The 111,071-nt window shown below is 45.5% G+C and overlaps 1 protein-coding gene and 1 long non-coding RNA gene across 29 annotated transcripts; both read left to right on the top strand.

Moving 5' to 3' along the window:
- Window positions 1-7,607: 7,607 nt before the first annotated feature.
- Window positions 7,608-86,686, top strand: MCCC1 (methylcrotonyl-CoA carboxylase subunit 1). Of its 25 annotated transcripts, none has more exons than XR_016233214.1 (21): window positions 7,608-8,195; window positions 14,552-14,598; window positions 18,402-18,538; window positions 24,517-24,612; window positions 35,700-35,821; window positions 35,989-36,136; window positions 36,220-36,341; window positions 42,600-42,711; window positions 43,972-44,053; window positions 57,066-57,193; window positions 60,427-60,663; window positions 62,208-62,391; window positions 66,192-66,293; window positions 66,936-67,045; window positions 69,195-69,411; window positions 72,168-72,254; window positions 76,604-76,653; window positions 80,839-80,976; window positions 82,492-82,599; window positions 84,509-84,580; window positions 85,352-86,686. XR_016233214.1 is itself a non-coding variant. In XM_089332095.1 (21 exons), exons 4-21 carry the CDS (start codon window positions 18,730-18,732, stop codon window positions 85,478-85,480), a joined length of 2,163 nt encoding a protein of 720 aa, XP_089188221.1. In that variant the 5' UTR covers window positions 8,187-8,332; window positions 14,552-14,598; window positions 18,402-18,538; window positions 18,704-18,729; the 3' UTR covers window positions 85,481-86,686. The 25 variants fall into 25 exon arrangements, 24 of the variants coding, with proteins under 24 accessions (XP_089188217.1, XP_089188219.1, XP_089188228.1 ...); XM_089332095.1 differs by lacking the exon at window positions 66,192-66,293 and adding an exon at window positions 18,704-18,750 and having other exon boundaries at window positions 8,187-8,332; XM_089332091.1 differs by lacking the exon at window positions 66,192-66,293.
- Window positions 86,687-86,827: 141 nt separating this feature from the next.
- Window positions 86,828-107,054, top strand: LOC138849329 (uncharacterized). Of its 4 annotated transcripts, none has more exons than XR_016233217.1 (3): window positions 86,828-86,965; window positions 88,105-88,241; window positions 106,339-107,054. It is a non-coding gene; the product is annotated as an uncharacterized LOC138849329 (long non-coding RNA). The 4 variants fall into 4 exon arrangements; XR_016233216.1 differs by lacking the exon at window positions 86,828-86,965 and adding an exon at window positions 87,061-87,138; XR_016233215.1 differs by lacking the exon at window positions 86,828-86,965 and having other exon boundaries at window positions 87,784-88,241.
- The last annotated feature ends 4,017 nt before the right edge of the window (window positions 107,055-111,071 follow it).

A 111,071-nucleotide genomic window follows, 5' to 3' on the forward strand; every position in this document is an offset into this window, starting at 1 on the left:
GGTACATACAAAGAAAAGTGGCCCGCCAGGAACCTGCTCAGAGTGGTGACAGCAGAGCCCTCCCAGCCTGCTCCCAACCCCACCTCCTCAGGAGGGCAGCCCCCGGCCTGTTGCCCATGAATGCTGGTTGTTGACCCATTGCTCTACCGTGCCAATGCTGGGGCTTCACCATTGCAAGTGGCCAGGACACCCCCACACCACCTCCACCAACACATCCCAACTTGCTTCTGCTGCTTCCCACCCACGTTGTTAGCTGGCACATTGTCAGGTATTAGTAACTGAAACGGAGTGACACGTTATCCCTCCCAAGGCCACTTGCATTTCGTCCAAAGGCTTCAGGCCAGAGCATGAGATTGGCAAGAGAAGCCTTGCAAGGCAGCGGGATCTCCTGACCTCCCTCAGTTCCCCCCACCTTCCAGTACCCCGGATAGACAGCTCTGATTATGAGGCTGATCTGCAGCCGTATGGCGGCCCCAGCTTCCTCCCTACTCGCAGGGCCTGGTTCTGTCACCTTGGCTCACCATGCCACAGCAGGTCCCACTTCCGTGCCTTCCATGTTGACCTCCTCCTTGGGGGGCCTGTGCCCTGCTCCTCCTTGGAGCTTCTGTTTCATTCCTTTTCGCTCAGGGCAGGACACAGACTTTCTCCAGCTTCCCCACCCGTGGCAGATCCACCCCACACACCCAGCCACCCTTGATCTCATCGCTCGGTTCATTTTCTTCCTTCACTCAATCCCCAAGTGAAATGATCCAGCTTGTTTGCCTAGTTTGCTACCCAGCTGTCATACGAGTTTCATGATGGGGTGGGGGAAGACAGGGCAGGGGAGTGGCATCTAGTCTCTGTTCCAGCCTGTGACGGCCACGAGAATGTGCCTCGCACACCTCCACCTCCAGGATGCATCGTGCACCAAGGACCCCAGCTGCTGCACCACAGCTACGAGGTCCTCCGCAGGCAGCTTCCAGGCAGCCGCTGAGCGTGCCAGGAGACTAAGGCAGAACCATTCTTGGTGGACGCAGGACCCACTGACAGCTTTGGCTGGGGAACTCCGCAGGGGCTGAACTTTCCCTAGACTGCGCAGCAAAAGGGTCCCTTGACCCACCTTTCGTTCCCCTCCTCTTCAGTCGGATTCCAACCTGCACCGTGATCCGGAACCTCCCCCGCCCCCTCCAGCTCCTTTACCTTTCTCTCCCCCAGGCTTTTCCCCTAATAAAATTCCCACATGCTTACTCCCATCTTGGCACCTTTTTCCTGGACCCAGACCAACATGAGTGGTACTGAGCATGGTCCCTAAAATGAGTCAGTGGCCGGCACCGCGGCTTACTAGGCTAATCCTCCACCTTGCGGCGCCGGCACACCGGGTTCTAGTCCTGGTCGGGGCACCGGATTCTGTCCCAGTTGCCCCTCTTCTGGGCCAGCTCTCTGCTGTGGCCCGGGAGTACACTGGAGGATGGCCCAAGTACTTGGGCCCTGCACCCCATGGGAGACCAGGAGAAGCACCTGGCTCCTGCCTTCGGATAGGAGCGGTGCGCCGGCCGCAGCGCGCCGGCCGTGGCGGCCATTGGAGGGTGAACCAACTGCAAAAGGAAGACCTTTCTCTCTCTCTCTCTCTCACTGTCCACTCTGCCTGTAAAAATAAATAAATAAATAAATAAACAAACAAACAAATAAAATGAGTCAGTCAGGAGGGGATTTGGAACTGGTTCACACACCACGCAGCTTCTACAGGGGACACTGTCCTGGTTGACAGGTGGGCCTCGCAAGTGCCTGGCGCCAAATGACAGCTCATTTGCTAGAGAGTTCATTGGTGGTGCCCTGAGCAAATGTCTTCTTGGAGGAGAGTGCTGTGAAGGGGTGGTTTTGCAAACCTTTCACGGATGGGGGAAACAGTGACCATGGGACAGCTGAGTGGGCTGGTGCCAGCTAAATGCTGCCGAAGACGCTGCAGAAGAAAAATGAGACACAAGGGGCAGGTGACAAGCAGTTAAGCGATAAGTGTGAGGACCACAGAGCCTCAGTGGCCTCCTACAAAACTGGCATTATCTCCCATAGTGGAAAAATTGGTGCAGTTAGTCAAAAAATCTGAGAATCTGCAGGGTTTCAGAGGTGTTTGAATGCCCGGCCCAGGCTGATCTGGTATGGGAAAGGCCGGGTCTTGGCGGTGCGGTGGCAGGGAGGGAGGGAGGAACCTAGATTCCTGTGACAAGGAACAGAGGCAGCTGGGTGGATGCCTCCGGGAATGCCCTACTCTACAAAAGCACAGAGCTTTCGGGATTTCAAAGGCAGCCCTGCTCTCACTAATAGGTCCCTGCCCTTCAGCTGCCAGGAGGCCACTACCACAGCCTGTCGCACACACAAGGCCGGAGTGGGCCTCTATGGGAGATGTCTCACTTTCTCTCTTGGGTTTCAGGCTGAGAACCAGGGTTAAATTCCAGGCGGGAACATGCTGGGCCTGATAAGAGGGGAAGAGACCATATATCAAAGAAACTGCAAGGATTAGCAGGCTGGTACAGCAGGAACTAGGTGCACACTCCTGGGGTTGAATTTTGAAGGTTCTTTTTTTAAGATTTTATTTATTTATTTGAGAGGTAGAGTTGTTACAGACAGTGAGAGAGAGAGAGACGGTTCACCCCCCAAATGGCTGCAACAGCCAGAGCTGCACTGATCTGAAGCCAGGAGCCAGGTGCTTCTTCCAGGTCTCCCATGCAGGTGCAGAGGCCCAAGGACTTGGGCCATCTTCTAGTTCTTTCCCAGGCCACAGCAGAGAGCTGGATGGGAAGAGGAGCAGCCCGGACTAGAACCAGCACCCATATGGGATGCCGGTGCCGCAGGGGAGGATCAACCTACTGCACCACGGCGCCGGCCCCTTGAAGGTTCTTGAGCAAAGAGGCCAGCATGTTAGTCTGGATGAGTGAAAATTCATGGAGTTGAGGGCAGATTCTTGGAACATGGTGTTTAACACCTAGCAAGGACCCCAGAAAATGGGCGCACTCCCTACAGAATGGCCCTTAGGAACCTGAAAGAAATGATGGCCAACTCTCAGCGAAGTGGGAATGTCTAGGGAAACTGTTGGGATGGACAACATCTGTAAGGTCAGGATGGGATGAATGTACTTTGTCAGGTCAAGACACACTGGAGACTTATGTCCCACGGGCAATGTCAGAGGACACAGCACTCACCAAGGCGTCAGGTGTGCAGTGTTGAGATAGATGTTCATCACCGACAGCCTCAGTGTGGCTCTCCTCTGTAGCGCAGAGGTGGTGGCAGGAGAGGGGTCCTAGAGCCAGGGTGCTGGAATGATGGGTTCTTCTGAACGCTGTGGGCCAGGGGCCAGCCGTTAGCCTCTACGAGCTGGGAGGTACCACTACCATAACCATGCGCAAGGTCGGGGCGTTAGTCAGCAGGGCTTGACCTACAGGGATTGCAGATACGGTTGATGGAGGATGCTATGCTCAAGAGCAAAATAGGGGCAGCACATCTGTAAGCAACAACAGAAGCACAAGAATAGACGAGCAGGCGACTGAGATGGTCACCCCAAAAGACACCGTAATCCCTTGCTCAGTTCCCAGGCCTGAGTCAGTTTTCAGATCTGGAACCCATGGACTGAAGGAGTAGCTATGTCCTCAGGAGGAAGGACCTCCTTAAATTCTCCCAGATCTTAGCAGGCCGGCATGGTACAGCAGGTAAAGCCGCTGCCTGTGACGCTGGCATCCCATATGGCACCAGTCATGACCTGGACGCTCCACTTCTGATCCAGCTCCCTGCTAACCGCCTGGGAAAAGCAACGGAAGATGGCCCTTGAGTTTGGGTTCTTGCCACCCACATGGGATACCTGAATGATCCTGGCTCCTGGCTTTGGCCTGGCCCAGCCCCCAGCCATTGTGGCCAGATTCTGGGGATTGAACCAGCGGATAGAAGATCTCTCTCTCTCTCTCTTTCTCTCTCTCTTTCTCTGCATAACTCTGATTTTAAAAGAAATAAATAAATTCTTAAAAAAGGAAAATTCTTCCAGTTCTTTGTTTAAAACAACATATGGCCATTTATTTTAGTAGCTGTACATCAAAAAAAAGGAAATAATTGAGTATTTCAAGCACTACTGGACATGGGACGTTGATACTGAAGATCCAAACTCTCATAACAGCATTCCTGATAGATTCAGGGCTTATAGAACCAATTAATAGTGAACTGGCTAAAATGTGGCTCAGGGTGGGCTCACTGGGTCTGCAGACCCATCCAGTGGTTATTTCTACAGTCCCTAAGGACAATAAGAATTGATAATTTGGCAATTGGAGTAAGCCTCCCACTGAGTCCATGGTCTGTAGAGCTATTTGTAAGAGCTGTCATTGCAGGAAAAGCCCAGTGGAGGGACTGGCACTGTGACATAGTTGGCTAAGCCTCTGCCTGCGGCTCTGGCATCCCATATGGGAGCCAGTTGGTGTCCTGGCTGCTCTTCTTCTGATTCAGTTCCCTGATGATGGCCTAGGAAAGCAGTAGAAGATGGTCCAAGTCCTTGGGCCCCTGCACCCTGTGTGGGAGACCAGGAAGAAGCTCCTGGCTCCTGGCTTCAGATTGGCACAGCTCCGGCCATTGCAGCTATTTGGGGAGTGAACCAGTGGAGGGAAGACCTTTCTCTGTCTCTTCCTCTCTCTGTCTGTAACTCTACCTCCCAAATAAGTAAATAAAATCTTGAAAAAAAAAAGCCACATGGAAATCTCTGAAATGCCTTTCCTTTTGTCCTCACAAAGGTATTACAATTTAGAAAGTACTGTAGGGGCCAGTGCTGTGGCACAGTTGGTTAATCCTCTGCCTGTGGCACCATCACCCCATATGGGCACTGGTTCGAGTCCTGGCTGCCCCTCTTCCAATCCAGCTCTGTGCTGTGGCCTGGGAAAGTAGTAGAAGATGGCCCAAGTCCTTGGGCCCCTGCACCCACATGGGAGACCTGGAAGAAGCAGCTGGCTCCTGACCTGGCTCCTGGCTTCGGATAGGTGCAGCTCTGGCTGTTGCGGGCATTTGGGGAGTGAACCAGTGGATGGAAGACCTCTCTCTCTGTCTCTCCCTCTCACTGTCTGTAACTCTACCTCTCAAATAAATAAATAAAATCTTTTTTAAAAATGTACTGTATTCCTGAGCAGAATGGTAGGATTGGTACCAGAGAATTCTCAGTCCTGTCTGCCCTGCTCTGTCAGTTTTGGTTTCTGCAGAAATGGGATGGCTTCCAGGGAACACCAGTGGATTCCTTCGAGCTTAGAGAGGAGCCCTGATGGCAGCTGCTGTGTCTGGTGTGGCGTCATTGCTGCAGAGGAATGAGGACTCTGGTGTGTGGCACACAGCCATTGCCTTGGCATGTAAGTTCTTTGCCATTCCAACTCAACAGAGGGGCAAAATCAGCTTCATCACATGCAATAGACAATGTTATCCACTTGTAGTTTTGCTTCAGGGCTTGGTAGCTCTTCTGTCCTCTGTCATCACATAATCCAAAGAGACCTGGGCCATGGGTTGCACTGTGGCTCCATCATCCCATGTGGGCTCCCAGCTGTTTCATTTCTGATCCTGTTCCATTTGAGTCCCAGCTGTTCCATTTCTGACCCTGTTCCTTCTTAATGTGCAGAAGAATTCGTCAGTGCATGGGCTCCTGCTGCCCATACGGAAGACTCGGAACAAGCTTGTGGCTCCTGGCTTTGGCCTGGCTCAGCCCTGGCCATTGTGGCCATCTGGGGGGTGAACTAGTAGATGGATGATTTCTCTCTCTTTCTCTGTCTCTTCTTCTCTGTCTCTGTAACTCTGCTTTTCAAATAAATAAATATTAAAAAAAAATAAATACAAAGACCTGGGCCACACAGACATCCCACTGGATATGATATTGATCCATTCAAGTGACAACAACATGCAAATAACACAGGATAAACAAGAAGTCATTAGCATGCTGGAGACTTTAAGACACAGGTGGTCCCAGAGAAGGAGATAAACCCTCTGACCATTCAGGAGTTAACTTCTTTAGAGAAGTTTTTTTTTTAACTCTTATTTAATAAATATAAATTTCAAAGTACAACTTTTGGATTATAGCGGCTTTTTTACCCCCATAACCACCCTCCCACCTGCAACCATCCCATCTCCTACTCCCTCTCCCATCCTATTCACATCAAGATTCATTTTCAATTATCTTTATATACAGAAGATCAATTTAGTATATATGAAGTAGATTTCAACAGTTTGCACCCACACAGAAACACGAAGTGTAAAGTACTGTTTGAGTATTAGTTATACCATTAATTCACATATTACAACACATTAAGGACAGAGATCCTACATGGGAAGTTAGTGCACAGTGACTCCTGTTGTTGATTTAACAATTGACACTCTTGTTTATGGCGTCAGTAATCACCCGAGGCTTTGTCATGAGCTGCCAAGGCTATGGAAGCCTCTTGAGTTCACCAACTCTGATCTTATTTAGACAAGGCCATAGTCAAAGTGGAAGTTCTCTCCTCCCTTCAGAGAAAGGTACCTCCTTCTTTGATGGCCCACTTTTTCCACTGGGATCTCACTCACAGAGATCTTTCATTTAAGTCATTTTTCTTTTTCTTTTCTTTTTTTTTCTTTTTTTTTTTTTTTTGGCCACAGTGTCTTGGCTTTCCATGCCTGAGAAACTCTCATGGGCTTTTTAGCCAGATCCCAATGCCTTAGGGCTGATTCTGAGGCCAGAGTGCTGTTTAGGACATCTGCCATTCTATGAGTCTGCTGTGTATCCTGCTTCCCATGTTGGATCATTCCCTCCTTTTTAATTCTATCAGTATTAGCAGATGCTAGTCTTGTTTATCTGATCCCTTTGACCTTTAATCCAATCATTATGTTCAATTATGAACTGAAACTGATTACTTAGGCTAGTGAGATGGCACTGGTACATGCCACCTTGATGGAATTCAACTGGAATCCCCTGGCACGTTTCTAACTCTACCATTAGGGTTAAGTCCGATTGAGCATGTGCCAAACTGTACATCTCCTCCCTCTTTAGAGAAGTTTTTAAGGTGCCAGGAGGTCAGAGGCATGCCAGAATATTCCTTTCAAAGTAAAGTACAGATTTTAAAAAAAAATTTTTAATATTGCACCTCCTCCACATGAAAGGAAGTATAGGGCCCAGGAGGCTTCTTCAGGTTCTAGAAGCAGCACTCCATACCTAAGAATATTCCTCTGGCCCATTTGCTAGGCGACATAGACAGTTATTAGTTTCGATGGCACTGGAGTTGAAGGTGGTAGAATACTTCTTTGCCAACATTCTCTAGTTCTTCTATGATAACCATTTGGTGAGATGTTTTTCTCTCTTCCAGGATCTATTTTGGTAATTATATTTTAACATTATAGACTTTATCCAGATTTTTGAGTTTGTTTAAAGTTGAAAACAATTAGCCTCTTGCAAATCTAAAATTTGTTGTATCTGTGATCCCATTTTTGCTTTTATCATGTCAAGTGTGCGTTTTTCTCCCTTTATTTCTGAGCAAGTAGCTATTTGTTTTTTAGTTTTTCCCCCCTGAATCCATGTGTTTATTAGTCTTTGATACCAGTTTTCTTAATTCATTAATTTCTTCATCTTTACTTATTTCTTCTACTTTCTTCATGTTCAATTTTGTGTTTTCTTACAACCTTTTGTTTCTATGTGTACTTTCCATGAATTTTTGTATGAGCCTTGGTTTAGCTGTAACAAGTATTTTCTAGATACTCTGCAATTTTGGTTTTGACAGCCTGTATTTCCCAACAGCCAATGAGAACACCTTTTAAAGCTCAGGTGATTTAAAACTTTTCATTGAATTAATTCCATTCTTAGAACATCAGAGAACTTTGCATTCTCCGCTCCACCCCGCCCCAGCTCCGGCTCCGCCACGGTCTCGCAGTGTTTTACGAGAGAGGCCATGAGGTGTGTTCCTCTCCTAGAAACCCGACGACCGCGAAGGAACGCCGCGGTCCACGGAGAGAAACCGCCATTGGACACCGGCTCCGGGGCACAGCAGAACAGACCCTTCCCCGAGTGGGCGCAGACCCCAAATGCCGAAGCGGAGACCACGCCTCCGCGGGCACGCACTCCGACTGGCCAATCGTCGCCACGGCAGCCCAGATCTGCCCTCTGATTGGTTTTACTGGAGACGCCCCCAGCTGCACTTGATCGGACGGTGGCCGGCGGGGGACAATAGGCTCGCAGATCGGAGGTAAGGGTTTGTATGTGTGGACCTAGCTGCCTATCAAGTAGCTGGGGCATGGCGGCTGGCTCTGCAGTGTCGGTGCTGCTGGTGGCGGCAGAGAGGAACAGGTGGCAGCGTCTCCCGAGCCTTCTGCTGTCGCCGAGGTAACAGTGGTTGGAGGAGCCGTGTGTCCGTGCGCGGCGCCCGAGGCAGCTGGTGAATGGTGGGAGGTGCAGAGGCACCGACGGTCGGGGGAGGGGGAGGGGACGGAAGGGAAGCCCTCGCCCTCCTCGGGGGCCCTGCTGTCAGTCCCACTTCTGGATGGGGGCTTCGCCTCCTCCCGCCCGCGCCGTTCTTCCCCTTGGCCGTGTGCGTTCAGCCCTCGTGGGCGTCTGTGTTTCCATTTATGAGGACTGGGAGAGGCGGAGCTGGGCCTGCCGTCCTCCGTGCCGCGCTCCTCGCCTGAACTGCTCCTACCTCTTCACGTTGTACTTGTGCGGCGAGCGTATTGATGAAGCCCCACAGGCTCAACGACTTGCCTGCCCGTGGTTACACAGCTTGTACGACCCCAAAGTCCATTTCAGTGCGGCGCTTCCCCTGCATGCGGAGAAAAGACGACTGGACTTGTTGCTGTGAATCAAATGAGCACGAACAGACTGACCTTCCAGAGCGCTGGGAAGCTGTTTTACAGAAGTTCCTGTACAATTGTTTGAGCAGGTGACGCTAGGTGACCTGACTGTGCATCCACTTCAGCTGTTGAGCCCTAAGGTTAAGTGGCGGTCAGGGGCAGCAGCTTGATTCTCCGTCTCCCTTTGCCTCTCGGTGTCATCATCCTGTATTGTTCTGGAGTGACAGCGTAGCTTACTAGAGCTCCAGGGTAGAGACAGCAGGTGCAAAGCTGAGGTCTCAGTTAAGCTGCTCACTTAGGCGTGTGACTGGGGTGAGTTACTTCATGTCTCCCTTTCCTCCCCTCGGAGGTGGTCATCCAGTTTCAGGAGATAATACTAGTACTTTCGCTTGTGAAGAGTAAATGAGTTAACACCTGGAAAGAGGTTAAAACAGAATCCGGCACAGAGGACTCAATCCACACACAGCCTTCAGACTCCTCCACCACGTGGATCGGCTTGGTGTTTTTGCTTTTGTTTTGCACAAGTTCTTGTAGATGCTGTGGATTTGCAGTGACTTAACTGTAGGACTGGCCCCAGAGCAGAATTAAATTTTGGTGAGAATGGTGTCAGTGCTCTTCTCTTTCTCTTGGTTTTGCTTTTCTTAGGTACTTAGGGCTCTTCCAGATACTGTGCCGAATAAATTTCTGTCTCTCCCCTCTCCAAGTTTAGCTGCTGCCTGTGGAACCATTCTCCAGTAGCCCTCACCCTGGAGAGTGTTAGAGTTGTTGATGGCTTCTAGAATGAAACATCTTCGTACAGGAGATTTAATGTTTATTTGCATGCTGTGATTCTCTAGCAGCTCAGAGAAATGAGTCTCTAGAGGTGGAGTTACAGACATTTGCAGTAGGCTGGTATAGAAACTATGCTGAGTCAGAGTGCAGTTATTTCATGGACGCAACTTCTTGTGAGTTAACTGCTGTTTTAAGTTATAGCTTAAATAATTGTGAACAGATGGAACACAACCACCACAGCATACTTGGGATAAGGATTATTATAGTTTTGTGAAATCTGCACTCAATTTCCCATGATTATAGGACATACAAAGTTCATGAAAAAGTTGAATTAAAAGATAAGCTAGGGTAGGCATTGGTACAGTGGTTAAAACATCAGATGGGGCTGGCCTTGTAGCACGGCGGGCGAGGCCACCTGTGACACTGGCATCTCATATGAGCGCCGGTTTGACTTCTGACTGTTCTGCTTCCAGTTCAGCTCCCTGCAACTGTGTCTGGGAAAGCAGAGGAAGATGGCCCAAGTCTTTGGGCTCCTGCACCCACATAGGGGACCTAGATGGAATTCCAGGCTCCTGGCTTTGGTCTGGCCCAGCCTGTGCTGTTGTGGTACAGTGGGTTAAGCTGGTTCATGTTCCAGCTACTCTACTGCTTGCTGATCCAGCTTCATACTAATGTACCTGGGGAAAGCAGCTGAAGAAGCCCAAGTGCTTGGGCCCCTGCCACCTATGTGGGAGATCTAGATGAAGCTGTTTTGACTTTGGCTTGTCTCAGCCCTGGCCGTTGAGGCCACTTGGGGAATGAACCAGTGGATAGAAGATCTCTCTGTCTCTCCCTCTCTCTCTGTAACTCTGTCTTTAAAAAAAATATTTTTTTACATCAATAAGTAGAGAGTGGAGTTGTGGCATAGTGGGTAAAGCCACTGCCTGTGATGCAGGCATCCCATATGGGCGCCAGTTCATGTCCTGGCTGCTCCACTTCTGATTCAGCTCCCTGCTGCTGGCCTGGGAAAAGCAGCAGCAGATGACCCAAGTCCTTGGGCCCCTGCACCCATGGAGGAGACCCACATAAAGCTCCTGATCCTGGCTTTGGCCTGGCCCAGCGCCAGCATTGCAGCCATCTGGGGAATGAACCAGTGGATGGAAGATCTCTGTTTCTCTCTGTCTTTGTCTCTGTCTCTTCCTCTCTCTGCATAACTCTGACTTTCAAATAAATAAATAAATAAATAAAAGATAAGCTTATTTTGGTTCAAAAAATTTTTGAAGTTCATTCATAGTTTTTTCATAATATGCATTTTCATGAACTTTTTGGAGATCTCTCACAAGCATGTACTTTGAAATTTTTTATATGTAAATTAACATCTTTATTTTTTAGTTTTTATTTGAGAGGCAGAGAGAGAGCTCCCAAAGGCATGAAAGCAGGGAGCTGGGAACTCAGTCCAGGTCTTGTGCATAGGTGATAGGATTCCAATGACTTGGTACATCATTGCTGTCTTCCAGGGTCTGCATTAACAGGAAGTTGAATTCGGGACTCAGAGCCAGGAACTGAAGTCAGATACTCCTGTATGAAGGCAAATGTCTTAAATGCTGGACTAACTCCTTCTCCCAAACGTAATTTTTTTTTAAGGATTTATTTATTTGAGAGGCAGAGCTGCAGACAGAGAGAGGGAGAGACAGAGAGGTCTTCCATGTGCTGGTTCACTCCTCAAATGGCCTCAGTGGCCAGAAGTGGGCTGATCCGAAGCCAGGAGCCAGGAGCTTCTTCCAGGTCTCCCACAAGGGTGCAGGGGCCCAAGCACTTGGGCCATCTTCTGCTGCTTTTCCAGGCCATTGCAGAGAGTTGTATTGGAAGAGGAGCAACTGGGACACGAACTGGCGCCCATATGGGATGCCGGTACTGCAGGTGGCGGCTTTATCCATTACGCCACAACGCTGGCCCCCAAAACTCAATTTAAAAACATTTCATTTAATTTAACAGAGAGACAGACACAGAGAGATCTTCTATCCACTACTTCATTCCCCAAATGCCCACAACAGCCAGGGCTGGATCAGACCAAAGCCAGGAGCCCAGAACTCCATCTGGATCTCCCTCAGGGGTGGTAGGGACCCAAGTATAAGGGCCATCATCTCCACCTCCCTGGATGTACATTAGTGGGAAGCTGGCTCAGAAGCAGAGTAGGCAGCTCTCAAACCAGGCACCCAGATGGGATGCTGCTGTCCCTACAGGGACCCAAGCCACTGCAGCAATTGAAGTTTTCTAGTCTACACTGATGCTATCCAGTAGTTACATGGTCTCTAACACACATACACTGTGCTTTTCTACGTGGTTACATAGTGTCTGTGTGCTTTTTATCTTTATGAAGTATAATCCTGGTTTCCCCATATCTTGGGATATAGACAAAAAAGACTACGATAGAATTCCTTCTTGAATTTGTTGGTTTCCCAGCCTTTTTTTTTTTTTTAAGATTTAATTATTTTGAAGCCGGCGCCGTGGCTCAATAGGCTAATCCTCCACCTTGCGGCGCCGGCACACCGGGTTCTAGTCCCGGTTGGGGCGCCGGATTCTGTCCCGGTTGCCCCTCTTCCAGGCCAGCTCTCTGCTATGGCCAGGGAGTGCAGTGGAGGATGGCCCAGGTGCTTGGGCCCTGCACCCCATGGGAGACCAGGAAAAGCACCTGGCTCCTGGCTCCTGCCAGGATCAGCGCGGTGCGCCGGCTGCAGCGGCGGCCATTGGAGGGTGAACCAACGGCAAAGGAAGACCTTTCTCTCTGCGTCTCTCTCTCTCACTATCCACTCTGCCTGTCAAAAAAAAAAAAGATTTAATTATTTTAGAGGTAGAGTTACAGAAAGACAGAGAGAGAGAGAGAGGGAGGGAGGGAGGGAGGAAGGAAGGGAGAGAGGTCGAGAGGTCTTCCATCTGCTGGTTCACTCCCCAGATGGCCGCAATGGCTGGAGCTGTGCCAGTCCGAAGCCAGGAGCCAGGAGCTTCTTCCAGGTCTCCCACACAGGTGCAGGGGCCCAAGGATTTGGGCCATCTTCACTGCTTTCCCAGGCCATAGCAGAGAGCTGGATCGGAGGTGGAGCAGCTGGGATTTGAACCGATGCACACATGGGATGCTGGCACTGCAGGCGGTGGCTTTACTTGCTATGCCACAGTGCCAGCCCCCTATCTTATTCTTTCTAGCTGAAAACTAGTAGGCTTTAGACCTTTTTTTTTTTGTTATCGTTGCCAAGGTGAATCTGACCTGCATTCTGTCAGCTTTTGGTTAAATAAAGTTCCAATGTTGATTTATTGTATAATTCAAGGTATTCTAGAACTGAAATTTTTTTAAAGATTTTATTTATTTGAAAGACAGAGTTGCAGAAAGATGTAGAGACAGAGTGAGAGATAGAGAAAGTCTTCCATCTGCTAGATCACTCCCCAAATGGCTGCAATGACCAGAGCTAAGCTAATCCAAGGCCAGGAGCTTCTTCTGGGTCTTCCACGTGTGTGTAAGGGCCCAAGTACTTGAGCCATCCTCTGCTGCTTTCCCAGGCACATTAGCAAGGAGCTGGATCAGAAGTGGAGCAGCTGGGACTTGAACCAGGGCCCATATGGAATGCCAGCACAGACTGCGCTTAACCTGCTATGCCACACCGCATTCCTTTCCTTGGCTTTTTAATCATCTCTGACTGTGGTCATTGCCAGCCTCAGGAGCAAACAGGTTAAGTGACTCTTTCAAAGGCATGTAGGGCAAGGGGAACAGGCCAGAGATCTAACTTCTGATTTCTATATTAGACTTCCCACAAAGGAAGTCTTATTAAATCACTTTGTTAGCAACATTAAGGTTAATTTAGGTGCCGGCGCCGCGGCTCACTAGGCTAATACTCCGCCTTGCGGCGCCGGCACACCGGGTTCTAGTCCCGGTCAGGGCGCCGGATTCTGTCCCGGTTGCCCCTCTTCCAGGTCAGCTCTCTGCTGTGGCCCAGGAGTGCAGTGGAGGATGGCCCAAGTCCTTGGGCCCTGCACCCCATGGGAGACCAGAAGAAGCATCTGGCTCCTGGCTTTGGATCAGCGCGGTGCGCCGGCCGCGGCGGCCATTGGAGGGTGAACCAACAGCAAAGGAAGACCTTTCTCTCTGTCTCTGTCTCTCACTGTCCACTCTGCCTATACAAAAAAAAAAAAAAAAAAAAGTTAATTTAGGATGGACTTGGACTTGGTTTCTTTTTTTAATAGAAAGCTTTTATTTAATAAATATAAATTTCGTAAGTACAGCTTTTGGATTATAGTGGTTCTTCCCCCCACACCTGCCCTACCACCCCCAAACCATCCCATCTCCTACTCCCTCTCCCATCCCATTCTTCATTAAGATTCATTTCAATTATCTTTATATACAGAAGATCAATTTAGTATATACTAAGTAAAGATTACAACAGTTGCACCCACACAGACACACAAAGTATAAAGTACTGTTTGAAGGCTAGTTTTACTGTCAGTTCTCATAGTACAACACATTAAGGACAGAGGTCCTACATGGGGAACAAGTGCAGTGACTCCTGTTGTTGATTTCACAATTGACACTCTTGTTTTTGGTGTCAGTAATCACCCAAAGCTTTGTCATGAGCTGCCAAGGCTGTGGAAGCCTCTTGAGTCCACAAACTGACATTATTTAGACAAGGCCATAGTCAAAGTGGAAGTTCTCTCCTCCCTTCAGAGAAAGGTACCTCTTTCTTTGATGGCCCCTTCTTTCCACCGGGATCTCACAGAGACCTTTCATGTAGGTCATTTTTTTGCCACAGTGTCTTGGCTTTCCATGCCTGAAATGTTCTCATGGGCTTTTCAGCCAGATCTGAATGCCTTAAGGGCTGATTCTAAGTGCTGTTTAGGGCATTTTGGACTTGGTTTCAAACTAAAAAAAAAAAAAAAAAAATACAAGTTCCTTTCAAAGAATAATGACTGATCTTGCATATTCTGTTTAGTTATAATTCCACTTGGATTTATTTTACAGGAGATGGGCTTGGAAGCAAAGAACCATGAAATATGCAACAACCACAGGTACTGATAAACTTTGTTTTACTATTTGGCTTTGCTTCAGATTGCAAACTGAGAAAGAAAAATGTTTAATTCCTTAATATGCATAATTTATTATTTCTCATAAACCTTTAACATTTTGGATTTTCATGGTAATTTTCTTAGTAAGCATTGAGTCATGGTTTTTACCTCATATATCAAATCTCTCTTGCTGTTGATTTTAAAATATAGAGAGCAATAATGGAAATGTTTTATATTTGTATTTTTCTGTTTGACTCTCTTGGTATGTATTGTATACCCATGCTGGTCTAAATTATCGTTTTTAAAACAAAAATTTTAAATAGCAAGAATTTTTTTTCCAAATAACATTTTACATGAAATTCCCAACTATATAGAATTTGTGAAAGTGCAACTTCTGGTTGATTGGGTCAACTCCCTACCAACCCCGTCATCACCACCAGCTCCTTCCCCGCTCTCTGGCACACACATCCTAGTGTCCCTGTGACTACTCCTGGGCTCCTTGAATCACCACTGACAAACACTGTGTTAAATTATGTGAAATCTGGAACAGGCATTTGGCCTAGAGAGTAAGACAACCGCACCGTGTATTAGAGTACCTGGGTTTGCTTCCCAGCTCAGGCTCCTAACTCCAGCTTCTTGCTAGTGCAGAACCTGCAAGCCAGTGGTAACAGTGCAAGTAGTGAGGTGCCTGCCATCCCTGCGGCAGCCCTGGATAGCCTTCCCACCCACTGGCTTTGCCTGGGGGGCCTGGCTCAGTCCCAACCCTGGTGAGCATTTGGGGAGCGAACCAGTGGATGGGACGTCTTTATCTGTCTGCCTCTCAAACAAATAAGATTTAAATTACATTAGACTTTATGTTTTTTAAAAAAGAAATAATTTCTTGGCCGGCGCCATGGCTCACTAGGCTAATCCTCCGCCTGCGGCGCTGGCACCCTGGGTTCTAGTCCCGGTCAGGGCTCCAGATTCTGTCTCGTTGCTCCTCTTCCTGGCTTCGGATCAGTGCATTGCGCTGGCCACAGCACACCGACTGCAGCGGCCATTGAGGGGTGAACCAACAGTAAAGGAAGACCTTTCTCTCTGTCTCTCTCTCTCACTCTCCACTCTGCCTGTAAAAAAGAAAGAAAGAAAGAAAGAATTTCTTATAAACTCAAAGTATATCTCATGTGTAATGACAGAAGTGCGTTTTCTATATTAATGCTATAGCATGTCATGGCACTGATGCCAGCAGACTGGTGCAGTAGTCGTTTGTATTGCAAGAGAACCACATATAGAGGCCGTGGGTCAGAGTGACTGAAAAGCTCCAGTTTTTTTTGTTTGTTTGTTTTGTTTTAGATTTATTTATTTGGGAGGCAGAGTTACAGAGAGAGGGAGAGACAGAAAGAAAGGTCTTCCATCCACTGGCTCACTGCCCAGATGACTGCAACAGCCAGAGCTGAGCCCATGCAAAGCCAGGAGCCAGCAGCTTCTTCCAGGTCTCCCATGCAGGTGGAAGGGCCCAAGCACTTGGGCCATCTTCTACTGCTTTCCCAGGCCTCAGCAGAGAGGTGGATGGGAAGAGGAGCAGGCAGGACTAGAACTGGCACCCATATGGGTGCCGGCACCACAGGGGAAGGCTTAGCCCACTATGCCACAACACCAGCCCCAGAGTTCCAATTTGGGAGTGAGGCAGACCTGGGTTCAAATCCTGAACCTGTCACTTCTACTTAGCTATATAATTTTGGGAAAGTAATTCGTCTTTCAACATTAGTTTCTTCATCTTTAAAGCAGAGATAATGATAACAGTATCTACTTTATTAGGATTGTGAAAATCTGAGTACAGAGTCTTTTTTTTATTTGTTTTGTTTTGTTTTTTAATTTATTTGACAGAATTAGACAGCGAGAGAGAGAGAGACAGAGAGAAAGGTCTTCCCTCTGTTGGCTCACCCCCAAAATGGCCGCCACAGCCAGCATTGCGCCGATCCGAAGCCAGGAGCCAGGTGCCTCCTCCCGGTCCCCCATGCGGGTGCAGGGGCCCAAGCACTTGGGCCATCCTACACTGCCTTCCCGGGCCACAGCAGAGAGCTGGACTGGAAGAGGAACAACCGGGACTAGAATGGGATTCTGGGTCTAGAATGGGGATACAGCCCAGATGGGATACCGGCACTGCAGGCGGAGGATCAACATAATGAGCTACGGCGCCGGCCCCCCGAGAGTCTTTTTTTGAAAGATTGTTTACTTATTTGAAGGTCAGAGTTACAAAGAGAGAACATGGCTCACTTGGTTAATTGGCACCGGCACCCCGGATTCTATTCCCGGTTGGGCGCTGGGTTCTGTCCTGGTTGCTTCTCTTCTAGTCCGGCTCTCTGCTATGGCTCGGGAGGGCAGTGGAGGATGCCCAAGTGCTTGGGCCCTGCACCCGCATGGGAGACCAGGAGGAAGCACCTGGCTCCTGGCTTCGGATCAGCGCAGTTCTGGCCGTTGCGGCCATTTGGGGGGTGAACCAATAGAAGGAAGACCTTTCTCTCTGTCTCTCTCTCACTGTCTGTAACTGCCTGTCAAAAAAAAAAAAAAAAAAGAGAGAGAGAGAGAGAGAGAGAAGAACAGAGAGAGAGAGACAGATCTTCCTTCTGCTGGTTCTTTCAGGTCTCCCATGTGTGTGCAGGGGCCCAAGCACTTAGGCCATCTTGTGCTGCTTTCCCAGGCACATTAGCAGGGGGCTGGATTGGAAGTAGAGCAGCCAGGTCTCAACAGGCCCCCATATGGGATGCTGGCAATGCTTACTGTGACTTTACCTGCTATGCCACAATGCTGGCCCCCAAATTGAGTCTTCAGTACAGGACTTAGGACATGAAAGTACTTATTAAAAATTAGTTATTATTAATTACAATTTTTTAAAATATTTTTTAAAATGTATTTGAGGGGTTGGAGCCATGGCTCATTAGGTTAATCCTCCGCCTGCGGCGCCAGCATCCCATATGGACGCTGGATTCTGTCCCAGTTGCCCCTTTTCCAGTCCAGCTCTCTGCTGTGGCCTAGGAGGGCAGTGGAGGATGGCCCAGGTACTTGGGCCCCTGCTCCCACGTGGGAGACCGGGAGGAAGCACTTGGCTCCTGGCTTCGGATTGGCGCAGCGCTGGCTATGATAGCCATTTGGAGAGTGAAAGCAGCGGAGGGAAGACCTTTCTGTCTCTCTCACTTTCTATAGCTCTACCTTTCAGATTTAAAAAAAAAAAAAAATTTATTTGAAAGGCAGAGTTACAGAGAGAGAGGGAGAGATATAGAGAGATCTAGCCACTGGTTCAGTCCCCAAATGGCCACAAAGGCTAGAGCTAGGCCGATCCAAAGTCAGGAGCCAGGAGCTTCTTCTGGGTCTCCTACGTGGATGCAGGGGCCCAAGCATTTGGGCCATCCTTTACTGATTTATCAGGCCATAGTAGAGAGCTGGTTTGGAAGAGGAGCAGCTGGGACTCCAAACACTACCCATATGGGATGCCGGCACCTCAGGCGGAGGCTTAGTCCACTATGCCACAGTGCCAGCCCCTAATTATGATGTTTTTAAGCTTTACAATTTGAATTTTGACATAACAAAGCATCTTTTAATTTTGTTTATTTTAAATTCAAAAATCAGAGTAATGTAAGCATTTATGTGGGTTAGATCATCTTGAATTTCAGTGGAAATGAATACACTAATATCAGTTAAAATGGTAATTTTATGCTCTGTTACGCTGAATTTAGAAAAGAAATTTTTTATCAGCTGGTTAATATTCTCTTTCTTATTCCTTCCTCCCCTGTAACATTTGTGTATGGTTTTCATGGTATTTTAAACAGGAAGAAACATTACCAAGGTCCTCATTGCAAACAGAGGAGAAATTGCCTGCAGGGTGATGCGAACAGCCAAAAAAATGGGTGTTCGGTCCGTGGCTGTTTACAGTGAGGCCGACAGGAATTCCATGCATGTAGATATGGTATGTTGTTTCACACCGACAAGCAGTCCTCTAAGTGATCACAGTGACTTGTTTATCGTGTCAGTATTTTAGCCCTTTCCAATGACATTTGATATTTTCCTAGAGTTGACAGGGTTTAAGTTGTTCAACTGCTCACGAATATTTCCACTTGGGAATGTTTTCCAGATGTAACACGCTTTGAACTAAACAGCATGCTGAGTGGCGAGTTACAGGCAAGTCCTTATCTCTTCAGGGATTGCTCACAGTTCAGAGGGTGGCTGATCGCAGACCACACTTTGAATAGTTCATGGCCACGTCCCTGCTGTGCGAGGACTAGGTTCAAGGCTAGGGTTTGTTTACTATCTATCTATTTATCTATCTATCTGAAAGTCAGAGTTACACATACACAGAGAGAGGGAGGGACAGAGAGAGAGAGAGAGAGAGAGGTCTTCCATCTGCTGGTTCTGCTGGTTCACTCCCCAATTGGCCACAACCGCTGGAGCCTTGAGCAGTCTCCCACATGGGTGGAGGAGCCCAAGGACTTGGGCCATCTTCTACTGCTTTCCCAGGCCACAGCAGAGAGCTGGATTGGAAGTGGATCATGGGGCTGGCGCTGTGGTGTAGCAGGTAAAGCTGCTGCCTGCAGTGCTGGCATCCCATATGGGCACCGGTTTGAGTCCTGGCCGCTCCACTTCCAATCTAGCTCCCTGCTGTGGCCTGGGAAGGCAGTGGAGGATGGCCCAAGTCCTTGGACCCCTGTGTCCGAATGGGAGACAAGGAAGAAGCTTCTGGCTCCTGGTTTCGGATCGGTGCAGCTCCAGCCGTTGCGGCCAATTGGGGAGTGAACCGGCAGATGGAGGACCTCTCTCTCTCTCTCTCTCTCTCTTTGTAACTCTGACTTTCAAAGACATAATTAAAATTTTTTTTTTTTTAAAGGAAGTGGAGCAGCCGGGTCTCAAACTGGCACCCATATGGAATGCTGGCACTGCAAGTGGCAGCTTTACCCACTATGCCACAGCACCGGCCCCCAAGGCTGGGTTCGTAACAACTGCCGTGGACTGGCTGAGTGATCTCAGGCAAATCACTTTGTGTTTCTGAGCTTGCTTTATCTGTAAAATTAAATATAGCTAAAATGAGTGGACTCCCCTGGGGTTTGTAAATGTTGTCTGTTATTACTGGCTGTTGTTTGCCAGACAGAAGCCCAGTCACAGATGAATTCAACTACTGGCTTTCACTGTGTCTGCAGTGGGGCCCCAAGCACCAGTGTAAACTCACGGTGCTTGGCATCACCTGCCTTCATCACCACACCGCAGGCCCTCAGGGCTCTGAGCTGCTTTTCTTTCCCGATTTTTGGCCATGCCTGTTTCCAGCCAGTTTTACTTCATTACAACCTTTGATTTTCCCTCTACTCGTGTATTCTCAGCAGATCTTATCTATCTATCTATCTATCTATCTATCTATCTGAAAGACTCAAAAGAGGAAAGGGGTGGGGAGGGGGAGAGAGATCGCCCCCGTCTGCTGGTTCACCCCACAAACCCTCACAACAGCTGGGGCTGAGCCAGGCTGAAATCAGGAACCTTCTAATGCAATCCAGGGGGCTGACGCTGTGGCGTAGTGGGCTAAGCCTCCACCTGTGGCAGCGGCATCCTGTATGGGGTGTGCCGGCTTGTGTCTCGGCAGCTCCTCTTCTGATCCAGCTCTCTGCTGTGGCCTGGGAAAGCAGTGGAAGGTGACCCAAGTCCTTGGGCCCCTGCACCTATGTGGGAGATCTGGAAGAAGCTCCTGGCTTCGTATCAGCCCAGTTCTGGCTATTGCGGCCATTTGGGGAGTGAACCAGCAGATGGAAGACCTTTTTTCTGTAACTCTGCTTCTCAAAGAAATAAAAATCTTAAAAAAAAAAAAAATGCAATCCAGGTCTCTCACATGGGTGGCAGGGACCCAATTACCTGCTGCCTCCCAGGGTGCGTATCAACAGGAAGCCGGCATTAGGAGTAGAGCCAGGACTCGGACCCAGGAACTTCAGTCGGAATGTCAGTGTCCCAGCCCCAGCAGCAGACGGTCTTGATTTCACAGAGAAAACAACCGAGCGTCCTCTGCACTCTACTGACCCACCTGCGTCTACACGTGTTCTCTTCCCATCCGGGTCCAGTCGTCTGCCTGAGCTCCCCGATCCTTCTCTTCTCACCTGTTTAATAAGAGTTTTCTCAGATGACTAAGGGAAATTTCACATGTCTCACCATCAAAACTATCCATGAGAGATATGTTAACTAGATTGATTCAGTCATTCCACATGGTATACAAGCATCAGAGCATCACATTGAACCCTTTCATGTATACAGTTGATTTGATTAAAATATTAATAAGTAAAATGTTGCATTCCTTCCTCAAAAAATATTAACCAGTCTCCTAGATCCTTCCTAAAGCATTTAAAAATTTTCTTTTAATGTATGAAAGTATTTCTTTTATTTTTCCCCCGAAATAAACCTTTTATTTAAGGAATACAAGCTTCATGCATTTCATAAGTACAACTTCAGGAACCTAAGCATTTAAATATGGTGTAGTCTGTCCGATGTGCTAGCCCCACATCCCCCGCTACCCACCTAGCACCCTCTTCCTTCTCCCTTTTCTTGCTGTTTTTTTTTTTTTCTTTTTTGACAGGCAGAGTGGACAGTGAGAGAGAGAGACAGAGAGAAAGGTCTTCCTTTGCCGTTGGTTCACCCTCCAATGGCCGCCGCGGCCAGCGCACTGCGGCTGGCGCACAGCGCTGATCCGATGGCAGGAGCCAGGAGCCAGGTGCTTTTCCTGGTCTCCCATGGGGTGCAGGGCCCAAGCACCTGGGCCATCCTCCACTGCACTCCCTGGCCACAGCAGAGAGCTGGCCTGGAAGAGGGGCAACCGGGACAGAATCCGGCGCCCCGACCGGGACTAGAACCTGGTGTGCCGGCGCCGCTAGGCGGAGGATTAGCCTAGTGAGCCGCGGCGCCGGCGATTCTCCCTTTTCTTGCCAGCTTAATCATCACTGGCCCCGTGTCCTGTCCTTACCTCCTATTCTGTTCTCGAGCCACTTCTGTTGAGTTTATGTCCTTGCTCCTCCATTGGCATAGCTCCTGCAGAGCCACTCCTCGTGTCCGTGTCCCTCGGTCTGATGCAGTCTTTTCCTGCCCAGGCTGATTTGACCCCTTGGCCTTACGTAACACTGTGATCAACCACTCTCTCCTTTTAGAAGTAAATGCTTCCTTTGGCTTTTGTGACCTCCGTCTCTTCTGTCCTCCGCCAATGTCCTTTCTCCAGCCCCTGCCCATGTGCCACACCCTTAAGACTTGGTCTTTGGCCTTCTGTTCTCACAGTGAGCTCTTGTTCTAAGTCATTCACCTCCTCCCTTGGCTTTGCATAAAGCTCCCAAATTTCTGTGTTTAGCTCTGACTTTCTTTTGAGCATGATACATGCTGTGCCAACTGCCCATTCCCTGTCTCCCCTCGCCTGTGTCACAGGTACTGAACTAAAACATCTGAAACTGAACCCCAGGCTTTGCATCTTACTGAACCTACTTTTTGCACGTGTCCTTTACACAGTAGATGGCCATGACGTTGCTCATAATAATATAATGCCGGAGATCGGGTGTCTTTGAATATCTCTCTCTCTGTCTCCCTCTCCAGTATTTCACCCCTCGCCTCTCCATCTAAAAAACTCCCCGAGTGCTGTTAGTGCTACTTCCCAAGCAGTTCTCTCTGCCCGCTTCCGCCTGTACCTTAGGTCACAGTCACTGTCATCTCCTGGGTGCCACATGCTGTACTCCACAGTCATCTCCTTATTCCACTTGCCTGCCTCCCACAACCTGTTTTTTGTGCTTCAGCCAGACTGAGAATTTAAAATAAAAATTTGATCATGTTATTCCTTGACTTTAAACCTTTCTTTGGAGCCTGGTGTTGTGGCATTGTGGGTTAAGCTGTGGCCTGCGATGCCAACAATCTATACAAGTGCTGGTTTGAGCCCCATCTTCTCCACTTCCGATCTAGTTCCCTGCTAATGTGGCTGGGAAAGCAGTGGAAGTACTTGGGCCTCTGGGTCTCCATGTAGGAGACTCAGATGGAGTTCCTGGCTCTTAGCTTTAGCCTGGCCCAGCTGAGGCCGTTTTAGCTATCTGCTGGGGAGGGGGTTGAATCAGCAAATTGAAGATTTCTCTCACTCTGTCTCTCTCTCTCTTTCTCTGTGACTCTGCCTTTCAAATAAATAAAATCAATATTAAAAAAAAAAAACTTAGGGGCTGGCGTTGTAGCATAGTGGGTAAAGTTGCCAGCTGTGACACTGGCATCCCATATGAGTGCTAGTTCGAGTCCCAGCAGCTCCATTTCCAATCCAGCTCCCTGATAATGCACCTGGGAAAGCAAGGGAAGATGGTACAAGTGCATGGGCCCCTGAACCCATGAGGGATACCTGGAAGAAGCCCCTGGCTTTTAGCTTTGGCTAGGCCCAGCTTTGGCCATTGTGGCCATTTAGGGAGTGAACCAATGGATAAAAGATCTCTCTCTCTCTAACTCTGCCTTTCGAATAGATTTAAAAAAAAACTTAATAAAAATTTTAAAAAATCTTTATATGATCCAATGAAATAGCAATAACTTAGAAGATGAATAATATTCAGTATTGATTAAGGTGGTTAGAAATCGATAAAATCATTTCAAGAGCTGATTAAACATGTGGATATCATTCAGCTCAACCCTACAAATATTCCTCTAGGTGTCTGTCACAGAAACATGCTCATATAAATGTGCAAATCCTCATGATATGGTCTTCCCCTTAAGGGTTTTCACAAAAATCTATGTCTTGGGGCTGGTGCTGTGGTATAGTGGGTAAACCCATCATCTGCTGTGCTGGCATCCCATATGGGTGCCGGTTCGAGTCCTGGCTGCTCCACTTCATGTTCAGCTCTTTGCTATGGCCTGGGAAAGCAGTAGAAGATGGCTCAAGCCCTTGGGCCCCTGCACCCATGTGGGAGACTCGGAAGAAGCTCCTGGCTCATGGCTCCAGGTCAGTCCAGCTCTGACTGTTGTGGCCATCTGGGGAGTGAACCAGCAGATAGAAGACTTCTCTCTCTCTCTCTCTCTCTGCCTCTGCCTCTCTGTAACTCTGCATTTCAAATAAATAAATAAATCTTAAAAAAAAAAAAAAAAACTGTCTTGGCAACAGTTCCACTGCAGATGGTGGATCAGAAAAAAAGCTACATGGAAGTTTCAAAGGCCAGTATAAAATAATTAACAAATATATGGAAGAAGCAGTGTCGTCATACTCTCATAACTATGTAAACTAGTAAACTTTTTTTTCCAAAGATTTATTTAATTATTTGAAAGGCAGAGTTACAGAGAGGCAGAGCCAGAGAGAGAGAGAGAAAGGTCGTCCATCATTGGTTCATTCCTCAAACGGCTGCAACGGCTGGAGCTGGGCCATTCTGAAGCCAGGAGCCAGGAGCTTCGGGGTCTCTCACAAGGGTGCAGGGCCCAGGGACCTGGCCCAGCTCCCACTGCTTTCCCAGGCACGTTAGCAGTTAGCTGGATTGGAAGTAGAGCAGCTGGGACTGAACCAGCGTTCGTATGGGACCAGTACTGCAGATGATGGCTTTACCCACTACACCACAGCACTGGCCCCACTGGTAAACTGTTGTAAATTTTTTCTTGCTGTGTATATCTGTGTCTATTGTCATGTTGTAACTTTTGGGCATTAAATACATTATTGCTTATTGCTATTATTGCTGTTATTGTTACTGTTATTAATCATAGCATGACTGATGCCCATTTCTTTCCAAAGACACTTTCATTTCACTCCAGTGTGTGGTTCATCTGTGAAAACCAAATTTTAGCATCCTTTCATGCAGAAGATTTCAGGACTGGCTTAGTTTTTATGACACAGGCACACAGGCTAGTACTTCTGTTTCTCAGTTCCAGCCCAAAGCAGTTCTCTGTGCCCTCATTGTATCATCTTCTAAATATGTCATATTTCTTGAACAGGCTGACGAAGCATATGCCATTGGCCCTGCTCCTTCCCAACAGAGCTACCTGTCTATGGAGAAAATTATTCAAGTGGCCAAGATTTCTGCTGCACAGGTAGGAGTGGTAAAGTGATTTTCTGTGTGAAAGGAGTAAGTTTGTACAACATGTGCAAATTTATTCTTTATAAAAAGTATCTACTTTTAAAAAGTTTTTATTTTTTTCATTTTATGTGAAAGGCAGAGAGACACAGAGAGGGAGACAGACAGAATCTTTCATCTGCTGGTTCACTTCCCTAATATCTGCAACAGCTGAGGCGGGGCCAGACCAAAGTCAGGAGCTGGGAACTGACTCCAGGTCTCTCATGTGGGAGGCAGGGACCCAAGAACTTGAGACCCTCTGCTGCCTCCCAGGGTGCACATTAGCAGGAAGCTGGAATCAGAAGTGAAGCTGGAACTTGAATTCAGGTGCCCTGATGTGGGTTGTAGGTATCCCAAACAGCATCTTAACTGCTCTGCCAAACACTTGCCCCTACTTTCTATTTTATCCTTTCTCAGGATTTTCACATTTCCTTAGAATTTCTTATTATTTATTTGAGAGGCAGAGAGACTCCCCATATGTCCATAATGGCTGTGGCTGGGCCAGGTTAAAGCCAGGCTCCAGAGACTCAACCTAGGTCTCTCACATGGATTGCAGGAACCCAGCCAATTGAGCTGTTGCCACTGCTTCCCAGGGTCCACATCAGCAGGAAGCAGGATCCAGGACCTAGTACCAGGCTCCGAACTCAGGTTTTCCAATATGGGTCATGGGTGCCTCAGCCAATACCCTAACCACTAGGCCAAACCCCTGCTCTCCAGGATTTTTACATTTGATTACTGGCTTGTCTTTGTCAACTAAGCATGTCTATTCTGATTCTTCAGCCACCCTACCTTTTTGCCAAATCCTGTGCATTTGATGTCTTTTGGGAAATAGGTAGAGGGAGGACTCAAATTACGAATCAAAATTGAGAGAGAATTTAGCTCTTCTACCCTCAAGACCAGATGCCAGAAACAGCACATCCTTTGGGAGAAGTAGCTGGTACTATGAATTCCAAGGTGAAATGCAGTCCAGAGAAGCCTGCTTCCTCCTCGACTTCCCCGTCTTAGCCCAGGGCCCCTGTGCTGCACCTGTTTTTCTAATGGTGACGTCTCAAAACTTGATGTTACAGCATCTCTCCTTCACCTTCAAAATGAAACAGGAACCCACTTCTGTTGGATCATCCTCTGATGTCTCAGAAATAGTTCTTTTTGATCGCACAGCCAGATCTTATGCTCTTTTACGTAGATTTGTGAGTCTCCACTGATTTCTCTACTTCCAAATCTCTTACCCAGCAGTTCTCTCTGCTACTGGATGAACATTTTCTTAACCACTTGATTCAGTGTTTTCTCCTGCTCGCTCTCTCTTTTTACAGTAACCTTACTCCTTCCCCATCCTATCCTCTAGTTCGTAAATCTTCAGTGGTTACAAGAGAAAGGTCAAACTTTTCAGCCTACATTTAAAAGAGTTTCTAATATGGTCCCATTCTATTCGTCAAACTTACCTCCCTTCTCCAGTTCTTTATCACGGCTACAATGAACTTTTTTCCCCTCTCCTTTATATACTACACAAATTTCCTCTTTTACGCATTTGCTTATACTGTTCTATCTGTCCTTGGTTCTCCATGCATTTATTCTTCCAACAACTGCTGAGTGGCCTCCTGCCATGGGCCATCCTCCTAAGCATGGATGTGGCAGTGGTTGGGGTGGACCCAGTCCTGTCCTGAGAAGCGCACTGTAGTAGGCAAGGCAAAAAGTAAACATTTCTTTCTTTTTTTGACAGACAGAGTGGACAGTGAGAGAGAGAGAGAGAGAGAGAGAGAGAGAGACAGAGAGAAAGGTCTTCCTTTGCCGTTGGTACACCCTCCAATGGCTGCCACGGCCGGTGCGCTGCGGCTGGCGCACCGCGCTGATCTGAAGGCAGGAGCCAGGTGCTTCTCCTGGTCTCCCATGGGGTGCAGAGCCCAAGCACTTGGGCCATCCTCCACTGCACTCCCGGGCCATAGCAGAGAGCTGGCCTGGAAGAGGGGCAACCGGGACTAGAACCCGGTGTGCTGGCGCCACTAGGCGGAGGATTAGCCTGTTGAGCCGCGGTGCCGGCCAGAAAGTAAACATTTCAACAAATGAAGAAAGAAGGCAATAAAGGAGATAAAGCAGGGGGAGGAGATGAGGACTGGAAGAGTAAATGTATACTTTTAATTAGGCTGTCAGGGGAGGCCTCTCTGGGGAGGCGACCATTGAACCAAGGCTTATGCGATGAGAAGGAGCCAGCCCTGGGAGGAACTTAAGGAAGAAGGTGCAGGCAGCTGGGATTGCCAAGACCCTGAGTTGCAGATAAGCTTGGTTCAGGGGCGCAAAAGTATTCAATGTGGTTGGAGTGAAGGCAGTGAGGGGCTGTGTTATTCAGGGTACAGTTGATGGAACTAAAATTCCCAGTTCCACTGGGTGTTTCAACAGAGGGAATTTCCTTTAGAAATCAGTTACACCAGGTTAGAGGGCTGAGAAGGGGTAGGGGGAGAGGGCTGTTGAAATGACCCAGTGATGATGACAGCAGGGACTGACCGTGACCCTGGAGCTGGGGAAGAGGCTGGAGGAGCCACCCGCTGCAGCCCTCGCTCCGACCCGTGCAGGGCTGTACCTGGCCAGCGGGATGTAGGGAGGCTGGTGCTGAAAGTTCCAAAGAAGCTGAAGACCAACTGGCTGCTGCTGCCACCCAGGAGAAGTAGAAGAGCTTCCCCGGCTTCTGGTTTCCCTCTAGTGACCCCTGCTGACGCAACCTGACAGGCAGCCCACCAGGCAAAGAGGGAAGGAGAGCCCATCCCCGAGTACAGCATGCAGGTTTGGGTTTGGACCTGAGAGGACCAATTCAGAGGAAGAAAGCTAGGAGACCAAGCAGAGAGAGATGGGGTAGCATTCTTTAGGGCATCAAAGGCCTTAATCCAGGGCTTGTGTTTAATTGTGAGTAGCCAGTTGGAAGATTTTAAGCAGAGGAGCGAATCGTCTGGTTTCCATTTTAACAAGGTGGCTGTGGTGCTGGGTGGAGAAGGGAGAGTAGCATGGGGCAAGGGCAGTGCTAGTAACCATGAAAGCAAGCAGGAAGGGTGATGAGTCACCTGTGGGCGCCCCATCATGCACCACTACCCCTGCCCTGCTGTCTGCATTCCTGCCCCCTTACAAATCCTTCCCTGTCGCCTCTGATCAACACTGATCTCTCCACTTTCCTTTAGCATTTGATTTCCTGTTCTAGTCATTCTGTGTAGCTATGTCAAAGGATAGCATTGTAACAATTTAGTTTCTTTTTTTAAAAGATTTATTTTTATTTATTTGAAAGTCAGAGTTACACAGAGAGAGGAGAGTCAGAGAGAGAGAGAGGTCTTCCATCGGATGGTTTACTCCCCAATTGGCTGCAATGGCCGGAGCTGCACAGGAGCCTCCCCTGGGTCTCCCACGCGGGTGCAGGGGCCCAAGGACTTGGGCCATCCTCTACTGCTATCCCAGGCCACAATAGAGAGCTAGATAGGAAGTGGAGCAGCCGGGACTCAAACCGGCGCCCATGTGGGATGCCGGCGCTTCAGGCCAGGGCTTTAACCCACTGTACCACAGCGCCGGCCCCACAATTTAGTTTCAATAGCACAATTGGCTTTATTTTCCATTGTAAGATTGGGTAACACTTTGCTTCCTGTGGTAGAATAAGTATTCCCATGGCTGAGCAGAGGATGTGCAGACAGAGTAGGGCTTTAGTTTGAATTAATGAATTTGTGTAGTTACTTTTGTACTCTTATTTTTGTATACCTCTATCAGTATTATGTAGATTCAGTTCTAGAGTGAATAATTTAGGCATTACTGTATATACACAGGTATTTAAAACACACTTATTTCTAAAGCTTTCTAGTTTCTTAGTTATTGCTTTGAGTACAAGGCCTTTAGGAGGGGAAGGAGATGAGAATAATACTTCATATAATATGCGTCCTGAAGAATCCAGACACTTTCACATACTATCACTTTATTAATTAACCGTGTATTGAACCCAGGTAGCCTGGTACTATTCTTCCATCTTATAGGTGTAAACTCTCCCGTACAGAAAGGTCATGTGATGTTCCCCAAACCATGGAGTCTGACTGATCAAAGTGTGGCAGCAAAGTGTGGCAGCAGCGGCTCCCCCTGGGGGCTCGTTAGAAACCCAGCTTTCAGGCTTCAACCCAAACCCTCTGTAATTTGCATTTTTATGCAAAACTTAAACTTTTATCAAGATTCCCAGGTGATTTGAAAGCAAAATTTGTCTGATTATTGGAAGAGAGAGAGTTTAAACCAGAATCTTCTAACTGCAAGCCCGCACTGGGTTTATTAGACCAGACCAAGTGGCCGGGGGTAGGGGGACGTGAGTGTGTGACATGCTAATTGCAGGGAATCAATCAACTCTGTAACTATTCGGGTTAATATTGTGGTAGATGTTATGATACTCACAATGAAGAAAGAATAAATAATATTTGTTCTAAAATAGTTTATAAATAATATTTTGAAAAGAATGTAATATTTTTAAAAGTATTTTGCCTGGGTAGTCAAGATTTTAGGTGGCTTGAAAAAATTACAAATAGTGCTGAAAACAAAGGATAAAAGAGCAAAAGACAGCGACATGGGCAGATGGGGTTTAGTGTTCAATCAGAAAACTGAGGCCAAGGAAAGGTACTTTAGTTCTCCTGCCAGCCCTGATGAAAAAGGAAATTTGGTTGTTTAGAGAGTGCTCCTCTGATAAAAGGATATTAGTAGAGCAAAGCTTGCTTTAACTGGAACTTTGAAGAAGAAACTCCAGGGTCATTCTGATAAAGGACGTTGAGTACCAGATGTTCAGTGATTTAAAAGTTTTCCCAAATAGTAGAATTGTTCTAAATGTGACCATTTTGGCCTAAGCACTTTTGTTGAGCTAGAGTGAAATTTTTGAGTGAGCTGAATTTCTGGTGGTGCCTGGGGTATGGTTATAGTGGGAGAATGTAGGTGATGTGAATGTCCCTTAGTTAGTTCTCTTGACTGGCAGTTGTCTCTGACTTTCTTGGGCTGGAAAGGCAGTAGCAGGCCACCCTGGTTGCAGATTAGAGCCACCAGAGGAGCCTTTCATGCTGATGGACTGCCTTGGGGAAGGGCCCAGAGGACCTGGAAGGGAGTGTGCAGAGGCTTTTGGAATGCCTCGTGGCACACAGCTTCTTGAAATGCTGGCTGACAGGTGTATGACAGCGTTATCATGACAGCCATGGATATAAGAGCTGTACACATAGGACAGATGTGCTTTTCTGAGTGTATATGATGCTTTAGTGAAAAGTTAAACATAAAAGCTCTTGCCCAAGCCTAATCCTCTGTTACCTGCATTAGCTCCCAGCGTGAGTGTTGCATGAAAATGCCCCAGTTTCTTTTCATGTGCTAGCAAGAATGAGGAACTCTACTACAGATACTTGAAGAATCACTGGTGATTTTTTTAAAATATTTGTTTTTATGTATTTGAAAGACAGAGTTACTGAGAGGCAGAGAGAGAGAGAGAGGTCTTCCATCCAATGGCTCACTCCCCAAATAGCTGCCATGGCAGGAGCTATGCCGATCTGAAGCCAGGAGCCAGGAGCTTCTTCCGGGTCTCCCATGCAGGTGCAGGGGTCCAAGGACTTGGGGCCATCTTCCACTGCTTTCCCAGGCCATAGCTAAGAGCTGGATCGGAAGTTGAGCAGCCGGGACTCAAACCAGCGCCTATATGGGATGCTGGTACTGCAGGTAGCAGCTTTACCCACTGTGCCACAGCACCATTCCCCACTGATAAGTAATTTAAATGCATACCATGAGTTGCTTAACTAGATATAAGTAAGCTGTATGGTTGACCAAAAGGAAATCTGTGTGTATGGGTAGGAAATTCTTGGTAATAAGAATTTAAAGAGTAACCTGTTTCCTTTTGCAAGGGAAGGACACATCTTTTTTCTGCAGAGCCAACAACAAAAACTTTGGATCTGTTCATGTGCTTGACAAGTACAGGGCAGAGGAAACAAGCTAAAAGACTGCAGGAAACTATGTTAGCAGAGATTTAAGGGCAGGCGATGCCAGTTCTCCATCTACTAAAAAGGTTTTCCCGCACAGTCAGCCTTCTGTGTCCGTGGGATACACATCCATAGATTCAACCAACCACAGGTCAAAGATTTTTTTTTTAATTACATCTCTACTGAACATGTACAGACTTTTTTCTTTTTTTATTTTATTTTATTTTTTTTTTGACAGGCAGAGTGGACAGTGAGAGAGAGAGAGAGAGAGAAAGGTCTTCCTTTGCCGTTGGTTCACCCTCCAATGGCCGCCGCGGCCAGCGCGCTGCGGCCGGCGCACCACGCTGATCCGATGGCAGGAGCCAGGTGCTTCTCCTGGTCTCCCATGGGGTGCAGGACCCAAGCACTTGGGCCATCCTCCACTGCGCTCCCGGGCCACAGCAGAGAGCTGGCCTGGAAGAGGGGCAACCGGGACAGAATCGACTTTTTTCTTTTTTAAAATTCTATTGAATAGGAGAGTAGACATCTTTTTTTTTTTTTTTAAAGATTTATTTGTTTATTTGAAAGGCAGAGTTACAGAGAGGCAGAAGCTGAGAGAGAGAGAAGTCTTCCATCTGCTGGTTCACTTCCCAGAAGGCTGCAATGGCCAGAGCTGTGCAGATCCAGAGCCAGGAGCTTCTAACAGGTCTCCAACACGGGTGCAGTTGCTCAAGGACTTGGGCCATCTTCCACTGCTTTTCCAGGCCATATCAGAGTGCTGGATTGGAAGTGGAGCAGCTGGGACTCGAACCAGCACCCATATGGGATGCCGGCACTGTAGGAAGCAGTTTTACCCTCTATACCACAGTGCCAGCCCCCAGATTGTTTTTTCTTGTCATTATATTCTACACAATACAACATAACAGCTATTTATAGCGGGTTTACATTGTGTTAAGAACTATAAATTATAAATAATCTAGAGGTAATTTAAAATATACAGGAGGACGTGATGGGTGATATGCAAACACTGCACCATTTTGTGTAAGGGACTTGAGCCTCCTTGGATTTTTGTATCCTTGGGCTCCTGGAACCAGCCCTCTGGGTACTGGGGACAGATTCTGAGGGATGACTGCATTGTGTCATGAGCAAGCTCACCCGGCTTGAGTCCTGTGACCCTCCAGGATGAAGTGGCAGCTCAGTACATGCCTGATAGGGAATTGGCCCCTGGGAAGTAGCGTTCTTACTTTCCTTTCTCACCCATTTATGCACTCAAGAATATAATAGTTTGTATATATTAAATTGCTCTTCCTAAGGGAAATTAAACTTTTTGAGGCTGTTCCCAGAATGTGTAGTTGAACTTTATTCTCACCAGGAGGCAGCTGCTCTTCTTTTTAGTTATGAAAGTGTCTAGGTCATTGAATACTTCCATGGAATTAAGTATCTGTTAAAAGTAAGAGAGACTAGGGGCCAGCGCTGTGGCGTAGTGGGTAAAGCTGCCACTTGCAATGCCAGCATCCCATATGGGCACCAGTTGGAGCCCCGACTGCTCCACTTCTGATCCAGCTCTCTGTTATGGCCTGAGAAAGCAGTAGAAGATGGTCCGAGTCCTTGGGCCTCTGCACCCAAGTGGGAGACCTGGAAGAAGCTTCTGTCTCCTGGCTTCTGATCAGCGCAGCTCTGGCCGGTGCGGCCATTTGGGGAGTGAACCAAAGGATGGAAGACCTGTCTCTCTCTCTTCTCTGCCTCTCCTCCTCTCTCTGTGTAACTCTGACTTTCAAATAAATAAATAAGTCTTAAAAAAAATGAGAGACTAGCAATGAACATTCAAGAAATAAAATCAAGGAAAGAGCTACAATAGCATCAATAAGAATCAAATACTTAGGAATAAAGTTAGCAAAAGCATTTCAAAATGTATGTACCCTTTAGAACATAAAAACACAAGCCATAGACTGGGAGAAAATATGTACAAAGCATATAAAAGGCTTGTATACAGAATATTTAAAGAACACTTGCCACCCAGTGGTGAGACAAACCACCAGGTTTTTGTTTTTTAAAAAATATATATTTATTTATTTTAAAGACAGAGTTACAGGGCGGGGGGGGGGGCGGGTATCTTTCATCCATTGGTTCACTCTCCAAATGGCCACAATAGGCAGGGCTGGACCAGGCGAAGCCAGGGACCTGGAACTCCATCTGGGTCTCCCTCATGGGTGACAAGGGCTCAAACACCTGGGCCATTTTCTGTTGTTTTTCCAGGTCATTACCAGAGGGCTGAATGAGAAGTAGAGCAGCTGGTTCTTGAACCAGTGCTCATATGGGATGCTGGTGTCACAGGAGGTGGCTTAACCTACTGCACCACAGTGTTGCACATCCCCCCCCCCATTATCTTTTCTTTTTTAAACAGATTTATTTATTTTTTTATTTTTAAACACTTATTTATTTTATTTGAAAGTCAGAGTTACACAGAGAGAGAGGCAGAGAAAGAGAGAGAGAGAAAGAGAGAGAGAGAGAGAGAGGTCTTCCATCCACTGGTTCACTCCTCAATTGGCCGAAATGGCCGGAGCTGCACCTATCCAAAGCCAGGAGCTGGGAGCTTCTTCCAGGTGTCCCACATGGCTGCAGGGGCCCAAGGACTTGGGTGAGCTACTACTTTCCCAGGCCATAGCAGAGAGCTGGATCAGAAGTGGAGCAGCTAGGCCTTGAACTGGCACCCAAATGGGTTGCCGGTGCTTCAGGCCAGGGCATTAACCCACTGCACTACAGCGCCAGCCCCAGAACTTTTTCAAATGATGGAAGTGTTCCAGAACTGTACCACAGTGACAGTTACACAGTTTAATAACTTTACTAAATCCACCAAAGTATAAATAGCTGACTGTTAAGTATTATAAATCATACCTTTAAAAAAAGCCAACAACAAAGAGCTAGACCTGTTTCATTTTGCCTAGCATATATCTTCGGCTATTTCATATAAAATACTAAAATCAAAATTCAACTCAAAAGAAAATGAATTCCAGAATGACAGCAAAATGTGACTAATCCAGCACTTTATCTCCTTCTTGCTTTCGTTGTTTGTTATCAGAAGGATGTGGGTTTTCTGATTATTTGAGTTTCCCAGACATCTGAAGCTTATCCTTTTAATTTCTAGATGTTATGTGAACTTAACTATTTAGAAATAGGGTTGGCTGAGCACTTTGCTTTTGCAGCCTCTTGGTTATACTTACCCTACAGATTTATTATTTTAGAAGAGCAAATGTGCCCTCAAGGCTGTTGACATCAGAAAGAGTTGCTTCATCCCACACTAAATCATCCATGCCCATTCCGCCTGTTGCTTTCTTCTGTTCCTCCCTTATTGCTGTCACTGTACTTATTCTTAGGAATCTGACCTTCCTTGATTTTCACTCTTCTTTGGGCTAGAAAGCCAGATCAGAGACTTTGTTCATGTTCTAAGTAAGTTGGAGGTGACTGGGGTAAGGTATGAGGGAGTGGTCCTCTTTCACAGAAGCATATGTAGACTTCAATACATTACTTTTGGTTTGCTCCTTAGCTTTTCTCTGGAAAGATAACCTTGGCAGATAGTGACTTGAAGATAAATGAGGCACTGCTGTGCTATTGAATACCATAGTTTAAATTCTTGGCCAGTTTTGCTAGAGACAGTAAACAAATCCCTCTTATCACTCTCAGACTCTTTATTCTTGACTTTCTACCCTAATAGCAACAAGATTTTCAATTGAAATACTGATTCCTGGGTCCAGCATTGTGGCGTAGCCGGGAAGGCCGGCACCTGCAGTGCCAGCACCCCATATGGGTGCTGGTTCGAGTTCTGGTTGTTCACTTCCAATCCAGCTCCTTGCTAATGCACCTGGGAAAGCAGTGGAAGATGGCACCAGTGCTTGGGCCCCTAGATCCACGTGGGAGACCTGGAAGAAGATCCTGGCTCCTGGATTTGGCCTGGCCCAGCCCTGGCTGTTGCAGCCATTGGGGAGTGAACCAGTGAATGAAAGATCTCACCCTGTTCCCTCCCCCAACAGTCTCTCCCTCTCTCTGTAACTCTGACTTTCAAATAAATAAGTGAATCTTTTTTTAAAAAAAAAATACAGGTTCTTGTCTGTGATCTGATCCAGAATTCCACTTCTTGGTATATACCTAAAAGAATTTAAAGCCGGGACTCAAACTTGTATATAGCCTCTTATTCACCATAGTTAAAGAGTGGCAGGAACCTATTAGCATGTCCATCAACAGATGAACAGAGAAGCAAAATGTGGAATATACTTGTGTGTGGCGGAATTATTATTTGGCTTTAAAGAATGAAATTCTGACACATACTGCAACATGGATGAACTTGGAAAACATTGTGCTAATAAGCCAGAGACAGAGGGACAAATGTAGTGTCTGAATTACTCACATTCATAGAGGCGGGAAGTGAAACAGAGGTTACCAGGGACTAGGAAAAAAAGAGGGAATGGGGAATTGTGTTTGATGCATGGTGGTTATGTTTGTAGCTTGTGGATGTGCTTGGTGTCGCTGACTTATGTTCTTAGGTGTTTCAAATGGTAAATGTTATGTATATAATACCACAATAAAAAAGGACAGTTTGTTCTGCTTTTGGTCAGACTTCAAGACTGTAGTACAAATATTTTAGATAGCTGTCTCTGTCTCTTTCTCTCTTTTTTAAGATTTACTTATTTTTTTAAAAGACGGAGTTTTCAGAGCGGTGGAAGCAGAGAGAGAGGTCTTCCATCCACTGGGTCACTCCCCTAGTTGCCACAACGGCCAGAGCTGGGCTGATCCGAAGCCAGGAGCCAGGAGCTTCTTCTGGGTCTCCCACATAGATTCAGGGGCCCAAAGACTTAGGCTATGTTCTGCTTTCCCAGGCACAGTAGCAGGGAGCTGGATTGGAAGTGGAGCAGCTAAGACTTGAACTGGTGCCCATATGGGATGCCAGTGCTGCAGGCTGCAGCTTTACCCACTACACCACAGCGCTGTACCCTTTAGACATCTCTTTGGGAATAGATTTTGGTCACGACCATGATATGCCTATCACCAGGAGAGGCCTTCCCAGAGGTAGAGAATGTCATCTGCATCAAATCTTTGCCTGCTGAGAATTAACTAGCAAGCTTTTCATATTATTTCCCACCTCTAGGCTATCCATCCTGGATATGGTTTTCTTTCGGAAAACATGGAATTTGCTGAACTTTGTAAGCAGGAAGGAATTATTTTTATAGGTCCTCCCTCATCTGCAATTAGAGACATGGGTATAAAGAGGTAAGAATTTATATCTTCGTAAATATAACCATATGAAGGTCAATTGAAATTGTTTTTCCCCCCTACAACGTTTAAGAGAGGGTTATTGTTATTTAGACTGCGCTGTATTTGTGTTTTTCTTGTGTAAACAATTCACTGAATCAGAGCGTCTTGTTTTAACTCCAAAGCACTTCCAAATCCATAATGGCCGCTGCTGGAGTGCCTGTGGTGGAAGGGTATCACGGCGAGGAGCAGTCGGACCAGTGCCTGAGAGAACACGCCGCGAGAATCGGTTACCCCGTCATGATTAAGGCCGTTCGGGGTGGAGGAGGCAAGGTGAGGTGTGGGGTGTTGCTGCTGGCCGTTTCCGACTGCTCTTTGCTTTACGTGTGTGGTCACCGCTGTCTTCTCTGTCTCAGGGCATGAGGATCGTTCAGTCGGCAGAAGAATTTCAGGAGCAGTTGGAGTCGGCGCGGAGAGAGGCTAAGAAGTCTTTCAACGATGACGCTGTGCTGATCGAGAAGTTTGTGGACACGCCAAGGTGCCTTGAGTTGGTTTTTCTGACTGGTTTTTAAAATTAAATTTGAAAGCAATGCATTCATAGTCAATGATATAAAATTCTGATAGCAGATAAGTGCATCAGGTTCCTCAGTCCACCCATGCTGTAACCAGTGATCACACTATAGGAGTGTAGACTCCCCAAGCAGTTTCTGTGTGAATAGAAGCCAACACAGTGGCCCTTCTGTGTCAGTTGTTCCACATCTGTGGATCCAGCCAACCACAGATGAAAAATAGTCAGCAAAAAACATGTCAGTAACTCCTAGAACTTGAGTTTGCCATGCACCCGAGTACTGCATGGAAAACGTAAATGAGTGGTATGTAGGCGTGTATTAGGCATTGTATGCAATCATGAGATGATTTGAAGTACACAGGATGAGATGCCAGGGTTCTATGTAAATCCTCATACAGTTATATACCATGTAACATTGCAATCAATGGTGGGCCACATATATAACAGTACATACCATATAAGGTAGTGCATAGGTTTGTGTAGATAGACTGTAAGATGTTCTCACAACAATGAAATTGCCTAACGACTCACTTCCCCAGAATATATCCCTGTCATTAAGTGACATAAGAACGTACTACACCATTTTGTGTAAGAGGTCTGAATATCTGCTGATCTTGGTATATGAGGGGGTGTCTAGAACCAAATCCCTGTGGTTATTGAGAAATGGCTATATATTTACCCATGTGTGTTTGCACTATATATACACATATATATTATATATATGTACATATATATACACACATAACACAGAAAACAAAACACATACAAAAGAACAGTGAATAGAATCTTATATACTAATATCATAGACATCTTTTCATGTCAGTAGATACAGATATTGGTTCTTTTTATTGGTGCCTTAATGCTTCCATGTTATTAATGTACCACTAAATTTACAAATTTTTCAATATAAAGAAATATTGAATAAATTAAGCTATATTTATAAAATTTTATAAGTTTTGAGGTGTTAAGAAAATCAAAATAGATAACTAAATTTGATTATGTCATATGTTAATAATACTAACAGCCAATGCTTATATTTGCCATGTGCCAGATTCTATGTATCTTACAGATACTAAGTAGTGTTGCTGTCCTTCCAGTTCTGAGTTAGCCCCACAGCAACTCCATGGATAGGTTCCCATCAGAGTGGTCATGTTAATTCTCTGATATAACCAGCTGCTAACGTGGTGAGACTGGGATGTGAACCCAGGCAGCCTGACTTCAAAGTTCAGACTCTAAGCCTCAGGTCTAAACTGCTTGTCTAGGTACCCCTTATAGCAAATGCCTTGGGTACTACTAATTTTTTTTGTTTGTTTTGGAATTTTATTTTCATTTTGTTTTGTATCATAAGATATTGATTAGAAAGTTTCCTATTTTGTGGGTTTTGTAGCAATTTAAAAGTATGCATATAACTTGTAAGTCAAATGAAAAGAATAATTCGTTTGGGAAGCATGAGCAGAAAAGGCTTTATTTTGAAGGTAATGAACTTGAGGCTTCAGGCCCTGCCCTTGCGTGAGCCTCTTCCAAGACTCTGTACCTAATTTTGGATTTGTAGTTTTGCATTCTTCTCCTTAGAAATACCTCCAAATTGTCTTTGAGACCCTACAAAACTTGGAATTGTCTCTGAGCATGGCGCAGTAAAGGAAACTCAGCTAGGGTTTGATGATAAAAAAAGATGTCAATCTCAAAATATGTCTGCCGATTGGTGGAACACAGGATAGGCTACCTGTTAGTGGGCAGTAAGGCACCAACAGAGGAGATTCTCGGGAAACTGAAACCTTCCTTCCACGTCATTTTGGAAAAAGAGAGTAGGCTAACCATCCACATTGGCCTGCTTTTAAGTCAGAATTGTTGTGGAGACACCAGCTAGCTATTTCAATGACTATAACTTAATGTCTGCAACATCTCTTGAAGATGTAAATTGTCTAGTCATGGAATGTTATCCATCTGTGGGTGCACTTTATAATTTATTCCCAATAGCTGGAAAGCTCCTGAGAATAAGGACCTGATCATGTATTTTTTTTTTCTATATTACTTGGTAAACTGCTTACCTCGTGATAGGCACTGGTGATATTTTTGAGATATAGAAGTAATATGAATGCAGTATAAACTTTTAGAAAACCAAGTAACCCCTAATCTCATCCACCTAATGGAAATATTAACAGTTCTATATATTCTATAGTAATAACTTTTGACTATTATGCTAGTCATAGCGTTTATACTTTATCTCCTAAGTAATTACCTTTGGGTTAATAGGATGCCAGAAGACTGTCACGATGGTGATCCGCTAACTGAGACAGGCAGATGCCACGATGTTTTACAGGTCAGACCTACGAAGCTTCTCTGAAAGCACACTCTTTCAGAGGAGAAAAAGAAATCAGCTTCTCCCCTCACCTCATCTTCAATACATATTCTAGATTAAAATGGAAATAGGAAACTAAAAACATCAGAACTCTTAGAAAGTGGCAAAGACTCCTGATAGAGTGCAGCTGCATCTGTCTGTCTCTACCTAGCTGGCCAGGCTCCAGCAACCTCTGAATTGGAGCAGCTGGGGTTTGTGGCACCTTGTGGTTCTCAGATACTTCTAGATGCTGTGGCCCTGAACCTCTAAGTTAGGTCAGTCAAGGAAAGGACAAGAGCCAGAGCGGTTGGATGAAGACAGAAGTCATAATATCAACCTTTGTTGAAGTTCCCTTGCAATCTGCCAAAGGGGGAGTGTTCCCTACTTCTGAGAACCCAGCCAGGAGCTGCGCTGTGCTCTTGGGGTGGCCCCCACATCTTCCCTTCATAACCTACAGTCCCCTCCTTGCAACAGCTAAAAGGTAAGGGAGAGTCCACAGAAGTGGTAGAATTTACAAGTGGAATTTAAAAACAATCAGTTCACCTCAACATGCAGAGAGCTTGAAAGTCGTCACTCACATTCAAAAAGCAAGAAAAAAGCTGAACAAAATCAAGGTCAGTGACGTTTAGACCTGCGGAGAATCAGGGGCCGAGAACACAGCACCACTGTAAAAGCCGGCCAGGCGTGTGAGTCCAGCGGTCACGGTGCAGGTCAGCTTCCCTGGAGCGTAAGCTGCAGGAGGCAGAGTACTGAGGTGGGAATTCGGGCCAGTGCTGGAGGCTGAGTGTGCACTAGCTGGGATGTGGGAAACTCCATGAGGTTCTCAGAATTAGGAGGCCCTCATTTTCCTGAGCTGTTCCCCCAGGAACCTCAGCAGGTTCTCATCAGTGAAAATCTGAGGAAAATCCCCCGAGGCTTTGGGGCGGAGGGAGAGGGTAGGTAGCCATTTGGAAAAGGCCTGAGCATTCCAGCTCCCTAAGCGCGGGTGTCCTGCCTGAAGGGGAGAACTGCCAGCAGAGCCTGTTCCTTTTCTCTCTGGTGCTGGCAGTGAGACTCCTCTAGCCCTCTCTCGCCTTCCCATCTCCCCTAAGTGGGGAGAAGAAAAAACAGACTAAGGGACACAGCCTACCTACAGACTTCCGTATCCAGCAAAATGACCCTTCAAAACAACAAGGAGAAATAAAGACTTTCTTAGGGGAATTTGCCACCAGTAGACCTGCCTTGTAAGAAATATTCAAAGAAGTTCTCTAAGAAAGAGGGAAAATGATACAGGTCAGAAGCTGGGATCTACACGAAGGAAGGAAGAGAATTGGAGGAGGAAGAAGTGAAGATAAAATAGAATTTCTTGTTTTTCTTATTGTGAGTTGGCCTCACAGCGGTTTGTTCAGAGTCTTAGTGGCTACAGTGTCTTTGGTGATGACAGCTTCTAGACAGTAAAAAAGAGAAGGAAATGTAGAGAAGGCAAACCCAAAAGGAAGAACTTGGCCCCAGGTTTTGTCAAGAGAATGTGTTGGACGTGTTGGAAAATTTTAAAAATGGAGCATTCAGGGAAGATGGTATGTCAGGACGTGGTTACATGAAGTGTGCTTCATGAGGGCATCAATGGCAGTGGCCCACTGTGCCAGGACAGGACATTTACAGGACTTCCTGATATTTTTATTTCTTCTAAGTTTGATTGTTTTTAAAAGTCAGCAGACAAACGTTTGCTGCATACTCACTTCTGTATTGTGGTGGTGAATATGTGAGGTGAACTGCAATGGGAACAAATCAGAATAAACCTGCGGAGAGGAGAGCACTCGTGTTCACTGGGTGGTCTGTGTTGGTCTGATTTCCCAAAGTGTTATGTTTAATCACTATTAACGTAATTTTTCATAATTTGACTATTTTGTATTAACATTAAAGTACCTATTTATGATTAAATGTTATTATATTCTAATAATACTAATGATCTATATATATATTATATCATCTAATTTCTTTCTTAATGCTTTTGTGAATAAGCAAGGTAAATGAACATAATGATTGTGCATACTGATGGGATACAGTGATATTTCAATATAGTTACACAGTATGTAGGATCAGATGATAAGCCATTTTAATTTGTCTTCCATAGTTTATAAGAGTTTAAGAAAATATGGGTTAGAGATGGGCTTTGGCCTAGCAGTTGGAATCTCAGGTTAGAATGCATGGGTTCAATATCCAGGTGCCACCCCCAGACTCTAGCTTCCTGCTAATGTGGACCCTGGGAGGTAGCAGTGATGGCTCAAGGGGTGGTATTCTTGCCCTCCAGGTGTCAGACCTGGGTTAACTTTCCAGCTCCCAGATTCCCCCTTGGCCCAGTCCTACCTTTTGTGGGCATTGGAGGGTTAAAATATTGGATAGAAGCTCACTCTCTCCCTCTCTCTCTCTCGAATAAACTAATTTAATAAAACCCATTTATAAAAACATTTTCATTGACCTTTTGAGAATATATGAAATGTGACTATAATTTGAACTTTTTTCTAAGATTTATTTATTTTACTTGGAAGTCAGAGTTACAGAGAGGCAAAGGGAAAGAGAGAGAGAGAGAGAAAGAAAGAAAGAGAGAGATGTCTTCCAACTGCTGGTTCACTCCCCAAATGGCCGCAACAGCCGGAACTACACTGATCCGAAGCCAGGAGCCAGGAGCTCCCTCCGAGTCTCCCAATTGGATGCAGGGGCCCAAGCACTTGGGCCATTTTCTACTGCTTTCCCAGGCCATAGCAGAGAGCTGGATCAGAAGTGGAACAGCTGGGACTTGAATTGGTACCCATATGGGATGCCGGCACTGTAGGCAGCAGCTTTAACTGCTATACCACAGTGCTGGCCCCTATAATTTAAATTTTTAAAAAAAGATTTATTTATTTGAAAGAGAGGGTGATATCTTCCATCCCACTGGTTCACTCCCCAAGTGGCTGCAGCAACCAGGGCTGTACCAGGCAGAAGTCAGGAGCTTGGAACTCCATCTGGGTCTCCAACATGGGTGGAAGGGGCCCCAGGTCCTTTGGCCATCTTCTGTTTCTTTACCAGGAGCGTTAACAGAGAGCTGGATTGAAAATGGAGTAGCCAGGACTCCAACCAACTCTCATAGGGGGTGCCAGTGTTACAGGCAGCGGCTTAACCTGCTGTGCTACAATGCCAGCTGCTATAATTTTAAATTTTTGTGTATCTCTATATATCACTCATTTTCTTGACATTTCTTCTTTTTGTGATACCCCTAGTGTGAGTCTTATTTTTTTTTCCCTTTTTTTGCTTTCTAGTCATTTTATATACATACTATCTTACAAATGGAAACTGTCATCGAGTTTTCACAAGTCTATAGGTCTGTTTCTAACTCCATAATCTCTATTTTGAGGTAAACACATGAGTATCTGATCTTACTTAAAAATAAAATGGAGGCTGGCACCGCAGCTCACTAGACTAATCCCCCGCCTTGTGGCGCCGGCACACCGGGTTCTAGTCCTGGTCAGGGCACCAGATTCTGTCCCAGTTGCCCCTCTTCCAGTCCAGCTCTCTGCTGTGGCCCGGGAAGGCAGTGGAGGATGGCCCAAGTACTTGGGCCCTGCACCGCATGGGAGACCAGGATAAGCACCTGGCTTCTGCCTTCGGATCAGTGTGGTGCGCCAGCCGCAGCGCGCCGGCCGCAGCGGCCGTTGGAGGGTGAACCAACAGCAAAGGAAGACCTTTCTGTCTCTCTCTCTCCCTGTCCACTCTGTCAAAATAAGTAAATAAATAATTAATTAATTAATTTTAAAAAAAATAAATAAATAAAATGGAGGGAGCCTGGTCACTGTGGCCAGTGGTTTGATTTATTGAATCTGGTGTTTATCACCCTTAGTAAAGGATATTCGCATATATTTGCTTTTCAACAGGCATGTAGAAGTCCAGGTGTTTGGTGATCACCATGGCAACGCTGTGTACTTATTCGAAAGAGACTGCAGTGTGCAGAGGCGCCATCAGAAGATCATTGAGGAGGCCCCAGCGGTAAGCGCCTTGTAAAGAAATGTGTAGGCTTCCCTGCACTGGAGACCTCATCCACTCTCACTTTCACATCAGAATCTTGGATGTTAGTGTCACTCTCCAGAGTCCTGCTGGACGACTGCTTCCCAGCCTCACTGTCCTGTTCCGATGGGGCTGGACACCACAGAGCCACGTTCCTTCTGGACAGACTCTGGGAAAATCTACCCTGACCCAAGTAGCTGAGAGTGAGCAGCCATGTAGAGACCTTTCGATGCACGTTTTAAATTGCAATTAACTAGTATTAATTCTAGGCATGTATGGAATGGTCTGGTTAATTGAATGCATTTTGTATAAAGAAGAGTCTTATGTTTTAACTGCTGTTTCAGATGTTCCTAAAAATATATTAGTCCTCTTCCTGCCTACAGGTTATACAGTAAAAAAATGAGGATAGCTCTCGTTTGGTGACTTTGGCCCCCCAACAGTAATTGTTTTCATCTCTCTGAACCTTCCTCATCCTTGGTTTTGGTTGTTATTTGGGTTAAGGCCTCCTACTAGGACTGCCTATTTTCAGATTCAAGTTTTTGGAGATTGCTACTGCCGTGGGTTCTTGTCCAAGGTTATATACATGTTTTATTGATATGTATTTCCAAAATGCCACAGATCTGAGAATTCTGGCTAATCACTTTGTTTCTCTTTTAATGTATTCAAAATTTAATTTCTGTTGCAGAGTATATAATACTGTTTGAAGTAAATGTTGATAATTTCAGTAAACCCTTATTTAAACAGAGATTGCTTCAATATATATCTGTAGAGCACTCTTTTAAAATGTTAAAAACTTCACTTATTGACATGTTTCTTTTAATCAAACTTTCTTGATTAACTTGGAATCTTAAAGCTTCCCATTATTCCAAGATAATGATTGGATCAGCATGCTGTATCATTCTGAAAGAAAATGGGATTACAGAAAATTTTCATATTGATTCATATAATTGTAAGTGGGAATATAGTTACGGTAGTTATATAGGTACAAGAGACAAGGATTTGTAATTATGCTAAGTAGTATCTGTGATTCATGGAAATGATTAGCAGAATGATTAAACAGTGATATATTGACAGTTAAACTGGAGTAAGACAATGTGCCTTGGTGAAGTGGATAATGTTAGCTTTTTATCTTTGTCTTTTTAATGCAATATTTAGTACATGGAAATATCATATTGTATGTTCATGAAAATTTCTAGTTAGGCAAACTTAAGTGGAGATTTATTTTAAATATTTTCTTCATAGCCTGGTATTAAACCTGAAGTAAGAAAAAAGCTCGGAGAAGCTGCAGTCAGAGCTGCTAAAGCTGTGAATTACGTTGGAGCAGGTATGGTTTGTTATAATTTACTTCTAACAGAAGATATAAAACAATATTTGTGTTTCAAAAGGCAAGAGAAAAATAAATTTTGAGTTTGACCATAGCCATGGGAAGAAAAACAGTATTTTAAATTTTTATTTATTTATTTGAATGGCATGAAGACTGAGAGCATCCACCTGCTGGTCCACTCCCCAAATACCTACAGGAGTGAGGACTTGGGCTGGCATTTGTGGTGCAGAGGGTTAAACCACTGCCTCTGACATCAGCATCTCATATGCTTTTGTTTGAGTCCTGGCTGCTCCACTTCCAACTCAGCTCCCTGCCAATGGCCTGGGAAGCAGCAGCAGATGGTCCAAATGCTTGGGCCACTGCACCCATGTGGGGACCTAGATGAAGCTACTGGCTCCTGGATGTTGCAGCCATTTGGGGACTCAATCAGTGGATGGATAATCTGTTTCTCCCTCTCTCTATATAACTTTGTTTTTCAAATAAAAAAAATTAATTTTTAAAAAAAGAGTAAGGGCCATTATCAGGGGGCTGGATCAGAAGTAGGAGCAACCAGGATTTGAACTGGTACTCAAATGGGATGCTGGCATCACGGGCAGCAACTTAACCTAACTGCTGTGCCACAGTGCCAACCCCACATACATATTTGAAATAAAGAGTTCACCAAACAGTACTTGCTGTAATTATATATGATAAGTTTTTATATATTTTGATTCTATTTATAATAATATCACTGAATTGATTTTTTTACTTTTTAAACATTAATAAATTTTAATTTTTTAGAGCAATTTTTATATTCGTAGCAAAGCTGAGCAGAAAGTACAGAGTTCCTATGTAATTCCTCCCCACACTCCCCACATGCCACACACACACACTCACACACACTCACTCCAGCATGATCAACATCCGTGCATCAGAATAGTTCATTTGTTACAATAGATGAGCCTATGCCAACACACCATTACAATCCAAATTCGAAGTTTGCATCAGGGTTCACTCTTAGTGTTGTACAGCCCTTGGGATTTGTCAAACGTATAATGGTATGGATCCACCACAATAGTATGATATGCAGCAGTTTCACTGCCCTAAATTTCCTCTGTACTCTGCCTACTCGTCCCTCTGTATCCCCTAAACTCCAGCAACCACTAATCTTTATTTTTTTTCCTTTAAAGATTTATTTATTTAATTGAAAGGCAGAGTTACAGAGAGGAAGAGAGAGAGAGAGAATCTTCTATCCACTGTTTTACTCCCCAAATGGCTGCTAGGCCTGGAGCTGGGCTGATCTGAAGCCAGGAGCCAGAAGCTTTTTCCAGGTCTCCAGGCAGGTGCAGGGGCCCAAGGACTTGGGCCATCTTCTACTGCTTTCCACGCCATAGCAGAGAGCTCGATAGGAAGTGGAGCAGCCAGAACGCCTACCGGCGCCCATATGGGATGCTGGCACTGCAGGCAGTGGCTTTACCCTCTACGCCACAGCACTGACCCCAGCAACCACTTATGTTTTTACTAGCTCCATAGTTTTGACTTTTCCAGAGTGTTATGTAGTTGGAATCATATAGTGTCTAGCCTTCTCATATAGCCTCTTTTTTTTTATTTAAGGAAACTTCATGTATTTCATATATACAAATTTAGGAACATAGAGATTCTTCCAACCCTCTCTCCCTCCCTCTTCCATTCCCATTCTTATTTTTTTACAAAGACCTAGTTTCAGTTAACTTTATGCTCATAAGATGAACCCTACACTAAGTAGAGCGTTCAAAAATAGTATGAAGAAAAAACAAAGAAAAACAAAAAACATTGTTCCTCAACAGTCAAGACAAGGGCTGTTCAGAATCCTCACATCTCAAAGTGTCAATTTCACTCCTATAGATTACCTTTTAGATATTCTATTAGTTACCACAGATCAGGGAAAACATATGGTATTTGTCAGACAGCCTTCTTAGTAATATGCATTGATGTTTTCTCCCAGTCTTTTCATGGATTGAGAGCTCATTTCTTTGTGACAATGAATAATATTCCATTTTCCAGATGTGTCAGAATTTATCCCTTTATCTACTAATAGACATCTTAATTGTTACTTAATTTTGACAATTATAAATAAAGATGCTATAAACTTTCATGTACAGGTTTTTCTTTGGATGTAATTTTTCAATTCATGTGCGTAAATTCCAAGGAACGTGATTGATGGATCATATGATAGAAGTATTTTTAGTTTTGGAAGAGACTACCAAACTGTCTTCCAAAATGGTTGTAGCATTTTATATTCCAACCAACAGTGAATGAGGATTTCTGTTAACTCCAGCATTTGCTATCTATGTTTTGGATTTTGATCATTTTCTATCATTTTTGTTTTAATTTGTACTTTTATTTGATGTTGAATATCTCTTCATCTACTTTTTTCCATCTGCATATCTTCTTTGATAATGTGCATGTTCATGACTTGTGTCCATTTTTAAATCTAATTGTTTATTTCTTATTGTCAAGTTCTGAACAACAGTCTTTTTTTTTTTTTTTTTTTTTTTACAGGCAGAGTGGACAGTGAGAGAGAGAGACAGAGAGAAAGGTCTTCCTTTGCCATTGGTTCACCCTCCAATGGCCGCCGCGGCCAGCGTGCTGCGGCCGGCGCACCGCGCTGATCCGATGGCAGGAGCCAGGAGCCAGGTGCTTTTCCTGGTCTCCCATGGGGTGCAGGGCCCAAGCACCTGGGCCATCCTCCACTGCACACCCTGGCCACAGCAGAGAGCTGGCCTGGAAGAGGGGCAACCGGGACAGAATCCGGCGCCCTGACCGGGACTAGAACCCGGTGTGCCGGCGCCGCAAGGCGGAGGATTAGCCTAGTGAGCCGCGGCGCCGGCCCTGAACAACAGTCTTTTACCACATGTGCCTTTTGGAAACACTGCCTCTCACTCTGAGACCTGTTTTCTCATTCTCTTGATATTGCTATCACAGAGCAGTTTTTTTTTTTTTTTTTTTATTTCAATGGGGCCCAACTGATTAATTCTTTCCTTCATGGATTGTGCCATACAGTTTATCTAGATATTCTCCTTTGTTATCTTCTAGTTTTGCATACATTTAGGTGTATTATCCATTTTGAGTTAATTTTATGAAAGGGTGTAAAGTTAGTAAGTTAGTGTGTAGATTTTTTTTTTTTGCCTATGGATGTTTGCTCCATTGTTTAGCCTTCATTCCTTTGTCAAAGATCAGCTGAGCTTAGGGCAGACATTTAGCCTAGCAGTTACATCAGTGGTTGAATTAACCCCGTGCCATGTCAGGGTACCTGGTTCACTACCCAACTCTGGCTCGTGGCACCAACTGCCCGCTAATGCAGACCCTGGAAGTAGCAGTGATAACTCAGGCATTTGAATTCCTGCCACTCACATGGGAAGCCTGGATTGAGTTCCCAGCTCCCAGCTTCTGCCAAGTCAGTCCCAGCCGTTGACTGTATTTGGGGAGTAAACTAGCAGATGGGAGCTCTGTCTGTCTAGTCTCGAAGTTTTAAAAAACATTAGTTAAATATACTGATATAGGTCTATTTCTGCGCACTATATTCTGTTTAATTAATCTTTTGTCTATTCTTTCAGCAATACCAAACTGTTTTGGTTATGGTGGCTTTTAGTAAGTTTTGAAGTAGGGTCATGTCATTCCTCCAACTTTGTTCTTTTCCTTTATTCTTAAGTTGGCTACTTTGGGTCTTTTGATTTTCTCTATAAACTTTAGAAGCAATTTGTTGGTATCCACAAAATAGTATGCTGGTATTTTGATTGGACTCCACTGAATTCATAGATCAAGTTGGGGAGAACTGATGTCTTGACAATATTGAGTCTTCTTGTCCATCACCATGTAATATTTCTCTGGTTTTAGTTCCACTAATTCATTCATTAGAATTTTATAGTGGTTCTCCTAAAGATCATGTACATATTTTATCAGATTTGCAGTTAATATTTTGGTGCTAATGTAAATAGATATTTTGTGTTTTTAATTTCAAATGCCACTTGTTCATTTCTGGTATTGGGAAAAAATTGACTTTTTAAAAAATTATTTATTTCAGAATTACAGAGAGAAAGAGACAGAGAGAGAGGGATCTTCCATCTGCTGGTTCACTCCCCAGATGGCCCCAGTGACCTGGGGTTGGCCCAGCCCAGCCAGGAGCCAGGAGCTTCTTCCAGGTCTCCCACATGGGTGGTAGGAGCCAAGGCACTTGGGCCATCTCTCACTGCTTTTTCCCATATCATCAACAAGGAGTTGGATTGGAAGTGGAACAGCTAGAATACAAAACAGTGACTATATGGGATGCTAGCATTGTAGGTGGTGCCTTTACCCACTATGCCACAGTACTAGCCCCCCAAAATTATCTTTTATGTATTAATATTATATTCTGAAATGTTGCTATAATTTCCATTTGTACCAGGAGGATTTTTTTTAATAAGTTCATTTGGATTTTCTACATAGATAACCAAGTGGTCTGAGAACATAGACAGTTTTACTTCTTCTTTCCTACTCTATATTCAGTTCTCTTTCCTTTTCTTAACTTGTTGTATGTAGTGTGAGGTTGGAAGGGAGTGGTGAGAGGGAGTGTCTCGTTTTATTCCTAATCTTGGTGGGAAAGCTTCTCGTTTCTCACCATTAAGTATGATATTAACTGTAGAGTTTTTGTAGATTTCTTTATCATGTTGAGGAAATTTCCCTCTGTTTTTGGTTTATTGAGAGCTTTTATTGTGAATAAATGTTGGGTTCTGTCAAATGCTTTTTTGCATCTATTGAAATGATCAAATATTTTTCTTCCTTAGATGATATGATGGAGTATATTAATTGATTTTTAAATATTGAACTTGCCTTATACCTGAGGTAAATTCCACTTCGTCATGGTGTACATTCATTTTAAATGTCGTTGGGTTCAACTTGCTAATATTTATTTATTTATTTAAAGATTTATTTATTTATTTGACAGAATTACACAGAGAGAGGAGAGGCAGAGAGAGAGAGAGAGAGAGGTCTTCCATCCGATGGTTCACTCCCCAGTTGGCTGCAGTGGCTGGAGCTGCACCAATCCAAAGGCAGGAGCCAGGAGCTTCTTCCAGGTGCAGGGGTCCAAGGACTTGGGCCATCTTCCACTGCTATCCCAGGCCATAGCATAGAGCTGGATGGGAAGTGGAGCAGCTGGGTCTCAAACTGGCACCCATATGGGATGCCGGTGCTTCAGGCCAGGGCGTTAACCCACTGTGCTACAATGCCCGCCCCATCAACTTGCTAATATTTGTTATTGTGTTGGGGATTGTTACATCTGTCAGTGTTCCTGAGACATACGATCTATGGTTTTCTTGTAATATCTTTATCTGGTTTGGGTATTAGAGTGATGCTGGTTTTAGAGAATGAGTTAAAAGTATTTTGTTTGATTCTGTCTTTTAAAAGAAATTATAGGGGTTTGGTGCTGTGGTGTAGTGTGTAAAGCCGCTGCCTGCAGTGCCAGCATCCCATATGGGTGCTAGTTCGAGACCTGGCTGCTCCACTTCTGATCCAGCTCTCTGTTATGGCCTGGGAAAGCAATAGAAGATGGCCCAAGTCTTGGGCCCCTGCACCCACATGGGAGACCCAGAAGAAGCCCCTGGCTCCTGGCTTCAGATCAGCACAGCTCTGACTATTGCAGCCATCTGAGGAGTGAACCAGCAGATGGGAGACCTCGCTCTCTGTCTCTTTGTTTCTCTCTCTCCCTCTCTCTGTCTTTGCCTCTCTGTAACTCTGCCTTTTGAATAAATAAATAAATCTTTTAAAAAGAAAAAAAAAGAAATTGTAGGTAATTTGTATAGTTTTTGACTTAAAATTTTTTTTAGATTTTGTTTGTTTGTTTATTTAAGAGGTAGAATTACAGACGGAGAGGGACAGAGAGAAAGGTCTTCCATCCACTGGTTCATTCCCCAAATGTCCACAATGGCCGGAGCTGGCCTAATCTGAAGCCAGGAGCTTCTTTCGGATCTCCCACATAGGTGCAGGTGGTACTTGGGCCATCTTCTACTGCTTTCCCAGGCCATAACAGAGAGCTGGATCAGAAGAGGAGCAGCTGGGATATGAACCAGCAGCTATACGGATGCCAGTGCTGCAAGTGGAGGCTTAGCCCACTATGCCACAGTGCCAGCCTTGACTTAAATGTTTTTTTAGGGAAGACATTTTAAGGAAAACAACTCAGGATCTGGTGCTTTCTATTTTGGAAGGTATCAATTATTGATTTTGTTTCTTCTTTTTAAATAGATAATAGCTGCTTCAGTTGTCCATTTGGCAGGTTGTATTGATTGACTTACTCTAGTTATCACATCTGTGGGCATGGAATTGACCGTAATATTCATTTATTGTCCTAATTCAAAAATTTTTTTATTTATTTGACAGGTAGAGTTATAGACAGTGAGAGAGAGAGACAGAGAAAAAGGTCTTCCTTCCGTTGGTTCACTCCCCAAATGGCCGCTACAGCTGGCTGTGTGCCGATCTGAAGCTAGGAGCCAGGTGCTTCCTTCTGGTCTCCCATGTGGGTGCAGGGGCCCAAGCACTTGGGCCATCCTCCACTGCACTCCTGGGCCACAGCAGAGAGCTGGACTGGAAGAGGAGCAACCGGCACAAGAACCCGGCACCCATATGGGATGCTGGCACTGCAGGCAGGGGATTAACCAAGTGAGCCATGGCGCTGGCCCCCTAATTCCAAATATTTAAAAATTTCTCTTGAGGTGTCTTCTTTGACGGACCCATGTGTTATTTAGAAGTGTTTTTCTTTAATATTTAAATATTTGGGGATTTTCCAGTTATCTTTCTTTCTTTCTTTTTTTTTAAGGGTTTATTTAGAAAATCAGAGTTAGAGAGCAGGAGAGAGAGAGAGAGAGAGAGATCTTCTATTCTCTGGCTCATTCCCCAGTTGGCCACAATGGCCAGCACTGGACGAGGCCCAAGCCAGGAGTATCAGGGGCCCAGATTCTTAGGCCATCTTCTGCTGCTTTTGCCAGGCCGTTGGCAGGGAGCTGGATCAGAAGTAGAGCTGCTGGGACAGGAATAGGTGCCTGTATGGGATGCCAGCACTGCAGATGGTAGCTTGACCTGCTATGATACAATGCTGCCACCTTCCAGTTAACTTTGTATTACTGATTTCTAATTTAATTCCATTGTATTCTGGGAGCAGACACGGTATGATTTCTATAGTCTGCAGCCATCATAGTGGATTCATCAAGAATGCATGGGTTTCAATTTTTTGGCACCAGAATATCTTTTAACTTCATTTTCCACAAACATTTTGAAGTACCCTCCTATTTCTCCTTGCAGTTCTCGTTTTTGCGTGAATATTTTGACCCTGTGTTGTTAGGTGCGTAGATGTTAAGGGTTGTTTCATCTTCTTGGAGGATTAACTCCATTATCAGTATGTAATGCCCCTCTCTATCCCTGATAACTTTCCTTGCTCTGAAGTCTTGTCTGTCTGAAATTAAAATAGCTACTTTTTTTAGTGTTAGCATGGTATATCTTTCTCTGGCCATTTACTTTAAACCTATATGCCTTTATTTTAATAAGGTAAATTAAAAAAAATGTTTATGAGATCTTCCCTCTGCTGACTCACTCCCCTAAATGCTTAGAACGGCCAGGGCATGGCCAGGCCAAAGTCAGGAGCCTGGGACTCTATCTGGTTTTCCCACATGAGTGGCAAGGGCCCAAGTCCGGAGCTATCCTCAGCTGCCTCCCAGGATGAATTAGCAGGAAGCTGCATCAGAAGGATGGAGCAGTTGGGACTCGAACCAAGCACTCCAGTGTGGATGTGGGTGTCCCAAGCAGCAGCTCAACTGCTCTGCCACACTGTCTGCCTCAATTAAGTGGTTTCCTGTTACCATAAGAATGTGTTTTTTTTTTTTTTAAAGATTTTACTTATTTATTTGGAAGTCAGAATTACACAGAGAGAGAAGGAGAGGCAGAGAGAGACAGACAGACAGAGAAAAGTCTTCCATCCGCTGGTTCACTCCACAAATGGTCACAACAGTTGGAGCTGCACTGATCTGAAGCCAGGAGCCAGGAGCTTCCTCCAGTTCTCCCATGTGGGTGCAGGGGCCCAAGGACTTGGGCCATCTTCCACTGCTTTCCCAGGCCACAGCAGAGAGCTGGATCGAAAGTGGAACAGCTGGACACAGTGCCTGTATGGGACGCTGGCACTGCAGGCGGCGGCTTTACCCACTACGCCACAGCACTGGCCCCAGAAAATGTTGTTTTTTTTTTTTTAATCTATTCTGCCCATCTCTTGTCTTTTAATTTGTATATTTAGAACATTGGCATTTATGGTGATAGTCGATATAGTTCAATTAATATCTACCGTATTTGTTGGTTTTCTATCTGTTGCCCTATCCTTTGTTCCTATTTTTGTCTTCCACACATTTATAGCCTTTTGTGATTTTAATTGAGCATCTGATTCTATTTTCTCTTTTTTCTTCCCATACCAATTATGGTTTTTTTCGTCTTCTCGGTGATAGCCTAGAGTTTATAAGAGTGCATTCACAGATTCAAGTCTTCTTTCAAATAACAGTAGCACAATACCTTATAATAACAAAATATTCCTCATTCCTCTTGCTTATCCCTTCTGTCATTTCTTTCATACATTTTATTTATATATAATCAAATACAGTCATGAGTTACCTAACAAAAGAGAATGTTCTAAGAAATGTGTCATTGGGAAATTTCATCATTGTGTGAACTTCATAAAGGATATTTACAAAAACTAGAACAGCAATGGTGATGCTCTGCTGTTTTGAACAGATCGTTATCTGTTAGATCAGTTAAGAATGACAAAAGATTTTACCTTCATTTTTTCATATTCAGTGCTTTTCCTTTCCGTATGTAGATCCAAAGGTCTAACCTATATAATCTTCCTTCTCTAAAGAGCTTTGCATACTTCTTGCAAGGTAGGCCTGCTGACAACAAGTTCTCTCAATTTTTATTCTTCCTTCCTTGTTTTAAAAAAAAATTCATTTATTTATTTGAAGGCAGAGTGATGGAGAGAAAGAGAGGAGAGAGAGACAGAGAGACTTTTATTCTACTGGTTCAACCCTCAAATGCTCACACAGCAGGGCTGGGCTACGCTGAAGCCAAGTGCCAGCAGCTCCATCTGGGTCCCCCACACAGGTGGCAGGGACCCAGGAGCAGGAGCAGGAGGCTGGATTAGACGTGGAAGTGAGAACTACAGCAGGGGATGCCTGCACCGTAGTGCCGGCCCCTGTCCTCTACTTTTGAAGGTTCAGTTTTCAGGGTACAGAATTCTAGGTCAGTGCTTTTTTCTCTCAATACTTTGAATATTTCACTGTACTCTCTTCCTGTTTGCACCGTTTCTCAATGAAGGTACATGGCATTGTTACCTTTGATTGTCTACAGACAAGGTAGGTTTTTTCCCTCTTGCTTCATTCAAGATTTTTCTTTAGCTTTGATTTTCTGAAACTTCGATGTAATATACTTCCATGTATTTTGGGTGGGGCAGGGGCGTTTATCCTCTTTGGGATTCTCTCTCTCTCTCTCTTTTTTTTTTTTTTTTTTTTTTGACAGGCAGAGTGGACAGAGAGAGACAGAGAGAAAGGTCTTCCTTTTCCGATGATTCACCCCACAATGGCTGCTGTGGCCAGCGCACCGCGCCTATCCGAAGGCAGGAGCCAGGTGCTTCTCCTGGTCTCCCATGAGGTGCAAGGCCCAAGGACTTGGGCCATCCTCCACTGCACTCCCTGGCCACAGTAGAGAGCTGGCCTGGAAGAGGGGCAACCGGGACAGAATCCGGTGCCCCGACTGGGACTAGAACCTGGTGTGCCAGCGCCGCAAGGCGGAGGATTAGCCTAGTGAGCCGCGGCGCCGGCCGGGATTCTCTTGAGTTTCCTGAATCTGTGATTTGATGTCTGACAATTTGTAGAAATTCTCAATCATTATGGCTCTGGTCCTTTCTTTTTTTCCCTTGCTATTTCTGTTACATGCATGCTGCACCTTTTATAGTTGTCCAGCAGTGCTTGGCTACTTCGCTCTGGTGTGTTGTTGTTGTGAAGTCTTTTTTGTCTGCTTGTTGTTTGGGAAGTTTCCATTGTCTAATCCTCAGACTCAGGGGTCCTTTTCCCAGTGTGTCCAGCCTGCTGCTGAGCCCATCCTAGCGTGCTGCATTTCTGTTCCTGCTCTTCTCAACACTAGCTTTTCCTCTCAATTCTTAGAATTTCCATCTCTCTGCTTACATTATCCATCCGTTCTTGCAAATTGGCTACTTTTTCCATTAGAACCCTTAGCATATTAATCATGATTTGTTTTTGTTTTTGTTTTTTTATAGCATTCCTGGTCTGATAATGCTAGCATTCTTGCCATATCTGGCTCTGGTTCTGATCTCTGGTTCTTCAGTCTCCAAACTGATTTTTTGCCTTTTAATGTGCCTGGTGAACTGAATGTCACCAGTGCTTCTCTGTTTGTTTTTGTTTTTATTTTTAGTTTGTTCTCTACCTCTCAGGTGGGACAGGACTGGAGCTAGGTATTTCCCTTCTCCTGATCTGATAAAATGCCGTAATTTAGGCTCAGGTGAAAACAGTTTCTTGGGACTGGCATTGTGACACAACAGGCTAAAGTCCCGGCCTGCAACGCCAGCATTCCATATGGGTGCCAGTTCGTGTCCCGGCGGCTCCACTTCTGATCCAGCTCCCTGCTAATGCACCTGAGAAAGCAGTAGAAAATGGCCTAAGTCATTGGACCCCTACACCCACATGGGAGACCCAAAGGAGGCTCCTGGCTCCTGGCTTCATATTGGCTCACCTCCACTCCAGCCATTATGGCCATCTGGGGAGTGAACCAGCGAATGGAGGACCCCTCTCTCTCTGTGTCTCTACCTCTCTCTGTAAGTCTTTCAAATAAATAAAATAAAAAACTTAAAAAAAAAAAAAAGGATTTCTCTTGAGGATAGGCCTTGTTAAGATTAGGGAAGAAGCGGCTGGTGCTGTGGCATAGTGGGGAAAGCCGCCTCCTGCTACATGGGCACCAGTTTGAGTCCAGCTCCCTGCTAATGCCCCTGGGAAAGCATGGGAAGATGGCCCAAGTGTTTGGGCACCTGCACCCACTTGGCTGACACAGAAGAAGCTCCTGCTCCTGGCCTTGGACCAGCCCAACTCCGGCTGTCGCTGCTATTTGGGGAGTAAATCGCAGATAGAAGATCTCTGTCTCTCCCTCTCTTTCTCTTTCTCTTCTGCCTTCCAAACAAATGAATAAATCTTTAAAAAAGAAAAGAACAAAGAAGGAGGCATTCTGCCTAGCAGTTAAGATGCCTGGCTCCATTCAGAGTACCTGGCTTCCATAACTGGCTCTGGCTCTAGCTCCAACTTCCTACTAATGCAGACCCTGGGAGGCAGCTGTGATAGCGCTCTCTCCCTCCCTCCCCTCCCTCCCTCCCTCATCTCTCTCTCTCTCTCTCTGTCTCTCTGCATCACAAATATTTAAGGAGATTGTTTTTAAGAAATGCATATAATATACTGGCATATTCTTTTTTATTTTATTTTCATTGATTTAAAAGGCAGAGAGAAAGGCTGGTTCATTCCCCAAATGCCCACAGTAGCTAGGACTGGGCCCGGCCGAGGTCAGGAGCTGGGAGCTCCTGTTCTCCCACAAGGGAGGCAGGGATACAGCTGTGGAGCTGCTGCCTCCCAGGGCCTGCGTTTGCAGGAAGCTGGAATCTGGAGGCAGGAGGCGAAGCCAGGAACTCAGATGCAGACCTTGGGCATCTCAAGGATTCCTCTTCCCTCCCTCACCTGCTGGAAGCACGAGGGAAGTTTCCTCTGAGGTTCACTGCTAACAACAGAGGACCGGGTGTAGTTCCGAGAGGTAAAACAGAGCAACGTGGTGATCCCGCCTACCTGGATCCCCTCAGAGTTGCTAACTGTCAGTTGTTCTCACGGAGCCGCCAGCAGCAAATGGTCCGTTACTAAAAGTTCCGGCTTCAGTTTGTGGTGTCCGTGTCGGCCTGCCTGTCTGATTTGGGGGGCAGCGATTTTCCTTGTGACCTGATTGCTCTGACAGATGAAGAATTGTTGGTTTTTCAGTTTGTTCCGGCTTTTACTTATTGTAAGGGTGGAGTGGCTACTTCCAAACTCTTCACTTGCCAGATCAGAAACCCGAAGTCTTTGCTGAAATTGAATTTTATAATTTGCTAATGGGTTGTGACCAATGGTTTGAAAATCATTTTTACATTCTGTAAAACTAACTTTGAATGGAAAAAAAAGCAAAAACAAAAACAAAATGCAAGCATTACATGACAAACTATATGATTCTAGTAATAAACTTAAAGTAATAGAAAACACATTGCTTGGAGCCGAGGGACTGGGGGAAGGCCTGGCTGCAAGTGGCGGGGGAGGGGAGGGCTTTTCTGGGGGAAGGGACTATTGTGTTTTCATTGCAGTGTTGGTTCTGTGATCATATTCCATTGCCAAAATCAGCACACATACATTTAAAACAGTTACATTTTGTTGTCTAAAATGAAGCCTTAATAAAGTTAGGGGAAATTTTGTCAGACTTAATAGAATGCCAATAGATAAGATATTAATATAAGGTTTAATTGCTAAACAACTTTTCAGTGGGTCACTGGCTAAAGGATTTTCAAAGGAAACTCAGCCCACAAGCCAGAGAAAGAAAGTCTTTTCCTGCACAGAGTTAGCATGAGGTAAGATTATCAGGGTGTGAGACCCCTGGGGAGCTTGGCGCTCTGTGCAGTAACACGTGGTCCAGCCACGTGCTCATGGTGATGGTGGCCAAGACTGATGCTGGGTTTGGGCTTAGCCATTTGCTTAGGATTCCAAATAAATATTTCAATTGATACATTTCAGGCAACTCCCTATGTTTGACTGAGACTCATTAGCTGAGTCACAGTGTGAGATGTTTCCTTCCTGAAATACAGAACATTTCCCCCGGATGAAGGTAGCAGTGAAACTTGCTGTGATGTGTACTAGAAGCTTTGAGTTGTTCCTGAATCGACCCTGTTGGAACATGACCGTCATGTTGTATCTTTCAGGAACGGTGGAGTTCATTATGGACTCAAAGCAGAATTTCTACTTCATGGAGATGAACACAAGGCTGCAAGTGGAACATCCTGTCACTGAGATGGTCACAGGAACTGATTTGGTGGAGTGGCAGCTTAGGGTGAGGGTTATTTTTCTATTAGAGATCAGTTTTGAGAATAGGTTACCCTCTGGCCCCCTCAAAGAGGTGTTGTTTTGAACAGAGTTCAATTTTGGTTGTGATGAGGACAGGAAAATGGGAGGTAAAAAAAAAAATGGGGCTACATTTCATGCTGTGACTTTATGGGTACTTTAGGGACTCGGGTCCCTAATCTGTCCCGTGTCTTCACTTTGCCTTGGGCATGGGGCAACCAGCAAGTTGCAGAGCTGTCACTAAGGTGTGTTCTTGACCACATCCTCTCAAGCCTCATGGTCTGCCTGACTGTGGCATTCGGAGCCAGGCCATCATTAGATTCTAGAGGCACAACAGATGAAATGAGCTAAAGCACAGCTGGTAATGAAAACCCAAAGAAAGGTCTAGATCAATGGAATGGTCCAGTAATATTCTGATTTACAATGTGTGGCCAGCCTATGAGTAAGCCATTCAGAGTAAATGCCTAGAAACATTTAAACCATTTTGGCAGTGCTAGGACACACCCACAGTATTTGACAAAAATATATGTCCATAGCTATTCTTTTACTAAGGTTAGTTTGGGAAGCATTGATATCAAATGGGGTTCCTTCAAATTTTAACTACAGCGTAGTCTGTATTTGTTCTCTTAATTGGAAACAATAGATTTTTACCATAGCCTTCCTTTTAAAAATATGATTAAAAAAACTGAATAGTAATCAATACTCCTGATTATGTAGGATTTGGGGTTCTTTATGTATCCTGAATGTAAATTGGGTTTTCTGTGCTGTGATGCTGAAGTCATGGTTATCTTGGTAATTTTGTCTTTGCAGAACTTCTGTGGACAATAATAGGATGTTCTTTTTGCTGCTTCCTCGGGGGTGATTGGTGGTTTCAATTGAGCCAAAAGATTCTTCTGGGCCTCTATAGCCTTGGGAGCTAATGAAAACCAGGCACATAAAGCTAATAAGTGTTAGTGAGTGTCAGGAAAAACTACAGTGGAAACTTCTGGAAAGAGTGCTGTGATTCCAGAATTCAAGGAATCAAGGATATTTTTCTGAAGCAGTGAACCAAGAAAGTCTAGACCTTTGACGTCATGGAGGATCAAGGTTTCTAAGGATTAAGGAACAAGAAAACTTTTAGATATTAGGGAACCAGCAGATACTTACTTCTGAAACTCCAATTATAAGAGCTGTTGAGGCTCTTCAGAGAGAGGAGCAGGCTTCCATCATCTGAGGAGGGATTCTAGAACTTACAGGGAAGCTACTGGACCTGGCTGATAGAGTTGAGGGCGCTTGGAAGTTTGGCTGCATCCAAGCAGAGGTAAAACAAGGGGACTCACTTTGAGTCAGGAGTTCAGACTCTAGGGCCTGCCTCTGAAGTCACAGGATGCTTAGAAAGCGGCTTTAATAGCGTGAGCATTCAGGGCTCAGGCTGCAGATCCAGGGAGTCAACCGTGTTCAGGGGAAGCTGATGAAGGTGTCTAAGGCTAGTGGTTTCCAGAGACTCAACATCTGAGCTAAAGAGAACTCAAGTGACACAGACCCCTATAGCACCCGGAGTCAAGGTTGGCGCCAGTGTTTCCTGGACCCAGGTGGACACCAATCTCAGAGGGGACAGGCAAAAACAAGCTGTGCATCTTGGGATGTGGATACGTGGTCCTCCCTTATATTACATTGAATTCTTTATTAAAACCTTAAAGAGAATTTCATTAGAAGGCATAAGAATGGAATGACAATAGCCAGTACTTAGTGATTACTGTATGCCAGGTACTTTTCTCTGAAGCATGGGGAGCTGAAGAAACTTACTCAGGCCACAGAGCAGGTGCAGAGACAAAATCTGGACACAGGCCTGTGGCTGCAGGTGTGTGGTTTGAAGTCCCACACCACAGAGGCCTTTGCTTTGGTTCCCTTTCCTTGCACTTTCGACTGCCGTGGTTCCTAGCTTTCTTACTGACAGAGTCAAGGAGACGAGTTTGCCTCTGTTTTGTGCTTTCGTGTTTCGTTCAGTGTCATGCTACCTTACTTGTGGTCTCTTTCCTGCATCTGTATTGCTTTCTCAGGTTGTTAGTTCCTCATTTTGGAGTGAAACCTGAAGAGGAGAGTAAAGAGAGAAGCAAATGGCATGTCTTTCAGTAATAGCCTTTTTCAGGTTATATAAGGGGACTTCAAAAAATGTGTGGAAAACTGGAAATTCATGTATAGGCATCTCATAAACTGCACTTTTCGTGAACATTTTGAAGATCCCTCGTATACGTGCATTTCAACAAATTTTTGTACTGAAAATAAACATTTTAATTCCATTTTTCACAAACTTTTTGAAGTCCCCTTGTACTGGTTGAACACAGAAATTTGTTGTATTAATATATAATAAAAAAGGGAAAATATATAATAGTCAAAATAGTAATAATTATCATAGTGATTAATAATAATGATATTCCTGTTTATACTCTGTTATCACATTTAAGTATAATAAAATTTCTTTTTTTATTTTTATTTTTTATTTTTAAAATGTTTTAATTTTTCTTTTTTTTTTTTAAAGATTTATTTTATTTATTTGAAAAAATAAATAAAGAGAGAGATAGAGACAGAGAGAAAGGTCTTCCATCCGCTGGTTCACTCCCCAGATGGCTTCAACGGCCAGAGCTGCACTGATCCGAAGCCAGGGCCAGGAGCTTCCTCCAGGTCTCCCACGTGGGTGCAGGGGACGCCATTAGAATGACTTTCTGGAGGTTTGAAATGGAGACAGCAGACAAACTGAAGACTAACTTATAAACACAAGAATCAGTGATTATTCAACATAATCAAAACCAAGCTTTATGTCTCGTGGATATTATCCGTTTTCATTTAATATATGAACACTTGGAGCTCACATGTGGCATAACGGATTAAGCCACAGCCTGCAACACTGGCATCCCATATCAGAGTGCAGGTGAGTCCCATCTGCTCCCTTCCAATCCAGCTCCGTGCTCATGTGCCTGAGAAAGCAGTAGAAGATAGCTTGAGTTCTTAGGCCTCTTCCACCCATACAGGAACCCTGGATAGAGTTCCAGGTTCTTGGCTTTGGCCTGGCCTAGCCCTGGCCATTGCAGCCATCTGGGAAGTGAACTAGCAGACAGACCCCCCACCCCCTTTCTGTCACTGTCTTTCAAATCAATAAAGTAAATCTTTAATATATATATATATATATATATATGAGCACTCAAATATTAGCACGTATTTCCCAAGTCTTTCTCTTTTTTTAAGATTCATTTATTTGAAAGTCAGAGTTACAGAGAAAGAAATGCAGAGAGAGAAAGAAAGAAGAGAAAAGAAAAAAGAGAAAAGAAAAGTAAAGATCCTTCATCTACTGGCTCACTCCCCAAATGGCTACAATGTCTGAAGCTGGGTGGATCTGAAGCCAGGAGCCAGGGGCTCCTTCCAAGTCTCCCACGTGGGTGCAGGGACCCAAGCACTTGGGCCATCTTCCATTGCTTTTCTCAGGTGCGTGATCAGAAATTGGACTGGAAGCGGAACAGCTGGAACTCGAATCGGCGCCCATATGGGATGCCAGCACCTCAGGCAGCAGCTTTAGCCACTATGGCATGGGGCTGGTCCCCCAAATCTTTTTTTTTTTTTTTTTTTTTTTTTACAGGCAGAGTTAGGGAGAGAGAGAGACAGAGAGAAAGGTCTTCCTTTTCCGTTGATTCACCCCTCCAAGTGGCTGCTACAGCCGGCGCACTAAGCCGATCCAAAGCCAGGAGCCAGGTGCTTCTCCTGGTCTCCTATGCAGGTGCAAGGGCCCAAGCACTTGGGCCATCCTCCACTGCCCTCCCGGGCCACAGCAGAGAGCTGGACTGGAAGAGGAGCAACCGGGACAGAATCTGGCACCCCGACCGGGACTAGAACCTGGGGTGCTGGCGCCGCAGGCGGAAGATTAGCCTAGTGAGCCGTGGCACCGGCCCCAAATCTTTCTTTAATATGAAACGTTTTAGTTGGTATTTAGGACTATGTTGCCATAGGAAAGTGTGGCCGGTGTTGGTCATCCACATTGTAAAAGTCATCAGCAAGCCGGCACCACAGCTCAATAGGCTAATCCTCCACCTTGTGGCGCCGGCACACTGGGTTCTAGTCCTGGTCGGGGCACCGGAGTCTTTCCCGGTTGCCCCTCTTCCAAGCCAGATCTCTGCTGTGGCCCAGGAGTGCAGTGGAGGATGGCCCAAGTACTTGGGCCCTGCATCCCATGGGAGACCAGGAGAGGCACCTGGCTCCTGCCTTTGGATCAGCGCGGTGCGCCGGCCACAGCGCACCAGCCGTGGCGGCCATTGGAGGGTGAACCAACGGCAAAAGGAAGACCTTTCTCTCTCTCTCTCTCTCTCACTATCCACTCTGCCTGTCAAAAAAAAAAAAAAAAAAGTCATCCGCAGGTGTGTGATAGCAAGGGGAATGAGATGGCTTTGAAAATTTATGGCCTGCGCTGCAGCTCAATAGGCTAATCCTCTGCCTGTGGCACCCAGCATCCCAGGTTCTAGTCCTGGTCGGGGCACCAGATTCTGTCCCGTTTGCCCCTCTTCCAGGCCAGCTCTCTGCTGTGACCAGGGAGTGCAGTGGAGGATGGCCCAAGTCCTTGGGCCCTGCACCCGCATGGGAGACCAGAAGCACCTGGCTCCTGGCTTCGGATCAGCACCGTGCACTGGCCACAGCACGCTGGCTGCAGCGGCCATTGGGGGGTGAACCATTGGAAAAGGAAGACCTTTCTCTCTCTCTCTCACTGTCCACTCTGCCTGTCAAAAAAAAAAAAAAAAAAAAAAGAAAGAAAGAAATTTTATTACATTTACGGGGCCAACACTTCCCAGGCTACATCTGTTTCTTAATTTATTTCTGTTTTGCCCAATACCAAAGTGGGAGAATAAAATACTAGTTTTCTTTGGCTGCATTGTAAAGTCCAGATGTATATTTTACGTGGGAAAAAGGGGGGAACATTGACTTCCCAAGCTTTGTAGTTGCTATGGGACCAATTTTCATCAAAGGCATTGTTCTTTTACTAGATTGCAGCAGGAGAGAAGATTCCCTTGAGCCAGGAAGACATAACCCTGCAGGGCCATGCCTTTGAAGCTAGGATATATGCAGAAGATCCTAACAATAACTTCATGCCGGGGGCCGGGCCCCTAGTACATCTCTCCACCCCTCCAGCAGACAGCTCCACCAGGATTGAAACTGGTGTGCGGCAAGGTAAGGTGACGAAGGTCTCGTCCTTGATGGATTTTTAGTTGAGCTGGATCCTTGAGTCCTACGGAAATGTCAAGCATGTTGTTATTTCATCGAAATTTCCACCCACTGAATGTGCTAAGGCTGCTATGTTCCTTTTATTCATTTTTATTATTCCTATTTATTTATTTGAAAAGCAGAGTAAAAGAGAGAAAAAGTAAGAGAGAGGGAGAGAGAGAGAGACTTTCCATCTGCTGGTTGACTACCCTGAATGACCACAGCAGCCAGGGCTGGGCCAGGCCAAAGCCAGGAGCCTGGAATTACATCTGTGTCTCTCGCTTGGGTGGAAGGGACTTATGTACCTGAACCATCATCTTCTGCCTCCCAGGCACAATAGTGGGAGGCTGGATCAGAGGGCAGAGGTGGGACTCGATCCCAGGCCCTTAATCTGCTGCTCTGCACACCTACTCCAGCCTGTCTTCTTCTTTTTTTTTTTTTTTTTGACAGCCAGAGTGGACAGTGAGAGAGAGAGAGACAGAGAGAAAGGTCTTCCTTTGCCGTTGGTTCACCCTCCAATGGCTGCCGCAGCCTGCGCGCTGCGGCCGGTGCACCACGCTGATTCGATGGCAGGAGCCAGGTGCTTCTCCTGGTCTCCCATGGGGTGCAGGGCCCAAGCACTTGGGCCATCCTCCACTGCACTCCCTGGCCACAGCAGAGAGCTGGCCTGGAAGAGGGGCAACCGGGATAGAATCCAGCACCCCAACTGGGACTAGAACCCGGTGTGCCGGCGCCGCAAGGCGGAGGATTAGCCTAGTGAGCCGCGGTGCTGGTCTTCCAGCCTGTCTTAAAATAAAGGATTTAATTGATTTCTCTTAATCTTTACTTTTTCCTTCTGGAATAGTTATTTTTAACAAATAACTTGTATTCTAAGCAAAGTACCCTAATTTTGAAATGCAACAGTATAAACTTGACCAAGAAATGTTTTGCATGTATTATTTTATTTTAATTTTAGCTGGTCTAGTTTCAGAAGTGATTTGGGGTGATGTCTACTATACTAAAGGTACTCTGCCTCCAAGAGACTGAAAGTTGCACAATTGGGGCCTGCAGCTTGGCATAGTGGGTAGAACTGCTGCCTGCAACCCTGGCATCCCATACAGGCGCCTGTTCGAGACCTGGTTACCCCACTTCCAATCCAGCTCCCTGCTAATGCAGCTGGGAAGACAGCAGAGGATGACCCAAGTGCTTGGGCCCCTGCACCAACATGAGAGACCTGGATGAAGCTCTTGGTTCCTGGCTTTGGCTTGGCCCATTTCCAGCCTTTGTGGCCATTTGGGAAGTGAACCAGCAGATGGAAGATCTCTCTCTCTCTCTCTGTCTCTCTCTCTCTGTAAACACTGCCTTTCAAATAAATAAATAAATCTTTGGAAAAGAAGTGTTGGAGAATTAAGAGATAAACTTTAACTCTTAATAAGTGCTAGTAAAACAATAATGAAAGAAAGAAATTACAGTGAAAACATAGTGCAGGAGGTGTCACAGCCTAGCATGCGATTAATAGCCATGGTCCTAATCACACTCACTGCTCACTTCCTATGCACAGGCACTGTTGTAGGTGACTTTTATGCATGAGAATTTCCCAAGAGTTGGCATTACTGTCATCCCCCATTTTCCAGATGAGGGAAGCTGGGGCACGGAGGAGTTGAGTGATTTGCCCAAGGTCACCCTTGGAGCCAGAGCTCAGGCCTGAATTGTCTGACTTCAGAGTCCGTGTTCTGAGCCCCCCACTCCCTGCTTCGTCTTAATTTCAGTTGCTGGAGTAATTTGAACAGTGATTAGGTATGGCGTTTCTCAGGGCTTTGCGGTTATGTTAGGCTGATATATTCAGGACAAGGCTTTAGGAGGAAGCCTGGAGTGGATTTAAGTAGGCAGATTTAGCAGCGTAAGGAAGAATGAAGAGAAAGAGAGGTGTGTTTGAAGAACCATAAGAAAATGTGTGCTAAGGAAAAGGATTCAGGAAGGGGAGTCATTGGAGATATGGTGGAGACACAGGTTCAAGACAAAGCCTACTATGTCTGAGAGCCAAATCGAGGAATTTGGACTACTTTTTTTTTAAGATTTATTTTATTTATTTGAAAGAGTTACAGAGAGAGATAGAGACAGAGAGAAAGGTCTTCTGTGGTGGAATGAGGAGGTGAAAAGTTCATGCCAAGATGGCCGCTGACAATAGAAACTGCCTGGCAACAGGCTGTGATTGGATGGCTTCGGAAACCACATGAGAACAGAGGAAACCACATGACAACAGAGCCTGACTGACAGCAGGCCACGATTGTATGGTTTCAGAAACTGCCTGGCAACAAGAGCCTGACTGGCAACAAGCTGTGATTGGATGGCTTTGGAAACTGCCTGGCAACAGGCTGTGATTGGTTAGGGCATAGACCACCCCTTGACTGGATTGGCTGCCTTGGCTATATAAGCAGCTGTAGCAACTGAAATAAACGAGTCTGTGGGCTGCTTGCCTCTGGCCTGCTTTCACCCGACTCCCCGGGTCTGTGTGGTGACTCAGCACCTCTTGTCCCCACCATGCTCCTCCTCTCAGAACGAATCCTCTCATAGAAGAAATCAACCTCAACAGTATTCCATCTGCTGCTTCATTCCCCAAATGGCTGCAATGGCCAGAGCTGAGCTGATCCAAAGCTGGGAGCTTTTCCAGGTCTCCCATGTGGATGCAGGGGTCCAAGCACTTGGGCCATCTTCTGCTGTTTTCCCAATCGCATTAGCAGGGAGCTGGATCCAAAGTGGAGCAGCCCAGACTTGAACCAGCATCTATATGGAATGCTGGCGTTGCAGGCCTGGGCTTTAACCTGCTGTGCCACAGCACCAGCCCCAATTCGACATTTTTTTAAAGATTTATTTATGGCCGGCGCTGCGGCTCACTAGGCTAATCCTCCGCCTTGCGGCGCCAGCACACCAGGTTCTAGTCCCGGTCAGGGCGCCAGATTCTGTCCCGGTTGCCCCTCTTCCAGGCCAGCTCTCTACTGTGGCCGGGGAGTGCAGTGAAGGATGGCCCAAGTGCTTGGGCCCTGCACCCCATGGGAGACCAGGATAAGTACCTGGTTCCTGCCATCGGATCAGCGCGGTGTGCCGGCCGCAATGCGTCAGCCGCGGTGGCCATTGAAGGGTGAACCAACGGCAAAAAGGAAGACCTTTCTCTCTGTCTCTCTCTCTCACTGTCCACTCTGCCTGTCAAAAATTAAAAAATATATATATTTATTTATTTATTTGAAAGGCAGAGCTAAAGAGAGGCAGAGGCAGAGCAAGAGAGAGGAGATCTTCCATCTGCAGCTTCACTCCCCAAATGGCTACAATGGCCAGAGCTAGACAGATCTAAAGTCAGGAGCCAGGAGCCTCCCCTGGGTCTCCCATGTGGGTACAGAAACCTAAGGACACAGGCCATCTTCTGCTGCTTTCCCAATCCACAGCAGAATTGGATCATAAGTGGAGCAGCCAGGACTCCAATCAGCACCCGCATGGGATGCAGGCACTGCAGGCAGTGGCTTTACCCGCCACGCCACAGCACTGGCCCCAATTCAGACTTTTTAATAACGTGAGCGCTGTGGCTAAGCCGTAGCCTAGGTGGTAAATCTACCTTACCAGCACACAAAGACACTTGCGGTAGAGAAGACAGGTGCTCAGGAGGACCCCAGGTTTTCAACTTGGTACTGGGAGGGAGAACTTTGTCCAAGAAGCTTCCCTCAGCCCTCGCCTTCTGTGTGTGCGGAGCCCTTGTCTTGCACCTGCCATCTGTTATTCCTTGTCTGTTTCCCCAGTAGACCCTAGGACTCTGAAGGGATAGACTGCATATTCCATGCGCAGCTCCTTGCTCAAGCCTAGGCCCAGTAGGTGAACATTACATGTGGATGATGGAGTGGGTGAGTGTCCGGGTGTCAGACTGTATCCCCAGCCCTTGGTTTTGTAGAAGAGGACCTGGGGTTCGGAGAGGATAGAAGATCTGACAATATTAGGAAAAAGGCCCTTCATCGATGTTCTTTGGCTACACCACATCCTTCTCCAACCAGCGAGATGTGCCGTGGTTCGGGCTCTTTTTCTCTTTGACTGTTACCATCCCGGTGACCATAGCAACCATTTGTTTGTCAGCTCTTCCAGGTGTGGCACTTGCACTTTATCCTCACCCCTCCCAATAGCCCTGCAGGGTAGAGGAATTAGTTTCCTTGCTTTACTGATGAGGTAGAGCAATGCCAAGGGCACAAGTGGGTGTCATGGGAGAAGGTAGAAGAAGGTTACATTGCCTTCCAAAAGGAGAAAGGAAGAAAAGGTTCAGAGGGAGACAGGACTGGGCAGGCTAGCCTGGGAGGGCCTAGTAGACACTCCGTCATTGGACTTTGGACAAATGTCCAGACCCCGCTGAGCCTCAGTTGCCTTCTGGATAAACGGGTGGTGCAGGGCCTTGTGTGAATTAAGTGTGGAATGTGTGTAAGCCTGTAGCTTGTTTGTCCTGTTGTATGCCTTTCAGTTTTGACTTTGAGAGGTGACCATGGTTTTGTCAATTTCAGGGGACGAAGTGTCAGTGCATTATGACCCCATGATTGCGAAGCTGGTCGTGTGGGCTGCAGATCGCCAGGCGGCCTTGATGAAACTGCGGCACAGCCTCCGTCAGTACAACGTGAGTGACCCGGGCCAGTGACCCTGAAGCTTTTGGTCAGCACCAAAAGCCAGCCTTTGGCCTTGTCAGCATGGCCGTGTCTGCTCCCTTCCACCAGTTGCCCAGAAGTCACAAAGTAATTTCACGTGAGGCCTGTTCTCTAGCGTCAGAATAGGGTTTGAGGACTTCTTCATGCCAGGTAGACAGATTGCAGAAGCAAAACCATGAGTGCCAATGTAATATTTCAGAGAAATTCTATTTATTCCTTCTGTAGATAAGGCCAGCTATACAAGTATGACCTGTAGTTTGAGATTTTTTTTTCCCCTAAAAGGAAAATAATTATGTCCAATTTGTTACTTCCTATAGCACATTTATTTCCTGGTGCAGAAAGCCCTATAACCCATGATATTCAAATTTGTTAATATGTTACTAATTTGATCAAAATTCTTACTTCTGGCTCCCATCACATCGGCTTCCTAGCCATTCCTCAGACACACCCATCATGGAGTCCTGTGTTCCTGCCCTCTCTTCCAGAATGTTCTTCCCCCACATGATTGACGGACTCCCCCCTGACTCTCCCCAGCCCTGCTGCCTTCCTGAGTCTTTTCCTGGGCCACCCCATTTAAAATGGGACCCTTTGCTGTTCTCCATCCCTATAGCCAGACTTAGTTTCCTTAATATGTGACATTATACATAGGGGCTTTGAAAAGCTCGTGGAAAATTTGCATTGTCTTTTAATTCCGTTTTCTTTTCTTTTTTTTTTTTAAGACTTATTTATTAATTTGGAAGGCAGAATTACAGAGTGAAGGGTGAGAGAGAGAGAGAGATCTTCCATCTGCTGGCTCACTCCCCAAATGGCTACAATGACCAGGTTAGGCCAGGCCAAAGCCAGGAGCCGGGAACTTCTGAGTCTCCCACATGGACACACAAGTAATTGGGTCATCTCTGCTGCTTTCCCAGGCGCATTAGCAGGGAGCTGGTTCAGAAGTGGAGCAGCCGGGACTTAAACCAGAGCCCATATGGGATGTGGGCACTGCAGGCGGCAGTTTTACCCACTAGGCCACAGCGCCGGCCCCTTTACTTCCATTTTTCCACAAACCACCTCATGTAAGACATTTGTGTATAGACATGGCTGTTGACCTTTTCCTTCCAATGTGAGCTCTAAGGGGCAAGGACTTGGGTCCAGTTTGTTCCTCATTGTGTCCCCAGTGCTGGGATCAGAGCCAGACACCTAACAGGTGCTCTGTAAATGTGTAGTGAACAAGGGAAGGAATGGATGAATGAAGCCAGGGTGCACATAGCTGGTTTTACCTTTGATTTTGTTTCTAGGACCATCGGCGTTTATTTTGTAACTTTTTCCCATTAGAACGTAAAAGTTGGATTTCAGCGTTGAAAGGAGGCTGCGTGGAGGCCGGTTGGTCCTGCCCGCTGCCTGGGGTAGCAGCCCGCCTGCTCTGCATCTTCCTGTTCTATGGGAGAGTGCAGAGGAGCAAGGCTTCAGGATCCTCTTGCATGTTTCTCAACATTTACCACTTTCCTAACTGGAGTCTGTTAAACACCTCCTCACCGCCTGCTGTACCCATTCCTGCATCCTTTTTCTCATATTAAAATATCATTCTGGGACCAGTGCCATGGCATAGTGGGTAAAGCCGCTGCTTACAGTGCCAACATTCCATGTGCGCATTGGTTCGAGTCCTGGCTGCTCCACTTCCAATCCAATTCTCTCCTATGGCCTGGGAAAGCAGTAGAAGATGGCCCAAGTCCTTGGGCCTCTGCACCCTCATGGGAGACCTAGGAGAAGCTCCCAGCTCCTGGCTTTAGATCAGCATAGCTCTGGCCGTTGCAGCCATCTGGGGAGTGAACCAGTGGATGGAAGACCTCTCTCTGTCTCTGTCTCTCTGTCTCTCTCTCTCTCTCTCTCTCTGCCTCTCTGCCTTTCAAATAAATAAATATTTAAAAAAAAATAATTCTAAGTGTTAAGTCCACATCCACAGAAATGGATACGGTCATAGTGAGGTGGGGGTTTTGGGAGTTTTTTGGGGAGTTGCCCTATTGCCACTTGGGACCTTTTTACTGTTCCCCAGTAGAGATACCAAGGACAAAGAGTGGATGTTTTCCTGAGGGGGTGCATTCCCCACTCAGTAGGCACTGGGGCTGCATTCTCTTCTAGATTGTCGGTCTGCATACCAACATCGACTTCCTGCTCAGCCTGTGTGGCCACCCAGAGTTCGAAGCCGGGCACGTGCACACCGACTTCATCCCTCAACACCACAAGGCGCTGCTGCCTGGCTGGAAGGCTGCTGCCAAGGAGCTGTTCTGCCAGGCAGCCCTGGGGCTCGTCCTGCAGGAGAGAGCTGTGACGGATGCCTTCAACCTTCACACGCAAGGTATGGGGTGCTTTCTCTTCCCTCTGCTTGTCAAAGGCATGAATCACCATTGAACATGCCTTTCTTTTTTATTTACTGTTTATTTATCAATTTGAAAGTGAGAGAGAGAGACAGACAGACAGACAGAACGTCCATACCCTGGTTCACTCCCCAGTTGCCCACAACAGCTGGGGCTGGGCCAGGTTGAAACCAGGAACCAGGAGCTCTTATCTAGGTCTCCTACATGGATGGCAGGGACCCAAGTACTTGGGCCATCATCTGCTGCCCCCCAGGATGCATTAGCAGGAAGCTGGATCAGAAGCAGAGGAGCTGGGATTCAACAAGGCACTTTGATGTGGGATGCAGGCGTCCCAAGCAGTGGCTAACCCCCTGCTCCGCAGCGCCCACCCATTTCTCTTATGCCACTCTTGCCTCCCTTTGCTGCTCTCAGTGACTGGCACCATTCTCTGCAGAGCTGTCCCCTAGTAGGAAGGGGACTCTTCACCTCTCATGGGTACATCCATGATACCACTTAACCATGACGTGCAGCTTAACGAAGCACCCAAACTTGGAGAAATAAGTCTCTTCTCAGCGAAACATGGATTCTTCCCGTATCTCATGCTGATCCCCTGCGAGTTCCTTTGTGTGTCACTCACTCTTCACAGCCTGCTCGGAATCTACAGCAACCTCCTGGGTCCCAGAGACTGAAGACAGAGCCCAGGAGGCTGTCGATTCCCTTGGGCTTCCTGTGATTCCTTGTTCAGTTACTTCTTCCTCTCTGTCTCTGTCCTGTGATTTCACATAGGTCTGCCTGGAGACACACACACTTCATAGTATCATAGAATCTGAACATGGGGACTCATCATGACTGCCCCATCCATGCCTTCCTGCTTCCCCAGCCCTCTCAGTTGTTGTCCTCACAACTTGTTTCTAACACTTGGCCCTGGAAAATCACTACTCATTGGGTTAGTTTATTACAGTTTCAGGCAACTCCATTAGGGAGCTCTTCCCTCTAAATTGATCTAAAATCTGAGCTCACTCAATCTTTCTGTATAATATTTACTCTGCTAATTGACATTTGGCACAGATCTTTAAAAAAATCAATTTAGAGCCAGTATTGTGGCATAGTGGGTAAAGGCTCCACCTGTGGTGCTTGCATCCCATGTGGGTGCCAGTTTGAGTCTTAGCTGCTCCACCTCCAATCCAGCTCTCTGCTATGGCCTTGGAAAGCAGTGGAAGATGGCCCAGGTGCTTGGGCCCCTGCACCCTCATGGGAAACCCAGAAGAAGCTCCTGGCTCCCGGCTTCAGATTGGCTCAGCTCTGGCTGTTGCAGCCATTTGGGAGTGAACCAGCGAATGGAAAACCTCTTCCTGTCTCTGCCTCTGCCTCTCTGTAACTCTGCCTTTCAAATAAAAGAAAATAAATCTTAAAAATCCATTTATATCATTATTGAATTATTATATTATTCTGGATAATTATAGGATCCTATTTTAAGGATCTTTAATTTCTAGATTCATTTGAGATATTTGTATTGAATGTTTAAAAATTACAACTATGAGGAGGAGCAGGCATTTGGCACAGCAGGTAACTTGCTGCTTAGGATACCCACATCCCATATTGGAGTGCCTGGATTTGGGTTCTGATTCAGCTTCCTGCTAATGCACACCTTGGGAAGCAGCAGGTGATAGCCCAAGTGTGTGGGTCCCTGCTACCCACATGAGAAACCCAGGATGAATTCTAGGCTCCTAGTTCAGCCTGGCACAGCCCCCAGCTGTTGCAGACACTTAGGAAGTAAAATGGCAGAGGAAGATTTCTGTCTCTCTACCTTTCAAATAAATAGAAGCAAATAAATAATTTTTGAAAGCACAGCTCTGAGGGTAGGCATATGTCCTAGTAGTAAGCTGCCAGTTGGGATACTCACATCCTAGATCAGAGTACCTGGGTTCAGATCCCAGCTTAGTTCCTGATTCCAGCTTCTTGTTAACGTGTAGCAGTGATGGCCCGAGTAATTGTTTTCCTGCCACTCACATGGGAGACCTAGACTGGGTTCCAGACTCCCAGCTTTGATCCCTGGCCCTGTGCACTGTGGGCATTTGGTGCCTAAACCAGCTGAGGAAAGCTCTCTGTCTTTCCCTTCTCCCCCTGCCTCTCAAATATTTTTTAAAGTGTACAGCTGTTTCTTTAGGAGAGTTATGCTCTATTCCTTTGTCCTTTTATGTTAAATGAAAACTGCATCTGAGTATGCCCCACGTGGTATCCCCGAGCCTGAGCATAACATCTTTAGAATGGAGCGCTCTTGGGGCAGGTGTTTGGCAGAGCAGTTAATACGCCACTCTGGACGCCCACACCTCATATCAGAATAAACTGCTTCAGTTTAGCTATGCTGTAGCTCCTGGATTTTGTCCATGGAGGATGTGTACCCAAATCCCTACTGGGGCTGTACCAATAACATGAAGAGTAAGGGAGGCCAGGTGAAAGGACAGAATGAGGGGTAGAGATGGTGGTGACATCAGAGGGTGTGAACATCATGCAGTCCATGCCATGGGAGGTTGAGAGTTGAAGTCACAACTATTCTGAGTCTTCAAGGGAAGCTGGGGTTTTCCATATGGAATTTCCCAAGATGTAAATGAAAATATCTAATTAAAACACTGGGAACAAAGAAAACACATTTGAGCTGCCAATTTTAGGACCTGTGTTTTATGCTTTCTTTCATAAGGCATCAATTTAGTAAGCTTGACGTTCATAAATTTGTTGTTGAATTTTGAATTCTTTCTAGATCAATTCTCTCCATTTTCATTGTGCAATGGAAGAAGACTGAATATCAATTACACAAGAAATGTGACTCTTAGAGATGGTAAAAACAGTAAGTAGTGTTTTCTTTAAAGGAGAGGTGTGAGCCATAGAAATACAGCATCACATGAACTTGAAAAAGAAGGATAAGCCTGGTTATGACCAGGCAGTTACTTTTTTTAATGGCCTAACCTAAGCATTGGGAGGAAGCATGCCAAAATCATAGAAATCATCTCTGGGTAGTAGAGTTAATGGTATTCATTTTTCTTCTTTACACTTTTTCTTTTTGTGTGTGTGTTTTGTAAATATTCCAAAAACGTATCATAAAACAAACTAGCAAGACACCTGAAGTGAAATACACCAAAATGTTAGCCAAGTACCATTGGGTGGTGAGATTTAAAGCAATCTCCTCCCCCCATCTCTGTGTTTTTCTTTGCTTTTTAATTGTTCTGCAGTGAGAACGCATTCCTTTTGAATAAGAAAAACGATATCCAAAACTGAGTGAGGGAGAGAGCGTCTCTTCTCAGGCAGTGGTTCAGGTGTTTCTGGGGGAAGGGAGTCACTAAAGAGCTATAACTTATTAAATGCCTTATCACATGTCAATTTTTATTTTCACAACACCTTGATGAGGGGAAGTCCCTGTTAAACCCACTGATGGAAGGTGAAGTGAGTTATTCAAGGACAGGTGGTGGCAGAGCCATGATCAACACCCACTCTTTTTGACATTGATGACCATGCTATTGCCACCATTTTTCCAGTTCAAAGTTGATTTTTTGAAATAGCAAACTAATTTGAGTAGGTTTAAAATAAGACCTGATTTATTTTATTTAGCTCAAGTCAGAGGTAGTTTGTAAGCTGATGGCTGGAGCAGTATACCTGTGGCACCAGAAAGCTGCTTCAGGACAGGCTACACAGCAGCCAGATGGGCACAGTCAGAGCTGAGAGTGCTGGGTCTCCTTGAATGTGGGCTGTTGTTGAACTATGACAGCTCCATTGTAAAAAACATGCCTGTCAGGTAGGGCCAAACCCTCTTTCCATCTGATCACAGCACCCCCTTCCCTGGGCAGAACAGAATCTACCTTACTCCAGCTCTGTGTAGACATCTACTCATTTAGTAACAAATTCTTCATTCACAGTAATTGATTTGGTGTTAGCTGTTTAGTTGTTTTTTTCATTTGAGCTTGGATTACCTTACATGTAGTGTGTGTGTGCACACGGGCATGTGTGTGTGTGTGTGTGTGCATCTAAGCTTTCATACGGTTGGCAAACCTCTCTCACACAGTAGCACCTGCAAATGGTGAACCCGTCATTTTATTCTGACATGTTTGCTCATTTCATCCTAAAAACAGCCTTCCAAATCTGGGTGTATCACACTGTGGACTCCTGATGGGCTGGGGAGTGCAAGAATCACAAGCAGTAAAGCTTGGGTGGCCTCATCTACTGGAATCAGATGGCAGAGCTACACGTGTGGCTGTGATTCAGATGAGCCTGCTGTGTTCTTGGGCATGGATCTTCCCCAAAGCCCTGCATGGTGTTTCTGATTTATGTAACATTTAATTGGAATTTAATAAAAAGGATTGGTTTAGAATTAAATACATAATTGAAAAGCCAACATGACTGCTGTTCACTTTTTTGGCAGTATTCCATTAAAATAACCCAGGTGTGATTGTAGCAGCTTTCACAAATATTACAGTGAGTCTCACATCAGCAGTGACCATACCATAGTCGAGTAAGGGAGTACCCCAAACAGGAAGTCTCAGGACACAGAAGCACTTATGAATCCAAAGTAGAACCAACTCTTATTGACTTCAATGAGAAGAGCCAAGTCTTTTAAATATTTAAGGCTTGAAAAATATTCTGATTTTGGTTGTTGCCATGTTTCACAGAGCTTTGCCCAACCCCTAATAATAATAATAGTAATAATAATAATAATAATAATGGCTGAGATTTATTATTTCATTTATGCCAGATTCTCCATTAAACCTTTTCCAAAGATTACTTCATTTTCATTTTCAGATCAGACCAATGAGAACAGAGTTATTATTGTCAACTTTATTATTAGTATCAGCTTTATAGATTATTAATCTTATTGAGCCAAGGCCAAGGATAAAAGAAATTAGTAATTTTCCAGAGGTCACATGAGAGATAATTGAGGGAGTCAGGACTAGAATTGATACTCCATGGAACATGTGCTTTGCTAACACTGCATCATGTTAAACTTCCGTACCTTATTAAATGTGTAGGAGGAGACTTAAGGTGCCCTTTGAGGGAAACAAGAGATACTTGGATGTGCGAGAAACATGATCAGTGTCCTGTAATAATATGAAAGAAATTATAGTTTCCTGGCAATGTCTTTCCTCTGATTCTACAAGTATTCATGTCAGTCAAATGCTTTTCTCATTTTATAAGTCAAAAGAAAACTGATCTGGTATAACAGGAGGCCTTTTCTCCTAAGGATTAAAGGTTGTTGACAAGAAAGATAAGGGGTGAAGAAGTTTCATGCTTTCAGTACAAAGTTTCTGAGAAGGTGGATATGCTGAGTAATACGGAGAAGAGGGGAGAAAAATACGTCTTTTTGTCCGTTTTTTTCTCTGAAGGGATTTACCACTTAAAAGTATGTGTGTTGGGAAGGTAGAGGGCATCATGGGTAATAATGCAAGCCCTGGAAGTTACAGACTTAAGTAATTGACTTTTATGAACATTTTAATTTTTGTAGTTTCTAAAATCTACAAAAAAAGAAGAGAAAAAAATCACTCTATCATAAACCAGGAAGGGGGGGATCATAATAGTGTGTTTTGTTATTATTTTAAATTATGTATTTTTAAAACAACAGTTTTTAACATTTTGACATATTCACTTCCTGTGTAAATATTTTATAGTATACATACTATTTTCTCTTGAAAACAAGGATGTTAATATCATATAACATGGTATTCATGGAAATGATCATAAAGTGAGGGAAGAAGAATATATTATAATGTAGAGGGTATAATTCAGTGAAGATAATATTTATAACTATATACCAAATAATGTGACCTCCTTTTTTTTATGTTCTGATGTATATTAACTTCCCCGTATGAGAGAAAACGTGGTATTTATCTTTCTGTGTCTGGCTTATTTCACTGAGCATAATAGTGTTTTCTCTACAAAAATCTAAATGTTTAATGCGGAGAGCATTCATTTTGCACATGCAGACTGTGCCCAAGGACGGTGAGCGTGAGGTGAATGAGAGACGTGGGGTTTCAGTGGCATGTCTGGGACCAGTAACGTGGTGGAGGAGGGGCACCTCCGTGGAGGAAAAGCTGGAAGCACATATGGGGACCAGTCCTTGGGCCATTTGCCCACTGGGTTGGGGAACAACAGGAAGTAAGACTGAGAGGCTGGAGCCTTCAGTACCGACCAGGTGTTTTGGATGCAGTGGGGACATGCGAGGAAGCATCTCCTGGAAGGGTTGAGACAGGAAGCAGGGAGATCCTGGAGGATCTCAGATCAGCCAGACCTGAGCCTGCTGGGCCTGGACCAGGAGGGAGTGTTGGGAATGGCATAGACCAGGTTTTCAAAGGGAAGGCTTTGTCAGGTTTATGGTGACAACACGATGGGAAATCCAAGGAGAAAGCTGAGGCAAGGATGGCAGGTTTCAAAGCTGGGTGAGAGGTAGAGCGGTGCCAGTGACTGGGCTCACGGTTCTGGAGGGAAGGTGATTTGTTGACCCAGCAGGTTCATTTTCTGTTGTGAGTGGAGCAGCCGATCAGAGTTCTGCAGAAGCGAGGTCAGGGCTAGACACAGATTTGAGCTGACAGCATCCAAGTGACGGCTGACAAGACAGAGGTTGATGAAATGACTTTGACTATATGCTGTGCTCTACCCCACACAACTTTTAATTCTCATCTTGTGGGATAGTCTTCAACCAATGCCATGTCATGTAATGGCATGAATCATTTCTTACATTTGCATAGACTGTTACAGTCTATAAAGCACTTTCACATTTACTTAAGCATTGTTACATTCTGATAACCACTGAATGGTTCAGAAAGTCGAGATGCAGAGATTTAGTGACTTGAAGATCATAGAGATGATCAAACGGTACATTTGGGTCTTAAACCAGAATTTCTCTTTACCAATTCATTGCATCTTCTACTTGACCACTGTGACCATTTTTTGTTGAGAGGAAAATGTCTAAAATACCCTTCCACCTTAAATATCTAAAACTCCTTTTAAAAAAAAAAAGTTTAAAATTCACCTTTATTGAAACCTGCCTGACAAATATTTTTCTAAGGAAAAAAACAAGCATTTATTTCCATGGAGTTAAAATATGTGGATGTTCCTTTGAACAGATAGTTATCTTAAAAGTTGAAAGTGAGATTTTATTGAATAAGTGAATGTCTTCTAATTTTTCTTCTATTTTTCCCCCTTTCCATAAAGATGTAGTCATAGCTGTAACATATAACCATGATGGATCATATACCATGCAGGTAAGCCTGAATGGTTTTATTCTACAGTTCAGAGCTAAATCTGATCTCTCTTCTATCCAACAGGGCCTTTTTTACTCTCTGGTTTATCTTAAGCCTTTGACTATTATTATGGCTATGGTTAGAATATCCTGTGCTTTTATTTCAGACCAGTTTGGGGAAATTACCTGCTGTGTATTTTCTGATTGTTTACTCAGTTTTATTGTGGTTCTCTTAAGAATAAAAACTTGACAAAAAGTGAATAGTCTTGAATCAGACACCTAACAAGTCCCTTAAGTGTGTGCTGTGGGAGCAGACATCTGGCACAGTGGTTCAGATGCCATTTGGGATGTCTTTATCAGAATGGCTGGGTTTGAGTCCTGGCTTCACTTTTGATTGCGCCTCCTGCTAATGCACACCGTGGGAGGATTTGCGACTTCACTCCCCACATGGCTGCAATGGTCAGGGTTGTGCCAGGTCGCAACCAGGAGCCAGAAACTCCATCTAGGTCTTCTACATGGGTTGCAGCAGCCTAGGCCCTTGGGCCATCTTCTGCTGCCTTCCCAGGCACATTAACAGAGAACTGGATTGGAAGCAGAGCAACTGGGATTTCAACCAGCACTCTGATATAGGATGCTGGTGTTTCCAACTTAATCCTACGCACCACATGCTGGCCTCTTTATTTTTAATTGTAAAATACAATATAAAATGTACCATTTAAACCATTTTAGTAGTTGTCTTTTTGTGATGGGTTTGTTTCACTTAGCATATTGCAAGGTTCTTCCATGTTATAGCTTGTGTCAGCATTGCCTTCCTTTTTAAGGGTAAATAATATTGCATTGTGGCCGGCGCCACGGCTCAACAGGCTAATCCTCCGCCTTGCAGCGCCGGCACACCGGGTTCTAGTCCCGGTCGGGGCGCCGGTTCTGTCCTGGTTGCCCCTCTTCCAGGCCAGCTCTCTGCTGTGGCCAGGGAGTGCAGTGGAGGATGGCCCAAGTGCTTGGGCCCTGCACCCCATGGGAGACCAGGATAATTACCTGGCTCCTGCCATCGGATCAGCGCGGTGCGCCGGCCGCAGCGCGCTGGCCGGGGCGGCCATTGGAGGGTGAACCAACGGCAAAGGAAGACCTTTCTCTCTGTCTCTCTCTCTCACTGTCCACTCTGCCTGTAAAAAAAAAAAAAATATATATATATATATATATATATTGCATTGTATGTACACACCACATTCTCTTTATCTGTTCATCTATCAATGAGCTGTTGTCACCTGGTTTTGACTATTACGGATCTATGATCATGGGTGTACTAGTATCTTTGCAAGACCCAGTTTTCAGTTCTTTTGGGTACATATCCAGAAGTGGAGTTGCTGAATCACACAGTAATTTTAATTTTAATTTTTCGAGAAACCACCCTACTGTTTTCCATAGCAACCACATCATTTTGAATTCCCACCAACAGTGCACAAGGGTTCAAATTTCTCCACTCTTATTATTCTCTGTTCTGTGTGAGTGGTTTTCCCTTGTGATAGCCATTCTAATGGGGGTGAAGTGGTACCTCACTCTGACCAATTTGCATTTCTGCAATGACTAATGATGTCTCTTCATATGCCTTTTGGCCATTTGCATATCTTCTTTGGAGAAATGTCTGTTTAAATTCTTTGCCTATTTTTTTAATCCAGTTGTGCTATTAGTGAATTGTAGGATAAACTGGGAACTTTTTTTTTTTTTACTTTTTTAAAAGATTTATTTATTTACATGAAAGTCAGAGTTACACAGAGAGAGGAGAGGCAGAGAGAAAGAGAGAGAGAGGTCTTCCATCTGCTGGTTTACTCCCCAGTTGGTTGCAACGGCCAGAGCTGCGCTGACCCGAAGCCAGGAGCCAGGAGCTTCTTCCGGGTCTCCCTTGCCGGTACAGGGGCCCAAGGATTTGGGCCACCTAAACTGAGAAAATTTTAAAACTTAAGATTATACAAGTGCCCTTTCCATTAGCCATCAGAGCAATAACACTGTCACATGTTCAGTAGCTTCTGGAAAAGTCCACAGTGTGTGTACTCAAGCTAGAATGAGGGTAAACAAAGCAAATAACATTTTTGCCCTGTTATGAAAATAGTTGATTTCATGTGCCCTCTAAAAGAGGGTTGAGGGATGGGTGTTGAGCAGCTTGGAATGTCCATATCCCATATCAACGTGCCTGGGACTGAGTCCCAACTCCACTTCCAATCCAGCTTCATGCTAATGCAGCTGGGAGGCAGCAGATGGTGTCCAAATACTTGGATCCCTGCTACACACATAGACCTTGATGGAGTTCTGGGATCCTGGCGTTGGTCTGGCCTAGCCTCTACTGTTGTGCACATTTGGGATGTGACCCTGCATATGAAAGATCGATTCTCTCTCCCTGTCTCTCCTTCTCCCCCTTCCTCTCTCACTTACTTTGCTTTTAAATGAATAAATAAATAAAACATTTTTTTAAAAGGGTATGGGGGTCCGCAAGGGATCTACAGGTCACACTTTGAGAACCTCTATTGAAAAATGTATGATAGTCCTCCATAGAAAGAGGTCCATTACCCTGGCATAACAAAATGCTAAAAGGTTAAAAATAATGTGGGAATTCAAACAAATTCCTGCAGGAAGGTACAAATTCAGGGAATAAAATGCATGATTAATATGATCTTGGATATTTTGAATCCTGCAAAATGGATGTATTGGCGACACACAGTAGATCTCCAAACACTTTGAACACTTTCCTCTCTGTAAGGGGCAGGAAAGCCATGGGGAGCCTGCCTACTTTAGTGTGTGAGGGTTCTGACTCACACTGGTGCCTCTGGCTTGGGGACCTTTCATGTCCCTTGGTGACTGGTAAAATAAATTGCTGATTTGTTCCAATTTGCTAGGGGAACCAACAAATTTAGAATGCTTTTGTAAATCTTTAAACAAAAGTGTTCCCAATCTAACCTTTACATCCTAAGAATTTCACAAACATTCAGATGACTGTTTTAGTTGGTTAAAAAGCAGGGTGAAATATCATATATAACTTAAGGTAGAAGAAAACTGTGGATAAATACTGCAATGTGACCTGTTTCACCTTACCCTACATTACATGTTGGAAAAGAATAGCCACAGGACTTCTACACTAACATCATGGGAATTGAAGTGAAAAATACAGAGAGAAGATTTAAATGGATTTCTGTGTGTAAAGGAAATTTTCCCTGGAGTATTACATGGGAGAAAATACACTTTAAAACAGAAAGGTTTCACTTCGTTTTGTCAGCTTCCATGAAGCATTGAGTGTGAAATCTGTTTTCACATGTGGTCTCTTTGTGAAAATTATTAAGGTCTATCTTCAGCTAATTGATCTTTTTGAATGTCACTGATATCCATGAATTGGACCTATGTGTTGGTTAGATAAAAGAAGTACCATCTGTGGGGGCTGCTGTTGCAGTGCAGTGTGTTAAGCCACTACCTGCCACTCCAGCAACCTGTATGGGTGCTGGTTTGAGTCCCGGCTGCTCCACTTCCAACCGAGTGCCCTGCTAATGGCCTGGGAAAGCAATGGAAAATAGCCCAAGTACATGGGCTCCTGCCATCCATGTGGGAGACCCAAATGGAATTCTGGGTTCCTGGCTTGTGGCAATTTGGGGAGTGAACCAGTGGATGGAAGCTCTCTTTCTCTGTCCCTCTCCCTCTCCCTCTCCCATCCTCCTTACCTCCCTCCCTCCCTCTCATTCTCTGTAACTCTGACTTTCAAAAAAAAATAAATAAATCTTTGAAAAAAATTCATAAGAAATACCATACAATTATGTAGTTCTGGTTCTTTTTTTATTACTGACTTCGGCATAGGAAAATTAAATTTGATTTTGCACACTCAGAAATGAGTACTAACATTAAAGTTACTGAAATGAATCAATAATTTTTCTTACCTTGATTTGTATTTTTACTTAACATTTTTATTGCTCTTATTTCTAAAATGAACCTTTATCTGTAGCATTGTAGTGACATGGATATGCTATATAACTGATGTATTTCCTTTTAATTATTGCTGTTTTATCTAAAGCATTTTGGTTAGGAATCTGAGGAAAGTTCTCCATGGTTTTTAAAAATAGTTTTGATGTACTACCTGTTGAAATTACCAATAGCAAATAATTGATTCTGATTTTATTAATTCTGGGGGGTCATTATTGATTTTGAAGATATTTTTCTGTTTGTTTTTCAGATTGAAGACCAAACCTTCCAAGTCCTTGGTGATCTTTCTAGTGAGGGAGATTGCACTTACCTGAAGTGTTCTGTTAATGGAGTTACTCATAAAGCCAAGCTCATTATCCTGGAAAACACTATCTACCTATTTTCCATGGTAACGTCTTTTCTTTGTGTGTGTGTGTGTGTTGTTGTTTTTTTAATTTTATTTATGTATTTTAAAGGCAGAGTTACAGAGAAAGAGGGAGGGAAAGAGGGAGGTCTTCCATTCACTGGTTCACTCCCCAGATGGCCACAACAGCTGGAGCTGGGCTGATCCAAAGCCAGGAGCTTCTTCCAGGTCTCCCACGTGGGTGCAGGGGCTGAAGCACTTGGACCATCTTCTGCTGCTTTCCCAGGTGCATCAGAGGGAGCTGGATTGGGAGTGGGAAGTGGACTTGAACTGGAGTGCCAGCACTGCAGGCAGTGGTTTTAACCACTATGCCACAGCGCCAGCCCCTCGTCTTTTCTTTATATCTTGGGGTTTAGGAGAAAGGTGCTTGACAGAGGCATTTCCCCAAGTGAGTTCAGAAAGGCGCTGCTCCCTTCCACCACTGCCGTGGCTCCTCCTCCATTTCTTTGCCATATTCCTGCCCTCCCTAGCTCTCCGTTCACTCCTGTGGTCATGCAGATTCTCTCTGGTAGACACATAACCATTTTCTTCCTTGGATTCTGAAACAAGTGCCTGCAGCACCCTCGTCAGGGAGCACCTCCTGGCTCAGTGGGCTGTGTTCTCTCGGGGCTTGGTTGCCTGAACACCACCTTCCACCTGGCTCTTGGAGTCCTGTTGATTTTACAGGAGGCGACCGCTGGGACCAGATGTGCCTCTTGACAGAGGGAAGGTGGCTGGGTTCCTGGTGGTCTCTAGGCAGTCAAAGGACAGTCAGGGCTGGCTTCCATGGATTGGGTTAGGAGCCACCCACACAACGAGTCTGTCACACTCTGCCCTGCAGAACGAACTCTCAATTACACTGTGGCCCCCTGGGGGACTGTCACCTTGTGGGACCACCTTGCAGGGCAGAGTGCTTTGTGATGATGTCTTCAGTTTGCTGGCAGTTTTGGAGTCTGGGGTGCTCTCACTTGCCCAGGCATTCCTTTCCATTGTCAGTGACACTGTAGCAGTAGGATGGTGGAGGCAGTGCAAGGTGAGCAGCCTGAGTTCTGGAAGGTAGAGCTGCTGTGATTCAAATCCTGGCCCTGCCGCTTAGCCTGAGTGGCCTTGGGCAGTTAGACACTCTGTGCTTCAAGTTTCCCATCTGTAAATCAGAATGGTAACAGTACCTACCTCGTGGACTTGTGTGATGGTTAATGACATAATTAATGAAACATTAAGAACAGTTCCTGGCGTTGACTGCGTAGACCCAGCACGTGATGGTGAGGATGCTGCTAAATGGCTTCTGGACAGTGACTTCATTTTGTTAACCACCTGGCTGGCATGCACACCACTGCTTCATAATGGCAAAGCCAGATTGAGAATAATTGTACTTCCCTCAAAGTCACAGAAGGTAGACTAGAATGCTGATCTTCTGATGGCTAATGTTTAACAAGTAGCGTGACAGTAATCATTTCAAGTATATGAGAAAAATATAGTGATAGGAACTGGTTTCCATGTTCTGTTTTTTTCTGTTTACAGGAGGGGAGTATCAAGTTTGACATTCCAGTACCCAAATACCTGTCTTCGCTGAGCTCCGAAGGGACTCAGGGAGCTACTGTAGCTCCTATGACGGGAACCATTGAGAAGGTAATCATGCGACATTTGTAAAAATGATGTCCAATAAAGCCTAATACATGCCTTTGTTGAACTTTGTCCATTTTAAGAAAGCAAGAGGATTTGTTCTAGATTGCAATTCCATATTATATAATTTTCAGTGAAAAAACTCCTTTACCTAGTTTATGATAAAGACCACTCTTTTTGAAGGTCAGAATTTGCATCAAAGTACAAAGAATCCAGTTTGTTCTCTTACATTTGGAATAGAGCATCCACCAAAGACTGTTTTGTCATGAAACAATAACTTTTTTCCAATATGCATAACTGTATGTGTGTTAAGATGACATTTGAAAAGCTGATGTTGCTGAAGAGCAGTGTGGTCTGGTGTTGAATGCAGTGTGCATCCAGAACTCACATCCATCCTGTCCGTGTCCCTTTGGGCTGCTCTAACAGAAGGCTGTAGACCAAGTCACTCATAAGCAGAAACGTATTACCACTCCGGAGGCTGGGAAAGCAAGCTCCGGACACCAGCAGAGTCACCGTCTAATGAGATCTGGCTTCCTGGTGTCATAAACAGCGGTCTTTTCCCAGTGTTCTCATAAGTTGGTAGGGGCAAGGGATCTCTTTCAGGCCTCTTTCAGAAGGTCACGAATCCTGTTCCTGAGGGCTGCCTCGCCAAGGCCCCACCTCCAATTATCATCCCCTTGGGGGTTAGAATTTCAGGGTGTGAATTTTGGGGGGACACATTCAGACCATGCATAGCACCTGTAGTGTAACCCCAGTGGTGATGGATCAGTAATCTCCTCTTACACCTTGAATGCACTTAAATCACAGAAATGCATTTGTATCTTCTTGATGCAAAAAAAAAGTAGCAGAAGGAAAAAGAGATAGTGATTGTGTAAGTAGTAGAGGAGGAAGGGGAGGAGGAAGCAGACGAAGTGATAATAATTATGTAAGTATGCATGATTTCACCCACTGTTCCCCTCTTGAAGAATTTACCTCCGAGCAGACTTGGATTCGCTTTAGTTCACTCAGTCTTAGTTTCCACAGACCTCTGTATAGTGTGGGCACCTCTGCACGGAGTGCTCATCTTGTGGATAGAGATGCACAGTTTTCCCGTTACTGGCCCCCTAAAGTCAGGTCACTCATTTCATCAGCGTGTGCTAAAGCACCCTGGGAGTGGGGCATTTGCAGGGCTCTCAGGGGTGCTTCCCACTTCTTACGCTCGTCAGTCCTCACTGACCTGAACCTAACTCTCCTGCGAAACGTTTCCAAAAACTCTCTGGTAACCACATTAACCGAAAAGATAGGGAGACCTTATGGGACATGCAAATTCATTTATGGCTGTAAAAAGGAAAACAAATTCTTTTTCAGCTTGCTAATAAGTTTAATTCTCCTACATGAAAATTGTCTACACACATACTACACAGGACTCAAGACTTCAGACAGTAGCCTGGACACCCCTCAAACCAGAAAGCCAGTCGTGACCTCCCTCTGCCCTATCTGCTGAAGACATTTAAGTACACCAGGAACATCAGAAAGTTCATGGGAAAAAATAGAATTAAAAATATGCTTATTTTGATGCAAAAAAACCCTTTGAGAGCCACACTTCTCTTTTTCATTGATACACATATTTTCATTAACTTTTTGAAGATAACAATAGGATCCCTGCTAGTGATGTTCTTGTTTGTACACCCATGAAAACAACAAAAGGATACCAAGATAGATAAAATGTATCCACACCTAATTGAAGCAAAACTTGATGACCTGAGGTGGGCGCGGGGCTCTAAGCCGTGCTGCATTGAGCTGGTCGTGGCTGCTTCACACCCGTGCAGACAGCACAGTCACACAGACTCCTGCTTCTGCTCCACTTCCATGCCAGCTCTGTGGACCACCAAGGCGTCTGTGTTTTTAGATAGTAACCCATCCTCTGAATCTCTAGGTGTTTGTGAAAGCCGGGGACAGAGTGAAAGCTGGAGATTCTCTAGTGGTTATGATCGCCATGAAGATGGAGGTGAGCGAAATCACACGTTCAGTTGGCAAGGGAACCTTGGGAACCTCAAGCCTGATGTTCTTTTGCATTCGTTTGTAAGTTAATGCCATTTTAAATATGGAGAGTCATGGATCAATGAAGCGTTAATTTCAGGAAACAAAACCCAGTGTTCCTTCTCATAAATATATTTTCATCTTAATTTTGGGAAAGCACACCTGTCATTTCTGATTATGAAATTGTTGATAGCTTAGAAGCAGGAAGTAGCCCAACTAGATGCTTTCTCTGTTTGTGTTTTCTAAGGCTGAACCCTGAGGATTCCAAGTGTCGTTTTCAAAGTGAAAAGCCTCAATCAAATTGAATTAGCTATGGAGGCTTTTAGGTCTGTGGTCATCAACCCTTGGCCAAAATTCCGGTCACCTGGGAAACTTTTATAAGCTACTTCCGCAGCCAAGGAATCTCCAAGGCTAGGGTCTGGGGACCAGTACTGTTTGAAAGCATCCCAGGTGATATTCTCATGTGAAGCTGGGTTTGGGACCTACTCGCCAGACCAGAGCTTCCTCATCATCTCCTGTCTGGGTTCCCAGGATTGATTCCTGCAACCCTCAAACATACCACAACAGTGTCACCATTTTTTCTGTCAACATCATGTGATGTTTAAACAATAATAATAAAAGGTTGGGCAGGGCAGAAAGACTAGGAATCAGCAAAACAGTTGGCTACATATTTCCCCTTTTCTCTTTCAGTCCTCATTAGTGTTTGCATCATTGTTTATTGTATCTTGTGTCTCTGCAGCACACCATCAAGGCGCCGAAGGATGGCACGATAAAGAGAGTGTTCTACAAAGAAGGCTCGCAGGCCAACAGACATGCTCCTTTGGTCGAGTTTGAGGAGGAGGAATCTGACAAAAGGGAATCAGAATAAACCCCATCAGAGAAAAATGGCCAATTACGTAGTATCTTATTCTCATACTGAAAAGAAAGTGCCTACTGCTTTTTCTTGGGTTCTTATAAAAGGCAGTTTTAACTAAATGATTTAACTACATGATTATGCCAAACCTCTCTTATTTAAGAATTGTGTACTTGAGGCCCAACACTGTGGTGCAGCAGGTAAAGCTGCTGCCTATGGTGCCAGCATTCTTTACGGGCGCCGATTCAAGTCCCGGATGTTCCTCTTTCAGTCCAGCTCCCTGCCAGTGCACCTGGGACAGCAGTGAAGGGTGGCCCAAGTCCCACATGGGAGACCTGGAGAAGGTTCCTGGCTCCAAATTCAGATCAACCCAGGACTGGCCATTGCAGCCATTTGGGGAGTGAGCCAGTGGATGGGGGCCCTCTCTCTGTCTCTCTCTGTATCTCTGCCTTTCAAATAAATAAATGAATCTTAGAAAGGAATCATGCACTGAGTCACAAATATAATTATCTCAGAATATTTCATACTAATAAAATTGAATTGTACTTTTTTTTTTTACTGGCAATAGATATTGTTTCTGCCTCAGATTTTATAAAATGTAGCATTTTTAGGAAAGGGGATAGCAACTTGATGAAAAAAATTGGAAGAAAAAAGTTATTTAACTAAATGAATTATTTTCCAGTTACAATCATGATGAAAATGGACAGTAACATCCTTCAGACAGATGGCCACAGAGCAAAGCCCAACCAAGATTTTGTTTCATCAAAGAGTAACTTATTGGGCAGTTTAAAGACATGGCTGTTTGTTTCTACTTTTTGATTGGAAAATTTCTACCTAGACTGCTGCTACTTTCTAAGCTCATAAAAAAATATGTGTATGAGTTGTATGTATTATATACTAGAATATAGTATTAAGAATTAATTTGGATAAATTTTTAAAATATGCTGTTACAGAAAGCATGGGTAAAAGTAGAATGCCTGACTGCTGAATACTTCTTTATGAAAGCATTTTTTCGTTACCAAAAAGAAAAAAGCCCACTTTGGATTGTAGTTCTTCACCTTTGTGTAGATTCTGTTATTACTGACACTTATACAGCCCTCTGCATTTTCATGTATTCATTGCAGCGTCAAATATTTGCCAAATTGTGCCTTCACTGAATGCATAAAACTATGTTAAATGTGGAGAATACAAAAAAAAATGGATAAAAGATGATCTCTTTAAGATGCCTGTAATTTAATTGGAAAAGGAAAACATAAGCATGTCAGAAGTTCTGTGGGGAAAGGTCTCTGTCTCTTGATTGCTAAGGAAGCAGTCCCATCACCAGTGCAGTGGCAAGGAAGGTGCCAACGGTAGTACTAAAATTGGAAGTGCTGAGTTCTCAAATAAATCTGATGACACAGCCCGGTTAGAATGTCCATCTCCCCAACCAGGCAACGTGAAACTCAATCTCTCCCAAGACGTGGGTGGAGGTGACGACTGCGGTCATGACTGGTGCCGGAAGTAGGTATTTTAGGAGCCGGCATGAGTGAGAGTTCTCTGGGCTGCCATGATCAGGCTAGGTTTTTGCAAAGGAGGAACAACCCAGGGCCAGGAGTGGGGGGGGGGGGGTGAGGGGGGGGAATGGGGACTGGGAAAGAGGAAGGAGCAGGACTTCACTGTGGAAAATGAACAAGGTGTGTTGTGTGCTGAAGAGCAGGTTCACACAACTGGAACGGGTGGGGCTTTTGAGAGTGGGGGCTGCCATGAGAGAAAAAGCACAGAGTTTAGGTTATGGTCAAATGAAATCCTGGCAGGGAATGTCAGGTTTGGGTTTCATCCTGCAAGTAGTGCTTACGCTGAATTACGTATGGTATTTGGGGAAATGCTACCTGGCTATTGGAGCCCCTTTGAAAAATACTGATGCCATTTTATGATGCTGAACGTTTCCATCCCCTAGAACCTAACACCCCACTTCCACAGATGCACAAATACACGTGTGCACCAGGGATGTCCATGGCCACACGCCACAGAATGGGAAAGCGTTGGAAGCAGTCAGAGTTGGTTAGCCAGGGCAGGTTAAGTATGGTTTGAGTCTAGAGTGGACTACTATTTAGCAATAGACTAGGCAAGTTAATAGCATCAGCATAACTAAATCTTGGAATCCAAATGCTAGGTGAAATAAGCATGGCCCAGGAGATCTGTATGATGCATTACCACCTTTGCATATGTCCAAAGTGGACAGCCTCCTCGATACGTGGTTTATTGCCTGTGATGAAGAATGGAATAAAAAGTTCAAAGTTGCAGATAGGGATTCCCCTGGATATTGTGCGAGGGCTGGGATATGTCAGGTTAATGTTCTAGTTGTTGGCTGGGTGGTTGATCAGTGGTGTTCATCATAGAGCTCTGGCTTTGTAACAAGCAGCACGAAAGCCAGATGGAGGAAGCAAAGGCCAGTGACCGAGCAACCATCTAGGAGGTGGTTCTTGGATATTTAGGCATGAGATAATAAAGGACCAGACAATCTAAACCAGGGCTTTCTAACTATATTTTTAGCAACAAACTCGTTTCCGCTTTCCAAACACAACTTTCTCTGTTTAAAAAAGGGAGAAGCAGCCATGCTGTCATGAAAATTTCAGGTTGCTGTTTGTATCCTTCTGCAGAACAAGATAGAGTTCTGCCTTTCATTGTTCGTGACCATGTCGAGGATGTGTGCATAGAAGGGAGCCCGCCCACTGACCCACACGGGAGAAATCCTTAGATCATCACCAGTTGTAATGATGTGTGAATTCCTTCGCACGTGAGTACATGTGTGTATTCTACAGTGGCTTCCAAAGCATTTACTGTATACCAGGGCCTCTGGAAACAGGTGTAAGATACAGCTCTTTCTCTGTCTACAGGGAGACGGGCTAGAGCTCTGTAGGAACGTGTGGTTATAGCTGACAGCGTTGTTACCCCTGGGCAGTAGGTGCTATGAGGGGCCTAGCAGGTGGAGTAATAAATTCTACCTTGGTTGAGGAAGCCGAGGGGAGAGGCACTGACATTTGAACCAGGCTTGGAGGGGAGCCACTTGCCAGACAGAGAAAGCAGGTGAGAAATGCAGGCTTTGTGGGCAGAGGGACTGGCCTGGCTGATGACAACAACAAGGCACGAAAGCACAGGAAGTGTGTGGGGCACAGGGTGATCCAGCCTGGACCCGACCGCAAGGAGTGTGGCGGAGAGGGGCAGGGGAAGAGGCTGCCCCGCAGGGAGAGGGCTTTTCCTGTCCCACAGAGAGACTGCTGAGGCAGTGGGGAGCCCCTGGGGTCTCTCCTACAACTTCACTGTGTGACGTCCACCGTCTGGAGTGCAGAGTGCTGAGAGGAGAGGGACTGGAAGCAGTCCAGAAGAGACCCCGAGTGTGGGGCCTGGGACGGGTGCTCGTGGCGGGGAACGTCTTGACTGTTTGGATAATGGCTGAGATCCATTTGCAGGCAGGGATTGGACACCACAGAGTTCCCCAGCTGGAAATAGCAGGTGTGCTGCCTTCTCCATTCTGGAGTCGGCTGATCAGGTCTGTAGTCAGGGAGCTCTCCTCTGCAACCAAGAGAACAGCAGAATGCGAGTGCTCTGCAGGAAGAACCCACAGCACTGAAGTCAGTGTAGATTTGGAGCTAAAATTCTTGCACTTCCAGCCTGGCTTTCCTCCCTATTGGCTGTGTTGCCTTGGGCAAGTCACTTAACCTCTCGGGGCTTTGTAAAATTGAGGTGGCAATCCTACCTTAGAGGGTGGTTTTGGAGATTAAATGAGGAAAGATAGAGGTTGCCTTTAGCACTTTGCCTGGAACATCATTTATATTCAACTGATAGTGATGATTAATTTCAGATTGCACTTCTCGCTAGGGAACAATTGAAAAACTGCTCTAGATTCAGCCTGGCTGGTTCCTCTTGCCAGCAAAAATGCCAGGTCTCAGGGTGGCGAAATACCCTGCCTGGCCATGCATCACCCTGTCTCCCCTCCTGCCTCCCCTCCCCGGCTCTAGTGGGCTACAGTGTCACCCAGGCACCTGTCAACCACAGGCAGCTAGTGTTGCTGCAGCCGGCTGCCAGGCTGGCCTGTCCATACAGCCTGTGCGCCGAGAGGATGGCAGCAAGCTCAGAGACAGCTCGCCCCTTGCATGGAGGCTGGGCCTGGACTTGCTCCCTCTGCCCCCAGTAGAGGCCGTGCACCAGTGTAGCTGGCACTGGAGGGACAGCCTTCACGTGTGGCTTCAGCCTGAGCGTGCCTGGGCCCCACCACTTCACTGGCCAGCAGAACTCTCTTCTTTTCACCCCGTCAGCCTCTCTCCTCGCTCATGCACATGTAGCGTTCCTAATCCCCAATGGTTCCCTCCAGAATTGTCGACGTTGATCGGTGTTGATGCTCTGCCTAGCCGTGGCATTTCTGCTGTTGTCATGAAAATATTTACAGGGTTGAGAGTGATGCTTTGCACTCCCATTGCACCTTCATCAGAGGAGCCCAGAAAGCACTCCTAGATATTCACACGAAGCTTCAAAATCCCCAGCGAAAGGAAAATGTGATGGAACCACGAGGTGAGAGGGCCGGAGATGGGCGCGCTCCAGTGCTTTGATCTGGGTCCAGAGCAGGGCACCTTGGGTCAGCGGCCCCCTTCTGCTGGTGGCACACTGTTCTCTGGCAGCTGGCCCCCAGGGTGCTGCAGCCTGGGGTTAGCTGTTCTTCCCACCAGATTCTGAATAAAGGCCCTCCCAGGAGGTCCTACCCACAGCTCTCAAGTCGCGGGCTGGCTGGAAGCAGGCTTGCCTGTCCTCCCAACCCTGCGTGAGGAACCCTGGGGACACCATTCCTTCTGGACTGCAGGGTGTCTGGGCTTTGCGTAGATTAGAGCCTTGCTGTCGGTGATTACCCTGCCACCCTGGCATTTGTCTCCCATTTGCTGGCTCCCTGGGGAATCAGAATGCCTTGGTGCCTCTGACGAGTGCAGTCTCCCACAGAGAGTTCCCAGTACAGTGTACGCTCTCCTTTTAAACCTCAGGCCAGAGCATGGCCGTCAACCCCTCCCTCCCAAGAACGGCTGACTTCATTCTCTGTATGGATCCCCTGTTCATTAGCATTTGCCTAAACCTTTCGTTAAGATTAGAAATAATGCTCACTCTGAAACCAACCCTCCCCCAAAACAAAAAAGAACAAACACCAGGTAACTTGGGACTTCTCCCTTTTCCCAATGATCCCTTTATCATCCCCGACTATATCATAACAAACATTGTGGGTCTTTTTCTTTTCCTAATACTTAAAGTAGACTGCACATTAATGACAGTTCAGACTGGCATTCCTCTTACGTTTCTTCCCCTGCTGGCCAGCTGGCCTCACGGAGTGCTTCTGTCTTTGAGGACCCGTCAAAGCAGGCATCCTCATCCAGCCTGGCTGATGAGCAGTGATTCTGTTCGACCTTCCTTCCCACCTCTTGTAGGCCTCTCCTGTCGCACATCTTAGCCCTGGGGTCACTTCACACGAATATATCAACTCATTATTGAAGATCTATTATATGCAAGACAAAAAGCCGTGGGCATTCACTTCCTTAACCATGTGTTATTAGTCTTTTCCTCATGAAATATTGATGATATATTTTTAAAAATTTGAGTGGCAGAGGGACAGAGAAAGAGAGACACAGAGAGAGAGCCCTTGTATCCATTGGTTCACTCCCCAAATGCCTGCCATGGCCAGGGCTGGGCTGCGGCAGAAGCCAGGAGCTGGAAACTTAATGCAGGTCTCTCGTGTGGATGACAGATCACCGGAGCCATCATTGCTGTCACCCAGGGTCTGCTTTAGCAGGAAGCTGGAGTCGGGAGCCAGAGCGGGGGTGAAATCCAAGTACTCCAGTATGGGATGCTAGCGTCTCAACTGACATCTTCACCACTAAGCCAAACACTTGTCCCTAATTTAATTTTTGACTCGATGGCCCATTCCCACAGTTAAGAAATCTAAAAGCAGATACGAAGAGGTAGACCATGAAAAATCTCCTTCCTCCCCATCCAGTCGACCCCTTTGCCCTAAAGTAACTCACTCTGCCTTGTTCCCTGTGTATCTTTATGTCCTCAAGTGTCTTCAAATGTGTAATCTAATTTCTCCCTCTTACAAAAAAAGTGGCATTCTACCCTCATGCTTCTGTACTTTGGCTTTTCTACTGAATACCTTAGGGATGTAGAGTTTCTTTATTCTATCTCACAGCTGCATGGGCTTGCATCTATTCCACTAAATGGATATAATTTATTCAACTAGATTAAAGAGCAAGCACCCAGATCCAGGGGTGTGGTGCACAGCTCTGTAGAGGAGCTGACAATGCGATGCTTCTCTGTCCAAAGCTGGAATTCAGACCAGCGACTGAGGAGCCCTACAGTAGTTGAAGACAGGCTTTCTGGTCTTTCCACTGAGATTTCTCATTTTTCTGTTTCCTATGCTTATCTCCATTTTATTTATTAATATATTCTTCCTTTAGACTTATTCATGCCACCATTAGCTTAAAATTCCCTGATGGCAAGAACTGCCTGGAGTGCTTGCCAAAAGCAGGTTTCTGAGTTAGACTTTCCAAGGGAAAAGGCCCGGCATTTTGTGTATGCAACAAAGTCCACTTCCTCTTTATCAGGAAGGCGTAAGGATGGTGAGTGAGCCCCACAGAGCTCAAAATCTTATTGTGCCCACCAACCTGGATAACCTGATTCTACTGGTCCAGGGAGGGCCAGAGAGTCTCCATTGCTAACCAGCTGCCAGGCTGTCGGTTAGCGCCCACATGTCGAGTGGCGCCCATCAGTCAGAAAGAAGTCTGGGGCGGGTGTGGTGGTAGAGCAGGTTAAGCTGCCGCTTGGGATGCCCACATCTTTAATCAGAGTGCCTGGGAGGGAGCCCTACCTCTGCTTCTGAGCCAGCACCCTGCTAATGTGCCTGGGAAGGTAACAGATAGCCCAAGCACTAGGGTCCCTGCCACCCAGGGAGGGAAACCAGGATCGAGTTCTTGGCTCCTGGCTTCAGCCTGGCCCAGCCCTGGCTGTTTGCAACATTTGGGAAGTGTACCAGCAGATGGAAGCTCACTCGCTCTCTTCTCTGTCACTGTGTCTCTCAAATAAGTAAATAAAGCTTTAAAAATAATTAAAAAGAGGTCTGGGACCAGCAGTGTCCGCAGTAGCTGGGGAATTTGTTAGAAAGGCGAAACCTCAGTCTCTGCAGATGGGCTCACGGTCTATTTTAATAAAGGCCTCTGGGTGAGATTTTGATCCATGCTAAGAGTCAAGAGCCACAGATCTATGCTTAGCTACTTCCAACTGCTGCTGGCCAGGGAGCTGTTTCACCGGAGACGAACCTCCGCATTATCTCTGCTCTTGCTTTGTGCACGTTTACATACCTTAACTCCTTTTGAGGTGTCTTGCTACCATCTTCGTGAAGTGTTCAAGAAATATTGGCAAGAAAGCCAGTTTGGAGGAAACCCGTTCCTTGTCAGCTTCCAATTCAATGTGTAAGGCTCCCTGCAGAAGCGGCTGTTAATAGGAGAGAATAGGTCAGAACTGATTTTGCAAGTGTGGATGTCTAAAGAGCCCGAGGACATATACAATACCAGTCAGGGAAGTGACCTATGGGGAAAGAGACGGGAGGGGAGGTTTGGTGAGCCCAGTGCAGAGGCTGTGGACCTCAGAAAACAGCCGCTGCTCAGCGCCTCTGCCCAGCGAGGCCAGTGCAGGTGCCGGCTGCTCAGTTCCGATCCAGCTCTCTGCTAGTGGCCTGGGAAAGTAGTGCAGGGCGTGCTTGGGCCCCGCCATCCTCATGGGAGAGCTGGAGGAAGCTCCTGGCTCCTGGCTTCAGATCAGCGTAGCTCCGGCCATTGCGGCCACCTGGGGAGTGAACCAGCGGATTGAAGACCTCTCTCTCTCTGTCTCTCTCTCTCTCTCTCTCCCCCTCCCTCTCTCCCTCTCTCCCTCCCTCTCTCCCTCTCTCCCTCTCTCTCTGTAATTTCAAATAAATTAATAAATCTTTTTAAAAAAGAAAATAATCTGGAAACAAAAAATACCTAATGGGGTAGAGGTTCCAAGAGCAGATCACAGTTTTTCAGGTGCTAAAGCTTATACAATTTGGGGGGACCCTATTTTAAAAAATAATGTGAGGGACGGGCATTTGACATAGCCACTTAAATCACCTGCATCCCCTATCAGAGTGCTTGGTTTGGGTCCTGGCTCCTCTGCTTCAGATCCAGCTTCCTGCTAATGAGCACCCTGAGAGGCAACGGTGGGCCCTGCCACCCACAAGGGAGACCGGGATTGAGTTCCAGGCTCCTGGCGTTGGCCTGGTCTGGTCCTGGCTGTTGTGGGCATTTGGGGAGTGATCTAGCAGTTGGAAAATGTCTCTGTCTCTGTCTCTCTCCACCTTTCAAATAAAAAAAGGAAAATAAATCAAAAGTTTTAAAAAGAAAAAGAATGTGAAGTTATGAATACAAAATTAGCTATGAAATAATGAAGCCTTAACTGAATGTAGTAAAATATTTACCTTTGCAAATCTTATAAAAATGGCAAATGGCCAGAGCCTTGGGAGAGGCCCACAGTAGCAGTGACCCTGGAGCTCCCTGAGTTTGGTGGCACAACTGTCCCTGTCCTGGTGACCACAGGGCTGCAGGCAGGGGACAGGGTCAGGACTGAAGGGCTAGTGCTCTGGGGACTGGTAATGTTCTGTGCCTCTTTTTTTTTTTTTTTTTTTTTTTTTTTTTTTTTTTTGACAGGCAGAGTGGACAGTGAGAGAGAGAGACAGAGAGAAAGGTCTTCCTTTGCCATTGGTTCACCCTCCAATGGCCGCCGCTGCAGCCGGCGCACCACGCTGATCCGATGGCAGGAGCCAGGAGCCAGGTGCTTTTTCCTGGTCTCCCATGGGGTGCAGGGCCCAAGCACCTGGGCCATCCTCCACTGCACTCCCTGGCCACAGCAGAGAGCTGGCCTGGAAGAGGGGCAACCGGGACAGAATCCGGCGCCCTGACCGGGACTAGAACCCGGTGTGCCGGCGCCGCAAGGTGGAGGATTAGCCTATTGAGCCACGGCGCCGGCCATCTTTTTTTTTTTTTTTAAAGATTTATTTATTTACTTGAAAGGCAGGAATACACAGAGAAGGAAATAGGGAGGGAGGGAGGGAGAGAGGTGTCTTCCATCTGCTGTCTCACTTCCCAAATGGCTGCAAATGGCCAGGGCTGGACCAAGACAAAGCCAGGAGCCGGGAGCTTCCTTTGGGTCTCCCACACAGGTGCAGGGGCCCAAGCACTTGGGCCATCTTCTGCCGCTTTCCCCCGCACATTAGCAAGGAGCTGAATCAGACGTGGAGCGCCAGGAATTGATGCCAACACTGCAGGCAGAGGTTTAACTTTCTACACCCCAGGGCCAGCCCCAGTGTTCTATTCCCTGACCTACATAGAAAGGTGGCGACATGAGGGGGTCATTTTACAATAATGTGTTAAGCTGTACACTGAAGTGTTCTAAAATCTATGTATACTTGCTAGACGGAACAATTTAAAAAATCATTTGAGGGGCTGGCACTGTGGTGTACTGGGTAAAGCTACTGCCTGCAGTGCCAGCATTCCAAATGAACAGCGATTCGAGTCCCAGCTGCTCTACTTCTGATCCAGCTCTCTGCTGTGGCCTGGGAAAGCAGCAGAAGATGGCCCAAGTGCTTGGGCTCCTGCACCCGCATGGAAGACCCGGAAGAAGCTCCTGGCTCCTGGCTTCAGATCAGCTCAGCTCTGGCCATTAAGGCCATTAGGGGAGTGAACCAGCAGATGGAAGACCTCTCTCTCTGTCTCTCCTTCTCGCTTTGTGTTTCTCTGCCTTTCAAGTAAGTAAATAAATCTTTAAATAAAAAAACAATATTTATCTTATGGGGTGAAGTGGATCTTCAGTAAATATTTGTTGAATAAATGAGCAAATACAAATGAATGGTGACTTCAGATTGATTCAGCCAATGTATGTCAAAGTACTCTGGCTATATATTGTGTTATTAAATCCCCTATAAAATTATTGTTTAATATTTACGTAAAAAGAGAAATAAAATTTCATAAATAAGATAAATTTTTTAAAAGATCTATTAATTTATTTGAAAGGCAGGGTTACAGAGAGGCAGAGGCAGAGAAAGTGGTCTTCCATCCCCTGGTTCACTTCCCAAATGGTCTCAACGGCCACAGAGCTGGGCTGATCCACAGCCAGGAGCCAGGAGCCAGGAGCCAGGAGCTTCTTCCGGGTCTCCCATGTGGGTGCAGGGGCCCAAGGACTTGGACCATCTTCTACTGCTTGCCCAGGTCATAGCAGGGAGCTGGATTGGAAGTGGAGCAGCTGGGACTCGAACCGGTGCCCATATGGGATACCGGCAAAGTAGGTGGTGGCTTTACTCGCTATGCCACGGCACTGGCCCCAAAATTGTTATTTTGATTTTACTGTTTTAAAACAGTTCATCTTACTCTTTAATTATTGCTATGTAATAATCAATATAGCCTTTGAAGAGAAGAAAACATATTTGAATTTAAAATTCTATTATTTTTAACTCACAGCTAGTGGCTTAAACTGCTGTGCCACATTGGAAATTTTTATGTAGCTAGGTTTACAAAACATTTTCTTGACAATTTGTTGCTTTTGGGACTTACCCCTATTGTGCCTTATTTTTCCTCTTTTCTTACTATCCAATGATTTCATATATATATATATATATATTTTAAATATGCCTTCTTTTTATTTTATTTATTTATTTATTTTGACAGGCAGAGTGGACAGTGAGAGAGAGAGACAGAGAGAAAGGTCTTCCTTTGCCGTTGGTTCACCCTCCAATGGCCGCCACGGCTGGCGCGCTGCAGCCGACGCACCGCGCTGATCCAAAGGCAGGAGCCAGGTGCTTCTCCTGGTCTCCCATGGGGTGCAGGACCCAAGCACTTGGGCCATCCTCCACTGCACTCCCGGGCCACAGCAGAGAGCTGGCCTGGAAGAGGGGCAACCGGACAGAATCCGGCGCCCTGACCAGGACTAGAACCCAGTGTGCCGGCGCTGCAAGGTGGAGGATTAGCCTAGTGAGCCGCAGCGCCGGCCCTCATATATATATATATTTTTTTCTCTTTTTAATGTTCATCCTACAAATGGAAATGTACTTTTTTTTTTTTGACAGGCAGAATGGACAGTGAGAGAGAGAGACAGAGAGAAAGGTCTTCCTTTGCCATTGGTTCACCCTCTAATGGCTGCTGCAGCCGGCGCACCGTGCTGATCTGATGGCAGGAGCCAGGTGCTTCTCCTGGTCTCCCATGGGGTGCAGGGCCCAAGGACTTGGGCCATCCTCCACTGCACTCCCTGGCCACAGCAGAGAGCTGGCCTGGAAGAGGGGCAACCGGGACAGAATCCGGTGCCCCGACCGGGACTAGAACCTGGTGTGCCGGTGCCGCAAGGCAGAGGATTAGCCTAGTGAGCCGCGGCGCCGGCCTTGGAAACATATTCTTATTTTTAAGATTTATTTTATTTATTTGAGAGGCAGAATTACAGAGAGGCAGAGGCAGAGACAGAGAGAGAGATCTTCCATCCACTGGTTCAGTCCCCAGTTGGCTGCAAGGGCCAAAGCACTGAGCCAGGCTGAAGCCAGGAGCTTCTTTCTTCTTTCTTCTTCTTTCTTCTTTCTTCTTCTTTCTTCTTTCTTCTTTCTTTTTCTTCTTCTTCTTCTTCTTCTTCTTCTTCTTCTTCTTCTTCTTCTTCTTCTCTTTTTAAGATTTATTTATTTATTTGAAAGTCAGAGTTACACAGAGAGAGGAGAGGCAGAGAGAGACAGAGAGAGGTCTTCCATCTGATGGTTCACTCCCCAACTGGAGTTGTGCCTATCCAAGGCCAGGAGCCAGGAGCTTCCTTCGGGTGCAGGGGCCCAAGGACCCGGGCCATCTTGTACTGGTTTCCCAGGTCATAGCAGAGAGCTGGATCAGAAGTGGAGCAGCTGGGTCTCCAATCGGCACCCATATGGGATGCCGGCGCTTCAGGCCAGGGCGTTAACCCACTGCACCACAGCACCGGCCCCAGCCAGGAGCTTCTTCCCAGTCACCCATAGGGGTTCTGGGGCCCAAGTACCTGAGCCATCTTCTGCTACTTTCCCAGGTACATGAGCAGAATTCGAAGTAGAACAGCTGGGACTTAACCATATGGGACACCAGCACAGCAGGTGGTGGCTTCACCCACTGAGCCATAGCACAGGTCCCTGGAAACCTTTAAATGAAATTCCCAGAGCCAGCCAGGCTGCTCTTCCTCTGCCTCTATGCTCAGTTCTCAGTAACTGCCCCGAGTTCCTTGGAAACATGGACCTGGATGAGGAATGTTGAAAATAAGGTTTGGGGGGCCAGCGCAGTGGCCTAATGGGTAAAGCCACCGCCTACAATGTCGGCATCCCATATGGGCACTGGTTCAAGTCCCAGCTTCTCCACTTCCGATCCAGCTCTCTGCTATGGCCTGGGAAAGCAGTAGAAGATGGTCCAAGTCCTTGGGCCCCTGTACCCATGTGGGAGACCTAGAAGAAGCTCCTGGCTCCTGGCTTCGGATCGGCAAAGCTCCGGCTGTGTGGCCAACTGGGGAGTGAACTAGCGGATGGAAGACCTCTCTCTCTCTGTGTAAATCTGACTTTCAAATAAATAAATAAATCTTAAAAAAAAAAAAAAGTAAGTAAGGTTTGGTTAGTGAGAAAACTTGATTGCTCAACTTCTGCCTAAGCTGGAAGGTCGCTGTTCATCTGGGAAGGAAGCAGAGTTGGTCCGTGTGTGACTGCCTCAGGGCAGGTGCAGTCCTCAATTCTCTTGGATGAGCTTGCTCTTGTAAGCTCCGATGGAACCTGTGGCCTGGGAACTGTTGAGCTCTTGTTCAGAAAGTTCGTGGAGAGATGGAATCGAAAGATGAGTTTATTTTGATGCAAGAGAAAATTTAAATACAAATATAGTGTTTTCAAAATATGCATTTTTCATGAATTTTTGAAGAACCCTTTAGTACCACCCTGAGTTAAAATAACTCTAGCAGAAAGAGAATTTTGATCTGTTACCAAGAGAAAGCTTTTTCCCCTTAAGCTGAACCATTTCTGTAAGAGTTTTTCACCTATTGAAAGTGGACCGTGATCCATTTTGCTACCTTTGCAAACAGCAGTTGGAGTAATCACTGTACTCATTAAATGATATTGTTCAGAAAGCCCATAAAATCATGTAGATGATTTCCCCCCTTGAATGATAGGAGTTAATATCATTCATTAGTATGTCACTAGTATTAGTATCATTAGTATATGTCAAAGTGCAGGCACCAGTGAATACATTTTTGAGCGCATCTTTCCTTCCTTTATTTCCTGTGAAGCAGGTGGTTTGTCCATAGCCCCTCAGCTCCCGGCCAGCACTCTCTTCTCCCCTTGCGTATTCAGCTCTGTTCAATCCAGTTACTGTATAGCGAGTACTAAGCCAGAAGATACTGTATAGTAGACCCCAAAGTGTCCGAAACACAGTCCCTGCCCCTGCGGAACCTATAACCTGGTGCTCAGTAGAGGAAAAATGGCCTGGGCAGGAATATCTAAAATTCAAGGCACAGCAAGCTAAAGGCTCCAGAGATCTTTTTTTTTTTAAAGGCTTATTTATTTATTTGAGAGGCAGAGTTAAGAGAGATATATTTTCTATCCACCGGTTCACTCCCCAAATGGTTGCAATGGCCAGAGCTAGGCCAATCCGAATCCAGGAGCCAGGAGCTTCTTCTAGGTCTCCCATGTAGGTGCAAGGACCCAAGCACTTAGGCCATCTTCCACTGCTTTCCCAGGCTATTGCAGAAAGCTGGATTGGAAGAGGTGTAGCCAGGACATGAACCGGTGTCCATATGGGATCCTGGCACCAGAGGCAGAGGCTTAGTCCACTACACCACAGCTCCTGCCCTCGGAGTGGACTCAAGGTAGAAAATTTTCCAAACACCAAACAGACTTTCAACTGCTATTATTGGGCGTCACAATAATCACTGGACAAATACCTACTGATATTCTCTCTTACAGGACTTTTTTGGGATCACAAACTTGAGCCTTTGATCCACTTTAAGCTTGCTCAACTTAAGACATGGGTGGGACCAAGGTACCGATGTCAAGGGCAAGGAATATTCTTTTAAAAATATTAATTCATTTTTAAATTTCTTGTTCGAAAGGCAGAGTTACAGAGAGAGAGGGAGAGACAAAGAGAAAGAGGTCTTCCGTCTGCTGATTCACTCCCAAAATGGCTACAACAACCAGTTCTGGGCAAAGCTGAAGCCAGGAGCCAGGAAATCCATTCAGGTCTCCCATGTGGATGGCAGGTGCCCAGGTGCTTGTGCCATCCTTCGCTGCCTTCCCAGGTATGTTAGAGGAAGCTGGATCAGAAGCAGAGCACCCAAGATTTGAATCAGCACGCTGATCTGGGATGCCAGCATTAACCTGCCAGCCCCTGACAAGGAACACCTTATGTGTAAACTTGCCTTCTTCCCCAAACACAGCAGCAAGCTGTATGCAGTAGCCCTCAAAGGCGAGTCATGGCTCTGTCACTTCCCTTTCCACTCCAGCCTCTTGTCACCACTCACCTGGGGTTCTGGGCTCCAGAGTCAGGTTCTCCGATGTGTCCTGCTCACCACTGTAGTCTCATTGTTGTTAACTTTACTCTCAGGGCCGGTGCTGTGGCAGAGTGGGTAAAAGCCACCACCTGCCATGCTGGCATCCCATATGGGCACTGGTTCAAGTCCCAGCTGCTCCACTTCCAATCCAGCTCCCTGCTATGGCCTAGGAAGGCAGTGGAAGATGGCCCAAGTGCTTGGGCCCCTGTGCCTATGTGGAAGACCTGGAAGAAGCTCCTGGCTTCTGATTGGCCTAGCTGTGACTGTTGCAGCCATTTGGGGAGTGAACCAGTAGGTGGAAGACCTTTCTCTCTGTCTGTAAATCTACCTCTCAAAAAAAAGGTCCACCCCAAGTAGAAGCCAGTAGCTCACTTTATAACTTGCCTTGCCTTCAACCTAGGAAGACTAATTCATAAGAAAATAGAAAGAAACAGAAAGCACACAGAATTACTTTCTTATTGTTGAAAACCATTCCACAATACAGTTAAAAATTTTTCTTTATCATTCATCAACCAATAAACAGTAAGCTGGATTGGAAGTGCAGAGTAACAGAATGTAGGTGCCCCAGCTGCAGCTTAACCCACTGCAGCATAACACCTGCCGAGTTGCCAGTTTTATCTACTGTACAATACCGCTGTGAACATTTTTTTTTATTTTATTTATGTGAAAGGTAGAATTACAGAAAAAGAGAGGGAGAGAGAGATCGATCTTCCATCTGCGGGTTCACTCCCCAAATGGCCGAAATGGCCAGGGCTGGGCCAGGCCCTAGGAGCTACTTCCAAGTCTCCCATGTGAGTGCAGGGGCCCAAGCACTTGGGGCATCTTCTGCTGCTTTCCTAGGTGCATTAGCAGGGAGCTGGATCAGAAGTGGAACATCTGGGACACGAACTGGCACTCATATGGGATGTCGACATTGCAGTTAGCAGCTTAACCCGTCATGCCACAGTGCTGGCCCCTGCTATGATCACTTTTATACACATCTTTCATTTTTCTTGGATAAGTACCTAGCAGTGGAATTTCTGGGTAACTTACCTATGGTAAATTTAGGTTTTTAAGGTATGCCAAACTTTTCCAAAACAGTTTCTATTTATATTCCCACCAGCAATGCAGGAGGGTTCCATTTTTTTCTGCATGCCCAGCAAAACCTAGGCAGGTCCATCTGTTCAGTGATAACCACTGCGGTGGCTGTGCAGTGGTAGCTTATTGTGGCTTTGGTTTGCATTTTCCTAATGACTAGTGAGAATTTTTATGTGCTTATTGGACATTCATAGGTCTTTTCTTGGCGAAATTTCTATTCAACTCTTTTATGCATTACTAAATTGGTTTCTTTCTTATTGTTGAGTTGCAAGAGTTCATTACGTGTTTTGCTTTTTTTATATTCTTTAGGTATATCTGGATATAATTAGGTATTTGCTTTGTGCATATTTTCTTGCAGCCAGTTGTTTGTCTTTTAATTTTTTTAATAATATTTTAGGGGCTGGCTCTGTGGCGCAGCGGGTTAACGCCCTGGCCTGAAGTGCCAGCATCCCTTATGGGCACCGATTCTGGTCCCGGCTGCTCCTCTTCCAATCTAGCTCTCTGCTATGGCCTGGGAAAGCAGTAGAAGATGGCCCAAGTCCTTGGGCCCCTGCACCCACATGGGAGACCCGGAAGAAGCTCCTGGCTTCAGATTGGCGCAGCTCCGGCAGTTGCGGCCAATAGGGGAGTGAACCATCGGACAGAAGACCTCCCTCTCTCTCTCTGCCTCTCCTACTCTCTATGCATAACTCTGACTTTCAAATAAATAAATAACTCTTTAAAAAATAGTATTTTAAATTTTAGTAGTATCTCTTGAAGTATAAAATTCTCAACTTTTTTAGAGATTTATTTATTCATTTGCAAGTCAGAGTTACACAGAGAGAGAAGGAGAGGCAGAGAGGGAGAGAGAGAGAGAAGGAGAGAGGTCTTCCTTGGGGGTTCACTCCCCAACTGACTGCAATGGCCGGAGCTGTGCTGATCTGAAGCCAGGAGCCAGGAGCTTCTGCTGGGTCTCCCACACAGGTGCAGGGGCCCAAGCACTTGGGCCATTCTCCACTGCTTTCCCAGGCCATACAGAGAGTTGGATCAGAAGTGGAGCAGCTGGGACTCGAACCGGCGCCCATATGGATTGCTGGCACTGAAGATGGCTCCTTACCTGACATGCCACAGCACCAGCCCCCAAATTCTCAATTTTGATGAAGTCCAATTAATCAATTTTTCCTTGTACATGTATAGAGTATGCTTTAAGGGTCATGTCTAAGAGGTTTAAGACAAACTCCTGATCATGAATATTTTCTTTACATGCTTTCTCCTAAAATTTGATAACTTAAGCTCTTAGATTTTGGCCTAAGATACATCTTTTAGTTAACTTTTTTGGTATGGTGTAAGGTATGGTCTAATTCATTCCTTTAACTAAGGTTATCCAATAGTTCCAGCATGATTTGTTGCATGAACTGTCCTTTCCCCTTTGAATTGCTTTGCTATTTCTTTTAAAAATCAATTAACCACAAATATAATTACTTATTTCTGAATTCTTTATGCCAGGACTGTAGTGTTTGACTACTGCATTTTTATGGTAAGGCTAGAAATTAGGAAATAAACATTCTCCAATTTTGTTATCCTCTTAAAAAATTCTGGGCCCTTTGGATTTCCATACACATTTCAGGATAATCTTGTCAATTTCTACAAATCCTGTTTGGATTTTTATATGGATTGCAATGAATCTGTATAATAATTTGAGGGAGAACTGTCATTCTAACAATAATGAATCTTTTAATCTATGAACATGGATAGTTTTTCACTTACCTAGATCTTCCTTAATTTCTTTCAGTAGTCTTGTAGTTTCCAATGTACATATCTCACACTTTTTTTTATTAAATTCATTCCTAAATACTTTACTATGTTCAGTGATACTAGGAATTAGATTGTTTTCTTAATTTCAGATTGCTGCTTCTATATGGAAAAACAACTGATTTTTAAACTATTGATCTTGTGCCCAGGAACCTTGCAGAGCTCAGTTTTTTGGTTCTAGCATTTTTTGGTGGTGGCAGGGTTGGGAGGACTCTAGGATTTTCTATAGATGGGATACTGACATTAGAGAATGGAGTTAGTTTTATTTCTTCTTTCCTTTAGATGTCTTATTTTTTTTTCCTTATTGAACTGGCTCAATACAATATTGAAAGCAAGTAGTGAAACCAGACATTTCCCCTTTATTCACATTTTAGGCAGAAGTTTTCGGTCTTTCACCATCAAGTATGATGCTGATACTAGGTTATTTGTAGATACTAATAACTTTTTTTAAAATATTTGACAGGTAGAGTTATAGACAGTGAGAGAGACAGAGAGAAAGGTCTTCCTTCCCAAAGGTTCACTCCCAAATGGCTGCTATGGCTGGCACTGCACCGATCTGAAGCTAGGAGCCAGGCGCTTCCTCCTGGTCTCCCATGCGGGTACAGGGCCCAAGCACCCATCTTCCACTGCCTTCCTGGGCCACAGCAGAGAGCTGGACTGCAAGAGGAGCAACCGGGATTAGAACCCGGAGCCCATATGGGATGACGGTGCCACAAGCGGAGGATTAACCTAGTGAGCCACGGTGCCGGCCCCAATACTAATAACTTTTATCAATAAGGAGCTTTACTTTATTTCTAGTTTGTTGAGATTTCTTACCATGAGTGGATATTGTATTTTGTTAAATGCTTTTTCTGCTTCTATTAAGATAATTATGTAGTTTTTGTCTTTTATCATTATGATGTGTTACCTTGATTTTCAATTGTTAAGCCAACCTTGCATTCCTGCGCAATTAATTGATCATTGTGTATAATTAAAGGTACACATTATTGGATTCAGTTTGTTAAAGATTTATTTATTATTTGAAAGGTAGAGAGAGAAAGAGAGGTCTTCCATTTGCTGGTTCACTCCCCAAATGGCCTCAATGGCAGGAGCTGTGCCAATCCAAAGCCAGGAGCCTGGAGTTTCTTCCAGGTCTCCCATGTGAGTGTAGGAGCCCAAGCACTTGGGCCACCTGCTGCTGCTTTCCCAGACACCTTAGCAGGGAGCTGGATCAGAAGCATAGCAGCCTGGACTCAAATTGGTGCCCGTATGGGATACTGGCACTGCATGGGACAGCTTTACTTGCTATGCCACAATGTTGTCCCCCTGTTAATATTTTTTTAAATAACTGTGCATTTATGTTTAAGGGTTATTATAGTTTTATTATCTTTGTTTTTGAAATCAGTAAAATATTGGTTTCGTACATCTACGGATATGTGTAAGTAGAATTTGCAATGTTGTAATTTCTGCATTTATTAAAAAGTTTCTTTTTCCTCCATGAAACAAGCTTCACTTGTTACTTTTAAAGCAGAAATAAGACCTTTGAAGGGGGTGTGGCCGTCATTTAGTCAGTGTTCCATCCGGGAGCCTGTCCAGGGTCCTCCATTCACACTATTTGTCTGTCTCACAGACATGAAGAGAGACAGATGGCATGCCAGGACCAAGTGCTTCTGGGTCAAACGGCTCCACTCACTATAGACCGGAGAGGACCGGTTTCTCTTTTGCAGCTCAGAGAGTTTGACAATTTTTGGTGAGCAGCCATTGACCATTGTCACAATCCTCTATCGTAGCCCCTTGAGATTCGGAGAAGAAATGTGCTAATGATACATGGATATTTGTAGCTAATCAAGCTGGCTTCAATCATCAAAGTGTTGCCAGATGTCAGAGCAACGTCAATTGTCAGAAGCACCTGTCTTGACCTGGTGTTTGGGCAGAGCTCATTATCTAGCCAATGTTGCACTCATGTATAACCCTAATGTTTGCTGTGACCATGGCTGATATGGGTTATCCTTCAATGTATGAAATGTAAAGAACAATTGTAATTATAATTGTAATTACAATTCTATTTGAATGTATCATTTGTATCTATTTGTAATTACAAATCTATTTGAGGCTCCTTTTGGATAAAGAGACATCTAAATGCAACAGGAAAAAATTACTTCTTTTCAAACCATTCTCTAAACTACTTGCCTCCTCTGAAATCAAAACCAAATCATGTCAGCTTGAGACTCGCTGGTTCTCATCTTCAACGCTACACTTACATGTCCCCTTTTCTACAATGTGCGACCCATACTCGCCAAGTGCCTGCCACGCAGATCACATGTGCTATTTCATGTACACTTTTTTTTTTTTTAAGATTTATTTATTTGAGAGGTGGGGTTACAGAGAGAGAATGGGAGATACAGAAAAAGAGAGAGAGAGAGAGAGAATTATCTTCCATCTGCTGGTTCACTCTCCACATGGCTGCAATGGCTGGGGCTGGGTCAGGCCAAAGCCAGGAGCTTTTCCCAGGCCATTAGCAGGAAGCTGGATCAGAAGGGGAGCAGCTAGAACTCCAACTGGCGACCATATGGGATGCCAGAGCTGACACCAGCAGCTTAACCCATCATGCCACAGTACCCCCCCATCTTTTATTTTATTTTATTTTTTTAAGATTTATTTATTGACTTGAAAGGCAGAGTTAGAGAGAGGGAAGGAGAAACAGCTGATTCACTCCCCATGTGGCTGCAACGGTTGGGACTGGGCCAGGCCAAAGCCAGGATTCTGGGACTCCATCCGGGTCTCCCATGTGGGTGGTAGGGACCCAAGCACTTGGGCTATCTCCCACTGCTGTTCCAGGCACATTAGCAGGGAGCTGGATGGGAAGTAGAGCAGCAGTGACGTGTGCCAGTGCTCATACGTGATGCCAGTGTCGCAGGCGGCAGCTTAACCTGCTGTGCTGCAATGCTGGACCCAGCATTTCCTCTGTATACAACATCGTGGAGTGGGTATTTTAGGGATGTGGAAACTGAGGCTCAGAGTGTCAGGAAATGTGTCAGCGTGATCACTTTCATTAATGAACAGCACAGTGTAGTTCAAGCAGTGACAGGAGGAGCCCAAAGCCCACGCTGTGCTGCGCCATGTGGCCACTGTCCTGGCTCCCCAGGCGCAGATGTGGCACAGCGTTCTTGGGGACACGCTCCCGTCTCCCACAGCCTCCACGCGGCTTGCTCCCAATTGCCTGGGTTGGGGGGTTGGGCAGGGGTGCCAGAACCGTGTTGCTTTCTCTTCCTCTTCCTTGCACTTCCCACTGTTCATTGAATGTTGAAATAGACGACTGGATGAGAACAATTACACTTCCCGGAATTTTGAGCAAAGCTCAGATTCGAAGTTGGAAGGAAACCAGGAATTTATTTAATTCAAACTTCTCTGTTTACTGCCACACACAGATACTGAACATCTAAGAGGGACATGATTTTCCCAGTCAGATGGTGACGGGCCAGCCAAATACAGTCATCCGATTCCATGGCTCTCTCACAGTCCGCTTCAGAGGCTTCCAGGCTGATGCCGCTCTTCAGGTGGTAAGTTACATAACAGCAACAAAAAGGCAAAGAGAAGGTTCTGAGGGATTCAAGTGATGGAAGAAAACATCCCAGAGGGGAAAAACTCCAGCGACAGGGGCTTCATGACTGATATTCAATACTCTTCATCACTGCTTTTGGAAAACATCTTTCCGAAGGATTGGAATCAACTCTTAGCCCCTTCTTAGGCACCGAATCAAACCAAATACCTGGCTCTGTGATGCTGAACTAAGAACCTGGGCACTGAGCCACAGACTTCACCCGAGGTATGCAGGCCTGTTGCGTCTGCACAGACTGAATGAGGTGTCCTCTTACGCATTTCACAGCTCTGCTGTTGCTCTGTAGGATGGGATGCTATCGATCAACAATGAAAATAATCCCGTCCTCTCCCTTAACCCCTCCTGCCGGCTGTGCTTTCCAGCCAGACCTGATCTGCCAACTGTGCTGTCACCAACGCCTTCCCAGAGCTCACCTGACCGGCCTGCCCCTGACTGTGGTGTTTCCTTCCTCTGGACCCAACCCCCACTCTGGCAAGACTCGCCTATTGTCAGGTCGTTAAGAAAATAAAGCTGTCTCTCTCCAAATGTTTGAAAGTTTATGATTTTGTTTCAGTGTGGTGATTCGTGCCCACAGGGTTTTCCTTTCTTTGGCCTTTGGTCAATGGAGAGCTTCCACACCACACTCACAGAATCTCACCTTCTTCTTGCTTCTCCCTGGTCTTCCACAACAGAGCAACCCACTTCGATATCTTCAATGATTTCCTCTTTCCATGCAAGGTACATTCTCCATTCTCTCTCTCTCTCTCTCTCTCTTTTTTTTTTTTTTTTTTTTTTTTTTTTTGACAGGCAGAGTGGACAGTGAGAGAGAGAGACAGAGAGAGAGGTCTTCCTTTTCTGATGGTTCACCCCCCAAAGGCCGCTGCAGCCAGTGCGCTACGGCCAGTGCACGGCGCTGATCTGAAGCCAGGAGCCAGGTGCTTCTCCTGGTCTCCCATGGGGTGCAGGGCCCAAGCACCTGGGCCATCCTCCACTGCCTTCCCGGGCCACAGCAGAGAGCTGGCCTGGAAGAGGGGCAACCGGGACAGAATCCAGCGCCCCGACCGGGACTAGAACCGGGGTGCCGGCGCTGCAGGCAGAGGATTAGCCTACTGAGCCATGGCACCGGCCATACAAGATACATTTTCAGCATAATCACCTTGTGTTACTAGGCATTGTTATTTTTATTGATTTTTTTCTCTTTCACATTTTGCTATAGGCTAACCAAACCCTGATAATATTTTTAGTCTTACAGTATTTTCACAAAATGCTTCCTTTCCCCAAACTCTTTTCCCTCACTTTTCCTAAATAATTTATTTGAAAAGGGTGATGGATCAAGACAGAAATAAGAAAATGGCATCTACCCGTTGACTATATAGCCCTGAAAAAAACACCTCAAAACTCTACAGCCCTTGTGAAATGTGTTTCTGTGTTTGATACAGCTTGTTTTGACTGGAAATACCTTGTACAGAAATTACATTTAACAGGATGACATGTGCAGGGTCAGGGAAATCATTGGGACATGGGAGACAGTTATGAGTTTGCACAGATTTTTTTCCTAGTCTGCTATACGCATTGAAAACATTTATATTGGGGCCGGTGTTGTGGCACAGCAGGTTAAGTTGTTGCCTGCAATGCCAGCATCCCACATGAGCACCTGTTCCACTTCTGATCCAGCTCTCTGCTAATGAAACTGGGAAAGCAACAGAAGATGGCCCAAGTTCTTGGGCCCCTGCCACCACATGGGAGACACAGAGTTCCTGGTTCTTGGCTTCTGCCTGGCCCAATCCCAGCCATAATAGTCTTTTGGGGAATGGACCAGCTGATGGAAGATATTTCTCGCTCTCTCACTCTGCCTTTTTTTTTTTTTTTTTTTTACTTAGTTATTTGTATCTGAAAGTCAGAGTTACAGAGAGAGTGGAGAGGCAGAGAAAGAGAAAGAGAGAGAGAGAGGTCTTCCATCCAATGGTTTACTCCCCAATTGGCCGCAATGGCCGGAGCTGTGCCAATCCAAAGTCAGGAGCCAGGAGCTTCTTCTGGGCCTCCCACGTGGGTGCAGGGTCCCAAGGACTTGGGCCATCTTCTACTGCTTTCCCAGGCCATAGCAGAGAACTGGATCAGAAGTGGAGCAGCTGGCTTGTGGGCACTGTAGGCAGTGGCTCCACCTGCTACACCACAGTGCTGGCCCTTCATGCTGACTTTCAAATAAACAATAAAAATCTTTAATGGGCTGGTGTGGTGGTGTAGCAGGTAAAGCCACTGCCTGCAGTGCTGGTATCCCATATGGGCACTGATTTGAGTCCTGGCTGCTCTACTTCTGATCCAGCTCCCTGCTAATGTGCCTGGGGAAATTACAGGATGGCGTAAGTGCTTGGGCCCCTGCATCTGTGTGGGAGACCTGGAAAAAGCTCCTGGTTCCTGACTTCAGCCTGGCTCAGCCCCGGCTTTTGCAGCCATTTGGGGAGTGAACCAGCATATGTAATCTCTCTCTCTCTCTCTTTGTCTCTCCTGCTCTCTCTGTAACTCTGCCTTTCATAAATATATAGATCTTTTTAAAAAGATCTATAAATAAATAGATCTTTTTAAAAATAAATAGTTTAAAAAAGAATTCTTATTCTTATTGTCCACGTGCTATACTGTAAATTTCCCAAATGCTAAATATTTCTGTTTGTAGCTGGTTATATTTATATAAGGTTTACTTTAGTTTTCAATTATTTCTTGAATGTTAGAGTACTTACTACTCCCAAGTGAGTGAATTTACTCCAGACCAGTTACTTCCTGGGCCTGGCTGGCCAATATGGAAGCCATCACTTATGTGACAACTGAGCACTTCAAATGTGACTAATCCAAACTGACATACTTTCTATGTAAAATATACCTTGAATTTCAAAGACTTGCTATGAAAGAAAGTAAAAACATCAATAATTTTCATATTGAATACATGTTGAAATGCTGATATTTTGGATATATTGAGTTAAATTTTAAAAATAAATAGCTGAGGATTTTTTTTAAAATTGTATAAAACTCACTATGAGGAAATGAAAAATTTCATATCTACCCTACCCAGTGGTTTGCATTGTGTTTCTCACAGATTGTTGACCTTCATTGTTCACTGAAGAGTAAATGAATGTATAGATGGATGAATGCCAAGGGCTATACTTTTTTGAGTGAGAAAAATGGAAGGACAGAGAGAGAGTGTGTGTATGAGAGCAAGAGAGCTCTCTCCCCTGGATCTGCTGGTTCACTCCCCAAACGCCCACCACAGCTGGGACTGGGCCAGGCTGAAGCCAGAAGCTGGGAACTCAACTCCGGTCTCCCATGGGATTGGCAGGAACCTAATCATTGCTGCCTCCCAGGATCTGCACTGGTGGGAGTCTGGGAGAGGGAGCAGAGCTGAGAATCAAATCCAAGCACTCACCTATGGGATGTGGGCATCTAAACTGCAGGCCAAATGCCTGCCACTATTTTCTTTCTTTGAGGGCAGCTCTAGCCTACCCAGGAAAGAATCAAACTTAGGGTTTGATGGAAACTTATATAACTCAACCCATTCTGATTTTGCAATTGAGAATACTGAGGCCCAGAGAAACGCCATGCCTTGAAGTGTTATCCATTGAATGAAGACAGGGGAGCAGGGGTTGATTCAATCCCAGCATCCCTCGGCCATCATCATTGGAAAATGCCTTGATGAGGATACCAGAAGTAATCCCTGGGACTCTAGAGGCTCCTCTACCCAGCTAGCTCCCTATTTCATTTCTATTTCAGCCATTGTGGTCTCAAAGAATTCAATTTTTATAACTGAACAGAACTATCCAGGACAAACACCCCAGACTAAGCCATGGTCTCATCCTGGAGTGACTGAGCTCACCTGGGCAGGGAGGTCCAGAAAGCTTACTCTGGGACAATGGGCCATTGTGACATCATCAGTGGTGGTCTTGGGTAGTTTCCCATTGCTGGCCCTCCAGTCTCAGCTGCTACTGCCAAGTCCATTCCTCTACCATGAGTGTGGAGCAGCTAAAATCAACAGATCCACATGTACCTTGAGGTGACAGACTGGCTCTGGTGAATATTCTGTTTCTATATAGATGGTGACCCACTGGAATATTGCTTTTGTTGCTTCTTTTGAAAAAAGATAATGAGGCCCAATTTTCTAGGGACAACCCCTGAGGTTGACTTCTTTGTCTTTCTTTTTTTAAGATTTAATTTATTTGAAAGGCAGAATTACAGAGAGGCACAGGCAGAGAGAGAGAGAAAGAGAGGTCTTCCATCGCTGGTTCACTCTCCAAATGGCTGCAGTGGCCAGAGCTGAGCTGATCTGAAGCCAGGAGCCAGGAGCTTCTTCCCGGTCTTCCACATGGGTGCTGGGGCCCAAGGCCTTGGGCCATTTTCTACGGCTTTTCCAGGACATCAGCAGAGAGCTGGATAGGAAGTGGAGCAGCAGGGACTCAAATTGGCGCCCATATGGAATGCTGGCACTGCAGGCAGTGCCTTTACCTGCTTTGCCACAGCACTGGCCTCAACTCCTTTGTCTTCATTAAGGATTCCTCTTTTTTTTTTTTTTTTAATTTT

The sequence above is a fragment of the Oryctolagus cuniculus genome, chromosome 4, assembly GCF_051225735.1.
Source record: "Oryctolagus cuniculus isolate XC-2025 breed Fujian yellow rabbit chromosome 4, ASM5122573v1, whole genome shotgun sequence".
NCBI lineage: Eukaryota > Metazoa > Chordata > Mammalia > Lagomorpha > Leporidae > Oryctolagus > Oryctolagus cuniculus.

What these genes read in the sequence shown, in the direction of transcription:
- MCCC1 (XM_089332091.1), top strand. Translation starts at nt 8,035, where the DNA reads ATGCCGAAGCGGAGACCACGCCTCCGCGGGCACGCACTCCGACTGGCC. An exon ending in ATTCCATGCATGTAGATATG is followed by an intron (nt 18,539 to 24,516) that starts GTATGTTGTTTC and finishes TTTCTTGAACAG; the next exon opens with GCTGACGAAGCATATGCCAT. An exon ending in TGGTGGAGTGGCAGCTTAGG is followed by an intron (nt 57,194 to 60,426) that starts GTGAGGGTTATT and finishes TCTTTTTTTAAG; the next exon opens with ATTCATTTATTTGAAAGTCA.